General features: G+C 45.1%; 1 protein-coding gene across 3 annotated transcripts; it reads right to left on the bottom strand.

The window, feature by feature from the left end:
• Window positions 1–33787: 33787 nt before the first annotated feature.
• Window positions 33788–116997, bottom strand: LOC146064813 (cytochrome P450 2C5-like). Of its 3 annotated transcripts, XM_083178706.1 has the most exons (12): window positions 116645–116997; window positions 113441–113546; window positions 95424–95512; window positions 92860–93059; window positions 85499–85661; window positions 75416–75565; window positions 66009–66169; window positions 65163–65339; window positions 53503–53644; window positions 53241–53425; window positions 37298–37439; window positions 33788–35001 (listed from the first exon to the last, which is right to left on the bottom strand). In XM_083178706.1, exons 4-12 carry the CDS (start codon window positions 93037–93039, stop codon window positions 34823–34825), a joined length of 1479 nt encoding a protein of 492 aa, XP_083034832.1. In that variant the 5' UTR covers window positions 93040–93059; window positions 95424–95512; window positions 113441–113546; window positions 116645–116997; the 3' UTR covers window positions 33788–34822. The 3 variants fall into 3 exon arrangements, with proteins under 3 accessions (XP_083034832.1, XP_083034834.1, XP_083034831.1); XM_083178708.1 differs by lacking the exons at window positions 95424–95512; window positions 113441–113546; XM_083178705.1 differs by lacking the exons at window positions 113441–113546; window positions 116645–116997 and having other exon boundaries at window positions 95424–95569.
• Window positions 116998–126098: the final 9101 nt, after the last annotated feature.

Here is a 126098-nt window from a genome sequence, read left to right as displayed (position 1 = left end):
CTTGGTGACAGAGTGAGTTATGGTGGTGAAGTGATGAAGAGAGAAAAATCTTGAAGGTGGGTTTGAGAGACGTGAGGTGGTGGTCAGTGGATGAGCAGAGGGGATGGGGGAAGGCAGGAGATGTAGGAGGAGCAGTGTTGGATTAAGCTCTACTTTGGCTCCTAGCCAGTCAAAATATCAGGTCCCCAGGGCTCAAAGTGGTCCTGGAGAGGTGGTGGAACTCATGTCCCCTTGAGTACCAGGAGAGGATGGACTGCAGGTGGGGGAGAACCATGGAGCCACAAAGACCTGAGATGGTTCCCGCTCATTAGTGACACTAGTGCCCCCTGCATCCTCTATTAACTTGGGAGGTGGGGCAGCTTTTCTGCTGTAATGTAAAGTAATGTAAATAGTTTTACCTACAATAACAGGTGGTGGAACTAATTTCCACCCATTCCCCCCACTTAATACTCAGAATGTGCAGATGTTCCTGTGAATCATGGGAAAGAGCCATTTGAGTCAATTACCCTATATAGCCTTGTCTCACTTAAGGTGCCCACACACAGATAGATATCGGATCCAATTCGATATCTATCCAATTTCCCTTTAAATCCAGAACACCCCATTCCATGGCAACACACAGAATGATTGAGAAAACAATGAAATCAGTGATTCCCAAACTATGTGCCATGGCTCCTTGGGGCGTCTCAGTGTACTTGCAGGGATGCCCTGGGTTGGTGGTCCAGAAACAATTCATATTATTTTGGGCAAACTAATAGGCAATTTACAAAATGCTTGTTGCTTCCAATTAGAAAAAAAAGTGTATAAACAAAAATAAATCATGTTCCTCACAACATAACTGAACCTAAGGATGACATATAAGCACAATTTATTTAATTTTATATTTTTTCTGCAATTGTCAGTAAAAAAAAACTTTTGTCCTAGTAATGCTGTGAAAAAAAATGATGATACTGTTGGGGTTATGTGATTCAAAAAAGTTTGGAAACCACTGGATTAGAGTTTACTCAGTTGTCCTGTGTGGCCATGATAAGGGGTATCTAGAGTGTTCAGGGTCTGCCGCTCCTCCTCCTGCTGCTCCTCTGCCACACCCCCACTGCTGAATGAAAAGGAGTTTTGAAATCTCCTGTCTCCTGCTACCAAAACTCCCATTCATAGCAATCAGCAGCAGTCAATTAATTTGAATAGGAGTTTTGAAATCTCCTGCCAACCGCCACCCTCTCCCTCGGCGTGCTGCCAACGGCGTGCATGGGAGGAGGGGAGCATGTGTGGCACCCCAACCTGGGATGCTCCCAGGAGCAGGGACAGTATACGCTGGGTTGCTAGGCAACTGCAGCCTTAATGAGAACCCCGCGGTCAGGACCTAAGGGGTTAAGTCTTGGAGGCGCCGTAGGGCGCGAAAACCTGTCCCTGGGCTGATTGACAGCCAAAGGGGACCAATAGGAGGAGGGAGAGGAGGTGCCAGCGGGGTCAGAGGTCCCAGAGCAGGGAAGAGTGGCGCGTGATCCGGGGGATGGCGAGAAGTGATTGAGAGGGTGGCGTCCTGAGAGGAGATGACGGCGGCGGGAGAAGAACAGCGCCGAGTCCAGGACAGCGCCTGAACACCGGCCGGGAACCAGCGACGCTGCACCAAAGAGAGGAAGTCGCCGGGGAGATGGAGAGCGGCGGGAGAGACCTCAGCACAGAGCCCAGCAGAGCAGGAGAGCGTGGCTGAGTGCGGCAATGCTGCAGTAGCAGCGCCCACACTAGCGTGCCCTCCTGCAGAAGTGCCCAGCGTCGCCAGAACCAGTGACCAGACGTCGTGTGGGCGTAGGAGTGACGGGCAGGAGCCCGCAACTTGTTCCGGGTATCAGGTACTGTGCTCACGCGGTCCCCTATATAGCCCGGCTAACCACCCACCACCGCATAACGCTACCTCACTTACCTTGGAGTGTCACTACCCCTGTTTGCCCCTATTTGGGGACTCCGGACCTCCCGCTACCCTCAGTCCCTCCAGGACATTAAGTGGGCGTAAAGTCCTGGGCCAGCAGAGCACCGGACACCAAAAAAGGAGACCCACCGCAGGGTAAGGGCATCCCTCACCTCTTGCCCACATTTCTAAGGAACCCCACCTATACTCCAATAACCCGGGTCCATTCGCCTCCATCTATTGCACCTTACTTTGAAGGTTGTTTGAAGTTGTGAAGATTCTTCTACTATTAGATTTGCCCAGCAAGGGAGAACACTGCCATCTTGTGGCCAAAGTGCAGGTTGTCAGGACGCCATTAACAGGGTATATTTAATTGTCAGATTGTATGTTCTCTGTCGCTTATGTTTTGTATGCATTATCTATGTTAGACTGTTGGAATATGCGAATAGGTGGTTAGGCCCACATAGAGTTTCCGGCATCGCCGGATGGGAGCATCATTCCCCCGTACCTAGTTGACGGTCCGCGGAAGGTGTGGTCCCACCCGTCGGTGACGCGGAAGGACCGCGGCGTAGGTTAGAGGTAAATCGTTGATGTTCATGTGGATCCTGCTAGGCGGGTGTACGGTCAGTATTGTAGTGCTAGGCTGATTAGGCTGTTTACAGCCTTGAAATATTATAACAATGGTTTGTTCATTTCTTTACACTAAATAAAACACAAGCGGTTGTACCTGCTGAGCACCTTGCTTGAGTTCCTAGGGTGGTGTGTTCTCTGCAGCCGACGCGGCGAAGAATCGGTGTGGAACCAAGAGTATCCAGCGACTCAAGGTATTTTTCTACCCCCCACCGGCAGCGTGTCACAAGTGGCGTCACGAACAGGATACGAGTCGGCTGAGAGAACAGTCAAGCAAGGAAGATGGAGCTACAAGCTACACAAAGGCAGTACAAGCAGCAGCGCAACCAGCTGCGCCAGCGCAAGGTGGAGAGATACCGGTACTCGGGGGTGAACAACAAGAACAAGCCACCGCTGCAACAACCACCCAAATCACCCTCCCTTACTACTTCGGGGTGGCCTGGTTGCCCAGCTACAGCGGAAACAAGAAGAAGACGCCGGGAACCACATTTGCGGAGTTGAAGTTGGGAATAGAATCAACATGCCTACTGTATACCCTGCAGGAACAACAGAAGGTTCAGATCCTAATAGGACAACTGACCGGATCTGCCCTCCGTGAAGTGATGTCATGGGCACCCGAACACAAGACGATGGTAGCACAGATACTAAAGAAGCTATCCGCCACCTTCGAGACGCGAAGCCTCCCAGAACTAAAATTGAAGTTGTATGGAAGAAAGCAACAAGCGGGTTAGATGTTGCGGGACTATGCTCTCAGCCTAGTAGAAATAAGTAAGGCGATACAAGCCTTCGACCCGGAAGAAATGAGGAATGCGGATGAGACACTAATAGTTCAGATGATCGAAGGGGCCGGGCGAGAGAGCATACGGGTGCAACTGAGGCTGTTGCGAAGGCAGATGTCGGGTGCGACCTTCGCGGACTTCAAAGACGCCGCCATTGGGGTGGTCGGGACACAGGATGAAGCAGAAGAGGAGTACCCTGAATTACGAGGGTTTCGCGAACAGCCGTACTCACGGACAGCCTGCTCTACCAGCCCAGATGGGGCAAAGAAGAACAGAGACACAGCCATACGGGCCGCACAGAACCTACCGGACGACCAGTTCAAGGTTCTGCAAAAGCAAATTGAGAACCTCACCGTCGGCATGGCAGATATGCAGAGGGAAATACGTCAGCGATCCAGAACACCGGGAGTAGACCCAGACACAAAGGAATGGTGGGCCCAGTACGTGGGACAATGCCCGAGGATCAAAGTGCTGATCAATGGGATAGAGACAGTGGCCATGATAGACACCGGGTTCCAAGTATCCATGATACAATTACCCACTCTCCAAAAATACTGGGGAAAGGAAATACCACTTGGACCTCCCCCACGCAGGTGAAAGTAGTCACTGGCAACGGCCGGGAGATCACCTGCACCAGGTACTGGGAGGCCGACCTAAAGATTGGAAAAACGCACTTACCCAAACAGGGGTATTTGGTGATCACCTGTGGAGAAGGAAAGGTCTCCCCCATCATCCTGGGCATGAACATCCTAAGAAATTGCCCTGAAGAGCTGATTTCGGCACTAAAGCAGGAACTGGTTTACCAAGATCAGGCTGAGAAGGTAACCCTGCAACACATCATCTGCGACCAGAGGAGTCAGGTGGTGAAGAAAGCGCTGGCCACACGAGTACAAGGAACTGTCAAGTGGTTTAATGTCCAAAGGGGATATGGCTTCATTAACCGAAATGACACGAAAGATGATGTTTTTGTCCATCGGACGGCCATAAAGAGAAACCACCTGCAGAAGTTCCGGCACAGTGTCGAAGATGGCGAGACAGTGGAATTCAATGTGGTAGAAGGAGAAAAGGGTGCTAAAGCAGTGAAAGTGGCTGGTCCAGGCGAGGTACCAGTAAAAGGAAACCGGTTTGATTCCGACAGGTGTCGTTCCCACAGGCGTTTATACCGTCGTCGAGTTGGGCGCTGCCACGCCAACACCATTGCCCTCTTCCGCTTGTCTCTACACCTGGAGAGAGAGGGGGAGGATAGCAGGGAGAAAAGTGAGATGCCAACGTTCACCAGTCCAGTAACGTCCCGCTGGGAATCATGCGCATCCTGGGTGCAAGAACACCAGACCAAATTGGCTGATGAAAGAGTCTTGGTCGACCAGAAATCAGGGCAGAGTAGGGACCGCCAGAAGGTCAACTATGAACAGATCATCCCAGCTCAAGGCATACCTGTTGGTACCCCAGTGTTCAAAAGATACAATCGTCCCAAGCGCAAGTTCAATGCGAAGTGGGAAGCGGACCCCTACGTGGTAGCAGAAGAACCATGGGATACAGTAGCAGCCTACCGCATCACCCAGCGCGTTAGCACCCACTCCCGATGGATCCATCAAAGTCTGAGCAAGCCGTATGCGAGTCAAACTCCAGTAGATTCCAGGTCAAGTAGTGAAGAAAGCCTTGAAAAGGAAGATCCCGTCACAAGGTGGTCCCAAGACCCGTTGGAACTGATTCCGAATGTCGGATGGTTCGCGCCACTCCTTCCGAATATACCGCCGCAGACCAGTCTGAGGATCGTTGAACCTGCTCCTGAGGCCATTGAGATCGCACCTCCTGGGACTGGAGCGAGGCGTTCAGTAAGGAGCACAAGAGGTGTGCTACCCCTGCGGTACAGAGAGTAGGTCGCCGCGCATAATGTCCTGCTTAATGTTGTGTACTGTATATATTGCGATAACTGTAAATGGGACTTATGTATGTGGCCTCCTCCTCTAGGACAGTGAATATTTGGGCCCAATCCCAGAAGACTTTCTTCCGGAACATTTCTGTTATCTAGTTCAATGCCCGAGGACGAGCATCCTTTAAGTGGGTGAATATGTGGCACCCCAACCTGGGATGCTCCCAGGAGCAGGGACAGTATACGGTGGGTTGCTAGGCAACCGCAGCCTCAATGAGAACCCGGCAGTCAGGACCTAAGGGGTTAAGTCTTAGAGGCGCCGTAGGGCGCGAAAACCTGTCCCCGGGCTGATTGACAGCCAAATGGGACCAATAGGAGGAGGGAGAGGAGGTGCCAGCGGGGTCAGAGGTCCCAGAGCAGGGAAGATCCGGGGAACGGCGAGAAGTGATGGAGAGGGTGGCGTCCTGAGAGGAGATGACGGCGGCGGGAGAAGAACAGCGCCGAGTCCAGGACAGCGCCTGAACACCGGCCGGGAACCAGCGACACTGCACCAAAGAGAGGAAGTCGCCGGGGAGCTGGAGAGCGGCGGGGAGAGACCTCAGCGTGGAGCCCAGCAGAGCAGGAGAGCATTGCTGAGTGCAGCAACGCTGCAGTAGCAGCGCCCACACTAGCGTGCCCTCCTGCAGAAGTGACCAGCGTCGCCAGAACCAGTGACCAGACGTCGTGTGGGCGTAGGAGTGACGGGCAGGAGCCCGCAACTTGTTCCGGGTATCAGGTACTGTGCTCACGCGGTCCCCTATATAGCCCGGCTAACCACCCACCACTGCATAACGCTACCTCACTCCCCTTGGAGTGTCACTACCCCTGTTCGCCCCTATTTGGGGACTCCGGACCTCCCGCTACCCTCAGTCCCTCCAGGACATTAAGTGGGCGTAAAGTCCTGGGCCAGCAGAGCACCGGACACCAAAAAAGGAGTCCCACCGCAGGGTAAGGGCATCCCTCACCTCTTGCCCACATTCCTAAGGAACCCCACCTATACTCCAATAACCCGGGTCCATTCGCCTCCATCTATTGCACCTTACTTTGAAGGTTGTTTGAAGTTGTGAAGATTCTTCTACTATTAGATCTGCCCAGCAAGGGAGAATACTGCCATCTTGTGGCCAAAGTGCAGATTGTCAGGACGCCATTAACAGGGTATATTTAAATGTCAGATTGTATGTTCTCTGTCGCTTATGTTTTGTATGCATTATCTATGTTAGACTGTTGGAATATGCGAATAGGTGGTTAGGCCCACATAGAGTTTCCGGCATCGCCGGGTGGGAGCATCATTCCCCCGTACCTAGTTGACGGTCCGCAGAAGGTGTGGTCCCACCCGTCGGTGACGCGGAAGGACCGCGGCATAGGTTAGAGGTAAATCGTTGATGTCCATGTGGCCTAGGATCCTGCTAGGCGGGTGTACGGTCAGTATTGTAGTGCTAGGCTGATTAGGCTGGTTACAGCCTTGAAATACTATAACAATGGTTTGTTCATTTCTTTACTCTAAATAAAACACAAGCGGTTGTACCTGCTGAGCGCCTTGCTTGAGTTCCTAGGGTGGTGTGTTCTCTGCAGCCGACGCGGCGAAGAATCGATGTGGAACCAAGAGTATCCAGCGACTCAAGGTATTTATCTACCCCCCACCGACAGTATGTCACACAAGAGATGCTGCTGCTGCCATAGCCACATTGTTCACATGTCTACACATGGAACAATGTGGTCAAATCCAGCGCATCTGGTCGTTCAACTTTTGGCCTGGTGATGGGATCAGCAGGCTCAATGAAGGACCCAATGATTGGTCATTTTGATCAGTAGGAAATGGCCATATCATTTACAGTCATCTATGAATGTCAAAGTATCTGCATCCACACATGGACAGAACTTCCATTGGACCACACACATTTGACTTTACTAGCTCAATGGGCTTTATAGCTTGACTTGCTGGGTGTGGTATATGGTCCCGACAGTCGGGATCACGACAGTCATTAGCCCGATGTCGGGATCCCGACTGGCCGGACTCAGAAAGCATGGGGAGCACAACAAAGCCCCTTGCGGGCTAGCTGCGGATGAGGAAGAATAGCCGGTGGCCGTCGGGACTCTGAATGTCGGGGTTTTGACTGTCAGGATCCCGTCGTCGGGATAATGATTGTCGGGATCCCGACTGTCGGGAAACTGTCTGGCACCCGACTTGCTGACTGGCCGACTATTTTCTTTTCTCAATACGTAGCTCTCACATATGGGTTTCTCTGTCACAGACATTTCTGTGACCATCCCTTTGACCATTTGAGCACTATTGTGTCCACAGTAATCAAATATTCTATGAAAGAAAACCAGTCAATTCTTAACAGTGCTGTTTATCAGAAGCATAGAATTACTGACATTGTGTGCCTGTAGTAACGATGGTCCATTTCCTGTTTCTCGCAATGCACTTTTCCTTTAGGGAAGACAACTTTGACCTCTGTTCTATCACACTGATGGCAATAACATTTTATCCATGTCTGGCACATAAAGCACATTGTTGATTTAGGACTTCTGCTATTGATCTATCTGTAAATCAGGCTTTCATCATGTCAACTTTTTGTAGCTATAAGTACTTGATTACTAATCCTTTTGATTTTGTTAGGGTTGCATTTGGTTAACATTGTGAACCGCTACTCTCTGCAGCTGAATTGCATTGTTGCATCCAGATCAATATACCAGTAAACTTTTTCTGTGGCACTCGGGGCTAAATCATCTTTGGCAATTCATTTTTTTCCTTACATTGGAATCAACTCTTTGGGCAGTATTCAACGAGAATAATTCTCCGTGCATGGCGAGAGATTTTTTCTCTCGCCATGCACTCGCCCTGTTCCGGAGGGCTCGCTGCCACTCCTGCTCCCACTATTCAATGTGGTTAAGACTCGCCGCCACTCGCGGCGAGTCTTAACCCCTGCAGCGGACGAGCGTCCGCGGCAGGGAGCTGGCAGGGAGCCGGGGGGCGGTGGCAGCCAGGGAGATTAAAGTCTCCCTGGCAGCCCCAGAACATATGTGGAGGGGAGGAGGGCTCCCCGGGACCCAGGCAGCACAAGCTGCCCCCCCTATAGCCAGCGGGGGACCCAGTATTCACTGCACCCGATCGTGCATATGTAATGATCGGATGCAGTGAATATATGAATATCTAATGAGTGGCTCGAGAGCTCCGGCCCCCTGCTGGCTGCTCTGTGTAAAAAAAAATAAAAAATTAAAAATTAATTAAAAATTAAAAAAATATATATTTTTTTAATTAAATATATATTCATGTGCTATAAGCACATGAATAAAAATAACATACCCATTCACAGAAAAAAAATCCTGATTTTTTGACACCAAAATTAAAAAAACAAAATCACTTAAAAAGACGGCGAAAATATCACATTAAATAGGGTGGTTCACTTTTGGAGAGCAAAATGCTCCTTCCAACGCGAAAATAGCACAAACTCGCCATAAAACAAGGCAAATTTTTCTCATTGAATACTGGCCTTTGTCTTGCATTGAAATGCTTGATGTCCTGTCTTGTGACAATTGTAGCACTTTAACTTGAATTTTCAGAATTTTCCATATTTTGTATACAATGCAGTAGCTCCAGCATTTGATTTACATGGAAGCCATTCTTGTAACTGTAGTAACTTTGCTCTGAATGGGTCTGTGGTTAGTTTTGTTTCAAATGCCATATCTAATGAGTCAAACTCAGATAACAATTTCTGTAACATTGCTATTACTATCTCTTCACCATCTACTTGCACTCTAGAAAATGTTAATGCTAAATACTGAGAAATAGACAAACTGTTCTTCAATTGCAATTCCATAGCAAACTTCCAGGTTCAAATCAGTTTTTGGAAAAATTATCAGAAGATCATGAGATTTGAAATGCCAATGTGAGGTTTAAAGTAACATATAAACACTCCAACTGCACCAATGCAAAGGATAGTGTAAACTAAATGCTGAGAAAAGTAACTTAAACACAAGTGACCATCTTGCTATGGGAAAAAGCTTTGTTGAGTGGCAATTGGCCTCAGTCAGTTGAAATTATATTACCATGTTTCAATGTTTTATTTGTTGTCCTTTTTGTATTGTAGAGATGTCAACATCAATTATTCAATTACTTGAAATGTTTCTAGAATTTGTATTTAATATTTATTTAACTGCAGTGAGTCTTTACAGTCATTTTATTTGATATTTTACTATTTTTGTCTTTCAGCAAATTTAATCTGTATGTTTGTTCCACAATTTATGTGGTTCAGCAAGTTCCAGCATGTACTTACAGCCAATGGCTGCCAGTGTAACCTATGCACACTTATTTTGCATTTTCGCCTTTCTCTCTGACAAGTTGTGTCCCGACTCCTAGGTACCGACTTTCCTGCCTCTTATTTCCCTTTTATGTACAGTACAAGGGATAAAATTGTTTTTTAACCTTTGGCTACTGTCACTCCCTTCTGCTTCCAGTTTCCCCTGTGATTTCCATCTGCTTGAATTCATAAGTGTTCATCATTTGCCAACAGCAGTGACAGAGCTCAGGATTTCTTCCATTTCAAGCCAAGCCCCAAGGCAAAATATTACATCAGAAGACAGGAGGAGAGAAAAACAAAACCAGTTCTTTAGTTAGAAGGATAAGAATTTATAGACCGCCTTAACAATGGCCCCACATGGTAATATTGACAATGTGCATAAGAATATACTGTTAAAACTGAAATAACGCATCAATAATTCTATACTTTTGGTATACTCTGTTTTCTCAAATATTGTTATTTATTGCTTCAGGTGGCATTAGCTTGTTGCACAAGGTACTAGCCACGGCGTATGAGGCCTACCCTTTGCGCTAAGCAGCAGGTGTTTGTTAGAAGCAGCAGCCATTTTGTTGAATCATGACTTGCATAATAACATTATAAAATGGCTGATCATTCAGAACAGTGCTGTAAAAGTGATTTCTTATAGAGAATTGTTTTTGGTTTTAGAAGCTTAAGAATGTGATGTTGACAGTATAATGGAGCAAGGACAGACACCTAGACTCCACAAACATCATCTATATGGGAACAAGGCCACACATGCGTAGACCCACAAGGCCACTGAAGTTGGGTGTTGGGTTAATTATGACATCATGATTGAAAGCAGAGCTTGCCAATAAGACTCAATGCTTATGAGTAATTAATTAATTAATTAATTAATGTGATTAAGGTTTAAATATCAGAGTTAGAGAAGGAGGAGGGAGGCAGTTGAGGAAGAACAAGCAAGCACGGGGGGCTGGAGGTAATTATGAAGGAGGTTTAATCATGGCTGATCACTGTCCTTGAAAGGTGTCCATTTTGATTTGATTTAGAATTACTGTTTAAGTATTAGCTAGTCAGTTTTATGTTTCTTGTGTTAGTCTGCATTTGCAAATACCTGTAATGAAGCTATTTTTTAAGTAAAGCATTGTCATACATTTTATAACAAGGTTGTGTGGGTGTGCAATCATTTCAGCGTTGCCATTATATTTAAAGGTAATAAAGTAAATATACAGGTTTGGGTTATCAATCATATCTAATCTTATCAAACAAATCTTAGCGTTATCAGTTGGAGGCCCCAGGGAGATTCACTGATGTTGGTGTCCACATTTTACCAGTTATTGAGAAAATCAAAGTTTGGGGAAAAAAAAATTAGCTATTAAAAAAAAAAAAAAAAAAATGTGTGTAGAAAAAATTGTAAAGTCGGTGCATTTTTGTACCCTTATCTATTTCTCAATATCTGTTAAAGTGTGGTAATCCATATTACTTGAAACAACTTCGCTCTTTAATTATAAAACAAATAGATCGTAATTTAAGGCATATTGAAAGACAACGCTGCATTTTGCAGACTGTCAGCTTGCTAAACCCCCCCGCATCGCCCATTTCTTCTCTGTGTCAGAGAATAGATAAGGAGAGCGGGAAACTTGGCAAGAAGTTGTAAACAACCTTGCTTGAATTAGGAAGAATGTTTCTTTCGTTTATTTGCAAAGCGTGCAGACTATAACAAGCATATTGATTTAAAGGTTATGCTGGCAATGATTTTCTACTTTAAAAAAAAAAAAATTCTTTAAATAACAGTATTTTTGGTTTGTTTTTATTTTTTGACCGCGGTTGCATTGTTTGGTGTATATTGTCTGCTGAGGATATTGCTGAAGTAACTAATCTGTAGCGGTTGTTTTGATAATTAGAGTTTCTTTGTTTGTCCAATCTATACATTTTAAAGAAGTTGAATATATTTGTTGTAGGTTTTCCCGTGCTTATAATTTGGTGATTAGAGATAGGAGGTTGTGCATTTACATTTCTTTCTGGTTGACTGGCCAGCAACATGTGGAAGAACTGGAATGCATGATTTATCCATAATCTGTATTGTTTGGAAACCCCCGGATTGTCTACTGTATATGGTTTATATAAGAAAATGTTAATAAATAATTAAGTATATGTTGCATTGTTAGAGCTAGCAAGCAGTCTGATTACAATAACAGTTTGAGCTAATTTCTTTATATCCATAGACAGAGGTCCGTTAAAATACAGAGTTTAAAGGAGTAGACGCTAATATTGTAAGCCAAGTAACAGTTCATTTTTACCACCAGAATAAATAAAGTTAATTGGAATATTGTTTATAACAAAGAAAGTAAGATAGAGTTTATCTCATTGTAAAGTTTTTTTTTGGTCTCTTGTCTTGCGGAGATGAAGTCCGTAATGTAGGACTGCTGTTTTTCTGCTATGGGTTTTTGATTTAATTTTTTTGGTTTATTAAACAAAGCAGCTGTGAGTTGGAAACTCTAAAGTGATGGATTCAGTTGATGTAATGCGAGATAAGGAGTTGTCCATGTTAGGTGAAGAAACAGGAAATGATCATGTGAATTCAATATTTTTTTATCATTTAATGAGTAATACATTTTGGATAAGAAAATTGATATATATATCGATGAGATATAAGTCCAATATAACATCTATTCTTAAAGGTTCATATTGATATATTAAACCATGTTTTCTGTTGGCAATTTCTGTTGCCTATTTGCTTGATCTGGATACATATATTGAATCAGATATACCTTGAGTAATGCGCAGATAAATCCTGGGTTTATTTTTATTCTTATGAATGGAAGGTAATCAGTGATAACTGACTCAAGGCTGTGGGGTTTTCTTTAAGCCAATTTTTGTTTTGTTTTTTATTTGTGTTAATTTAATTTTGTTTGTTTTGAAAGGGGGAGGGTACTAAATTGATAGAGTATCTTAAGGGGTTAATACTGTGGCCACAGTTAGCTAGATAACAAAGGGAGATAGTGATCTAATCGTGTAATGATCGCTTAGACAATGTGCAGATATGATAACAGACTGACATATTGCATATAATTTTTTTTAACAAGTTGATTTTGTCCTGTGAGAGTGCTGACCGGTAGCGAGATTCACAGGGGGCATCTGCCACCTACGTGCAAGGTAGAATATACTGAGAAAAAAGGGTGGGGGTGGGACACGTGACTACTGATAACAGAGGACAGTAGATGAAACACCATACTGATAACAGAGACAGTAGGTGGCCCACTATACTGATAACAGAGGACAGTATGTGGAAGGCATAGGTGTGATAACAGTGACAGACACATAACGCAAGGTTAGGTTTTTGGGGGGACATTTTTCATTTATTTTATTTACATTTTTGTCTTTGAAAGAGGTAACACCTTTTTAAGCATTTGTATGGGATCACAGAAAGTTCTCTGAGTATGTGACTGGTGTGAGCAAGTGAGAAGGAATAGAAAATACTATGCTGGTCATAGTTAAGGCCCCCATACACTAGGGCGACTTGTCCTTAGGACCAGTCGCCCCCGACTTCCACCTGAGCTTCCCCGGCTGCTCCCCGGGGGAGCTTGATTAGATTGGCACTTGATGTGCCATTTTTTACATGTGATAAATCGTCTCGATTTATCACATGTAAAAAACCCGGGGAGCAGGGGGGGGGGGCTACAGAGGTGGGAGCAGGGGGGCTGGGGACGCTGCGGGGACAGCGTCTGTGTACCCCGCTGCTGGGGACGCTGCGGGGACAGCGTCTGTGTCCCCCGCTGCTGGTAACGCTGCGGGGACAGCGTCTGTGTCCCCCGCTGCTGGTAACGCTGCGGGGACAGCGTCTGTGTCCCCCGCTGCTGGTAATGCTGCGGGGACAGCGTCTGTGTCCCCCGCTGCTGGTAACGATGCGGGGACAGCGTCTGTGTCCCCCGCTGCTGGTAACGATGCGGGGACAGCGTCTGTGTCCCCCGCTGCTGGGGACGCTGCGGGGGACACAGGCAGCATAGAGCCGGGCAGGGGGAGCCGGCGGGAGCTGTCAGTGCTAGAAAAAAAAAGCCTATACAATGAATGGGCAGCCTGTGATTGGCTGAGCGCTCTCTCAGCCAATTGCTGACTGGCTGAGAGAGCGCTCAGCCAATCACAGGCCGCCCCTGCATTGTATGGGCTTTTTTTTTAATTCAATACTGACAGCTCCCGCCGGCTCCCCCTGCGCGGCTCTATGCCGCCTGTGTCCCCCGCAGCGTCCCCAGCCCCCCCTGCTCCCTCTACCGCCTCGCCGCCCCACTAGGTCCCAAGTCGGGTGGTCGGACGTGCAGCAGGTCCGACCACCCGACGCAGATCCGATGCGCACAGGACCGCGCATCGGATCTGAGGGGACATCAAAACTAGCCGATTTTGGTACGATTTCGGCCAGATCCGACTGATCTGGCTGAAATCTGACCAAAATCGGCTAGTGTATGGGGGCCTTAAGTTGGAATTGGCGATGATGATGCACCTGTGAGGTAATGATTATTTGATGAGAGTGAACGCGCAATGGTCTGGGGACAGGTGGTGAAAGCTTCAAGAATTGAGATAGTATATCCCACTAACCCACATATGTTTGGAAAGATTGTACTGTCCCACTGAGGGGTTAATTCTGTTCAGTGAGAAGTGAGGAGAGGTGATATCTGTTTTAGAGCCTTAGGGAAAAAAGAAAAATGGGGGGAAAAAAAAGAATAATTTTGAAATTTTTGTTTATTTTTGAAAAAGCAGAAGGGAAGAAGTTTTTTTCAGTGATGAGGTGAGAGTAACATCAGAAATAACTCTGTAGGAGATTAAAGGCAGAAAATGGTTAATGAGATTGATAAGAGAGTAAAGTTTTATTCCTAAATGATGTGAAATATCCAAGGAGTGTTACAGAACTGTTTTCCATAACAAGGACATTTAAACAATTATGGGTTGAAAGATCTTAGAATTGAAGATATTGTTTACCCTTTTGAAAAGGCACAATGAATAGATTAAAGTTATTGCAATGTTTGTATGGGACAGTGATCAGCCATACCCAGGGATGACCTCCAGCCCCCTCCCCTTTGCTTCCCTCATGTAATAATGTTGTTTTATCAACATCTGTTTAAAAAACTGCCATTTTTTTTTTCCAAATGACAAATGCTAATATGATGCTATTGCTTTTGCTTGTTTTATTTAAATTAAATCCCAGCCAATAGAGGTGTGACCATTCCAGAGAAAAGATTAATTTACAAATTGATGCATTTCATTTTGCACAGAATAAGCAAGTGTTTTAAAAAAAAATATTATTATTATTATTATTATTATTATTATTATTAGTAGTATTATTACTGAGCCACTAGTGGACTCAATTAAGCCAAAGTTTTATGGACAGCCCCACTATGTCCCACAATGAGTTGCATGATTTCTACCACAATGCTGATTCAATATGTTTATGATCTAATGATGTGTTTAAATTCTTTACAGGATTCTCTTACTGACACCTTTTCTATTACTACTACTAAATCTAACTGACACAGAGCTGACAAAGTACAATATACTGACATAATTGCTTCATTTAAGGCTCTGATACACGCACTGACAGAAACCACAGCACTGGATATATCAGATTTATCAGATTTATCATATACTTTACTGTAATGAACAACAAGCAGCGGCCTTGGGAGTTTGAACACATATACATGGGGGTTCACATAGACCCATCAGGTGCTACAGTTGCACACTTGACCGAGTGGCATCTGCTTTACCAACATGTTTAAGGACTGTGGCGGCTGCTGCAGCCTTTGTATAGAAATTACAGAACACTGCACACTAGGTGTCTCTAATGCTACATCTTTTCTAATGAACTCTTCACGGACAAGACAAATTTCCAGTGCATGGTTCTCTCGTTGGGAACTTTTGCTCCCAGCGCCACATGACCTGACCATTGTCAGGTGTGGTACGCTAAATCCTGCTACTCTGCTACCTGGTGGGACCCGGGAGTCCCAGAGGATGGACACGAGGCAGGATTTAGAACATGATTGTGAGGAATATTTAAAGCAAAATTTCTCCAATTAGACCTGATATCTCTGACACGCCAACGCCATCTACAAAGATTGTAGTTGTCACCAAGGAGACTCAGGATGGCCATATATGGGATATACAGTAGTATTGGATTTAGAGATCCTCATTTTCCATCGTGATTTTGCTATGATATAATACGCTAATATCACAGCAAGTAAAGGAGCTCATTGAGGCTGTGCAACTCCCTGCAAAGGCAGTAGTTGTTAAGTGTCAAGCTCACATGGTATAAAGTGATCTTGTTGCACTTGGTAACAAAAATAAGATGGCCACTGTTGTGAATCACACCACTATACAATTTAATGTTTTTACAATTGACCAGCAAATCTCATAAAACATCAAGAGTTGTGTATTTAAAAGGAATGTGCCAATGGATGATGAATGGATGCAGTCAAAAGGCCAATGGCCTATGTAAAGATGGTGGGGGCAGACCAGTAGCTCCCCAAACCCCTCCTCCTGGCATATGTGGAAGCTGCCCATGGGATGACCCATGTAAGGAGAGAGAGGCAATGTGTGTTGATTTCATCTTATGCAGAGGCCCAAACGCATCTGCAGAAGAATTAACTCAGGAAAATTATTCCTATAGAACCATCTAACATTTCTCCTACCACTGGTCCATTCCTAAGGTTAAAAATAAAGTTATTGAATTTACATGCATACAAAATTGTCATTATATTTAAATGGTATCTGATGTTATCTTGATTATAAGGAACATCCCAGCTGTCCCATGTACAGCATCCTTTACAGCAAAGAAATTTATTGAGAAATTTGTGTTCAGATATGTTATCTCATAAGGTATATGGTATTAAAAAATCATAGAGGTACATATTTTCACAGGAAAGGTATTCTAAGGAATAAGTCAATATATGGGTATGAAAATTGGTTGCACTCACCACACACTAAAAGGTTTTAGTCAAAATTGAACATGTTAACAAATGCACATTGAGAACACATTATTTAGGGTGGGTGTGGAAATTACCATGAGTTGACTTGAAGTTTTGTCTTCGGTTTTGTATAACATTCACACTACTACTCAGCAGCCACTGAACCTGTCCCTTTATAAGATCATTATTTTAATTGATATATACATTTTGTTTGGAGACCATGAAACCCTATTCCACATCCAGCAGCAGACTTGTCACTCTAATTCTCACATCATCTAAAGACTTTACGAGAAAAGCAAACAAGCTTATGAAGGGATGTTGTTATAAGGTCCAGCCTGGAGACTATGCAATGGTGAGAAAATTCTTACAATTAAATGTCTCGTAGATCAAAGGCAAGACCCATTTCTGTTAAACAAACCGATTGAATTAATGCGTCTCACTGCAAGAAGGTTTCCGACCCGGTGGTGATATCAGTTGAAGGAAAAAGAAACTGATGCAGATAAATATTGTGACTTTGATTCTAATTTAATAAACTTATTTGATGATGGGCCTGTCCAGGGCCCCCACACAGACCAAGACAAGGTCCACGAAATCGGGGGCATCCTTAGTGGTGTCCCTGTGGGTTGTGGGCAAGAAGAGGTCCACGGAATCGGGGGATACCCTTAGTGGTCAGGTGATCGACCAAATTAACGTATGCCTCCTGTTATGATTATCTGTTCAATCAATGTATGTCTGGTATGTTTGGTAAAAGCATGCCGCCTGTGATTATTATGTGGGAGATCAGAACATGTCATGTATTATGTGTGTGGACTATTGGTGACCCAGGGAGTGTAGCCATCTGTGGACTCCTCTGGAGTCAGGATGTAAGATAAGATCTGAGACCCCTCATAAACCAGATTGGGGGGGAGAGCAATAGTGTCCAGCCAACAGGCCAAAAGGTGCTCTGGCCCTCCACACTAAATAACCTCTTATCACTTGAGGAATGTATAAAATCTACTTCAAAGCAGGGACAAATTCTTTATGGGAAAGATCCTATATCTAGGGACCTTCACTAGGCTCAGCAAGGAAATGGTTAAAAATCCCAAGGGTGGGAGGGATGAGGGAGTCTTCAAGGTATAACTAAGACCCTTCTCCCTATAGTCAGTGTCACTACCTGGGGGTCTAGCAAACAGGCTGTAAGCGACGAGAGATTTCTTGTGGAGAACCCCCCCACGTCAGGATTGGTACTTAAGTGTAAGCTACGGTTCTGTCATTTTTCCCTTTTTATTTTATTTCTGAAATTGCATTTAAAACTCGTGTGTACTTTTAAAATCATTGTAAAATCTTGTAACTATTTTCTAAAGCTCTGTAGTATTTCTAGGAATAAATAATACATATTCTCAGTTCTGGTTCTGTGTTCTTAAGACTCATTAGCCTCAGAAGAGAACGCTCCAGCGTGTTACCATTTGTTTATTGTATTGTGCGGTCAGGTGCGAGCCAAGCCGCCCCTTGCGCAGTTTCAAGCGCTAAAATCAGGTTTGGCTGGTGGCAGTGTACCTCAAGGAAAGGACCCGAGTGTCCTGAGTGAACCCCAGTCACGGCCGGCGCTGCTCAGATTGACGTATCGGAGCAGGCGACCGGTGGGTCCGTGACATTTGGCGGCAAGCGGTGGGGTGGAGAATTCATTTTTCTCTTTAAGAACTTAAGTGAGTGTGGGTAGAATTTTGTGCGAAATACCCACATCACCAGAATCAGAACTCAGAGCTTTACTATAGTTTTAAAAGTCACACAGTGGATGCAATTTCTGTTCCCTCCCTTCTCTTGTTTTTATTTCCTATCATTTTATTTGACAAGTGTGAGACTCCGGATGGCTGATTACCAGCAGATGAGGAGAGATGACCTGGCGGTCGTGTGTGTGCAGAGGAATATCCCTTGGTCTGGCCAGAGTAGAAAACGTATGATTCAGGCACTAGTGGATGCCGATCGGACTCTAGCTGCTGGAGAAAACCAGTCCATGGACAATCCTACCCCAGGGGCTCAGTCAGCACTGGACAGTACAAACGATTCCGCGCCAGGGTCAAACACTTCTGCTGGACCCAGCAAGTCTACACTGCAGAGCGACCTTCTAGCTGCTAGCAGGCAATTGAAGAATGTGAACCCCGTATTCGCTTTGCAGCTGGTGCAGTTCTGCCAAGGCATTGTCGACAGAGAGGCTGCGGAGCGCAAAGCCATTGTCGACAGAGAGGCTGCAGAGCGTCAGGCCGAGCGTTAGTACCAGTTGGAACTGGTGAGGCTCAGGGGGCTGATCGCTGTTGGTGAACCAGTGGAGGATGATACAGGGCATCATGATGGCGAACCTTTACGTGAGACTTTATCTGCCGTGGCTACTGAGTTAGCAGGAGATGGGCTTCGTACTGAACTTTTACTGTCTGCGGAAGTAAATAATGTGTTGGATCATGATGTGGACTCTGTTATCAATCATGGGGAGCCTAACAAGGGACAGAGGTCCCAAATCACTGCTGACGCGAATTTCATCGGACCGCGTCATGCACAGTTCCCTGTCTTGGAAGCAGACAGAGGAAGCCAAGTGAGTGTCAGCTTGGTTGTGAGTAAAGAGCTGGCCCTGGACACTACCACCGATGCTCAGAGAGCTGACATCTCTGATAGCACCAGGGAGACTGTAGGATGTGTGGCAGTCAGGGAGACTGCAGAGTACAAATCCCCTACAGCACCAGAAGAGCCCAGTGAGTATTCTGACCCATATGGTGATGATTATCCGTTTAGGCTTATGAGCCCAGAGGAACTCACTACAGAATGTCAGCTGCAAGGTATCTCCTGCCCCAACAATTCCCGCTGGGAGATGATCAAGCGGCTCACCCATGCACGAAAGGATGAGCGCAATGTTTTCGGCATGTATCGCGGCGAGTTTCTAACCTGGGGTCCCGATGCGACTCCTTGGTTGCTGCTGAGAGACCTGACGGACTGTTTTGAAATAGCGCAGCAATATGCTTATGATTGTAAAAAGCTTGATACTCCATGGTGGAAAGAGCAGTGCCGCTGGGCAGATGCTGAAAGGAATCGCCTGGAACAGCTTCTATCACCAGCTACGGAACCAACGACACAGCCTACCGGGGTTTCCCTCATGGACATGGTACCCGGGCCTGCTACAATCGGTGTGGAACCTGCTCATGAGACTTCACATCACAAGGCCCAGTTTAAACTGCTGGAAGATGTGAGCAGCATGTTCCCACCCGTTGCTCCAGATTTGTTGCCGGAAGAGGCTGGCTGCATAGTGAAAGTATGCAGGGAAGAGACTATGTCGGAAATAGGAATGGGACTTTCTGACTGTATGCACACAAGTATGTGTGGGACTACTGATGTGGGACTTTTATTAACTCCACACATATCTGTCAATGTCGCTAACCCTTCTGAACCATATGATGCATCTCAGGTAGTATGTAACCATGCTGAACATTGCAATGTTGTTATTTTGTGTGAAGCCCCTGGGATGATCTGTGATAGTGCCGTACCTTCGGTGGAGGTGGAGGGTGAGTTAGAGACAGGTATAGTGGGTAATCCTTGCCAGTTTGTGGGGTTAAATGAATGCCCTAATCTAGTTGGGAATGAGACACCCTCACTCATCAGTGGTAGGAGTGCTGCTGGTGATGTCATTAAGGTTGCTGTGCTAGACGTTAACCCTGTTCCTCCAGTGATGTCTGGTTGTGACATGGTGCCAGGGGACGCTAACTGCACAAATGGGACAGATCTGAGTTGGTTGCAGGCAGCGCATGTACCTGCCAATAAGTTACTGGTGACAACATGCTCAGATAACCCCATTCCTGCTCAGAGACAATGGGATCCAGATATAGCGTTTTTGCCACGGTGCAATTGTAAGCCAGCAGGATGGGCCCCATGTGTTGTGGAAGATGCACAGGCTAATTTGCAGGTATTGCAGGATGTCTCCCCAGGTTATGATATTGATGTTACTGTTGATAATGTGATGTCTTGCGCTACTGTGGGAAATGTGGTACCAGGTATAATAAGTGACCCGGTGGGTCCTGTGTGCACTGTAGACCTGTCAGATAGGGAGAGAGTGTCCCTTACTGCAGCTTTCCCCCCAAACCCCCCTCCTTACTGTAGCCACACAAACACAGATACAGGAACACAGCAGGGGTTACCTCCAGACACTGAGAACTCTCCAGAGAGTGCATTTTTCCAGCATCACTGGATAACGGATGCCTCTCCTGAGAACCTCAGTGGCACCATCCCAGCCACAGAACCTGCGGGTCTGGGAGGGAAGGTCAGGCTCAGGAAGGTGTCCTGGACTGCCATGGAAAGCTTGGCTTTCCACGCAGAACTGAGAATCAACCCTGCACAGGCTGCCCCATACCTGGGAAGTGGGAAAGATACCCCTGGGTACAGTGAGAGGGTTGTTTCAGGAATAGAGCCAGTGGCTAGTAGGGAAGCTGCTGTGTGCAACCAGAAGGGTGGGAGGGCCCGCGAAGCACAGGTAAACTCAGCTCCATTAACCTCAGAAAGGCTGAGCTTGGATGTTCCCAAGACAGGGGACAATGACCTGCTGGTATTCCCCCTTGCAGAAACGTGCCCCCCTTCACAATTCACACACACAGACACAGAGGGCGAATCTCCTCACAAAAGGATGAGGTGTGAGGTGTTGAGTGAGTGGACCTTCCCCCCAGTGAAGGGGAGGGGGGGTCAGTCAGCTCAGGAGAGGTGCTGGGAAGACCTGTTTAAGTCTGTATATAGTGCTGGGAGAATGCCCCACACCTGTGGTATAGTTAAACGTGCCGAGTTACGAGTGCCAGGGGGATGGCCATTTGGGGTGTGGCGGAATGGTCTGGTACTGATCTCAGTGAGTAAGGCCAAACTGCCAGCTGCAGGGGAGAATCCGTGTCCAGGAGTCCGACGCACAGCTGTGGTGGGCTGTGTCAATACCAGCCGGGAAGGGCACAGCTCCCACTATATCAGTGTGCTCACAGACTATGGGTTCGAGGACACCTGTGTGCTTTTAGTTTGCAATCTCCTGCGAGAGGGACAGGGACTATGCCCATTGCCCACCCTAGCCACGGCTATGGCGTCAGGTGGTGCCATGACAGACGTCAAGTATAGGGAAGTGTTAGTACAGATCCCGCAGAATCAGTGGCAGTCTGTCTCAGTACAGAGACCACTGCTACCTGTCCAGGTGATGTAGTTAATAGTGCACTGATGAGACGGTGACGTGGGTCACTGCCTCTGTGCACCATTTAAAAAGGGGGAGGTGTAACGATCAGATCAGGTGATCGACCAAATTAACGTATGCCTCCTGTTATGATTATCTGTTCAATCAATGTATGTCTGGTATGTTTGGTAAAAGCATGCCGCCTGTGATTATTATGTGGGAGATCAGAACATGTCATGTATTATGTGTGTGGACTATTGGTGACCCAGGGAGTGTAGCCATCTGTGGACTCCTCTGGAGTCAGGATGTAAGATAAGATCTGAGACCCCTCATAAACCAGATTGGGGGGGAGAGCAATAGTGTCCAGCCAACAGGCCAAAAGGTGCTCTGGCCCTCCACACTAAATTACCTCTTATCACTTGAGGAATGTATAAAATCTACTTCAAAGCAGGGACAAATTCTTTATGGGAAAGATCCTATATCTAGGGACCTTCACTAGGCTCAGCAAGGAAATGGTTAAAAATCCCAAGGGTGGGAGGGATGAGGGAGTCTTCAAGGTATAACTAAGACCCTTCTCCCTATAGTCAGTGTCACTACCTGGGGGTCTAGCAAACAGGCTGTAAGCGACGAGAGATTTCTTGTGGAGAACCCCCCCACGTCAGGATTGGTACTTAAATGTAAGCTACGGTTATGTCATTTTCCCCTTTTTATTTTATTTCTGAAATTGCATTTAAAACTCGTGTGTACTTTTAAAATCATTGTAAAATCTTGTAACTATTTTCTAAAGCTCTGTAGTATTTCTAGGAATAAATAATACATATTCTCAGTTCTGGTTCTGTGTTCTTAAGACTCATTAGCCTCAGAAGAGAACGCTCCAGCGTGTTACCATTTGTTTATTGTATTGTGCGGTCAGGTGCGAGCCAAGCCGCCCCTTGCGCAGTTTCAAGCGCTAAAATCAGGTTTGGCTGGTGGCAGTGTACCTCAAGGAAAGGACCCGAGTGTCCTGAGTGAACCCCAGTCACGGCCGGCGCTGCTCAGATTGACGTATCGGAGCAGGCGACCGGTGGGTCCGTGACAGGTGTCCCTGTGGGTTGTGGACAAGGTGTAAAACAATGATTCCCATGAGTGACCAAGTTTCCCATACACTAAGTTTTCATCTTTTTATAGTGAATGAGGGTTACCAGGATTGGTTGCTGGCAAGGACAGTGTGTATAGTTATCAAAGAGGTATTGCTATAGTCATGGTGGTGTATTCTACTTCTGCTTTTAAATTTAATCCCACAAGTATAGTAATAATCATAACAGACACACATATACATCATACTACTGATGCTCCCAGGTTTCGGTATGCATCAGAGGATGGTAAAAAAATAAAATAAAAAATACTGATGGCCAATATGTTAAACTAATTAGAAGGTTTAAAATAAATATATGAGTAATAACATAAAAGTAACTGAGAACGCCCACACCAGAACTATTGATAGAATACATCTAGTTGAGGTATCAGTAAAGAAGAGGCATTCTAAATAAGGATGGTAACAATGGTGCAAACATAATATCTATATGCAAACTGACATTTCTTCCTTAGACGCTCATCATGAGCTGATAGAAAGAACAATAAGGTAAACAGATTGTTGGTTATATTGTCATCTACGGTATCACTCCGGTAATGTTGGGATAATGGCTACTTATTTTTGCAGTCAAATCAAACAACACTTCAACACTTCATTTTCTATGTAGGATGTGAATCTTATAAGGTTACTGACTCTCCCTAGGTTTAAAATTGGTAAAGAGTGTAATAACAGGAGATATTTTGGAGTACAACAAAACATGTAGTTATCATGTGACAGAGTTGGGTGAGCTAGTGGAAAATCTTGATAAAAAAGTGTACTCATTGAATTGTTTCTTATGATGTTTTCTCAAACATACTGTCTCATAAGCCATGGACATTACCACAAGGATTATATTATATTTACAAACTTAAGGTTTCTAAATGGTTACAAACAAGATCTATTGTAATAAATTTTACTTTGACTAATTATTACAGTGGTGATTCAACATGAAGATTTGAAAGTAACACATGGTATATTAAAGAAACACACTTATTTACATTATCCCAAGTTTATAAAATTGTATTTGAATTTGTGAATATAATTAAAATATGGTACAAGCATCACAAATACTAAACTGATGGTGACGTTAAAAGGAAAGTCGAATTAAATTATTTGGGTTGAAAAAAAATTTAGTTTATTGAACAGGTGTGAGTGATGTGATTCCCTACAGTTGGTTTATTTGGTTGAACCCCAATAACTGGTTCGCATAAGTCAATGTTATATATGCTTTAAGAAGTTTGATGTTTTTGCCAAGATAATATTATTGATTTTTCTGTATACTAGTGAAATGCTTCAAGAAGGTTTTCCGATGTATTAAGAGAGAAACAAATGATGCGTTTTGCAAGAGATATGAACTTTCTTTGGAGATTTCAAAGTTCAGAGGATGGATTGTTAAAACCGAAATAAACATACAGATATGTCTTGTTTTACTAAAACCGAAATAACGCATCAATAATTCTATACTTTTGGTATACTCAGGTGGCGTTAGCTTGTTGCACAAGGTACTAGCCACGGCGTATGAGGCCTACCCTTTGCGCTAAGCAGCAGGTGTTTGTTAGAAGCAGCAGCCATTTTGTTGAATCATGACTTGCATAATAACATTATAAATGGCTGATCATTCAGAACAGTGCTGTAAAAGTGATTTCTTATAGAGAATTGGGTACTTGTTTCCTAGCACGGCCACAACGATCATGATCGTGGTCATCGGGTGTAAAATCGTGGGCATCGCGGCCATCGCATGCTCTAAAAAATCGGGTGCGATGGGCCAGACGCGATGCCCGCAATTTCCCCATAGAGAACAATCTTAAATGCCTTAATTTACCCGCGATGACCACGATTTCCCATAGGAAACAATGTGAAATGGCTTAATTTAACCAAATTATCATAGGAACAATGGTAAATGGCCCAAAAACACCCCTGAACATTTAAATGTCCCCCCAAAAGTAGTTTACGCCACCCCGCGATTAACGTGAACCCGAAGCGTGGCGAGCGCAGCGAGCCCGCGAGGGGCGGCGGTACGCGTCCTCCGACCTTTTCATACCCCCACTATCCACGTCGGCGTGGAGTTGAGAATAGAATAGTGTGGCGAGCGCAGCGAGCCACCGAGCCCGAAGCGTGGCGAGCGCAGCGAGCCCCGCGAGGGGACGCGGATACCTGTGAAGCCCGCGAAGGGACGCATTTACCTGTGAAGGTATCCGCGTCCCCTCGCGGGGCACGCTGCGCTCGCCACGATTCGGGCTCGGTGGCTCGCTGCGCTCGCCACACTATTCTGTTCTCAACTCCACGCCGACGTGGATAGTGGGGGTATGAAAAGGTCGGAGGACGCGTACCGCCGCCCCTCGCGGGCTCGCTGCGCTCGCCACGCTTCGGGTTCACGTTGATCGCGGGGTGGCGTAAACTACTTTTGGGGGTACATGTCAATGTTCAGGGGTGTTTTTTTGGGTTTCTGGCCCATTTACCATTGTTCCCTATGATGATTTGGGTAAATTGACCCATTTAACATTGTTTCCTATGGGAAATCGCGGTCATCGCGGGTAAATTGAGGCATTTAACATTGTTCCCTATGGGGAAATCGCGGCCATCGCGTGTGGACCATTTAAGCATTTTTGGCCGCATACGACCCGACCGACGCGATTTTCACTGTTTTCAATGCATTTCAATGGAAAAATCGGGGGCATCGCGTCGGTCGCGTCGCAGGCCACTAAAAATTATACCCGATGGCCGCGATTGTGGCCGTGCTAGGAAACAAGTACAGAGAATTGTTTTTGGTTTTAGAAGCTTAAGAATGTGATGTTGACAGTATAATGGAGCAAGGACAGACACCTAGACTCCACAAACATCATCTATATGGGAACAAGGCCACACATGCGTAGACCCACAAGGCCACTGAAGTTGGGTGTTGGGTTAATTATGACATCATGATTGAAAGCAGAGCTTGCCAATAAGACTCAATGCTTATGAGTAATTAATTAATTAATGTGATTAAGGTTTAAATATCAGAGTTAGAGAAGGAGGAGGGAGGCAGTTGAGGAAGAACACGCAAGCTGGAGGTAATTATGAAGGAGGTTTAATCATGGCTGATCACTGTCCTTGAAAGGTGTCCATTTTGATTTGATTTAGAATTACTGTTTAAGTATTAGCTAGTCAGTTTTATGTTTCTTGTGTTAGTCTGCATTTGCAAATACCTGTAATGAAGCTATTTTTCAAGTAAAGCATTGTCATACATTTTATAACAAGGTTGTGTGGGTGTGCAATCATTTCAGCGTTGCCGTTATATTTAAAGGTAATAAAGTAAATATACAGGTTTGGGTTATCAATCATATCTAATCTTATCAAACAAATCTCTGCGTTATAAATACTATACAGCAGCCATTTTGTGGAAGACCACAGTGCTCTCTTGATGGCAACAAGTTTAGTCATAGGGAACTGCTCATCCTGACCCGGTGTTACTAGCTGTAGTCACAGCCTATGTCTGTTTCATCTGGTTTTTGCTACAGGTTCCTTTCAACTGATATTCCTGATTCTTATGTATCCTTCTTAGCGGGTGACCGTTTCCACCGGGCAGTTGTCTAGGCTGTGGGAGACGCTTAGCATCGCACGCTCCCGCAGCTGTCTGTAATCAGGGCTGGGGGGCTGGCTGGATTTCCTCTTCCTCATTTGCTACTTGAGCCCTTTTAAGGGACTCAAGTCCAGTCCAGCCCCGCCAGTGATAGTTTCCTGTTTCCTGCAGGTCACCTGCCATCTTCTTTATCCTGTGTTCCTGGATTTCCAGTTACTTGTTCCAGAGGACTCCTGCATCCCACCTCTGTGGTCCTGGTCTGAGTTCCTATGGTCCTGGTTCCTGCCATTCTCCTTTTGGGTCTGCCCAGTGTCTCATCTCCTGGGTACACGTGTGTCCTTACGGTTCTGGTTACATTAGTGCTCCATTCTTGGAGCCTAGGCATTATTCTTTTGGTTTCCCTTTGCTTCTCTGCAGGGCAGTGTGTCCCCTACAATGGCTTTAGTTGCTTGCCCTGGGCCAGGTGTTCGCAGTGCATGCCGCAGGGTCCCATTTACCCCACCGGGGTTCTTTTTCTGTGGTTTGTCCTTGTTCTGTAGTGTAGTTTGCTGTGCATTGTGTGTTGTTATTTTATATTGCTTTGTTTTCTTATATTTGTGACTTGGTCACGTGTGGTCTGCGACGTGGTCGCCAACTCATTTCTGTTTCCCTGGTATTGGCTCAGGAGCTGTTAGCTAGTGTCATCCCAGAAAGGACCTGTTAGCCAGTTTCTCATTTTGGTCTGCTCTGAAGAATCGCCAGTACCTTGTCCTCCATAAAACCTGGTTGCACTGGAGTTGGGGCGGAATTAATTAGCCTCTTCAAATGTGGCTAATATAGGAGAATCTTTAGCATCAGCAGCCTGCAGTGGTGGATTCCCGGGAGGCCGATGATAGTGTGGCCGAAATACAGTCCCCTCCCCTTGTAATGTATAATTCAGCAGCAGCCCCGCTGCTAAATGTGGCTCAGCCTCCTCCGGCCAATGTCCTCGCTGTCATCTTCTTCTGACACTGCCCAGCCTCCTCCTCTAGTCTCCATAGGGTACCGTAGACCCAGTGGTGGAATTAGGGGGGCCTGTCATTTCTGGCACTTCCGCTGGTGCTGACGGAAATGCCCTACTGCCACCAGTCCAGCACTAATGACAGGTACCCCTGCTGCCGCTACCAGCATTCTTGTGTTTCCTAAATGGCTCCGGCAGCACTGCACCAGCTCCTGCACATGCGCACCCGAACAGCGGCTCTTGACAGGGAGAAAGCAGCAGCGGCAACGCAGCTCCATGCGCCAGGGCCGGGGATGTCAGCAGTAGCGGTGGTCAGCGTCTTCATGTGCCAGGGCTAGCCGGGGATGTCAGCAACAGCCGTGGTCAGAGGCTCCTACATGCACCGGGGCTGTGGATGTCAGCAGCAGTGGTGGTAAAAGGTTCCATGCGCCACGTCAACCCACCCAGCGGTAAGATTGCTTTGTTGTAGGAGTTGGTGCCCCCAGTAGTGGCTGCCTGGAGTCACTTCCCGGGGGAAGGAGGTAGTAGTCTGTGTGCCATGGCGCGGAGGTGTATGGCAGCAATGTATGTACGAATGAGACTGTCAGTGCATGTATGTTTGTTTGTATTTATGTATGTATGAATGAGGCAGTCTGTGCGTGTATGTATGTATATTTGAATGAGAATGACAGTGCATGTCAGAATGAGGTGGATTCATGTATGCATGAATGAGAATGCCGTGTATAATGTATGTATGTATATATGAATCAGAGTGGCAGTGCATATACAGTATGTACTGTATGAATGAGAGTATTAGTGTATGTATGTATGTATGTATGTATGTATGTATGTATGTATGTATGTATGAGAGCGGGAGTGTATGTGTAAATGAGAGCGGGAGTGTATGTGTGAATGAGAGCAGCCAGTGCATGTATGTATAAGAGCGACAGTGTATGTATGTATGTATGTATGAATGAGAGTTGCAGTGTATGTATGTATAAGAGCGGGAGGCAGAGATTACAGCTGCTCTGCAAAGCAGCCGGCAACCACTGACTAGATGCTGTACAGCTACAGTTGCTTGGGGAGTGCTGGACGTGCCCCCAAAGTGATGAAAACAGGGATTGTGGGGTTAGACCATGCCCCTCTTTATGACATCATGCCCCTTCACCAGAGGCTCCACCCCTTTATTTGTAGTGAGTGCTCTTCCAGTGCAGTAGGTCCAGCTTAACATGAGGGAAATGCTGGGAGGTATGCTTTATTGTAAATATACACACAATCATAGGCAACCGCAGGGGGGGGGGGGGTGTTTGTTGCACAGAAGCCCCCCTCCTCTTGGCAAGTGCCTTAAATTATGACAACAATAGCACTGGTATATAATATTATCAACAGAGCTGCCAACAACCACATCAGTGTAAGGGACAAAGCAGAGCTGCTGCACATGCCCTGTGGGAGCAGCTTATTCTACCAAGTTTGCTATGCGTCAAGGGCGTAACTACCATAGGTGCAGGGGGTGCAGCTGCTATGGGGCCCAGAGCTGAAAAGGGCCCACTTATCCTGTCAAAGTATCATGTGCTGTATACATTTTTAAGCATTAGGTGATAAATAGAGGCCCTTGAAAACTTTTGCTATGGGGCCCACATGTATCTAGTTACGCCACTGCTATGCGTGTCTGTGTGTGTGTGGATCTGAGCCCTCAAACATTGCAATAGACCAGAGAGCAGCTGCCAGGAAGAAAAGACCACACGCCTTACCACGAGGTGGGAAAATGTGAGCTTAGAAAGTGCAGTACTGGTTCTATTATGTTTGTGTATTTATTTATTATATGTTTAACCTTTTCCTGACCACTTATCTTATTTAAATGTTTGAAACAGCCTATACTATAGACCATCTGTACTGTTAGATATTAATACTGTATCCCATACAGTATCCAGTGTATAAAAATACTAATTTTCAGGGCTGTTACCGCTCCCCCAGACTCCCGTACTTACTCCAATGCGCTGCAGAGTGGGAGACTTTGGATTACATTAGGAAACCCCCCTCTAAAAATCTTGCGTTTGACACTGACAATGGGTCAGATTTAGTAAAGTGAAAGGTTGTATCTGGAACAAACAAGAGCAAATACTGTACTTTTATATTGTTTCTGTGCAGGGTAAATACGGTCTGCTTCTCATACTTGTCTACCCTCCTAAAATGTCCGGGAGGCTCCCAAAAATCAAGTGGCCCTCCCAGCCCCCCCCCCCCCCCCGAAAGGCGGGCAAGCCTGCTGCATGCTCCCAGACACCAGCGCATTCTCTACATCCGCCATTCAAATACCGTCAATCGTGGATCTCCCAGGAGGGAGCTACAAAGTGATACATTGCGCCTTGATGTCATCAGGCTCCACCTCCTGAGTGAAAAGGGTGTGGCTTATCAGAAAGAAATGTCTAAATTGACACATCAAGTGAGATTTGTTTGATGTTAGCTATTATCTCTCAACCTGTGATGTCAATACCTCATTTCATGTTAGAATTTGAGACATTTTGGAAGCTGTCCAGTTTTAAGATACATTTTTCGAAATCCACAGCTTTGATCATCTACGCTCCGAACTTCAAACTGCTTTCCCATATTACCTATTTGGAGGTCAAGCTTAAAAGAAAACGATCTCATATATTTTCAAACAACTTCTCTCTTTTCTCTATCAAGTCACATTACCACCAATGGTCTCTGAAGCAGCTGTCCTGGCTAGGGAAAATAAATGTGATTTAAAAAGGAATACATTCCCTTAGATTGAGTTTGAAGAAACTCAGGGAGCCCGAGGGGTGCTCCCACCACCAGTGCTGTGCCTAAACACGTGCATAGGGGTCCTGCAATCGAGTGAACCCTCTCCCAAAGGAGAAGGGCCCCGTTTTTCCCATAACCCCTCTCAGCCATAAGGCCAAAGAGGGGAAAAAAGGGATCGGTGGTCCTCTTTGCCGGAGCTCAGAGGGACCCTCTTTCCTCAACCCCCGGAAGGGTTAGGACGGTGGGTCCTCTGCACCCGAAGGTTTGGAGAGACCCGCATTAGGCTTCCCTCCGCCTTGCGGCTTGGAGTCGCCCTCGAGGGGACCGAAGCTCTCCCCAAAAGGATGAGAGCTTCGGTACATTGGGGAATGGTAGGCCCATAAGGGTCAACCACACAACCCAACAAAAATGTGATACACTACAGAAAACCAAAAACGTGAAAAGTGACGAATGTGAAGAGAGGAAAATAAATAAATAATAAAGAGGACCCCAGCCAGAAGGCCGGGTGGGGGTGTGAAAAATTGTCCTACCCCATCCAAAAGGACGAGGTAAGGACGTGCAGCCTAACCTAGAGGAAGAAGTGTGCAGGGCTAGTGCTTACTAGTGCATGGGGATTTGGGGATCACCCGTGCATGTTCGGCACCCCCGAGTTTCCCCTCAGGGGGCACAGTGCAGCCTCGGACTCCAGGCAGCCGGACAGTCAGCGTCCGACCCAGTGTTTCTCTGCTCCACCAGCAGGCCCTTTCCGGACCCTGGCATGGGAATGGATACTCCACCGGGCTTTTCGATGAGTCTCCCCCGTAGCGGCCAATAGACCAACTGAGGAAGAAGAAAACCCCTACTCAGTCCGAGTGTTTCACCTCTCCCAGGGCTTGAGTACTAGGATGGGCTTTTCGCTGTCTCTCTGACTGAGGGTACCAGTCCCCCAGACCAGAGAGCAATACATTCCCATACATTCCCTTAGATACTTTATTTGAGAGAATTGAGTATTAGTCTCATTTTGACTGGCAACATATTTTTCTGAAAGCGCACTTGAGTTCTATCAGTATCACGATAAAAGAGACCCAATATAAGATCCTGGTGCATTGGTTTAGACAATATTCCCTACTGCACTCGATGTTTCCATCTGATTCATGCTGGAGATGTCTTTCCTCTGTGGGGACCCTGAGTCCTATATGGTGGGATTGCTCCAGCTTGTCAAAAGTTTGGTCCGTGTTTATTGATGTTTCCCAATGAATCCTGGGTATTCCTCTAAAGACAACTCCCAAGTTTTGGCTACTTAATCACTACCACACTCCACTAGGTGAATATAAACAATATCCCCTTCGTCATCTCAGTAACGCTTCTCTATCAGTCATCTCAGTCCATTGGAAACCCACTAAACCCCCCACACGTAAAGATTGGTCAACCAAGATTGATTATTTTATGTCAATGGAGGATATCTTACAATCCTCCCTAGATAATCCTTCTAACTGCTCCCATACTCGGTTCTCCTGGCTGCAATACAAGTCTTGAGATGAGATATACTGTATATGTCCTCTTCCTAATGCTTTTCGATATTTCTGATTGTTTATAATATGGTAATCCCTCCCCCCGTCACCCTGTTTCACGTTTACCCCTATCTTTCTTCTTTCTTTTTCTCTACTGTTTTACTTTTTATTTATTATATCACTGTGCTTTGTTTTCCCCGATTGTAGATGTTACGAATTAATTATTGAGATATTTTGCTATTTTTAAATGACATCTCTACCAATAAAATAAAAACAGAAAATACAAAAATAAATAAATCACAGACTACAGTTTATTTAAATATCCTTTCATGCAACATTTTATTTTAAATTTTTATTTATTTAAATAGTGCTCACATATTCAGGCTGATTCCGAGTCAGACAGAAATGGCTGTAGTCGTGGACAGCCATGGTTAAATAGAACAAAACTATCCCCAGGGGCGGATTTGTGCCTAGGCCCGTGAGGCACGGGCCTCAGGACGGCACCAATCAAGGGTGGCACGGCAGGCTGACTTTCTTTTAAATAGCAGCATGGCAGAGCGGGTGTAGTGGCAACTGACAAGCAGCCGACGACATAATTCATCATATGTCAGCGGCAGAGCTGCTCGTCACCCGCCGCTGCCCACCCGCTCTGCCATGCACAGTACATCACCGGCTATCTCCGACGGTCCCCCTGCATGTCCGCTGGGTGAGCTGAGCTGAATTGCTCTGGCTCACTGCCGCCGGTGGGGAAAGCAGCTAGGCTGAGCAGCGTAAATCTCCCTGAACGCAGTCAGTCAGTGTGAGCGAGACTGACTGAGAATGCAAATAACGTTAATTCACCCTCCCTCCGGGTCCTCCATACAGTTAGAAGTCCAGACTGCTTTACATTTTTTTGAGGTGGGCTACAGTAAAATTTGAAAATTTGTATTATATATACAAATCTTGTGCCTGGGGCGGCCTGACCCCTGAATTTGCCCCTGAATATCCCCCTCATCCTTTTTCACTTCCACAGTAGCATCCTCGATTTCTATTATCTCACCATCTTCACTTGCTCATTACCATTTTGTAGGGGGTGTAGAAATGGTTTAACGAGGTTGAATTACCATCTTAATGATTGTCAGCAGCATAGTTCCTGAACATCAACACAGACTATACTTTATTTTTTTTAACATTGCAGACAGTAATGGATGAGTTGCACCTACTGAACATTATTTTATTAAGTACAGTTAAACTACAACAACACACAGATTTTCTTTATATTTATAATGATGATGTTCCTAACACTGGTACAGTTACAGCATTTCAGCCTGAAGACCTTCACTGATGTCACTGAGTCTGAGGGTGACTGTATCACACCACCCTTAGTCACAGTAGATCCTTATTATTAACAGTCACAACAGCCATTAATCACACTGCAGCCAACAGACCATCACCGTTGAAATGTAGGGGTTTATTCTAGTTCATATGGTCCCCCCGTGCGTTCGCATGCACAGATGTGTTTCTGCGCATGTTCACCATCCCGCTCTCAACTAGCAGTGCGGGTTTGGGGCGGTGGCGGGGGGGGCAGTGTGCAGCCAATGGGAATGCCCAGTGTTTCATGGGCGTTCCCGTGTGGGGGATCGCGGGGGGGATGTGGGCTGTCGAACGGGCAGCCTTTGGTGGGCCTTTGCAGCCTTGGGAGTCAACCAAAATAAGGTCCTTAGTTTGAGGTTGGAACAGTATCCCACTGCCCTTAATCACAGTCACAGTAGCCCAGTAACCCTTAATCATGTGGAGGCCTTCCCCGCACCTTCTCTTCTGGCATTCTGTGTGAAATGGCATCAGAATCACGAGCGATGGACTTTCATCAAATTCAAAAGGTTTGGAATTGGAAGTTCGGTTTCCATCTCTATGTAGATTTTTCCTCCTTAAAAAAGGTTCTAGATTGCCTGTTGGCTTTACAATTTGCTTCTTTGCATGTCTTATATTTAATTGCATTTCATGGGTATGGGTATTGTTAATCATGTTCTGCGAGTTTGTATAATTTGACCAGCAGATCAAGACGAAACCTCTTGGGGCCGACTCTACCATTAGGCAGCTGCCTAGGGCGCCAGGTTCTGGTGGGCGCCACCAAGTCTGCCTATCAAAAATCAAATATGTCTATTGGGATTCTTGTACTTAACGCAGGTACTTCCCTCCTTTGCTGCGCCCTCTTCCTTGTACTGATTTTTGCCTCCCTGCCATTCTGTAATGTTAGGCAGGTATGCCTTAAGGGGTTAGAAAATGGTTATTGGTGGCAGTATTGGGGGGGGGGGTGGTGGTGCAGTAGGTTGAAGTTTTGCTAGGGTGTTAAGAAGCCTTACACCGGCCCTGACTACACTAAATTGTGCAAAGATAGAGGAAGTGGAATAGGATCTCTAGGGCCTATTTGTATAGATATTGCAACAGACTGAGACTTGATATGCAATTACACTGGAGTGCCAGCAGATGGAGCTGTCGTGTATGTGTTTATGTGTTTTATTGTCTGTGATGTATATTGTACTTGTTTGTTCCTGTATGTGTGAAGGAGATCTGAAAGTGACACGAAGGAGAGAGATGGCGCATGTAGTGTTTGCTGCTCATATACAGTTATCTTGTTCTGATTATCCGTTTGTAATATGATCGGTTCCAGTTTTGTTATATAAACAAGTTATACCACTAAGGGCCAGATGTATCAAGCTTGAAAAGTGATAAAGTGGAGATTGATAAGCATCCAGCCAATCAGCTCCAGCCTGTCATTTTTTTAAACCCAGCCTGTGACATGACAGGTAGGAGCTGATTGGCTGGCTGTTTATCACTCTCCATTGTATCACTTTGCGAAGCTTGATACATCTGGCCCAAAGAGCTTTCTTTGAAGCATAACTCCAGAGGTAATCCTGACTGCGTGGTAAAGCACTCCATGCCAACACTAGTGTCCTGGTCAGGGTTATATGATGTTGGGTCATCTGTTCCACACAAACATCTTTTATTATCTTTTTTGAAAGTCCTTATTTGGTGCAATTTTCATTGGATAAAATAAAGAGAGAATGCATTGACTACTACAGTATGTGGATTAACACCCTGTTCTGCCACAGACATACCATTAAGTCCCATATTTATATCTGAGCCTTGCTTGGCTTGAGGTACTGTAGTTGGTGCGCTCACAGCTCAGCAGCTGTGTTCCCTGCTGGGAGATAATGCCATCTCACTACCACGGCCATAATAAGTGACTTACATTGGTTGGAAAATACAATATATATTCTTTAAAATGTCTCCATAAACCTATATTGGAAAAATATGTATAATTTCCTAATATATGCTGCAATCTTATATTATGTACGAGGCACAGCACAAATCATGTGGATCACAGGAGGACAGGTCAACCCAACTGCACGGGTCAAGTCCACTGTGGCCCCCGGAGGAGCCTGGAAGGTGAAGTTCTGCAGCAGCTTCACAAAGAACATGAAGAGTTCCATTTTGGCCAAGTTCTCCCCGGCACAGCTTCTCTTACCTAGAACAGAGGAACATTAGGCAGAGTATATCATATATTGCATATTACTTTGAGTTTCTTACCTATAACAATCAATTCTCTATGCAGCCAAATTTTACCTCACAACTTGTTATATTAGGGATAAGTATTACCAAACCAACCACAAGTTACCCAAATAGATTATTGTACGTTCTAGTTTTTATGATTTACATTTAGGGATGCCAATCCCGGGGCATTTTTTCAATCCCGGGCTGAAAAATGCTCAATCCCCGGATTCCGGAATTGGCATTCCTAATAAAAATAAGTGCGCCCGTCCACCCACACCAGCCAGCCTGCACATTTGAGCGGCCGGGAGCAGGCGGACAGCAGCAGTGAGGGGGTGCCTGGTGAGGAGAGCGGCAATGTGTGGCCGGGAGGAGAGCTGTGATGCTGCATACCAGGTCGGGGGCAGCAGCAGAGCGTGTGGGCAGAGTGGCCGGAAGAAGAGCAGCCTTGTGGGAGTGTGATAGTGTGTCCTGCGCAGCGTGACCTCTTACTGTCACGCTGTGCAGGCCGAACGCCGCGTCGGGAGCAGCCAGGCAGTGTCTGAGAGTATTGGATACTCCAATCCCAGAATTGAAATCCCGCACAATTTGTGGCCAAATCCCGGTATCCCGACGATCCTGGAATTGGCCACCCTACTTACATCCTATCAAATTATACATACAAGGATCCCAAGTGTGATTAAATCAATTCGTAATAATGTTGTATGAATTGCTTTCCACAATTAGTATTCAGCTTGTACAGTATATTGCCCCTTTTGGTCATGCACACGGCCATTCGCCAGTCAGCGCTCCCTCCTCGTCCTATCTCCAGATAAAGCTGGTGCTGTTTCTGGATACAGGACAGGCACTTTGAGTGGTGCAAGACACCTAACTTGGGATACTCTTTGCCATACGGTGGTACCTGTGGCGTGAGGATGATGCCTCCTCCCGGGTGTTTGACTCTGAGAATCTGTGTGTAGGTGTGCTGATGTGTGCATGGGGTATCTGGCCCTCTGTGCGGTGCACATAATTGATCCAATTGTTGCACCCGCCTCACTGTTTCCCCTGCACTGCAGCAGGTGATGTTTAGAGTACTCACTGCACTGGGCATCTCTGTGGCCCTTTGTTTGCAGGTGTCAGGTGCTAATTACCTGGGCCCAGGCTGGATGGACGAGCCTGGCAGGGCCCTGGTCTGCCACACATATTCCACCTCCCTCCCAGGCAGCACAATATACGCCTCAGTGTGCTGCACTGTAGCAGGTGATGTTGAGGACTCGCTGCTCTGGTCCTTTGTTTGCAGGTGTCAGGTTCTAATTACCCGGGCCCAGGCTGGATTGATGGGCCCGGTAGGCCCCTGGTCTGCCACACATACTCCACCTCCCTCCCAGGCAGCACAGTATACGCCTCAATGTGCTGCAATGCAGAGGCTTCTGCTGAGTCCGAGATGCCCCTGGCAAGGAGGCTCACACGCTGCCCCAGCTCCAAACTACCAACTAATTACCTGGACCTGTGTAATAAGTACCCCCAACCACACACACACGCACACACTCTTGGCAACTTAGTTGATCGCTACATGTGTTTTCTGTGCTGGAGCACTGAAGTAATTTTTGAATGAAGTAGGAAAGTCTCTAGGAGTGTGGTTGGCTTTAGAAGATACTGTAGGTCAGAACCCGGAGCTTCTTACAATACAGTGCTGGGTTCCCACCTCTGGATCGGTCCTGTCCTTGAGACCAAGACAACTTTGATATGAAAGTAGTCTCAGCTCAGGCAATATCTCCTGCACCACATGGTTCTCACTAGTTGTATTGCTAACGGAGATCTCACACTTGCAGACCACACTGGAAGATTACTAAAGATTTACAAATCAATGAAAATTGACTAAGATTGATTTCGATCAATGTTGGGTTCCTGGGGCTGAAAATCTCAACAGGTGTTTTGTCCCTGGAAGTAAAATGTGCCACTCAGTCTCTAACTGTGCTGGAAGTCCTACTTCTACTCCTTATCTTCTATCTTTTCCAGGATACTATAGAGTAAAGGTAGCCATACATCTACAGATCGATTGTCAGATCGGGCTGGTTGGAACAAACACCTGGTAATATCTAAATGACCGTTTCTGGCAGTTTTCCAGCAATTCAAAGCAAATGGTCAACTGTCATTTTCTCTCATCCATTACCAGGTTTTTGCTCCAACCAGCCAGATCGTACAATAAACCTGTAGATGTTTGGCCAGCTTAAGTCGGGACTTTTCCATCAATCTTTCTTATATAACTACACAGAACACCAGACGTCACTCACCGGCTGAGAACGGCATGAACGCTTCATTCTTCACAAAATTGCCATCGGCATCCAGAAAATGTTCGGGGTAAAAATCTTTTGGCTTTTCAAAGTGATTCTTGTCATACAGCACTGACGTCAGCAGGGGAATGACCTGTGTCCCCTGAAGAAAGAACAGTTGAATATTACATCATAATAACTTATTCTATCTATCTATATACAGTGCATTTACAGTATATATTCAAAAAAAGAGAACACAAGAAGGAAAAAGACAGTTGTAGGCGGATGCACTCCTGTTTCGAGGATTGTAGTATATTAATTTTTGTATATACAGTTTTCTTAAAAAATGGGAACTCCAGTTATCTTTATTATTATATTTCTGATAAGGAGATACCCATCAATATGCGAAATTTAAAGAGTTTAAAAGATTTGAGGACAAACAATAACATAAATTGTGCTAGAAAATAAAGATGGTGTTGATAGAATTTAAAACGTGTTGGCAGATTTTATTTGGAGGATGTAGCTTGGATTTACAGGGGTAATTCCCTTTATTGTAAATGTCACTGTGTCGATGGATCACACCGCTGTGCTGCCTGTGGAGCTGATATATTAAATTTGGCCTTAATAGGCTCAACACTATTCAAGCAATAGCTACTATATCAGTTTTACTCCTGGGGGTTTGCATTACACAGGGCTTGTACCCATTTTTAATACATAATATGATTGCAGGTTGTGCAGAATTGCACCTAAATACCGTGTGGAGTGTCTGCTATTCAGCTAGATGAGTTTATCACAACCAATACTGGGTCCAGTAACACAGAATCACAGTACCCACCCTAATGTCACCAGAATCGATCCCCTCACCCAGAATATCCACAAGCATCAGGTCTCACCTACAACACCAGCAGAACCACATATCCCCTACACTACCACAACCGAACAATTCAACCCCAACCAGTATAATAGATGGAATAATACCATCCTTAACCCCTTCCCGACATTTGACGTACATTTACGTCATGGCCGGGATGTACTTCCCGACACATGGCATAAATGTACGTCATGACTTTAAACTGTCACTGCGTCTCGAGACGCAGTGACAGAGGGACGATGTCTGCTGTCCCTGACAGCAGACATGTCCCTGCATGCCCAGGGGGGGCTGCGATGTCGCCCCCCCGTCGGCGATCGCTGTGATTGGCTGTTCAGTGTGAACAGCCATTCACAGCGTTTTCCTGTGTTACCAGCGAATCAGACGCTCGGTAACACAGGTGTCAATCACCGCCGGGCGTCAGGGGGCATGAGGGGGTCATCGGTGACGATGACACCTCACCCCACCTGCCCCCAAGGCTGTGATTGGTCCGTGGGACCCACGGACCAATCACAGCCAAGGCGCGACATTTAAACTAACGGTGACTGCGCTGCAGACGCCATTCCGGTCTGGAATAGCGTGCAGAGCGGTCACCGTGCCTATCTGCCGTGATACTGACCTGATCCTTGCTAATACTTACCTGATCCTTGCAAATACCTTACCTGATTACCTGATCACTGCTTGTAGCGTGCTGGACGCTTCCTGGATCTGACTTCTTGGGACTTCCTGCTGCTGCTGCAGTGTGATAGAGAGATAGAGAGATAGAGAGAGAGATAGAGAGAGATAGAGAGATAGTGACAGAGAGAGCTATATTTTGTGTCTGCTACCCCCCCTTTTTGGGGGTGCAGGGGTTTTTTATATATAAATAACTGTCAGTGCTGCTGCTGCAGTGTCATAGAGTGATAGATAGTGATAGATAGTGATAGATAGAGAGATTTGTGTCTGCTACCCCCCCTTTTTGGGGGTGCAGGTTTTTTTTTTATATATATAACTGTCAGTGCTGCTGCTGCAGTGTCATAGAGTGATAGATAGTGATAGATAGTGAGAGATAGAGAGATAGAGAGAGATAGTGACAGAGAGTGATAGAGAGTGTATATTTTGTGTCTGCTACCCCCCCTTTTTGGGGGTGCAGGTTTTTTTTTATACATATAACTGTCAGTGCTGCTGCTGCAGTGTCCTAGAGTGATAGATAGTGATAGATAGTGAGAGATAGTGAGAGATAGAGAGAGATAGAGAGAGATAGTGACAGAGAGTGATAGAGAGTGTATATTTTGTGTCTGCTACCCCCGCCTTTTGTGCTGATCACTATATCTGAGGTGATCAGCAACTTTTTGGGGGCGCAGAGGTTTTTTTTTTTTTATATATACCTGTCAGTTGCTGCCAGTTGCACTGTCAGTTGCACTGTCAGTTGCACCAAAGGTTGTGCACCCGCTGCCCCTCACTGCTAATCAGTGTTGCATCACTGATCACCTTTTTTTTTTTTTGAGGCTGCTGTGGGTCTTTTTTTAATTTTTTTTTTACACACACTGTGATTTTGTGGGTGTCCTGTGGCCACTGTGCGCTGATCAGTGACGTACATCACTGATCAGCTTTTTCGGCACAGGGTTGATCTATTTTTTTTTTTTTTTGATCAAATTCCTGTTGCCTTTGAGCGCTGTTCAGTGACGGACGTTACTGACCAACATCTGTGCTCAATTTTTGGCGCAGGACCTTTTTTTTTTTTTTTTTAACCCCTTCAATTTTTTTTTTTTTTTATTGGGTTCAAATTCCTGTATAAAGTATTTTTTTTTTTCTGCACTACATACACACTGCACACTACATACCCCCCAGGTTGAAATAAAGTTTGTGGCCCCCCCTACACTATACACGTGTTGAAACATTTCACTACCAGTAACACAAAAATAAAAATGGCATCCCAAATGTCATCCCAGTCATCCAGAAGAATGTATTCAGCGGAGGAGGCATATGCCATGCTTGCCTCTGATTCTGACACAGCCAGTGAGGCAAGCGGGGAATTTGAAGGATTCATCTTAACCTCATCTTCCTCCTCTAGTGATGAGGGACCCCCTCAAAGACGCCCCCGTAGAGCAGCTGAGACCCCCCCCCCCAATAATTGATCTCGTATGGACCCCACCACCAGACAATTTTGAGCCCCAGGTTCCTGAGTTTTTGGCCATGCCAGGAATCCAATTTGATTCCACAGGTCTCAGAGAAATTGACTTTTTCAAATTATCTTTCTCTGATGATTTTATAAATTTAATTGTGGACCAAACTAATTTATATGCCCAGCAGTTTATTGCTCAAAACCCCACGTCATCATTTGCTAGGTGGACCCCTGTAGATGCAGTAGAGATGATGACGTTTTGGGGTCTGGTGTTTCATATGGGCATAGTAAAAAAGCCAGAAATTAGGCAATATTGGAGTACAGATGTTCTGTACAGCACCCCATTTTACCGTATGGCCATGCCCCGGGCTCGATTTGAGACGATCCTTAAATTTTTGCATTACAACGATAATGCACAGTGCCCACCCAGAGATGATCCCACCTTTGACCGGCTATTCAAAGTCAGGCCGGTCATTGATCATTTCAGTGCCAAATTTGAAGAGATGTACATCCCAGATAAATTCATTTGCATAGACGAGTCCCTTATACATTTTAAAGGAAGGGTTAAATTCCGCCAGTACCTTCCCAGTAAGAGGGCAAGGTATGGCATAAAAATGTATAAGCTGTGTGAAAGCACCTCAGGGTACACCCACAGGTTTAGGGTATATGAAGGGAAGGATTCAAGAATTGAACCGCCAGAATGCCCCCCCTCCCTCGTAGGTGTTAGTGGAAAAATTGTCTGGGATTTAGTGCACCCCTTCCTGGATAAAGGTTATCACCTCTATGTGGATAACTTTTACACCAGCATCCCCCTGTTTAAGGCCCTTGGTTCAAGAGGTACAGCAGCTTGCGGTACTGTGCGCAAGAACCAAAGAGGCCTCCCAAAAACGCACATTGCCCAAGTAATGAGAAGGGGTGAAAGCAGGGGAATATGCACCGAAAATATGTTGTTGGTCAAATATAAGGACAAGAGGGATGACCTTATACTGACAACAATTCACGGAGACAGTACCACCTCCGTCCCTGTACGAGGTACCAGTACCCACACCTCCAAACCTAATTGTATCCTGGATTACAATAGGTACATGGGCGGAGTGGATCTTTCAGATCAGGTACTGAAGCCGTACAGTGCCCTGCGGAAAACAAAAATCTGGTACAAGAAGCTGGCCGTGTATATCATCCAGATGGCACTGTATAACGCTTACGTGCTATTCCGTTCTACCGGCCAGAGGGGGACATTTATGCACTTTCAAGAGGAAGTCATAAAGGGCCTAGTATTTGGGAACCAGCAGGCAGAGGGCCCCAGTACTTCTAGTACTGGCCCCCGTATTGTACCAGGGCAGCATTTTCCTGATGAAATCCCCTCCACTGGAAAAAAGGGCAGGACACAAAAAAGGTGCAAAGTTTGCTATAAAAAGGGAATAAGAAAGCAAACTATTTTCCAGTGTGACACTTGCCCCGACAAACCCGGCCTATGTATAAAGGAGTGTTTTAAAATATACCACACATCTATGGATTTTTAGGTTCATCATTTCACCGTGCTTCGGGGGTCTTGCTAATGCCACATAGCACCCACCATTCATTCCACCAGAATCTGAGCCGCAAAATCCAAAAATCACTCCTTCCCTTCTGAGTCCTGCCATGCACCCAACTGGTATTTTTTGGTCACATGTGAGGCATTGCCGTACTCGGGAGAAATTGGGGCACAGATTTTGGGGTGCTTTTTCTCCTTCATACCTTTTGAAAATGAAAAATTTTGAGCCAGAACTGCATTTTTGTGTAAAAAAATGTAATTTTTCATTTTCACTGCCCAGTTGTATCAAAATTGGTGAAACCCCTGGGGGTTTGAAATGTACACTATACCCCTAGATGAATTACCTGAGGGGTGTAGTTTGCAAAATGGGGTCACTTGTGGGGGGTTCCACTGTATTGGTGCTTTGGGGGTCTTGCTAATGCGACATAGCACCCACCAACATTCCACCAGAATTTGTGCTGCAAAATCCAAATATCACTCCTTCCCTTCTGAGTCCTGCCACTTTTTGGTCACACATGAGGCATTGCCGTACTCGGGAGAAATTGGGGCACAGATTTTGGGGTGCTTTTTCTCCTTCATACCTTCTGAAAATGAAAAATTTTGAGCCAGAACTGCATTTTTGTGTAAAAAAATGTAATTTTTCATTTTCACTCACCAGTTGTATCAAAATTGGTGAAACCCCTGGGGGTTTGAAATGTACACTATACCCCTAGATGAATTCCCTGAGGGGTGTAGTTTGCAAAATGGGGTCACTTGTGGGGGGGTTCCACTGTATTGGTGCTTTGGGGGTCTTGCTAATGCGACATAGCACCCACCAACATTCCACCAGAATTTGTGCTGCAAAATCCAAATATCACTCCTTCCCTTCTGAGTCCTGACACTTTTTGGTCACACATGAGGCACTGCCGTACTCGGGAGAAATTGGGGCACAGATTTTGGGGTGCTTTTTCTCCTTCATACCTTCTGAAAATGAAAAATTTTGAGCCAGAACTGCATTTTTGTGTAAAAAAATGTAATTTTTCATTTTCACTGCCCAGTTGTATCAAAATTGGTGAAACCCCTGGGGGTTTGAAATGTACACTATACCCCTAGATGAATTCCCTGAGGGGTGTAGTTTGCAAAATGGGGTCACTTGTGGGGGGGTTCCACTGTATTGGTGCTTTGGGGGTCTTGCTAATGCGACATAGCACCCACCAACATTCCACCACCAAAAATCACTCCTTCCCTTCTGAGTCCTGCCATGCACCCAACTGGTATTTTTTGGTCACATATGAGGCATTGCCATACTCGGGAGAAATTGGGGCACAGATTTTGGGGTGCTTTGTCTCCTTCATTCCTTGTGAAAATGAAAAATTTTGAGCCAGAACTGCATTTTTGTGTAAAAAAATGTAATTTTTCATTTTCACTGCCCAGTTGTATCAAAATTGGTGAAACCCCTGGGGGTTTGAAATGTACACTATACCCCTAGATGAATTCCCTGAGGGGTGTAGTTTGCAAAATGGGGTCACTTGTGGGGGGGTTCCACTGTATTGGTGCTTGGGGGGTCTTGCTAATGCAACATAGCACCCACCAACATTCCACCAGAATCTGAGCTGCAAAATCCAAAAATCACTCCTTCCTTTCTGAGTCCTGCCATGCACCCAAATGGTATTTTTTGGTCACATGTGAGGCATTGCCGTACTCGGGAGAAATTGGGGCACAGATTTTGGGGTGCTTTGTCTCCTTCATTCCTTGTGAAAATGAAAAATTTTGAGCCAGAACTGCATTTTTGTGTAAAAAATGTAATTTTTCATTTTCACTCACCAGTTGTATCAAAATTGGTGAAACCCCTGGGGGTTTGAAATGTACACTATACCCCTAGATGAATTCCCTGAGGGGTGTAGTTTGCAAAATGGGGTCACTTGTGGGGGGGTTCCACTGTATTGGTGCTTGGGGGGTCTTGCTAATGCGACATAGCACCCACCAAAATTCCACCAGAATCTGAGCTGCAAAATCCAAAAATCACTCCTTCCCTTCTGAGTCCTGCCATGCACCCAACTGGTATTTTTTGGTCACATGTGAGGCATTGCCGTACTCGGGAGAAATTGGGGCACAGATTTTGGGGTGCTTTTTCTCCTTCATACCTTCTGAAAATGAAAAATTTGGAGCCAGAACTGCATTTTTGTGTAAAAAAATGTAATTTTTCATTTTCACTGCCCAGTTGTATCAAAATTGGTGAAACCCCTGGGGGTTTGAAATGTACACTATACCCCTAGATGAATTCCCTGAGGGGTGTAGTTTGCAAAATGGGGTCACTTGTGGGGGGGTTCCACTGTATTGGTGCTTTGGGGGTCTTGCTAATGCGACATAGCACCCACCAACATTCCACCACCAAAAATCACTCCTTCCCTTCTGAGTCCTGCCATGCACCCAACTGGTATTTTTTGGTCACATATGAGGCATTGCCATACTCGGGAGAAATTGGGGCACAGATTTTGGGGTGCTTTGTCTCCTTCATTCCTTGTGAAAATGAAAAATTTTGAGCCAGAACTGCATTTTTGTGTAAAAAAATGTAATTTTTCATTTTCACTGCCCAGTTGTATCAAAATTGGTGAAACCCCTGGGGGTTTGAAATGTACACTATACCCCTAGATGAATTCCCTGAGGGGTGTAGTTTGCAAAATGGGGTCACTTGTGGGGGGGTTCCACTGTATTGGTGCTTGGGGGGTCTTGCTAATGCAACATAGCACCCACTAACATTCCACCAGAATCTGAGCTGCAAAATCCAAAAATCACTCCTTCCCTTCTGAGTCCTGCCATGCGCCCAAATGGTATTTTTTGGTCACATGTGAGGCATTGCCGTACTCGGGAGAAATTGGGGCACAGATTTTGGGGTGCTTTTTCTCCTTCATACCTTCTGAAAATGAAAAATTTTGAGCCAGAACTGCATTTTTGTGTAAAAAAATGTAATTTTTCATTTTCACTGCCCAGTTGTATCAAAATTGGTGAAACCCCTGGGGGTTTGAAATGTACACTATACCCCTAGATGAATTCCCTGAGGGGTGTAGTTTGCAAAATGGGGTCACTTGTGGGGGGGTTCCACTGTATTGGTGCTTTGGGGGTCTTGCTAATGCGACATAGCACCCACCAACATTCCACCACCAAAAATCACTCCTTCCCTTCTGAGTCCTGCCATGCACCCAAATGGTATTTTTTGGTCACATGTGAGGCATTGCCGTACTCGGGAGAAATTGGGGCACAGATTTTGGGGTGCTTTTTCTCCTTCATACCTTCTGAAAATGAAAAATTTTGAGCCAGAACTGCATTTTTGTGTAAAAAATGTAATTTTTCATTTTCACTGCCCAGTTGTACCACAATTGGTGAAACCCCTGGGGGTTTGAAATGTACACTATACCCCTAGATGAATTCCCTGAGGGGTGTAGTTTGCAAAATGGGGTCACTTGTGGGGGGGTTCCTAACTTTTAGCATCTTATGGTGCCTAGAAACCTACATGGTGCCTAAAAAATAATCTCATAAAAAGGAGGCTCCAAAATCAAGTAGGTGCTCCTTCTATTATGAAGCCTGTGGTTTGGTCAACGTGCACACTAGGGCCACATATAGGATATTTATGAAAACAAAAGAATTGGGGGAATCAATTTTTAGTCACATTTCTCTAGTAAAATGTAATGTGTTCCTTAGAAAAATGTATTAAAATTGCAAATCTGCAAAAAAAATGAAATTTTGAAATTTCACCTACACTTTGTTTTAATTCCTGTGAAACACCTAAAGGGTTAACAAACTTCCAAAATGCTGTTTTGAATACTGTGAGGGGTGCAGTTTTTGAAATGGTATCATTTATGGGGGTGTCTCACATACAAGTCCCTCAAAGTCACATCAGAACTGAACTGGTCCCTAAAAAAATCAGTGTTTGAAATTTTCTTGAAAATTTGAGAATTTGCTATTCATATTGTAAGCCTCCTAGTGTCCAAAAAAATGAAAAGGAAGTTGAAATAATGATGTCAACATAAAGTAGACATATGGTCTATGTTAGTTATTAACTATTTTGAGTGGTATGATTATTTGTCTCACAAGCAGAAAATTTAACATTTTGCAAATTGCTAAATTTTCCATTTTTTCACGACATTTTGGTATTTTTCACAAAAAAACACAGACTGTATCGACCCAAATTTACCACTAATTTGAAGTACAATGTGTCACGAAAAAACAATCTCAAAATCACTGGGATAAGTAAAAGCAAAAAAAAGTTATCCCCACTTAAGTGAGACATGTCAGATTTGAAAAAAAGGGCTCTGTCAGGAACGCAAAAACTGGCTCTGTCAGGAAGGGGTTAAAAAATACACATTCACTCCAGTTTTTTCACGTTGCAAGTGTCACCAAGTTTCAGTTTCAGCATGTATCTCACCTTTTCCACTTTTTTATCACAAGTTCCCAACAAACATTATCGGTCACAATTAAGAACCGATTCACAAAATCACAGCAGAGGTGCCAATATAAAATCATCCTTCGCATGGTAAATTAATTTTCATGATGTATGCAGCATGCTCCTCTTCTTTCACCTCACTTAAATAAATCACTATCAATATATGAATCGTTCCACAGGCCATGTACAATTACAAGGGTACCACACATCCAGTATCCCACACCAGCCAATCATGTTAGGCACCAGCATCCAGCCAGATCATAATAAATCCAATTCATACAGAGTGCAGGGCAGACCCCGCATTCTGCTTAAAAGCAGAAATTCAGTACCAAAACGCACCCACCATGAATTCCAACATTATACAAGATGAACCCAGGTGGTATATGCCATACGTGGCATAAATAACTTCGCAAGAATTAACAGAAGCAGATACGTGAATCACATTGCAAGTATAAAAATAAGGAACATCATTAAATATACAGAGCCCAGGGCGCAGTTCGTAATATCCAGATGCACGGTAAGCATCCCCATCATTGACGTGATAGGCTCCAACCGCCCATGTGACTCAGGACGCGTCAGGACCAAGCGATAACGTGGTCCGCGTCCTGACGTCACAGCAGACGCCACCAGTACCCGCCAGGAGATGGGCGGAAGCGCCCAACAAGCGAGGCCGGACAATCAGCCAGATGATTGGCTAAAAGTCACAGCTGACCACAAACGGAGCCAGCGATAGGCTGGACATACGAATATAGCCCAGTATACGGGTGTCAATCGTTTGGCTTGTTTGAGAAAGCTCAGATGCGAAACACGTGTCACAAATATAGGGCCTTATTCTAGTTCACTCTTTCTGACAAAATCCTTCTTAGATGGACAAAACCATGTGCACTGCAGGTGGGGCAGATGTTACTTTTGCAGAGAGAATTAGATTTGGGTGGGGTTTTACTTCAAAGTGAGATCTATATTGCAGTGTAAAAATAAACCAGTCAGTATTTAACCTGTACAGAAACAAAATAACTCACCCAAATCTAATTCTCTCTGCACAAGTTACATCTGCCCCACCTGCAGTGCACATGGTTTTGTCCAGCTAAGAAGGATTTTGTCAGAAAGAGTGAACTAGAATGAGGCCCATAGGATGTATTGATGTTAGCTTATATGATCTAATGTGTTTGGTCCACCATATGTGCTAGATAGGGTCACTACATTCGCAGTGGCTTCATTACCCACCATACAGGTGTGGGAAGAACACTATCCAGCATTGAATAATTTCCTTTGCAAATAATCGTGGTCACACTATATGGTATCTATGGGTGGTTCATTAACCCCACATTACAACAAATATCCATGCTAATAATTAGCAATATACCATTTTCATCCAGCAGAGGTCCCCATAAGCCTGAATAACTAGGGGCCATGACAGTCCAGTTAAACAGTAGATAACCTCACACTAAACATAGCAATTTCTGCAGAGTGTGTGATTACCATATGTATTTGATACTGTATGACTGTATTCATTTAGTGTACCACTGATCACCAGCAGAGGTCCCCAAAAGCTGGCATAACAGGGAAATTTGTCCATCTAGCAGAATAGCAGACGCTCCACACGGTATTTAGGTGCAATTCTGCACAACCTGCAATCATATTATGTATTAAAAATGGGTACAAGCCCTGTGTAATGCAAACCCCCAGGAGTAAAACTGATATAGTAGCTATTGCTTGAATAGTGTTGAGCCTATTAAGGCCAAATGTAATATACAGTATCAGCTCCACAGGCAGCACAGCAGTGTGATCCATCGACACAGGGACATTTACAATAAAGGGAATTACCCCCGTAAATCCAAGCTACATCCTCCAAATAAAATCTGCCAACACGTTTTAAATTCTATCAACACCATCTTTATTTTCTAGCACAATTTATGTTATTGTTTGTCCTCAAATCTTTTAAACTCTTTAAATTTTGCATATTGATGGGTATCTCCTTATCAGAAATATAATAATAAAGATAACTGGAGTTCCCATTTTTTAAGAAAACTGTATATACAAAAATTAATATACTACAATCCTCGAAACAGGAGTGCATCCGCCTACAACTGTCTTTTTCCTTCTTGTGTTCTCTTTTTTTGAATATTGACTCCCAGTTGAATAGGATAGCACCCCCGCTCCAAGTATAAATTGATATAGCGGTATAAGGCCCAAACAATCAAGGGCACAATTCATCTGTAGTGTGCAGAATCCAAAACCCCTGTCCCCCATTTACAGTATATAAGCTGGCAGATCAAATACACATAAGAGCATGCTGCATAGTTAACACCAGCTCCAACCTTACAGATAAACTTCTAACGGGCCATGTGGACGTCTATTTGACTGTATAATACTTCACCGAGAATATGGCGCGTGTGAGACGCTCGTGTGTCCCATTCCCAGCAAACGGAACACCGCGTCGAGTAGGATGTGGCGTGAACGATAACCTACTGTACTGTATTTACAGTAGGAAGCAAATGGCTACCGGGTATCATCCAGACCATTTCAATGAAAGTAGCACTGGTGTACTGTAGGTTCCACCTGTGTAAGGGCACAGTTGTCCGTGCGTCTCATGATGCTATTTCAAGGGGTATGGGAAAAAGTGATCGAATATACAGTACTGGGGAGGGGTGGATATAGTGAACACATACTGTACTGATTCCAGAATGTGAGATGCTCGCGCCCCTCATTCTTGGCGAATGGCGATATGAATGGCAGTGTGGGCTCTATCTGAATGGCAGACTCATGAGCACCGGTTGCGATCACCAGGAGGTATGTGGCTTGTACCACTCTCCATGCTGGATACTCGGGTTCAATTCTTAGAGTTCTGTTTCAGTTTTGCGGGTCCTCTAAACGCTGCACGGTGCCCACACAAATGCCCGCCCCAAAAAATTATTTTCGCAGGGACACGCATGAAACGCTGGGCGGTCCCATGTGCGCGACCCCTTGCTGCCGCCCCATGCCTCCCACCCACAGTGTTGTGCGCGAGCAGAAGGACAATTGATTCACCTTGCCCGCTCACACCAAACGGCTGTACATGTGCATATATATTTTTAATGCGCATTTGCTAAACCTCACTCCCCTGTGCGAATGCACAGGGGAGCAAGGCAGCGGTTATCAGGGCCGGTATACGGCAGCCCACAAGGTTAATTGATGGCCACCACAAGTTTGGCCAATGGTGCATTGATTCATACGCGTGTGTTCTACCATGTTTTTTTCAGGTTTTGTTGAGCAACAAATATATAAACTCTTTGAGTGCCAAGGGAATTTGTCAAAATAGGTGTCAAAAATTTCAAAGCAAACATTTTTATTCATCATAATGACATGTAATGTTACCTTTTTATTTGGATTTATATAACAAATGTGAGCGACGCCGGCATATTTTGTGGATATTTTGAGCATCTCTCACAGAGATGTCGGCACTGAAAGGGTTAATTGCCTATGATTACTACATTTTAGCTCTGCGTCTGACTGGTGTTAAGCAGATATTTACCTAATAGATCCCGTGCAATAATACAGTATATTATGTCCTTAATATCAATTTAATTACAGAATACAGATTGATATTAATCACTACTGGGACAGGATAAAACGCTGCAACACCCTGCAGCAAAGGGGATTATCCCTGATTTGAGATCTGTCATAATCTCTTATAATACAGATATCGCAGGATTACAACCTAAGTAACTGCTTGATGCTAAAGTTACAATTGTAATTGCAACAAACTCATTTCTTCTTTAGAACTTTCTATTAACTCTTGTAGTTTAGAGGATTAACCTGCTTATACTGTATGACAAAATATATCTGGTGATAGACAATCACTACCTTGCTAAGCAATAATAGTTTACAAAGAAGATTAGCAAATATCACTAAGATTTAATAGGCGATACCTGTAATAGTATTAGAGACAGGGAGCAGATGCAGTATTTTATTATCTTCACAATAACACTAATTCACTATTGCACTAACAGAGACAGAACTACCATTGGTTCAGTATGGGAGTAAGGGTTCACTGCTGCCCCTGTCACCCTCTGCTTCTCCCTGCCTCTCCCCGTCACCCTCTGCCTCTCCCCGTCACCCTCTGCCTCCCCCCGTCACCGTCTGCCTCCCCCCGTCACCCTCTGCCTCCCCCCGTCACGCTCTGCCTCCCCCTGCCTCTCCCTTTCACACTCAGCTTCTCTGTCACTCACAACCGTGCTGTATATTGTGAACTTGGGTTTGGGCGAAGGAGGGGGCCTAAATTATATTTTTGCACCTGGGCTCACCCCCCACAAGTTCCATCACTGGCACTACAGACGGAGCCCTCCTCATTTAGCCTGTTAATTGGAATGAGTAATATGATTACTATGCTAATCCCCTACTGTAAAAAATAGATAGTAAAGAGGTGATTGTGCCCAGAAACTGCCGCACTGTGGACACCAAGGGTTACCAACCCTACGTAAAACAATATAGCCAGGTGTACACAATGGCGCGGTCTCGGATTTGCATATTCTTAAACCTCCTCTCGGTCAGTAGAAAACTCCCATAAATTTGAGGAATACATGAATATGGAAAGAAGAATAAGACAAGGGAAAAGACTGGTCAGTTCATAATTTCCGGATAATCCAATCACAGGAATTTCCAAACTTGATAACTGACCTTTTCACCTTGCCCTATTTGCACATAAAAGGTTTCTTTCATTCCAATCAGGTCACACACTCATAGGTATCAAACGCTCACCTTATTAAAGTGCCCTATGTTCACAAAATGTTATCTTTGCTGTGACTCCTCATCCGTGGATATGGAATAATCGGGGAATCCAGTAAGATACACAAACAGATTTTATTCTCCAAATACACAATAAAAAGTTCACAGGGAAAACTTGCGGGGAAAAAATTCCAATAAAAATATATACAGCTGATCACTGGGTCCTATTCCACCACCTTAGCCTCACCCGGGTAAGAGAAAAAGATGGGGGCCACACTGCTGGAAAAATGGCTAAGGTCTTCAGGACATCTGGATAGTTATTCTCCCCCCTCCCAACGCGTTTCGGGCCGTCTTAAGTAGAGATGTGCAGACTCGGATACCAGAGATCCGAGCCCCCACGGACGTCATCATTCCGAGCCCGGTTGCTAGCAGCGCTCAGAGATTCCCGCCTGACTCGGGTCCGTCCGCGTGGTCAGAACGTCATCTCCCGGCGCCGGATTTCGCGAGGCTTTAAATAGCGGCTGCTGCACCCGCCATCTTCACTCCAGTCTAGTAGTGGGTTGGGAGAGGGTGTGTTGGTGCTGCTGCTGGGGCTTAAACTTGAGCTTGACCTTGAACGCAATATTTTTTATTCGCTGGGGCTGTCTCTCAGTGCTGCTGTGTAGTCTAACTGTGTACTTGTAGTACTACTGTCTCCTCTGTGCGGTCTACCTCTGGTGTGCTGTGCTGTAATTATTTTATTCGCTGGGGCTGTCTCCCTCAGTGCTGCTGTGTAGTCTAACTCTGTACTTGTAGTACTACTGTCTCCCCTGTGCTGGGGCCTACCTCTGGTGCTGTACTGTAATATTATATATTATATGAATAATTAATTATAATATATATATATATATATATATATATATATATATATATATATATATAGAGCACTGGTGCTGCCTGTACTGAATCTGCCAGTATTATTTAGTTACTCAGTCCACTGTTGCCACTGGCAGTGATACTGCCTACCTAGTGTACCTATCTAGTACATACTAGGCTGCTATATATAATTTAATTAAAAAATAATACTTGTGCTGCGTGGGACTGTAAAAAATAATTCCATGCTGCTGGTGCACTGACGTGTGCCACTGCGTGCCACTGCCAAGCAGTACCTAATAATACAATTAATTATTATAAATTCTGCTGCAGTGCCACTCTTACATGAGCCACGTGTTTGTGCTGCACACTTGTGTGGCTTAGCATAGTTATCCAGCTACCTCGGTGCAACCTTTTGCCCTAAAAACAATATTGTGAGGTGTTCAGAATAGACTGAAAATGAGTGGAAATGAATGTTATTGAGGTTAATATAGCGTAGGAGCAAAAAAAATCAGAACCCAAAACCCAAAAAATCCAGACACAAAACACTTAGGAGGTGTTTTGCCAAAACCCATTAGAACCCAAAACCTCAAGGTAATCAGAACCCAAAACCCAAAACCCGAAAAGTGTCCGGTGCACATCCCTAGTCTTAAGTGGCCCTTTTTTCTGCTGAGAACAATAGGATAGCCATGGCTAGCCATGGTGAGCCATGACCTAAGGAACAAAGTTGACAGGGGCTACAAGTGTATATATGTTTTGTCAAATATTTCTTTGACTACATTTTTTATGAGCTTGTTATAAAAGGTTTTAGGCTTTATTTGAACACAGGGCCTGATTCAGAGATGTTTGTGGGTCTGTGCATGCACTGGACATAATAGGCATGTGTGCAGAAGTCCCGCATGATCACTCGCAGATTCCCCAAGAATCCATCAATGGTTTGGGGTGCAAAGACATGGACCATTCAACAAAATGTGGGCCTGGGGGACTGCAGGAGGATTAGGCCGTGCCAGGCCTGGGGGACTGCGGTGTATGTGCAGCCGCCGCTGTGAAGTGGGGGGCGGCGGCCAGCTGACCCATGGGTGAGGGGCGGCTGCAATGAACGGGGGTGCTGCCCGGGCCCTACCCTCTGTCAGAGTGGCGGGGCCCAGGACAGTTGTACCCATAGCACCCCCCTGTCGGCGGCCCTGGCCCAAGGTTCACATCCCCTCGCATGGTTGCACCGGGGGGAGGTTGTATTTTCGGCAGAGCGGAATACCTGGGACTCAGTAAGCAGCGAAGCCAACCAGAATCAGTGCTTCTGTGTTTAAAAGTCTTTAGTAGAAGGCTGTGACATGGTAAAGAAAGAGGAGTGTTAGGACCTGTACTGATCTTTTTTTATGGACAAATCTCCCCTCGTCCACTTCTCTAATCTTTACACGACTTCATACATCTCCCCCTAATATCCCAGAAGATAGCAGCACACAATAATAATATGATCCTTACCTTTGGGATAAAATACCCTCGGAAAGTGACGTCCTGAGTAACACAATGCGGCAGATTATTCGGAACTATATTTCCATATCTCTGAATCTCGTGCACTACGGCGTCAGTATACGGCATGTCCTTACGGTGAGCCGCCAGGGGCTCCGCCGACCCGATAACGTTATCAATCTCATTTTGGACTTTTCCTGTTTGCAAAATAAAAGTTGGGGAACATTTAACACAAAAATACCTAATCAATTGGAAATGCAAAACGTTCTCTTACGTTGGATTTCAGGGTATTTCATCATCAACAGAAGACCCCATCGCAGAGTGTTCGAGGTGGTCTCCATGCCGGCAGCAAAGAGGTCCGCCACGAGTACTGTTAGGTTTTTATTGGTGAAATATATTTCAGGACTTGGTTTCTCCTATAGGACATAAAACATGCATTATTTAAAAAAAAAATAGAATTTATTTTAAAATATTAGAAATAATTTTGGGGCCTCTCTTTCTGATTAGTGTCTCCAAAAAGGTGAAGGGCAGTACGAATGAACCACCAAGTCCATAAATGTAAGCCACCTGCCTTCATGGACCAGCTCTGACCCAGTGGAGGAAAAAGACAGTACTTGTATCCTAGCACGGCGCAGCCGATTCTCATTGTATGGCATCGGGTCTGTGAAATTGGGTCGCATCGCATCGCATGCGACCAGATCGCATGCGATGCAATGTGACGCTATTAGACCCGATTTTTAATTGTACAGCCACCCTGAAGGCTGATTCCTATGTTAAATGCCCCTCAGATAATTTAAGTGATGGGTAATTAGTATGTCAAATGCACCCCCCCATTGTTAACGCCATGCCCGATCAACGCCAACCCACGCAGCGAGCCCGCGAGGGGCGGCGGTACGCGTCCTCCGACCTTTTCATACCCCCACTATCCATAGCTCGCCACACTATAAAATCAACTCCATGCTGACGTGGATAGTGGGGTTGGTGTTGATCGCGGCATGGCGTTAACCCCTTCCCGCAGCAGCCTGTTTTTGCCTTCCTGACAGAGCCCTTTTTTTCAAATCTGACATGTATCACTTAAGTGGGGATAACTTTTTTTTGCTTTTACTTATCCCAGTGATTTTGAGATTGTTTTCTCGTGACACATTGTACTTCAAGTTAGTGGTAAATTTGGGTCGATACAGTCTGTGTTTTTTTGTGAAAAATACCAAAATGTCGTAAAAAAAATGGAAAATTTAGCAATTTTCAAAATGTTAAATTTTCTGCTTGTGAGACAAATAATCATACCACTCAAAATAGTTAATAACTAACATAGACCATATGTCTACTTTATGTTTCCATCATTATTACAACCTCCTTTTAATTTTTTTGGACACTAGGAGGCTTAAAATATGAATAGCAAATTCTCAAATTTTCAAGAAAATTTCAAACACTGATTTTTTTAGGGACCAGTTCAGTTCTGATGTGACTTTGAGGGATTGTATGTGAGACACCCCCATAAATGATGCCATTTCAAAAACTGCACCCCTCACAGTATTCAAAACAGCATTTTGGAAGTTTGTTAACCCTTTAGGTGTTTCACAGGAATTAAAACAAAGTGTAGGTGAAATTTCTAAATTTCATTTTTTTAGCAGATTTTCAATTTTAATAAATTTTTCTAAGGAACACAGTAGATTTAACTAGAGAAATGTGACTAAAAATTGATTCCCCCAATTCTTTTGTTTTCATAAATATCCTATATGTGGCCCTAGTGTGCACGTTGACCAAACCACAGGCTTCATAATAGAAGGAGCACCTACTTTATTTTGGAGCCTCCTTTTTATGAGAATATTTTTTAGGCACCATGTAGGTTTCTAGGCACCATAACATGCTAAAAGTTAGGAACCCCCCCACAAGTGACCCCATTTTGCAAACTACACCCCTCAGGGAATTCATCTAGGGCTATAGTGTACATTTCAAACCCCCAGGGGTTTCACCAATTGTTGTACAACTGGGCTGTGAAAATGAAAAATTACATTTTTTACACAAAAATGCAGTTCTGGCTCAAAATTTTTCATTTTCACAAGGAATGAAGGAGACAAAGCACCCCAAAATCTGTGCCCCAATTTCTCCCGAGTACGGCAATGCCTCACATGTGACCAAAAAATACCATTTGGGTGCATGGCAGGACTCAGAAGGGAAGGAGTGATATTTGGATTTTGCAGCACAGATTCTGGTGGAATGTTGGTGGGTGCTATGTCGCATTAGCAAGACCCCCGAAGCACCAATACAGTGGAACCCCCCCACAAGTGACCCCATTTTGCAAACTACACCCCTCAGGGAATTCATCTAGGGCTATAGTGTACATTTCAAACCCCCAGGGGTTTCACCAATTGTGGTACAACTGGGCAGTGAAAATGAAAAATTAAATTTTTTACACAAAAATGCAGTTCTGGCTCAAAAATTTTCATTTTCACAAGGAATGAATGAGACAAAGCACCCCAAAATCTGTGCCCCAATTTCTCCCGAGTACGGCAATGCCTCACATGTGATCAAAAAATACCATTTGGGTGCATGGCAGGACTCAGAAGGGAAGGAGTGATATTTGGATTTTGCAGCACAGATTCTGGTGGAATGTTGGTGGGTGCTATGTCGCATTAGCAAGACCCCCAAAGCACCAATACAGTGGAACCCCCCCACAAGTGACCCCATTTTGCAAACTACACCCCTCAGGGAATTCATCTAGGGGTATAGTGTACATTTCAAACCCCCAGGGGTTTCACCAATTGTGGTACAACTGGGCAGTGAAAATGAAAAATTAAATTTTTTACACAAAAATGCAGTTCTGGCTCAAAATTTTTCATTTTCACAAGGAATGAAGGAGACAAAGCACCCCAAAATCTGTGCCCCAATTTCTCCCGAGTACGGCAATGCCTCACATGTGACAAAAAAATACCATTTGGGTGCATGGCAGGACTCAGAAGGGAAGGAGTGATATTTGGATTTTGCAGCACAGATTCTGGTGGAATGTTGGTGGGTGCTATGTCGCATTAGCAAGACCCCCAAAGCACCAATACAGTGGAACCCCCCCACAAGTGACCCCATTTTGCAAACTACACCCCTCAGGGAATTCATCTAGGGGTATAGTTTACATTTCAAACCCCCAGGGGTTTCACCAATTGTGGTACAACTGGGCAGTGAAAATGAAAAATTAAATTTTTTACACAAAAATGCAGTTCTGGCTCAAAATTTTTCATTTTCACAAGGAATGAAGGAGACAAAGCACCCCAAAATCTGTGCCCCAATTTCTCCCGAGTACGTCAATGCCTCACATGTGACCAAAAAATACCATTTGGGTGCATGGCAGGACTCAGAAGGGAAGGAGTGATATTTGGATTTTGCAGCACAGATTCTGGTGGAATGTTGGTGGGTGCTATGTCGCATTAGCAAGACCCTCAAAGCACCAATACAGTGGAACCCCCCCACAAGTGACCCCATTTTGCAAACTACACCCCTCAGGGAATTCATCTAGGGGTACAGTGTACATTTCAAACCCACAGGGGTTTCACCAATTTTGATACAACTGGGCTGTGCAAATGAAAAATTACATTTTTTTTACACAAAAATGCAGTTCTGGCTCAAAATTTTTCATTTTCACAAGGTATGAAGGAGAAAAAGCACCCCAAAATCTGTGCCCCAATTTCTCCCGAGTACGGCAATGCCTCACATGTGACCAAAAAATACCATTTGGGTGCATGGCAGGACTCAGAAGGGAAGGAGTGATATTTGGATTTTGCAGCACAGATTCTGGTGGAATGAATGGTGGGTGCTATGTCGCATTAGCAAGACCCCCGAAGCACCAATACAGTGGAACCCCCCCACAAGTGACCCCATTTTGCAAACTACACCCCTCAGGGAATTCATCTATGGCTATAGTGTACATTTCAAACCCCCAGGGGTTTCACCAATTGTGGTACAACTGGGCAGTGAAAATGAAAAATTAAATTTTTTACACAAAAATGCAGTTCTGGCTCAAAATTTTTCATTTTCACAAGGAATGAAGGAGACAAAGCACCCCAAAATCTGTGCCCCAATTTCTCCAGAGTACGGCAATGCCTCATGTGTGACCAAAAAATGGCAGGACTCAGAAGGGAAGGAGTGATATTTGGATTTTGCAGCACAGATTCTGGTGGAATGTTGGTGGGTGCTATGTCGCATTAGCAAGACCCCCAAAGCACCAATACAGTGGAACCCCCCACAAGTGACCCCATTTTGCAAACTAAACCCCTCAGGGAATTCATCTAGGGCTATAGTGTACATTTCAAACCCCCAGGGGTTTCACCAATTGTGGTACAACTGGGCAGTGAAAATTAAAAATTATATTTTTTACACAAAAATGCAGTTCTGGCTCAAAAATTTTCATTTTCACAAGGAATGAAGGAGACAAAGCACCCCAAAATCTGTGCCCTAATTTCTCCCGAGTATGGCAATGCCTCATATGTGACCAAAAAATACCAGTTGGGTGCATGGCAGGACTCAGAAGGGAAGGAGTGATTTTTGGATTTTGCAGCTCAGATTCTGGTGGAATGAATGGTGGGTGCTATGTGGCATTAGCAAGACCCCCGAAGCACGGTGAAATGATGAACCTAATAATCCATAGATGTGTGGTATATTTTAAAACACTCCTTTATACATAGGCCGGGTTTGTCCGGGCAAGTTTCACAGTGGAAAATAGTATCCTTTCTTATTCCCTTTTTATAGCAAACTTTGCACCTTTTTTGTGTCCTGCCCTTTTTTGCAGTGGAGGGGATTTCATTAGGAAAATGCTGCCCTGGTACAATACGGGGGCCAGTACTAGAAGTACTGGGGCCCTCTGCCTGCTGGTTCCCAAATATTAGGCCCTTTATGACTTCCTCTTGAAAGTGCATAAATGACCCCCTCTGGCTGGTAGAACGGAATAGCACGTAAGCGTTATACAGTGCCATCTGGATGATATACACGGCCAGCTTCTTGTACCAGATTTTTGTTTTCCGCAGGGCACTGTACGGCTTCAGTACCTGATCTGAAAGATCCACTCCGCCCATGTACTTATTGTAATCTAGGATACAATTAGGTTTTGAGGTGTGGGTACTGGTACCTCGTACAGGGACGGAGGTGGTACTGTCTCCGTGAATTGTTGTCAGTATAAGGACATCCCTCTTGTCCTTATATTTGACCAACAACATATTTTCGGTGCATATTCCCCTGCTTTCACCCCTTCTCAGTACTTGGGCAATGTGCGTTTTTGGGAGGCCTCTTTGGTTCTTGCGCACAGTACCGCAAGCTGCTGTACCTCTTGAACCAAGGGCCTTAAACAGGAGGATGCTAGTGTAAAAGTTATCCACATAGAGGTGATAACCTTTATCCAGGAAGGGGTGCACTAAATCCCAGACAATTTTTCCACTAACACCTACGAGGGAGGGGGGGCATTCTGGCGGTTCAATTCTTGAATCCTTCCCTTCATATACCCTAAACCTGTGGGTGTACCCTGAGGTGCTTTCACACAGTTTATACATTTTTATGCCATACCTTGCCCTCTTACTGGGAAGGTACTGGCGGAATTTAACCCTTCCTTTAAAATGTATAAGGGACTCGTCGATACAAATACATTTTTCAGGGATGTACAACTCTGCAAATTTGGCACTGAAATGATCAATGACCGGCCTGACTTTGAATAGCCGGTCAAAGGTGGGATCATCTCTGGGTGGGCACTGTGCATTATCGGTGTAATGTAAAAATTTAAGGATTGTCTCAAAACGAGTCCGAGTCATGGCCATACGGTAAAGTGGGGTGCTGTACAGAACATCTGTACTCCAATATTGCCTAATTTCTGGCTTTTTTACTATGCCCATATGAAACACCAGACCCCAAAACGTCATCATCTCTACTGCATCTACAGGGGTCCACCTAGCAAATGATGACGTGGGGTTTTGAGCAATAAACTGCTGGGCATATAAATTACTTTGGTCCACCATTAAATTTATAAAATCATCAGAGAAAAATAATTTGAAAAAGTCAATTTCTCTGAGACCTGTTGAATCAAATTGGATTCCTGGGATGGCCAAAACCTCAGGAACCTGGGGCTCTAAATTGTCTGGTGGTGGGGTCCATACGGGATCAATCATTTGGGGGGGGGGGGTCTCAGCTGCTCTACGGGGGCGTCTTTGAGGGGGTCCCTCATCACTAGAGGAGGAAGATGAGGTTAAGACGAATCCTTCAAATTCCCCGCTTGCATCACTGGCTGTGTCAGAGTCAGAGGCAAGCATGGCATATGCCTCCTCCACTGAATACATTCTTCTGGATGACTGGGATGACATTTGGGATGACATTTGGGATGCCATTTTTATTTTTGTGTTTCTGTAAGTGTAATATTTCAACACGTGTATAGTGTAGGGGGGGTACAAACTTTATTTCAACACGGGGGGTATGTAGTGTGTAGTGTGTATGTAGTGCAGAAAAAAAAAATACTTTATACAGGAATTTGATCCCAATAAAAAAAAAAATTATATCAACCCTGTGCCGAAAATGCTGTTCAGTGATGTACGTCACTGATCAGCGCTCAGCGGCCACAGGACACCCACAAAAGCAACGTGGGTGTAAAAACAATTATAAAAAAATAAACCACAGCACTCTCCAAAAAAAAAACAATTTAAAAAAACTGCAGAAAAAAAATTATATCAACCCTGTGCCATAAATGCTGTTCAGTGATGTACGTCACTGATCAGCGCTCAGCGGCCACAGGACACCCACAAAAGCAACGTGGGTGTAAAAACAATTTAAAAAAAAAATAAACCACAGCACTCTCCAAAAAAAAAACAATTTAAAAAAACTGCAGAAAAAAAAATATATCAACCCTGTGCCAAAAATGCTGTTCAGTGATGTACGTCACTGATCAGCGCTCAGCGGCCACAGGACACCCACAAAAGCAACGTGGGTGTAAAAACAATTATAAAAAAATAAACCACAGCACTCTCCAAAAAAAAAACAATTTAAAAAAACTGCAGAAAAAAAATTATATCAACCCTGTGCCATAAATGCTGTTCAGTGATGTACGTCACTGATCAGCGCTCAGCGGCCACAGGACACCCACAAAAGCAACGTGGGTGTAAAAACAATTTAAAAAAAAAATAAACCACAGCACTCTCCAAAAAAAAAACAATTTAAAAAAACTGCAGAAAAAAAAATTATATCAACCCTGTGCCAAAAATGCTGTTCAGTGATGTATGTCACTGATTAGCGCTCAGCGGCCACAGGACACCCACAAAAGCAATGTGGGTGTAAAAACAAAACCCCACTGCACTCTCCAAAAAAAACAAACTGCAGATCAGTGATGCAACACTGATTAGCAGTGAGGGGCAGCAGGCACACAACTGTGGGTGCAACCTGACAGGGTATATATATAAAAAAAAAAACCCTGGACCCCAAAAAAGGTGCTGATCACTTAGTTTATACTGATCAGCACAAAAGGGGGGGCAGCAGGGGGGGCAGCAGTCAGTTGCACAGGCAGCACAACCTTTGGTGCAACTGACAGGTATATATATAAAAAAAAAAACCTGCACCCCCAAAAAGTTGCTGATCAGCACAGATATACTGATCAGCACAAAACATACTTGCCTACTTTTGAAAACTATTTTCAGGGAGATTTTAGCTGACAGTAGAATGCGCCGCTCTGCTGAGAGGTGTGTCACCCAAAGGGCGTGTCTAACTCCACCTATGGGCGTACCTATCACAACTAAGGGGCGTGTTCTGTAGTGGCAGGTAAAAACCGTGGACCTGATTCAAAGGTTGATGTTGTTGCATTTACTCTAACACCTGTTGCTGGAATCACAGGAAAGCTAATATACAAATGCTAGTTCCAGCCTTCCCGTCCCCTACTAGCATTCGCCACAATGTGCAATCCCTGAGATGCCCGCTTTCTTTGCCCCTAAATGCTGTACCCCTGCATGTGAGAGCCAGAGAGAGTGTGTGAGAGAGAAGAGACATTGGGGCAGATGTACTAAGCTTTAAAAGTGATAAAATGGGGAGTGATAAACAGCCAGCCAATCATCTCCTACCTACCATGTCACAGACTATGTTTGAAAAATGTCAGGCAGGAGCTGATTGGCTGGTTGTTTATCACTCTCCATTTTATCACTTTTGAAGCTTAGTAGATCTGGCCCATTGGGTGAAATGTAATAGGATGAGAGAATCAGAAAGTGAGAGATTTGGTAAGAAATCTCCAGGTTTTTTTTTAAAGTGGCAATCATTTACACTGCAAAATCAAACTGGTATTGCAGTGTAAATGATTGCTGCTTTAAAAATACTGGAGATTTCTTACCAAATCTCTCACTTTCTGATTCTCTCATCCTATTACATTTCACCCAATGGGCCAGATGTACTAAGCTTCAAAAGTGATAAAATGGGGAGGGAAATTTACTAAGATATGAGTTGTATTTCACATGGGATGTTGCTATGGGCAACTAATCAGATAATATATATCATCTTCTAGAAGGTGCTAAAAAAATGAGAAGTAGTTTCTGATTGGTTCCCCATAAGAACATCCCATGTGAAATAGAGAGAGACAGAAAGAAAGTGAGTTGGGTAGAGAAAGAGGGAGGGGGAACAAGCAGGTGAGATACTACTTGATTACAGAATGGAGGGTAGACAGACACGGAAGGACATGGAGGGATGGGGACAAAGGCCGAGAGCACCATGTGGGGGCATAGATGTGCAGATAAACAAACATTACACAAAAAAAGGATTAAAACTTCCACAGTTTTTACCTGTGCACCTGATATTCAATCTTCTGTCAAAAGAACTACAAATCCTACATAAACAGTTATGTGAAATTATTCAGCGCTGAGACAAATGTAACAGTTATTATTTGCAACATCCAACTCTGGATACAATATATTCAGTTGGTATTCCACTTCAAAAGGTCAAATCTCCCAGCTTCCCAAATAGTAGAATGATATAGAAATACTATTTGCACGCCTTCAGAGATGATGTTAAAATATAAAAAGTCGATCTACCCTTTACGAGCAAATCACACACACACTAATATGAACATTACTGTACATAACATACATTTGTTTAAAATATAATTGCTATACACACACCAGCAATATTAGCAAACATATTTATGTTAAAAGAAAAAAAAAACTGTCATTTTTAAACGATTTTCTTACATTACCAATCTACCAGTCTCTCTCTTCCCTCAATTATAATGCTGCCCTAAACAGAAACATCCACCTACTAGCAAAGACCATGTTCCAGATCTTCCACAGCCCTCACACCGCAATGACAATAATGGCCGTGCAGGATGCCAACCAAACTCTAAGGATTTTTAAGGCGGCAGTCATTTTTAAGGTATAGTTTTGCCTTTGGCTGGCATGCTGCAGGTCTACTGGACTCGCCCCACAATTCATCTGGTCCCATGTCTAATAACCAGATTCCCTGGGATACATAAGGAAAACGGGCGGTCAGAATGCTTGTGGTCAGAACACAGACACAGGCATCCTGACGGAGAGAACCCCGACAGGTATAGTTAAACTTTCCCTCCCCTACCCCTGATAACCCTCCTTTCCTGCAACCTAACCCACCCCAGCCAGTCATCCTAACCTTACCCTTCCCCCACCTGCAGCCTAATCCTCCATACATGCTCACCAATTGGGATGCCGGCGTTGGCATCCTGACTGCTGGAATCTATCACACCACTAACACCCATCCCTTATATACATATATGCCTATCCCGCCTCCCCCACATCCATTAGACATCCATACATTCCTGCCTATTACCCCCATCAATCATACATACATACATGCATGACTGACTATAAAGCCCCCTATATATTATACATACCTGACTATAACCCCCCCCCCCACATCTATTATACTTACATTACATTTACCCCACACATCCATTATACATACATGACTGCCTATAACCCCCACATTCATTATACATATATATACCTCTCACTAACCCACTGTACAGCCACCCCCATACACCTCTTATATACTGTAACCTACTGTACTGAGGATCCGGTCTCCTCTGAAGACACTTTGCTCTGTGGCCATTGTGTGGGCAGGAAGTAGAGCCAGCCAGGCAGATGAGGAAGCTGGGAATGGCAGGGGCTGAGCATACTCCCCCTTCCCTGCAGAGCGCAGTCACGGAGCTGCCAGGCATGTGTAGGGCGGAGCCTGGAGGTTTTCAGACAGACAGTTATACTTACTAGTGCAGCTGAGTCTGACAGTGTCACTCGTGCTCCTGGCCTCCCGGCTCACTGCCACTGACGCTGCTGCACCTCGTTTCTTCCTCTCAGCTGCCCTCCTTCTCCTGGCGCTTCCCGGCTCCCGCTCACGCTGCTGTGTGTAACCTGCTCCTGCTGCCGCACCAGTGCGCCACACAGATTCTCCGCTCCCACACAGCCCCAAGCCCAAGGTGGCCGATATAGTGACGTCACAACGTCGCGGATTCAGGCCCCACTCCCGAACATCGCGTTCGCGCATGCGCAGTCAGGTATTTTTTGTAAGGGGACAAAAAAACGGGAGGAACCGACGGATTTGCGGGGGAGCGGGAGGATGAGGGTAATTACGGGAGACTCCCGCTAAATGCGGGAGGGTAGGCAACTATGGCACAAAAGGGGGGGCAGCAGACACAAAATATAGCACTCTCTATCACTCTCTGTCACTATCTCTCACTATCTCTCACTATCTCTCACTATCTCTCACTATCTGTGACTCTATGACACTGCAGCAGCAGCACACAGGAAGTCACAAGATCCAGGAAGCATCCAGTTGCTGGCAGCACGCTACCAGCGGTGATCAGGTAAGTATCAGGCAAGGATCAGGTCAGTATATCACGACAGATTGGCACGGTGACCGCTCTGCACGCAATTCCAGACCGGAATGGCGTCTGCAGCGCAGTCACCGTTAGTTTAAATCACGCGCCATGGCTGTGATTGGTCCGACGGACCAATCACAGCCTTGGGGGCAGGTGGGGTGAGGTGGGGTGAGGTGTGGTCATCACCGGTGACCCCCTCACGCCCCCTCCCACCCGGCGGTGATTGATCCCTGTGTTACCGAGCGTCTGATTCGCCGGTAACACAGGAAAACGCTGCGACTGGCTGTTCACATTGAACAGCCAATCACAGCGATTGCCGACGGGGGGAGGCATCGCCGCCCCCCCTGGGCATGCAGGGACATGTCTGCTGTCAGGGACAGCAGACATGTTTAAACTGTCACCGCATCCTTAATAAATGCCTCCTCTGAGGCGGTGGCCATTTTGAGAGTGATATTTTGAATGGAGGCAGGCGTAATGGAACTATAACTGTAGACAAGTGTATGCAGGTCTTGATACACCTACCCAGGGCCTACAAGCCACCCTGGGGTCTGTCTATTGCTATGCTGCTGGGTCTGACTGCTGCTGCACCTGCCTCTCTCCCCAGCCCAGTACACACATGTCTTTATCACTGTGGGAAGTGCATAGGCCCCTCCAACTGGGGTACCCGGTCCCCCCCTCACAGCAGCCCTAGATGTACATGCTCTTTGTTGCTCTTTATTGTATACTGTGTGTCTTGATATCTCCATTTAGAGTAGTTCACACTATGACCCTTATTCAGATCTGATCTCAGTACAAATTTGTTTGGAAAATGGGCAAAACCCTGTGCACTGCAGAGAGAGTTACATTTGGGTGGGGTGTGTTGAAACTGAAGTCTCAATTCCAGTGTAAAAATAATGCAGCCAGTATTTACCCTGCACAGAAACAAAATAACTCACACAAATCTAACTCTCTCTGCACATGTTACATCTGCCCCACCTGCGGTGCACATGGTTTTGCCCATTTTCCAAACCAATTTGTACTGCGATCAGATCTGAATAAGGGCCTATGAGTTCTATAACAACACATCAGGGCAGAGCCAGTAAGCGCCACATTACCTCCTGCTGTTTCACCAGGAATGTGTCAATAAGATTCCTCTGGTCATTAACATCCAGTTGTGTCTTATAGCTGGTGAAAGTCTCTTGAATGAACTTGTGCAACTCATTTAGGTTTTCATTCACTGTTTTCTGAACTCCAGGAAACCAGCTCTTAACAAAGGGGAATGCGTTGTACACCTTACAGAGAAATAAATAGATATTTAATACAGTATATAGATACACAGGGGTTTTCTTCTGATTCACTCGGAAAGGCACAATCACTCTCTAATGGACAAAACCATATGCACTGCAGGTGGGGCTGATGTAACATGTGCAGTGAGAGTTAGATTTTGTTTCTGTGCAGGGTAAATACTGGCTGCATTATTTTTACACTGCAATATAGATATCAATTGGAAGTACACCCCCAACCCAAATCAAACTCTCTCTGCAAATGTTACATCAGCCCCACCTGCAGAGCACATGGTTTTGTCCATTAGAGAGTGATTGTGCCTTTCCGAGTTAATCAAAATACCCACAGTGTAGTAGGTCTTAAAAATCACTTTCTAATATTGATGTGTGGTTGTTTGAGTGAGGTGGAGCTGCCACAATTGTATTATTGTATCATGCTGAGGTGGATGAGGCAAGGCTGGGGTATCATGTGATTTACATGATAAACTGCCCCTCCCACAGGTCCAATTGATGTCATGCCCCTGCAGTAGCTCCACCCACAATATCAACAGCTACAACCTCAGGGGAGGGTCAGTCTGGGGCTACATGATTTGTAAAGGCCGCCTGGCCTCAGTCCTTGCACACTCGTCCACATTTGCATCCAAGAATCAGGCCCAAATATACATATTTGTTGCTTACCATGGCCATCGGGCTACCAAGTAATTGGGTATTTTCATTGATAATTTTCACCAGTTTCACCAGTGTTGGATCCTCATAATCAAACCGATGGCTCAGTAATATGGAAACAATTACATTGGCAACAGCCGCATTTATAATCATGGTGTTCTCAAACGGTTTGCCTGCAATTACAGAGATGGGACATTTATAGAGCATTGACAGGTCAGCTGAAAGAGTAAATATATTTTAATTTATGTTTATAAGTGAACTAATATTTGCCCAAGAAATTCATATTTTATTCTAATTACTGTAGATGCCCATGGAATCTAGAACAGGTACGGGAGATGAAAAACACAATGCTGGAGATTCTGGAGCTACAGTAGGAATTGGTCCTGACCGATGTTGACCATTGATGGTTTAGGATACACCGGAGAAACACTGCAGGTAAGTATATGTCTCAAGCAGAGACCCACTAACACAGGCATAGGAGAGGTCCACCGATGATGAGTGCAACCGATGTTAATGCACTGAGGGTGGTAATATCGATGTTGATACTCTGAGCAGGTAGCTGGTAATTAGGGTGGTACTGGGTACACGAGCAGATAGCAATAGAAGTGAACAGTGAAGGATAATGAGCAATGTTTTAAATAATGATGGTAAAAGTGAAGCCGTAAAGCACAATAGACTTGGATGCAATTCGCAATCTGGACACTGGAGGAAGTCAGGTTGCAGTAGTATGGAAAACTGCAAGTGCTGTAGAAAGCAGGATTCACTGAGGAGCAGCTGGAGACACCGTTACCCTAAGGGATTCATGGCACTGACTATTTGCTTAGCCTCCCATTGGGAGGTGTGTTCTCCCTCTGAGACTGCTAGTCCAGGCTGCAATTACCCTGTGTGATCCCAATAGTTAGCCACTCGTGTTTTAGCAATAGCCCTACAAGGTGTCTATGTAGTCCATACATGCTGGTTTTCTGCACATACGCAGTACCTACCACCAGTTATGTGCATGCACCAGTCCCAGTGGCTGCCAGATCCATTGCACAGGTGCCAGTTTCAGGCTGGCTGAGCCTTCTTTTACAGGCAGCATAGTCAGTGCTAGTTCTCCTCCTGTAAAGAGATAGGTGCCACCGCTACTGGGGCCATTTATCATGTGCACGCTTGTTGCACCACCAAATATCTTTTCATTGTTTTGTTCCACCGCTTTCTGTGCTCCACCCAGTGCATGTGATGTCACTCCTCCACCATGTCACATTATAGATGCTCTCTTCTGAAAACACAAATGGGGTAAATTTACTAAGAATACGAATACGAAAAATCATATTCGTATTCTTAATACGAATAAATACAACTGCATACGGCTGTTTTAGCCGTATGCAAATTCGTATTCTTGCGGAAAATTTACTAATCAGTCGTATTTTCCGATGGCGTATCGATTCGTATTTTAGCCGATACAAATTGGTATTTTAAAGACAAATTCGTATTTTGAAATACGGATTTGTATCGGCTTCAGTATGTAAAAAAAATTAATAAAATAAATCATTTAAACAAAACAGGCGTGGGGTCCCCGTCCACGGCCGTAACCAGCAACAGGCTCACAAAGCCTGTCCTGGCTGTAAAAGATCAGTGAAAAATTTGACTAGGCGTTCCCTTATTTTTTACAACCAGCACCAGGCTCAAAGGCCAGTCCTGGCTCCCAAAACAAGGGGGACAAAATGACCAGGGGTCCCCCCATATTTTAAGAACCAGCACCAGGCCCAACTAGCCAGCAGAGTAATGCCACAGCCGGGGGGAGACTTTTTATACAAGTCCCCCGGCCAAAGAATTCACCCCCGACCAGTCAGCATGGGCAGGTGTCCTGGGGAAGTGGGGACCCCCCCAATGAAGGGGTCCCCCCTTCCAGAACTTACCTGCCCATGCTGAAACCTGGGGCTGTCCCCGGTACCCCTGGGTGGTAGGCATCGAGCTGAGGAAATGTGTAAAAAATTAAAAAAAACGTTGGGTTTTGCTGTGGAACTATGAGTCCCAGCAAGCCTGGAACGCATATTGGGACTTAGAGAACCACAAGTCCCAGCATGCGGCTAGGGTGGCCAATCCCGGGATCGGGATCGGCGGGATCCCGGGATTTGGCCTAAAAAACGCCGGGATTTGAATCCCGGGATTGGATCTTCCAATCCCGAGATTTCGGGATTATATGCGCATGCGCATATCTAATGCCGGGCAGCGTCTGAGCGAGTGCTCAGACGCTACCCAGGAGTTCCTGATCCCCAGACTGCAGTCTGGAGCTGGTATGGGCAGTCCGACCTGCGCAGCGTGACCTCTGACCATCACGCTGCGCAGGTCGGACTGTCCATACCTGCTCCAGAATCATCTGTGACCTGGACCGGACCTGGCAGCGTCGGCCGCCCGCTCTGCTGCCCGCCCGCTGGACCGGACCTGGCAGCGTCGGCCGCCCGCTCTGCTGCCCGCCCGCTGGACCGGACCTGGCAGCGTCAGCCGTCGGCTCTGCTGCTGCTGCTACCGCCGCCGACGCCTCCCGCTCCTGTCTGCCCTGCTCCTGGCCGCCGGTGTAAGTAAATGAATGTGCGGGGTGGCTGAAGCAGGGGGTGGACTGGGCTTCTTGTTTTATTGTAGCGTGTTTTTTGGCCTAAACTGATTTAGAGATGCCAATCCCGGGATCCCGGGAATCCCGGGATTGAGCATTTTTCAATCCCGATTCCCGGGATTGAAAAAATGCCCCGAGATTGGCATCCCTACATGCGGCCCACGAATGGGCTTGCTGGGACTCTTAGTTCCACAGCAAAACCAATAGTTAAATAAACACACTGACACATAAGAAAAATAAAACTTTAATACACACGGAGCCCACTCATACTGATACTTACCTATCTTGATCCTGTAGGTAGCCCTCCATCCATCGGTGGTCCATTCCTGAAGAAATCCATAGGGGTACCTGTTGAAGCACATTGTACATAAGGTGCACATACACGCACCGATTCTGCCATGCGTTTTGTGCTAAATTAGCATCGCATTGCATGCGTTGTGCATGCGATGCAATAAAAAGACAGTACAAAAACTATGTGCAGCACATACTTTTTGTACTGTGCGATGAGACGCCACAGGAGCACACATCTCCTAGCACACATTGCATCGGCAGAATCGGTACGTGTATGGGCACCTTTACTAGGGTCCTCCGGCATAGATCACGTCCTCTTTGGTCCATGTAGGCTCCAGGGGGACTTGGCAAAAAATTTAACGCAAACACCCGATCCATGGAGAACTGTCAGGAGGAGACACAGGATGTTTGTTTACATTGTGTGGTTTCTCCTCCCGATGCCGCTATTGGTCGGCTTGCGGCCTTGCGGCTTCTGATTGGCCGCTATGCACCACTAGGCAGAAAATAGCGGTATTCGGCAGAAGGAGACACAGGATATTTGTTTGCATTGTGTGGTTTCTCCTCCCGATGCCGCTATTGGTCGGCTTGCGGCCTTGCGGCTTCTGATTGGCCGCTATGCACCACTAGGCAGCAAATAGCGGCATTCGGCAGGAGGAGACACAGGATGTAAACAAACATCCTGTGTCTCCTCCTGACAGTTCGCCATGGATCAAGTGTTTGCGTTTTATTTTTTGCCTAGTCCCCCTGGAGCCTACATGGACCAAAGAGGACGTGGTCTATAGTGGAGGACCCTTGTAAGTATAATGTGCTTCAACAGGTACCCCTATGGATTTCTTCAGGAATGGACCACTGATGGACAGAGGACTACCTACATGATCAAGATAGGTAAGTATCAGTATGAGTGGGCTATGTATGTACAGTAATGAAGCTTTATTTTTCTTATGTGTCAGTGTGTTTATCTATTGGTTTTGCTGTGGAACTAAGAGTCCCAGCAAGCCCATTAATGGGCCGCCTGCTGGGACTTGTGGTTCTCCAAGTCCCAGTATGCGTTCCAGGCTTGCTGGGCCTTATAATTCTACAGCAAAACCCAATGGTTTTTCTATTTTCTACACAAGTACCCAGGGGCATCGAGGACAGCCCCAGGCTTCAGCATGGGCAGGTAAGTTCTGGAGGGGGGGGGGACCCCTTCATTAGGGGGGTCCCCATTTTCCCAGGACACCTGCCCATGCTGACTGGTCAGGGGGTGAATGCTTTGGCCTGGGGACTTATATAAAAAGTCTCCCCCGGCTGTGGCATTACCCTGCTGCCTGGTTGGGCCAGGTGATGGTTCTTAAAATACGGGGGACCCCTAGTCATTTTGTCCCCCATGTTTTGGGAGCCAGGACCGGCCCTTTCTGATGGCGTATACATTCGTATTTATAAATACAAATACAAATGTGCCATAAATACGAATTTACGTATTTTCAGAATAGTAAATCTTGAAAATACGTATGCGCCCAAATTTTTTTTTATTTTTCTATACAATTGGGAATTTCTTGGGCGTATTTTGCTTAGTAAATTTCCCCAAAATATGTCATTGTTGCGGGGCAGGTGATTTGCAGCATATCAAGGGCAGGGCCAGGATTATGTGTTTCGGTGCAGAAGACATCATCAAATCTTGTGGAACTTGAATAGCGAGTGTCATGTTAGAGATTTGGCCATGTGTGTTAGTGAAGGGACTTGCAATGATTGGTGACCCTTGACGATGGGTTGCAAGTATAATTGTTCATATTGATCATCATATCGAGTGGGCTGGGATCATTTGGTCTACAGCATTATTGTCCAGTCATTAGGTTGACACCATTAGGTCGACATGGGAAAAGGTCAACATGGGTCTAGGTCTACATTGGAGATGGTCGACATGGTTCTAGCTAGAAAGGTCATTAGTTTGACAGGTCATTAGTTCGACATTGTCTAGGTCTAGGTTGAGAGTCAAAAGGTCGACATCCGGTTTTCACAGTTTTTTTCACCATGAAATACCGCCTGTCGGCACATGTTGGCTTAAAAAACAGTGAAAAACTCCATGTCGACCTTTTGACTCTCAACCTAGACAATGTCGAACTAATGATCTGTCGAACTAACGACCTGTCGAACTAATGACCTTTCGACCTTTTCCCATGTCCACCTTTTCCCATGTTGACCTAATGCTGTAGACCTAATGACTGTCATGCCATAGAGACATCCCAGGGGGAGGGAACACTTCCCAATGGAATTGCCTTGGGTGACTGGTACAGTAGGTCAGAATTCCAATAGGAAGTCACTGCCAGTCACAGTGAAGCCAGTGCAGTCTCACAGACTGCATCTAGCTTTACTTATGCAGGGCATGGTGGTGAATATTACTTGGGGGCGCACTGTAAATGAGCATGATGGGGGGGGGGGGGCATATTCATACCTCACTGGCAAGGCTGGGATGCCCATGCTCCCACTCCACCTTCTATTAACACCCTTAGTACCACTCCTTAAAATTAAATTAAATAATTTTATATTATCCTAAAATAATGTTTGGTTTGACTTTTTATTTGTGGACCCAAAAAATGATTATAGCAACATTGAGTGTGTGCTACTTTTAATTAGAGTCAACGTGATTTGGAGCAGGGATTGCAAATTTGCGATGGCAATGCTGTTTGTGCTGGGAAACATCAGACCGGCTTATATACTGCTCGGGAACATCATAAGCGGCTTATATACTGCTCAGGAACATCACACCAGCTGAAATACTGCTCAGGAACATCACACCAGTTTATATACTGCTCAGGAACATCACACCAGTTTATATACTGCTCAGGAACAACACACCAGCTTATATACTGCTCGGGAACATCACACCGGCTTATATACTGCTTGGGAACATCACACCAGCTTATATACTGCTTGGGAACATCACACTAGCTTATATACTGCTCAGGAACATCACACCAGTTTATATACTGCTCAGGAACATCACACCGGCTTATATACTGCTTGGGAACATCACACCAGCTTATATACTGCTCAGGAACATCACACCAGTTTATATACTGCTCAGGAACATCACACCAGTTTATATACTGCTCAGGAACAACACACCAGCTTATATACTGCTCAGGAACAACACACCAGCTTATATACTGCTTGGGAACATCACACCAGCTTATATACTGCTTGGGAACATCACACTAGCTTATATACTGCTCAGGAACATCACACCAGTTTATACAGTATACTGTTTAGCAACATCACACCGGCTTATATACTGCTTGGGAACATCACACCGGCTTATACACTGCTCGGGAACATCACACCGGCTTATATACTGCTCAGGAACATCACGCCGGCTTATATACTGCTCGGGAACATCACACCGGCTTATATACTGCTCAGGAACATCACACCGGCGTATGTTCTGCTCAGGAACATCATACCAGCTTATATACTGCTCGGGAACATCACACCGGCTTATATATTGCTCGGGAACATCACACCGGCTTATATATTGCTCGGGAACATCACACCGGCTTATATATTGCTCGGGAACATTACACCGGCTTATATATTGCTCAGGAACATCATACCGGCTTATTTACTGCTCGGGAACATCACACCGGCTTATATACTGCTCGGGAACATCACACCGGCTTATATATTGCTTAGGAACATCACATTGGCTTATATACTGCTTGGAACATCACACTGGTTTATATACTGCTCAGGAACATCACACCGGCTTATATACTGCTCAGGAACATCATACCAGCTTATATACTGCTCAGGAACATCACACCGGCTTATATACTGCTTCGGAACATCACACAGGCTTTTAAACTGCTTGGGAACATCACACCGGCTTATATACTGCTCGGAACATCACACCGGCTTATATATTGCTTGGGAACATCACATTGGCTTATATACTGCTTGGAACATCACACTGGTTTATATACTGCTCAGGAACATCACACCGGCTTATATACTGCTCAGGAACATCATACCAGCTTATATAGTGCTCAGGAACATCACACCGGCTTATATACTGCTTCGGAACATCACACAGGCTTATAAACTGCTTGGGAACATCACACTGGCTTAAATACTGCTCGGGTACAGCACACCGGCTTATATACTGCTCAGGAACATCATACCAGCTTATATACTGCTTGGGAACATCACACCAGCTTTTAAACTGCTTGGGAACCTCACACCGGCTTATATACTGCTTGTAGGGTTACCACCTAGTCCCTTTAATTCCGGATACATGTTAATTACACAGGTTCTGTGGCAGTTTAAAATCAGGTGAAGTGGAGTCTTGAAGTCAGCCAGCCACAGAACCTGTGTAATTAATATGTGTCCGGAATTAAAGGGACTAGGTGGTAACCCTAACTGCTTGGGAACATCACACTGATTTATATTCTGCTCGGGAACATCATATCGGCTTATATAGTGCTTGTAAACATCACACCGGCTTATATATTGCTCGGGAACATCACACTGGCTTATATAATGCTCAGGAACATCATACCGGCTTATTTACTGCTTGGGAACATCACACCTGCTTATATACTGCTCGGGAACATCACACTGGTTTATATACTGCTCAGGAACATCATATTGGCTTATAAACTGCTTGGGAACATCACACCGGCTTATATACTGCTTGGGAACATCACACCGGCTTATATACTGCTTGGGATCATCACACTGATTTATATTCTGCTTGGGAACATCCTATCGGCTTATATTCTACTCGGAAACATCACATCGGCTTATATATTGCTCGGGAACATCACACTGCCTTATATAATGCTCAGGAACATCATACCGGCTTATTTACTGCTTGGGAACATCACACCGGCTTACATACTGCTCGGGAACATCACACTGGTTTATATACTGCTCAGGAACATCATATTGGCTTATATACTGCTTGGGAACATCACACCGGCTTATATACTGCTCGGGAACATCACACCGGCTTATATACTGCTCAGGAACATCACACCGGCTTATATACTGCTCGAGAACATTACACCGGCTTATATACTGCTCGGGAACATCACACCGGCTTATATACTGCTCAGGAACATCACACCGGCTTATATACTGCTCGGGAACATCACACCGGCTTATATACTGCTCGAGAACATCACACCGGCTTATTTACTGCTTGGGAACAAGACCCCGGCTTATATAATGCTCGGGAACATCACACTGGCTTATATAATGCTTGGGAACATCACACCGGCTTATATACTGCTTGGCAACATCACACCGGCTTATATATTGCTCGGGAACATCACACCGGCTTATATATTGCTCAGGAACATCATACCGGCTTATTTACTGCTTGGGAACATCACACCGGCTTACATACTGCTCGGGAACATCACACTGGTTTATATACTGCTCAGGAACATCATATTGGCTTATATACTGCTTGGGAACATCACACCGGCTTATATACTGCTCGGGAACATCACACCGGCTTATATACTGCTCAGGAACATCACACCGGCTTATATACTGCTCGAGAACATTACACCGGCTTATATACTGCTCGGGAACATCACACCGGCTTATATACTGCTCAGGAACATCACACCGGCTTATATACTGCTCGGGAACATCACACCGGCTTATATACTGCTCGAGAACATCACACCAGCTTATTTGCTGCTTGGGAACAAGACCCCGGCTTATATAATGCTCGGGAACATCACACTGGCTTATATAATGCTTGGGAACATCACACCGGCTTATATACTGCTTGGCAACATCACACCGGCTTATATATTGCTCGGGAACATCACACCGGCTTATATATTGCTCAGGAACATCATACCGGCTTATTTACTGCTTGGGAACATCACACCGGCTTACATACTGCTCGGGAACATCACACTGGTTTATATACTGCTCAGGAACATCATATTGGCTTATATACTGCTTGGGAACATCACACCGGCTTATATACTGCTCGGGAACATCACACCGGCTTATATACTGCTCAGGAACATCACACCGGCTTATATACTGCTCGAGAACATTACACCGGCTTATATACTGCTCGGGAACATCACACTGGCTTATATACTGCTCAGGAACATCACACCGGCTTATATACTGCTCGGGAACATCACACCGGCTTATATACTGCTCGAGAACATCACACCGGCTTATTTACTGCTTGGGAACAAGACCCCGGCTTATATAATGCTCGGGAACATCACACTGGCTTATATAATGCTTGGGAACATCACACCGGCTTATATACTGCTTGGCAACATCACACCGGCTTATATATTGCTCGGGAACATCACACCGGCTTATATATTGCTCGGGAACATCACACCGGCTTATATACTGCTTGGCAACATCACACCGGCTTATATAATGTTTGGGAACATTGCACTGGTTTATATAAGGCTTCTGAACATCACACTGGCTAATTAATCCTAATGCTGTACAACAACAGAAGCTAAAGGTGCAATGAAGTACTGGAGAGGGTACAAAAGCCACTGACCTTTATAGGATTTTATATTTTCCACCAAACAACAACTTTCTTCACTGATTCTGTTTTCAATGGTGTGTTTCCCCATCCCGAAATCTCGTAACGTGGAGAGAGTGAACCGTCTCATCACTCTCCAGTTCTCATTATTAGACAGTATAACTCCTGAGTGGAAAAAACAAACATTCATAGATAGTTAAAGTTACATCTCACACATCATAGCAAGACACTGATAAAACAAGTGTCACATGTGGTTGGTTTAGACATACAATAAAAGTACAAAAAAGTAAATTAGGTACATTATGCTAATTTCGTACCCGCACTACTTGTATAAAAAGGGGCATGGAAACTGTAATTATGCCACTCTGTAATGGAATTTTGTGTGTAATTCTGGGCTCGACACTACAGAAAGGTAAGGAAAAAGTCCAGAGAACGGTGACCATAGGATAACGACTAAATAGAGTCGGTAACCTATGACCAAAGATTAACCGAACTTGTAATGGTAGGACTGCTATGCTATTACTGCTGCCTGTCCTTGTGTTTCCCTCCTATATCCCTATAGATCAGTGGTTCCCAAACTGTGTGCCTAGGCTCCCTGGGGTGCCTCAGGACACTTGCAGGGGTGCCTTGGGTTGGTGGACCAAGATCAATTCATATTATTTATGGTCAATGTAACAGGCAAAACCAGTGCTGGTGGCTGCCAAGCATAACGGAATGCAGTTACAATCCCGGCGGTCGGGATCCCGGCGTTCAGAATCCCGACGCCGGAATCCCGACCGCCGAAAGGCCGACACTTTCTCCCTCCTGGGGTGTCCACGACACCCCTGGAGGGAGAATAAATTAGTGTGCCGAGCGTAGCGAGGCACCGGGCCCGCTGCGTGGCGAGCGCAGCGAGCCCGCAAGGGGGGGCGATCCACATCCCCCCCTTGTCGGCATTTCGGCTGTCGGGATTCCGGCGTCGGGATTCTGAACGCCGGGATCCCGACCGCCGGGATTCAATACTGAATCCAGCATAACATATGTGGACAAACAGAAGCAAATCCTGTCCCTCACCAGATAACTGTGACATTTAAACACAATGCACTTAATTTAATATTTTTTTTTCTGAATTTCTCGATAAGAAGCATTTGGCCTAGGGGTGCCTTGAAATTTTTTTGATGCTGTGTGATTCGAAAAAGTTTGGGAACCACTGCTAAATATTGTAAGCTTGCAGCAGGGCCCTCCTACCTCCAAGTCTGTCTGTTGTTACCCAGTTAGTTTTATCACTGTCTACTATTGTAAAGCGCAACGGAATCTGCTGCGCTATTTAAGAAACTGTAACAGAATCTGCTGCGCTATATAAGACGCTATAACGGAATCTGCTGCGCTGTATAAGACACTGTAACGGAATCTGCTGCGCTATTTAAGAAACTGTAAATAAATAATAAATAAATAAATGTTTTCATTAGAAAAGAGGCGTTTAAGAGGATATATGCTTAACATGTACAAATATATCAGGGGGCCAATATACTGAACTATCAGGTGCCCTTTTTGTTTTGAGGGCAGAGACTGGAGGAAAGTGTAAGGGTTCAATGAAACTCCCTTCCGGAGGAGGTAGTATTGGCAGACACATTGAATACATTTAAATTAAGGTTGGACAAACATTTACTGGAAAAAAACATCCAGGGGTTCAACCCATAATCATTTTTTATGCCCATAGCTACAATAAGTAAATTATTTCACAGGGGGATATCACAGCTAGACCATACAATGTGGTGAGACCTGCACAAAAAAAAACGGTTGAACTCGATGGATACACGTCTTTTTTCAACCTCAACTACTATATTACTATGGCCCTTATTCTGATCGGTGCGGATATTCCCGCATTCTTACGGAGCGGTCCGCACGCCACGGCGTTTTGCCGCGTGCGGCCATCGTCCGTAGAAACGCCCACGTGTCCTCCGCATTCGGACGGACTCACTCTTTAAGAACAGGGCGTGTTTACGGACGACATACAAACCATGCGTGTGCGGGAGAAACACTCCGATTCTGCACGGTATTACAGAGTATGCTCGGAAATACCGCATCCGAACGGGAGCCAAGCGGTGCTACCGCCCGTAAGCGGAGTATTTACGCCAAACAACCCACTATTATGTCAATTCTGCAATGCATCACACTGGCATTGACTGTGACATGAATATAAATAAATGTGTTTACTTTACCCAAAATGTGTGGTTTCATGAGTACATGTCAAATACACATGTGTATTGATAGTATTAATATTCTGTCATGTCCATTGTTAGCAGTTTGAAAGTGTCTGACAAGTACAGCATATGTGGGGGACTAGTAAGGTTTCCTTGAAGCAGCAATGGTTTCAATTAAAGCACTGACAAGCGGCCTATTAGTCAGTAATGAGTAAAGGAGTAGATTCTATTGGGTTCAGGTGTTAATGGTTGTAGTCATTAGGCGTACGTTCGCCTACCGCATGAACGAGTGGTGTCCGCAAAGCAATAGTACACTTGTGGACACCGCACATTTCTGCCCTTTTTGATCGCGTGCATTCGGAGTGGTTTCCGAATGTACGCCCCCCAACATAAGTGTACTCCCCCGTGTCCGCCCATGTTTCCGCCCCGTTTTGCCCACTTTGAAACTACGCCCATGTGTCATTCCGCATGACGCCCATAATACGCCCCTATTTCCCGAATGATAGCGGTGAACAGTTCTGGACGGGATTTGGCCGAACTGGTACCGAGTCAAGGCGTGGCACATGCGCGTTGCGTTCTCCACGCATGCGCATACGCCGTAAAGACGCGATCCGAAAGTATGCGGTAAAGTCCGCGTCAATCAGAATAAGGGCCTATGTTACTATGGACCCTATTCTGGTTACGGCGGCCGTACGTACGTTCCGTATCAGCGTACGTTTACCGTACACGGCCGTTGAGCGAAAGTCCACCCACAAAACAGCCGCATACGGACTGGCACAAACACAGACAAAGGGGAGTGGCGTACAATTGAGCGTACGCCAACGTACACGGACGGATCACCCCTTAGACTCCGACAACTGGCGTACAACAGAGCGTACGCCACCGTTTACGGACGTCTCTCGTCCGTCTTCCCACCGACTTCTTGCGGCTATCTGAGCGTACGCCACCGTGCACGGACGGGTCTCTATTGTTTTCAATAGAAAACTCAGCGTATGTCACCGATCTTGTTAAAGAGATGTGATTGCAATAATGTGATTGGTGACATTTTACATCCAGAGTGTAGTAAAATTAAATTCATAGCAGAGCAGGAAGTGGTACAGTAATGTATTTTGGGTGCTATACAAAGATTGGGTGCAAAATAGTGGCCATGGGCTGAAAACATTGCTGAAACATCCTTTGTAGGTGTTAGATGTGGTTTATGTATTTGTATCATAAATACAAAACATATGTTTGTTTTAGAGTGAAAACGTTGACATATGTCAACGTGTGTAGATTGAGTGTGCTGCTGTGTAATGTATAGGAAAACACGTAGTGATTGTGTACAAATGTTTTAGAAATACCTACCTTAGCATATATAAGCTGATCTTAAAAAGATTCTTACCTTAAATAAAAACCAACCTTTACATGTAGAGAAGTATAGAAAGATAAGCTTCCAATGTGTTAGAGTGCTGTGTGTGGCTTGCAGGTAGTGAAATAATGGTTTGGACTTAATAGACTGCAGCATTGCTTATTACATTCAGGTGTATGTGTTTGAGTAGTAATCAGCGTTAATTAGCAGACCCAGCCGTCCGCTCTCATGCGGTATCTGTAGGGGTGGTCTGAGATGGCGGTTGGCGGCCGCCTGTTTTGTGTCTGAAATGAACGGTGCTTTCTCTGATCGAGCGGTAGTAGCAGCGTACATTTTTTGTGCACACCCACCGTGTACGCCCATGTTTACGCCCAGTTTCCCTCATTATTTTGGCCGCTCCCCTCAATACGCCCCTATGCCGCCCACAATGACCGTACTCTTGCGGACAGGTTTTTTCGCACGGAAAGACCCGTCCGTGAGCGTTGTGGAGTCGTCGCGCCTGCGCATTGCGGAAGGTAGGCATGCGCAGATCAAAAAAAAAACAGGAAGGTACGCTTACGGCCCAGCCGCCCGAACCAGAATAACCTCCTATGTTACTAAACCTGTTCATGCCAACATCGAAAAACAAATAATAAAAAAATCTTCGACATCCATTTTCTTTTGAGTCACAAAACAGATATTGAAGACTTTGGAGCAGATTTAATGCCCCACAGTAGGCTTCAGGTAAAAGTTCTGGTACAAACTCTGACTTTTTTTAAGCAGCAAAAGTTTGGCCAGGGAACCTGCACTTCAAGTCAACTTGGGCATCATTACATCTGGCCTCTTAGATCAGGGCTAACCAAACCGGTCCTTGAGATCTACCAACCAGTCATGTTTCCCTCTTAGCTGGTACACAGGTGCAGTCATTACTAACTGTCACATTTCCAAGACCACCTGGTACAGTATAGTGGTAGTTCCTACCTTGGTGTAGGAAGAGAGTTGCCACGGGCCGTGATGCCTTGCCCCGACACAGCCCTTCGGCAGCAGCCCATTGAAGCTAAAATATGGTCCAGTCATCTGTACACTACAGAGGACAGGCAGTGGAACCAGCACATGCACATTATCAGCCTGCAGCTATAGAACCCCATCATAGGCGCCGAAACCATGGGTGCTCCAGGGCCCAAGCACCAACGGAAGGTGAGGAGCACCCACAGGCCACGGCCGGAGCTCACCGTCGGGGGTCCCAGCAGCGGATATGCCATCAGCAGCGGGGTCCCAGCAGCGGATATGCCATCAGCAGCGGGGGCCCCTGCGGCGGATGGGAACTAGTAGAGGTATTAATACTGCTGCTAGTTCCCATCTTCTGCAGGAACCCCCACTGCTGATGGAATATCCGCTACTGGGACCCCGCTGTGGCGCTGTCAGGACCCCCTGTCTACCTCCATCAAGGACTGGGGGGGCACCCACCGTCAAAAACGTAAACCGGCGCCCCTGCACCCCATAAAGGCATCCAGGAGGAAGGGAACACCTCCCAATGGGACTGCCTTGGGAGACTGGCAGGTCAGACTTCCAATAGGAAGTCACTGCCAATCGCAGTGAAGCCAGTGCAGTCTAACAGACTGCATCTGGCTTTACTTATTCAGAACACAGTGGCGTATTTTATCTGGAGAGGCTGCAGTCCTGTATCCCATAGGTAAAAACCGCAACTGGTTACTATCTGTCAAATTACCAGACCACCTAGCTGATGCACAGGTGTAGTCATTACTGTCACATTTCCCATACCACCAAGCTTTGGCACAGGTGAAGTTATTTCACGTTTCCCAGACCACTTAGCTGGTGCACAGGTGCAGTCATTACTGTCACATTTCCTGGACCACCTAGCTGCGGCACAGGTGCATTTATTACCAACTGTCACTTTTCCCAAACCACCTAGCTTGTGCACAGGTACAGAACAGCCATTACTAATAGTCACATTTCTAAATCCACTTAGCTGGTGCACAGATGCAGTCATTATTACCTGTCACCTTTCTCAAACCATTAATCTGGTGCACAGCTGTAGTCATTACTAACTGTCACATTTCCTGGACCATTAATCTGGTGCACAGCTGTAGTCATTACTAATAGTCACATTTCCTGGACCATTAAGCTGGTGCCCAGCTGTAGTCATTACTAACTGTCACATTTCCTGGACCATTAAGCTAGTGTACAGCTGTAGTCATTACTAATTGTCACATTTCCCAGACCACATAGCTGGTGCACAGCTGTAGTCATTACTAACTGTCACATTTCCCAGACCGCCTAGCTGGTGCACAGCTGTAGTAATTACTAACTGTCACATTTCCCAGACCACCTCACTAGTGCACAGGTGCAATCATTACTAACTGTCACACTTTCAAACACATGCTGCATTTTTTTCCTAACTGACACATTCTACAGATCTACAGGCAGCCTGGAAAACAAGGACTGCTGGTAGATCTCAAGGACCGATTTGAGCACATCTGCTTTAAATGTACTAACAAGCAGTTAGTCATAGCTCATTTCAAGAATCCAAATCTTCAGGATAAAGATCAGTGTTCTTTTCATGAATTATAATAAAGCTGTCCTTTTCTCTTAAATGTGGCACATAGGACACAATAGTCTAATGCAGCGGCAGTGGGAGTGGTGGGGCTACAGCACAGTCCAAAATTAAAATAAAGATGTTGCACATAGGCGTGCACAGCACATTACATTAGTGCATGGGTCCTCAAACTGCGGCCCTCCAGATGTTGTGAAACTACAAATCCCAGCATGCCTTGCCACAGTTTTAACACTCCCTTATAGCAAAACTGTGGCAATGCATGGTGGGATTTGTAGTTTCACAACATCTGGAGGGCCGCAGTTTGAGGACCCATGCATTAGTGGGTGCACATTTCATTAGGGGGTGTCTTACACGCCCATTGGGTGTGTCTAACACCACCAATCAGACGTGTCTACCATCAGCTATTCGCACTCGCTACAATATAAAACATCTTTCAGCCGCACCATAATCTCCGGCCTAGTTCAGTTTTAATCTTCTAATTACTCTGTGTAACAGTACATGCAAATAAAGTCATAAACATACATGGATGATGCAGGTATGTAGTGATATGTATGTAGTGATATGTATGTAGTCATATGGATGATGCAGGTATGTAGTGATATGACAATGGTCTATTACATGGGTCCTCAAACGGCGGCCCTCCAGATGTTGTGAAACTACAAATCCCAGCATGCCGTGCCACAGTTTAGCTATAAGGGAGTGTTAAAACTGTGGCAAGGCATGCTGGGATTTGTAGTTTCACAACATCTGGAGGGCCGCAGTTTGAGGACCCATGGTCTATTACAATTAACAATGCAAAACACACATAATTGATTGATGGGCGCTTGTTTTAATGGAATACCAGTTCTAAAAAGCAAAAGTATATAAGGGTGGGCACAGCATTAGGGGGTGCCTGTGCACACGCCTATGGTGTTGCACCAACTGCCAGTGAGTCTCAGCCAATGATGTGTGGAAGTGTTAGGCATGTTAGCTGGTGTGGCTCCTCTGTTTGACTTTTGGACCGTTCTGAGCCCCCCCCCCCTTCCCCCTGGGTTGGCCATGGCTATAATGCCATTTTAAGGTGGTATTTGCTAGTGAACCAAGACTCAAGTAAGCAACATGTTTCATAGCTTGGTACTGTAAATGTAAGACATTTGTAATACTTAACAAGAAGAAAATGCAGATGGCAAAAACCTTTTTAAGAGGAACTACTGTATGTTATTGCTAGAGGCACCACAAGTTAATTGCCCAGGGGTACCAACAAACCTTTATCCGGCCCTGGCTACATTTCCCAATAAGGGGGATATCCAATAAGCAATGGGAGTTTACCCCTCCTAATAGGTTTTCTAGGCATTATCCTATTGGCCAAATGCCAGCGGCTTTATCCCCCCATTCTGGCAATTATAGAGTATTATGTTTTGCTTGACTCAGGCACACAAAGCGTAATCCCACATATGCAACTGCCAGGTCACAGTAAAATATGGAATTAAGACGTTATCCGGGATCCTCTAATTGGATACCGCAATAATAATTATCAGTTATATATTATGATAGCCAGCCACTAGTGGGGCAAATTAAGCCTGGTAAAGAGATAAAGTGGAGATAAGGTGGAAAGAGATAACCTTCCATCCGATCAATTCCCAACTGTCATTTTTCAAACACAGTTCATTGGCTTTTGTGTTACCTCATTCCACTTTATCTCCACTTTTTCTCCACTTTATCTCTTCACTAGGCTTCATACATCTGCCCTTTATCTGCTTTTAAGTAGCTGCCGTTAAAACATCATCCCTTTCACCTGATACCTGGTAAGGACAGTCAATATAATATATTGTATGGGCAGCTGGAGCTTAGGCGTGGTCCCTCCTGAAAAAAAGGAGAGAGCTGCGGATGGAGAGGCGGAGCTACAGACAAAGGAGGCGTGGCCAAACATTGCAACCACGGTTTTCGTCTCATCCTAGCCGTAGCATCTATCCCCCATCTACGGGACACTGGGACCTGCTGGAGAGACAGCGGTACAGTCTCCAATTAGTGGGACTGTCCCAATATCATCGGGAGAGTTGGGAGGGGTGGCTGTAAAGCGCAACAGAATATGCTGCACTATGTAAGAAACTGTAAATAAATAAATAATGGGTTCCGTGTCTATAAGAAGTCTAACTGAAATGCGTTGTACATGAAGTGAATCTTACATAACCGCAGCCTCAGGTCACGTGACACATCCTCACGGTATAAGAGTGTGAAACAAGGAAACTGCAGTAATTGCACAATACTAATCTCATCTAATTACAGATAACTAGTCAAGCTGAAATATGCTACTTTTTTCCTTGATCCAAAATTGTTAAATAATAATAGAGATATATTCAATCCTGGAGACGGGTACGGAAACAATATGCCCCTGCAACTTACTTACCTACCCTTCTGGAATGGCCGGGAGGGTCCCGAAAATCTGGTCCCCCTCCCAGCCCCCCCTGGAAGGGTGGGCAAGCCTTCCACATATAGCAGTGCGTCACATCAGCCCCCCCAGCACCTCCTATCTCTGCCGGTCAAATACCGGCATCTGCGGCTCTTTAGGGAGGGGGTGGGGTTAAAATTACACCAATCACATAACATCTCATTTTCACTGGTATTTTCATCTTACTAAATAAACCCATATGAACTTGCAATCAGTTGCTGTTTCCCCTGGCTTCTAAAGACCCCAAGCCTGACAGCCGAATCTCTACAGCATTCAGTGAGCAGAAGCGAGGTGGAGGTAGTGAGACTCTGGGAAAGAACCGCGTCTTTACTGCTACCATTGGGAGGTAAAGCCATAAAGGAGACAAAAAAAAATATTGTATATAATGTTTTCTAGATGGAGTTCAGAAGAAAGGATGAAACGCGTTAGGTCTGGGGCTGATTGCATACCCTTGGTTTTCGCCAATAGATAATCTCTATTGTTCTTGTACATGTGTATTTAAACTCTTAAATGAAAAACTGAGTTTTATCTTAAGAAACCTGCTCGGACGGATTGTTTTATGAGACCATATTGTTACTTATTATTCATCACAGAATCTACTATGCTTTAGTTGCAGTTTTAAATGGTAGACACTATGTTTTATTACATATACCCATACATAAGTGCTGCAGTTGGGTGAGGGTACCTCCGGTGTTGGAGGTGGCGGGCACCGGATTGGCGTGGGTGAGGGACAGGGTCTCGGTGTGCTGTGGATGGCTGGTGTGCCATGGGTGGGGGAGGGGCAGTTGTGGGTGTATTGCAAGTGGGGGAGCGGCGGTTGTGGTGTTTCTGCAAGTGGATTCGTAGGTGCTGTGGGTGGTGGAGGGGCAGCTGCGGTGGTGTTGCGGGTGGGTTTGTCGGTGGCGTTGGTGGTAGAAGGTTGGGTGCTTGGGGGTGGTGTGGGTGGGGCAGTGGCAGGTGCGAGGATGCTGCGGGTGGTGGAGTTGCACGTGCGGGGGGGGCGCCCCGTGTGGGTGGTCAGGTGCGGGGGTGCACCAGTTGAGTGACGGGCAGTTTCGGGAGCGTTTGTGGTGTGGGTGGGGAAGGGATGGTTGTTTGGGGACTGCGGGTGGTAGTTGGGCGGGTGCAGAGTTTGGGCGGCTGGGTGCGGGGGTACTGCAGGTTTAGGAGGTCCGGGTGTGGTGGTGTCGTTTAGTGGGTGCATTAGTACCGGGGGTGGGGAAGTGGTGGATGTGGGGTGGCCTTAGGTGGGGGAGGGTGTCCGGTGGTGCTGTGGGTGTGGGAGGGGCAGTGTGAGTGTGCTGCAGGTGGGGCTTACTTGCTTACACTGCTTTATCACTTGCAAGTCTCTGAGTGATGCTTTTTTCCAGATGAGAGTTTGGGGAAGGGCGATCTCTCAAGTGTCGTGCGCTGATAGGCTATTAGCCCTAATCTGTCAGTCTATGACACCACCCAGCATTAGACACACAGGCACACAGTGACAGATCTGGGCTATATATATATATATATATATATATATATATATATATATATATATACACACACATACACACACACACACACACAGAGCAATAATGATTACCATGTCCTTCAGTCATCTCTTCAAAAAGTGGCACTTTTGCCCGTCCTGAGAACTCCTCTGCGTGGTTTACCAGAGCATCTTTCACGGTCTCATACCCGGTCAGGATGACCACTTTCTCCTCTCCTATCTGTACACTGTACACTGAGCCGTACTTCTCCGATAGCTGCAAAACAATATAAGAACATATATTTATTCATGGAATCTCCATGTACAGCATCTCTGTGTCATGGTTACTATACAGTACATACATAAACCTAGGCTTTGTAATTCCAGGACCAGTGATCCTACCATATGAGCCCAAGAAGGTGCTGCTTAGTTAGGCTTCAGTTCAAGATGATGTAACCACAACAAATAGGGGTCACACTACAGTATATCGATGACTAGACTTTTTCTTGGTGACCTTCTTCTTGGTGGTGCCTCCACCTGAGCTGTTCTCAAGCTTCCAAAGAAAGGTGGGTTCAGCAGGTAGAGTGGACCTTGTTCTCTCCCTCACCAAATAAGATAGCACACAGGTATTTATTTAGAAAGACAATACCCCAATAAGGGTGTGATATACAGTGAACAATGCGCTACAGTAAGTAGATGCTGTTTAAGTAACATCCGGCATTCTTTAGGCTTTTAGCCTGCTTGCCCAATGAATGTTTATCTTGGCTACACTGCCACTTTCTATGGCTGCATGCCTGCACTGCACGACTGCTCACTGACAGCACCAGTCTCCTTACACTGCCACTTACTATGGCTGTGTAGCACCCCAGAAAGAAATACTGGGACTGTTTTTTGGAAGCAATGTACAGGAATGTGTATGAATATATGTTGTTTTGTTATGGAAAACATCCATGTGCTTTATTTATGCTGCTGCCTCATTTCAGGGACACTCTGGGTACTGCAGAGGTTACCTTCTTCTCTCATGTGTCCACATGTATAGCAGGCACTTCCTAGTGCACTGATTGGCTCAGGAAGCTGGCTACACATGCACAGGATGAGATGAGGAGTCTTTAGAAAGTGAAAGTAAAGAGAGGACAGAGTCAGCCAGCATATGGAGAGAGCATGGTTGCTGAGTGATAGCTGCTGGAGCAGTCAGCATTACAAGGAGCAAGGGCACTGAAGATAGCCAGAGCTGTAGAGGAAGACTTTGGGAGGCCCTGGAGTTTATCTGACCCCTCCATAGCCACAGTGAGTGAAGCTATAAGGTACAGTAGTGCTGAGAGAAGATGAGCACCCTGCCTGCTGTGAGTAAGTAACCAGTGATGGCCAGGCATTTGTTTGTGATACAGACCCAGCATTAAAGACATTCCCAGTCAAGCAGCTGAATCAGCACTTACATGTGACTAGTCTGTATTTGGTCACCCAGCCTTTGCAAGATACTAAAGGTTGCATCTGCAGCATTTATTTGACTTTGCTTCTGTAGTTTGAGAATGCTGGAAGAGACTTTATACACTGTGTATATATACTTGAGATTGTGGCTGCAAAAGCAAGGATTCAGAGGCTTAATGACAGAGACTGCTTAACTGTCCAAGGGCTTCTTTAAAGAGACATACAGACTAATGCAGACTTCAGCACCTGTATTCTGTAAATGGTGTCAATTGCTATTATTGCTTGAAGAAGCTGAAATTGTAATAAACCCCCTTTATTTCACTGTCACCTGTTTAACTCCTGCCCCTCTGTGAAGAAATCTGAGTTGCCACTGACAACGTTCCTGAAAGGTAAATCTCTGTAACCTCAGCCCTGAGTGTTACAATTGGCGTCCTACGAACAGGATACAAACACAATATCAACATGTCATCCAATGAACAAGCTGCGGGAGATTCTCCAAATACTATTCCAACCATGACCAACATAAACCCAATAATGCAGCCCTATCACTTTTGGGTCACATGGCTCCCAGTTTATAGTGGAGAAGCTTCAGAGGCAAATACCTTAACAGACTTTAAAAGAAAAATGGAGTCGATGTCTATCCTGTACACATTATCAGACCAACAACAAGTGGAGATCTTAATTGGGCAGTTGAAAGGCACAGCCTTAGAAGAGGTGACTTCATGGCCAGAGGAGCAAAGAAAAACAGTCGACCTGATCCTAAAACGAATAGCCACAACGTTTGATACAAGAACATTGTCTGAACTCAAGGTGGCCTTTTACACAAGAAAGCAGCAGCCTGGAGAAACACTGCGTGATTTTGCCCTCGCCTTACAGAAGGCACTTCAAACACTTCAGGCCATTGACCCAACAGAAATCCGGCCAACAGACGAAGTATTGATAAATCAATTTATAGAGGGTTCCCACGGCGAGATGGTGAAGGTGCATTTACGCCTCCTTCAGTTACAGTTATCTACAAGCTCCTTTTCATCCTTCAAAGAATCTGCCATTAAAATAGTAGGGAAATTAAACAGTCAAGAACTGTCCTGTCCAGAAATGTTGGGGTACCAAGAAAATAAATATGCCCCAGAGAATGCAAAGTGGGAAATCCTGGATCAGCATACACTTAAAGGAGCGGCTGCACAGGGTGCTCCGGCCATAGGTCATGATCTATTAAGTACTATAGAAGTGCAAGTGGCTGAACTGACCCACAGAATCACCGAAATGTCACAGCAATTGCGATACCTCATGCAACAAGAAGGGAAGTGCAGAGGAGAGACAAAATGGAGCATCAAAGAAGAGCAGATCAGAGATGTGGATGTCCATCCTATAATCCAAAATCAAATTAAAGTGGTTACCACACCACCTACAGACCAAGGGCGTGAAGTCACTGCAAGAAGAGTTAGGGGAAAAGTTATTTGGTTTAACAGGCAATATGGCTATGGCTTCATAAATCGACAAGACATGAAGAAACAAGTGTTTGTTCATTATACAGACATCCAGACGTATAACCCAAGAAAATATTTTCGTAGCCTGGGAGATGGAGAAATTGTAGAATTTGATGTGATCATTGGAGCTAAAGGTCAACAGGCTGTAAATGTCACCGGTCCTAATGGTGTAGCAGTTCAAGGCAGCAGATATGTAACACATCACAGACGGTATTGGCGCTATTCACATCACAGAGGTCCTCCACTTGACTACAAGCCAAACTACCAATGCAATGTAGGTGGAGAGGGGCTCACAGGAATGGAAAATGTGACACAAAGAGCCAATCAGAGATCATATGGACACAGACCGTTTATTCAGGACCTTGAACCTTAACGTTTTGCATGAGGACATGCAACCTTTTAGTGTGGGAGTTTGTAGCACCCCAGAAAGAAATACTGGGACTGTTTTTTGGAAGCAATGTACAGGAATGTGTATGAATATTTGTGGTTTTGTTATGGAAAACATCCATGTGCTTTATTTATGCTGCTGCCTCATTTCAGGGACACTCTGGGTACTGCAGAGGTTACCTTCTTCTCTCATGTGTCCACATGTATAGCAGGCACTTCCTAGTGCACTGATTGGCTCAGGAAGCTGGCTACACATGCACAGGATGAGATGAGGAGTCTTTAGAAAGTGAAAGTAAAGAGAGGACAGAGTCAGCCAGCATATGGAGAGAGCATGGTTGCTGAGTGATAGCTGCTGGAGCAGTCAGCATTACAAGGAGCAAGGGCACTGAAGATAGCCAGAGCTGTAGAGGAAGACTTTGGGAGGCCCTGGAGTTTATCTGACCCCTCCGTAGCCACAGTGAGTGAAGCTATAAGGTACAGTAGTGCTGAGAGAAGATGAGCACCCTGCCTGCTGTGAGTAAGTAACCAGTGATGGCCAGGCATTTGTTTGTGATACAGACCCAGCATTAAAGACATTCCCAGTCAAGCAGCTGAATCAGCACTTACATGTGACTAGTCTGTATTTGGTCACCCAGCCTTTGCAAGATACTAAAGGTTGCATCTGCAGCATTTATTTGACTTTGCTTCTGTAGTTTGAGAATGCTGGAAGAGACTTTATACACTGTGTATATATACTTGAGATTGTGGCTGCAAAAGCAAGGATTCAGAGGCTTAATGACAGAGACTGCTTAACTGTCCAAGGGCTTCTTTAAAGAGACATACAGACTAATGCAGACTTCAGCACCTGTATTCTGTAAATGGTGTCAATTGCTATTATTGCTTGAAGAAGCTGAAATTGTAATAAACCCCCTTCATTTCACTGTCACCTGTTTAACTCCTGCCCCTCTGTGAAGAAATCTGAGTTGCCACTGACAACGTTCCTGAAAGGTAAATCTCTGTAACCTCAGCCCTAAGTGTTACAGCTGCATGCCTGCACTGCACGGCTGCTCACTGACAGCACCAGTCTCCTTAAACTGCCACTTACTATGGCTGCATGCCTGCACTGCACGACTGCTCACTGACAGCACCAGTCTCCTTACACTGCCACTTACTATGGCTGCTGCATGCCTGCACTGCTGCTCACTGACAGCACTGGTCTCCTTACACTGCCACTTACTATGGCTGCTGCACGGCTGCTCACTGACAGCATCAGTCTCCTTACACTGACACTTACTATGGCTGCATGCCTGCACTGCACGACTGCTCACTGACAGCACCAGTCTCCTTAAACTGCCACTTACTATGGCTGCATGCCTGCACTGCACGACTGCTCACTGACAGCACTGGTCTCCTTACACTGCCACTTACTATGGCTGCTGCATGCCTGCACTGCTGCTCACTGACAGAATCAGTCTCCTTACACTGCCACTTACTATGGCTGCATGCCTGCACTGCTGCTCACTGACAGCACCGGTCTCCTTACACTGCCACTTACTATGGCTGCTGCATGCCTGCACTGCTGCTCACTGACAGCACTGGTCTCTTTACACTGCCACTTACTATGGCTGCATGCCTGCACTGCTGCTCAGTGACAGCACTGGTCTCCTTACACTGCCACTTACTATGGCTGCATGCCTGCACTGCTGCTCACTGACAGCACTGGTCTCCTTACACTGCCACTTACTATGGCTGCATGCCTGCACTGCTGCTCACTGATAGCACCAGTCTCCTTACACTGCCACTTACTATGGCTGCATGCCTGCACTGCTGCTCACTGACAGCACCGGTCTCCTTACACTGCCACTTTCTATGGCTGCATGCCTGAATCTGCTGCTTACTGACTGCACCAGTCTCCTTACACTGCCACTTTCTATGGCTGCATGCCTGCACTGCTGCTCACTGACAGCACCGGTCTCCTTACACTGCCACTTACTATGGCTGCATGCCTGCACTGCTGCTCACTGACAGCACCGGTCTCCTTACACTGCCACTTACTATGGCTGCGTGCCTGCACTGCTGCTCACTGACAGCACCGGTCTCCTTACACTGCCACTTACTATGGCTGCATGCCTGCACTGCTGCTCACTGACAGCACTGGTCTCCTTACACTGCCACTTACTATGGCTGCATGCCTGCACTGCTGCTCACTGATAGCACCGGTCTCCTTACACTGCCACTTACTATGGCTGCATGCCTGCACTGCTGCTCACTGATAGCACCGGTCTCCTTACACTGCCACTTACTATGGCTGCATGCCTGCACTGCTGCTCACTGATAGCACCGGTCTCCTTACACTGCCACTTACTATGGTTGCATGCCTGCACTGCTGCTCACTGACAGCACTGGTCTCCTTACACTGCCACTTACTATGGCTGCTGCATGCCAGCACTGCTGTTCACTGACAGCACCAGTCTCCTTACACTGCCACTTACTATGGCTGCATGCCTGCACTGCTGCTCACTGACAGCACCGGTCTCCTTACACTGCCACTTACTATGGCTGCATGCCTGCACTGCTGCTCACTGACAGCACCAGTCTCCTTACACTGCCACTTACTATGGCTGCATGCCTGCACTGCACGGCTGCTCACTGACAGCACCGATCTCCTTACACTGCCACTTACTATGGCTGCATGCCTGCACTACTGCTCACTGATAGCACCAGTCTCCTTACACTGCCACTTACTATGGCTGCATGCCTGCACTACTGTTCTCTGACAGCACCGGTCTCCTTACACTGCCACTTACTATGGCTGCATGCCTGCACTACTGCTCACTGATAGCACTGGTCTCCTTACACTGCCACTTACTATGGCTGCATGCCTGCACTACTGCTCACTGACAGCACCGGTCTCCTTACACTGCCACTTACTATGGCTGCATGCCTGCACTGCTGCTCACTGACAGCACTGGTCTCCTTACACTGCCACTTACTATGGCTGCTGCATGCCAGCACTGCTGTTCACTGACAGCACCAGTCTCCTTACACTGCCACTTACTATGGCTGCATGCCTGCACTGCTGCTCACTGACAGCACCGGTCTCCTTACACTGCCACTTACTATGGCTGCATGCCTGCACTGCTGCTCACTGACAGCACCAGTCTCCTTACACTGCCACTTACTATGGCTGCATGCCTGCACTGCACGGCTGCTCACTGACAGCACCGGTCTCCTTACACTGCCACTTACTATGGCTGCATGCCTGCACTACTGCTCACTGATAGCACCAGTCTCCTTACACTGCCACTTACTATGGCTGCATGCCTGCACTACTGCTCTCTGACAGCACCGGTCTCCTTACACTGCCACTTACTATGGCTGCATGCCTGCACTACTGCTCACTGATAGCACTGGTCTCCTTACACTGCCACTTACTATGGCTGCATGCCTGCACTACTGCTCACTGACAGCACCGGTCTCCTTACACTGCCACTTACTATGGCTGCATGCCTGCACTACTGCTCACTGATAGCACTGGTCTCCTTACACTGCCACTTACTATGGCTGCATGCCTGCACTACTGCTCACTGATAGCACCAGTCTCCTTACACTGCCACTTACTATGGCTGCATGCCTGCACTGCTGCTCACTGATAGCACCGGTCTCCTTACACTGCTCGTACCAATGCAGAAACAGACCATCATTTAATGGGTATGGGTCATAGGGTCAACTGTATGGTCGACACTCGACACTCGACATAGATTAGGTAGGCCACTAATGGTTGACTGTGCTTCGGTCGACACATGAAATAGGTAGACATGGCTAGTGTTGTCAGGTTCTAAAGGTCGACACAAGCATTAGGTCGACAATGGGAAGGTCGACAGTCGTGAGTTTTTCCAGAATTTTGCCTGAAGTCGACATGGACACTATCAGTGTGCCGCGTCCCCTCACATGGCTCGCTACGTTCACCATGTTTTGGGCACTATTGTATTCTCCCTCCAGGCCCTAGTGGGTGGTAGGATAAAAATACCGCCTGTCCACATAAGTCGGCTCCCCAAAAAATGTGAAAAACTCATGTCGACCTTTTAACTGTCAATCTATTGTATGTCGATCTTCATAATGTCGACCTAGTGACCGTATCGCCATTTAAATCCCTCATAACTGTCATTTTTTTTATAGTGTATTGAATTATACCTGGTGGAGTGTCTCATACGGTCTCTTCATGTCCAGAATGTGGATGTTCCCGATGATGGGTAATGGCGTGGGACCAGGGGGGAAATTCTGATACTTGTTTTTTTTGCGTCCATAGTAAAGCACTGCCACCAAAATACACAGAATAGCTGACAGGACTGTGACTGGGTCGGTGATACTCATGGTGGCAGCAACGCTTTCACCTGTAAAACGAGAAAATACATAGGTAAGCGACACAGTATAAACATATTCGCCAGCAAGGTCAACATGGGTCTAGGTTGACATGGGACAAGGTCGACATGGGTCTAGATCGACAGGGTCATTAGGTCGACACAAGCATTAGGTCAACCTGGGCAAGATCGACAGTCAAAAGGTTGACATGAGGTTTTTCACCATTTCGACCTATGTCAACATAGACACACAAAACAAAATTGTGTAAAAAAAATGACAATTTCTCTGCATCTAGCCCTGCTTCCTTCATAAGGAGACGCAAATCTTGTGTATGATCTTCTTTTCCCGCACGCTTCTCTAGGAAGCGGGCAGAATGCAGGAGGTCTGTTCACTCTTTCATGGGTGTAGGGAGATTGCCCAACAAAACGGGAGTCTCCCATATTATGTGCACAATGTATGGTTAATACTTAAGTGAGTGCAGTCCCCAGCGACCTCTCCGACCTCTTGCAGTCCCCAGTACACCTCCTGAGGAAGCCGCTAAACAAGCATAGAGGTGGAGAAACACGTGTAGGATTGGGGACTTGAGCTGCCAACTGACAGAACCAGCGATTCACATCTCAGAAAAGACCGCGGCCAGAAGCAAACTAGTGGACGTGGAGGTCACTGGGGACGCTGGGGGGAAGCAGCTGTCGCAGACACTGTTGAGTAATAGCTGCACACACCCTCTTCCTGTCCTCAATATCAAGTGCACATTCATTTACTGTATATCTACTATCAATGTTTATGAATTATTCGTGATAAACCGTATTTATTTGTCCCATGGTAAATTTTGAAGTTATCAGGACTTGTACTGGGTCACATCAGAAAAGATCAAATCACTGTGACTTATTTTTGACTGCATTCGTTTTTTGTTCACCTGCCTATTTATTACTGCATATTTTCTCAGGCTTTTTCTTGGTTCGCTTGAATATTATCTATTTAAACAATTATCATCATGTTGATCTTTCTTGTTACATCTATTCAGTGTTATTTTTTGTGTGTTGTCTTTTTATGGTTTATGTGTCCATATAGTAATCCGGGAATTGACCTCCTAGATTTTTATTCCAATATCAATAAAAGCAAAGTTTTATATGTAAATAAAAATGCACCCGACAAAAAGAGAGTGGTCAAAATTTACAAAGATGGGAGATTTATTTCACATGGGATGTTGCTATGGCAACCAATAAGAATCTACTGAATTATTTAGATTTATTTATATATTATTTACTTAGCACCTTCTAGAAGATAATAGAGAGTATCTGATTGGTTGCCATTAGCAACCATGTGAAATAGATCTCTGATCTTACTAAATTTTCCGCAGTGCCTGCCTTTCCCTTGTCTTCACTTCTTGGTATGAAGCAGCTTTTGGTAAGCAAGTACAACCCCAAAAGTTAATAAAACAAGATCATTTTCACATTGAATTGATTTTTTTTTTATCAAATCAATAGTAAACTTTTAAGAACAGAATAATAAAGTGACATTATTATTATTATTTTAACATAGGGACTAATCAGGTCGGATCGCATATACAAGGCATGTCCAAACTATGGCCCTCCAGCTGTTCTGAAACTACAAGTCCCATCATGCTTTGTCACAGTTTTGCTATTAAGGAGTGCTAAAACTATGGCAAGGCATGCTGGGATGTGTAGTTTCACAACAGCAGGAGGGCCACAGTTTGGACATGCCTGGCATATAATAAGCATATGTTGAGCTGTCAATCAGTCAGAAACATTCGCATTCCTGCTTTGCGTTGGTACATTCTGCGAGTGTTCAGTACGAATCCTGCGCAGTTTCACAACACTCGGATACTGTGGGTTGGATCCTGCTCCTAGAGTGGTTTCTGTCCTCCCTGAGCTCGCCTTGACAAAGAAAATACATTTACAGTACAGCACAAATCAGAATCGGTTACATTTCTATGTGTGAGGTTTAGGTTTACAATACAGCAAAGAGAACCGAGGGAACTTCTTAATATTGGGTAATATGATCTTATCGGGGATATAACTATATGCAAAAGTTTGTTTATCTACATGGTCATCACAAACAACAAAAAATAAACTCCAAAGGACGTTATCTTTTCAGCCGTTAACAGTTTAGATAATAATATTTTTCATTTATTATATATTATCTTATCATATTTCTGGTGCTTGGGATCATTTCTCCAAGTCCTATGTGTAAAGATTGTATATTTCTGTTTTAAGGTATATCTGATTTGTAATAAGTCCCTTTTTCTTCAATATACATATATGTATAAAACGATGACAGTTCTTCAAATTGCTTAAGAAAAATCCTCTAAATACATTACTGACTTTAAATAACAACTTCTAACCTTTCTGGATACTTAGTGCATCTTACTGTACCTTAAACACGGGAGACGACAAAACGTGATCCTTTAGTCGCTGAAGTCTCGGTAAATCAGTTTCTTCTCTTCCGCATGAATAGGGAAGCTCTAACCCACATTACAAGAGTTATGGAAATGGCACGTTTCCTCACACAGAGTAAACAGTTTTATAGTCAGCTTTTTGTAAACTGGCCAGAAAAACCTTAAAGATACATTCAACGTAATAGCAAAACAGATGATAAAGTAGTATATACAGGGAGGGGCCCCAGACTACTCTTTAACACTTCACTCGCTACACCAATGTGATGCCTTGGGGTGGTTTGGTTGGGCTGGGGGGGGTTCCATGACCTAAGCTTGAACCCTTAGAGTGTTAGGGACTTACCCAATGAGGTTCTCTGGATGGGGTGGGTAAGCCTAGATCTCTGGCCAAGATTACAAAAAAATAAATGTATTGCAAAATGTATTACAATTTGAATTAGTATCGAAAAAATAGTGCATTGGCATAATTTTTCTCTTTGTGTGTGGCAATAATTTATTATACATTAATTAGACAATACAGCCACATCCTGGTTGGGGGGGATATGTCTACAGTCAGAAATATTATTTTATTTATGTTGACATGAGAATGTAGACAGTCAAAATGTTACCATTGACTACAGTATGTTAACATTTATTATGTAGACAATGATGACATGTTGACGCAGTGACGTCTTGCAGGTCTTGGAGGAGATTTTAAACTAGGCGACGGGGGGGTGGGGGCAGCAAGACATTATGGGACCATCAGGGAGAGAAGCCGGACTGGGATCAGGAATCATATGGGGGAAGGAGATGGGGGGGGGGGGATGGAGACATAGACAAAGTCTTGGGACATAACAAGGGTATAATCGGGGGTAACTCTCTGGGTGCATCAGGAATGTCATGTAATAAAATGTTATGTTGTAACAGTCACGTTACCCCATTACAGTTCTTAGGTACAGATGATCTTAGTATACGGGAAGGAGGGAAGGACAGAGGAAGAATTCCCAGAACTATAAAGAGGGCAGGCAGTGTGCATGGTGGGGAGGCCTGTAGAGAGTCTATTGAAGGGGAGAGGGGAAAGAGGAAGCTAGTAAAGAATTCAAATGGGTCCTGGGGTGAAACTAATCACAATATTAGAGCCATATCTAAAAATTAACATAAATTAAAATGCTTACTGGCTAATGCAAGAAGCTTAGTGAGTAAAATCGGGGAGCTAGAAACGGTGATCAGTAGGGATGACTATGACATCATTGGTATTACAGAAACATGGTGTAATGAGTCGCATGACTGGGCATTAAACATGGAGGGATATACACTCTACAGGAAAGACAGGGAAAATAGAAGGGGCGGGGGTGTGTGCCTATATGTAAATAATAACTTAACATCATGTGAGAAAAATATGAGCACAGACCTGGAAGACGACAACTCGGAGACAGTGTGGGCAGAGATAACCGACAATAATAAAAAAAAAAAATTATTTATAATAGGGGTATGCTATAGACCACCAAATCTAAACGAAAGGGAAGAGTCTCTTCTTTTAAACCAAATCAAACAAGCATCAAATCAGGGTCAGGTATTAATTATGGGGGATTTTAATTTACCCGACATTGATTGGGAAAACGAAACAGGTAAATCAGCAAGAAGCAATGGGTTCTTAAGCTTACTTAAAGACCAGTTTATTACACAAACGGTGGAAACTCCAACTCGTGATGAGGCACTCTTGGACTTAGTTTTAACAAATAACACAGACTTAGTTTCAAACACAAAAGTAATTGAACAATTAGGGAACAGTGATCACAATATGGTTTCACTGGAAATCAACTTCAGTAAATTACATCAAAAAGGATCTGCAAAAATACTAAACTTCAGAAAAGCGAACTTTGAATTATTCAGGAAGCCCTAACAGGAATTGGGTGGGAAACGGTTATGGAGGGAAAAAATGCAGAGGAAATGTGGGATACTCTAAAAAAGGTGCTTGATTCACTAACTATTGAATACATTCCTAAAGTAACTAAAGGTAAATTCAACAAAAAAAAGCCACCATGGTTGGACAAAGAAGTAAGGTCAGCTATCAACAATAAAACCAGAGCCTTTAAATTCTATAAAAATAACTTGAATGAGGAGGCGTTCGCAAAATACAAAGAATCAAACAAAACTTGTAAAAGGGTAATCAAAGCAGCTAAAATATTATATGAAGAGTGCATAGCCACTGAAAGCAAAACCAACCCAAAGAAGTTTTTTAAATACATAAATAGTAAACTTTTAATTAAGGAAAACATAGGCCCACTAACTGATACTAGTGGAAAAAGTGTTACTGAGGACAATGGAAAAGCAAAACTGTTAAATGAGTTCTTCTCATCAGTATTTACTAAGGGAGAGCAGACTGTGGAACGAACATTTACCACAAACGGGACAAATAAGCCAGATCTTATTGTGGATTTCACGCCAAAGGAAATAATACTGAGGCTAAGCAAACTCATAACAAATAAATCACCAGGGCCAGATGGGATTCATCCGAGGGTATTAATGGAATTAAGGGATGAACTAGCTACCCCTCTACATTATATCTTTAGCAAGTCACTATCGTCAGGTATAGTACCAAAAGATTGGAGAATAGCAGAGGTAGTGCCAATATTCAAAAAAGGAAGATCCCGCTAATTACAGACCCGTTAGTTTAACATCAATTGTGGGTAAACTATTTGAAGGATTTTTAAGGGATGGTATCCAGAAATATTTAGATCATCACCGTCTACTCAGTGAGACCAACATGGGTTCGTGAAAAATCGTTCATGCCAAACTAATGTACTAGGGTTCTATGAAGAGGTTAGCAAAAACCTCGATAATGGAAATGCTGTAGATGTGATTTTTTTAGATTTCGCTAAAGCATTTGATACTGTCCTACACAAGAGATTGATTAATAAAATGGAGAACCTAGGATTGGGTGAAAATATCTGCAGATGGGTAGGGAATTGGCTATGTAATAGAGAACAAAGAGTGGTTGTGAATGGTGCCGTATCAGATATGATACCGGTACTAAGTGGAGTGCCCCAGGGTTCGGTTTTGGGGCCCATTTTGTTTAACATTTTTATTAACGATATTGGGTTACTCAGCAATGTATCCATCTTTGCGGACGATACAAAACTTAGCAAAGTCATCAAATCATCAGAAGATGTCACCATGCTTCAAAATGATCTTGCAATTCTAGATGAGTGGGCAAAAAAATGGAAGATGAGGTTCAATGTAGATAAATGTAAGGTTATGCACCTTGGGAGACACAACCAGTGTGCAAGTTACAACCTTAGCAGAGAGGAACTGGGTAATTCCATACTTGAAAAGGATCTAGGAGTCCAAATAGACAGCAAACTAGGATGTAGTGCCCATTGTAATGTAGCTACAAAAAAGGCCAACAAAATTCTGGCATGTATTAAGAGGGGAATGGAAACTAGGGACTCAAGGGTAATTATACCACTATATAAAGCATTGGTGAGACCTCACCTAGAGTACGGAGTACAGTTCTGGGCCCCACACTATAAAAAGGACATCATAGAACTAGAAAAAGTCCAAAGGCGAGCAACAAAGCTTATTAGGGGAATGGAGAATTTAAGCTATGGGGAGAGATTAAGCAATTTGGGACTATTTACATTAGAAAAGAGACGTTTAAGGGGGGACATGCTCAACATGTACAAGTATATCAAGGGCCAATATAAGGAACTGTCACGCACCCTTTTTTCTACTAGAAAGGAATCTAGGACACGAGGGCATGAGTATAGATTAGAAGAAAAAAGATTTCATTCAGCTAGTAGAAAGAATTTCTTTACGGTCAGAACAGTCAAACTCTGGAACTCTCTTCCCAGAGAGGTGGTAACAGCTGGCTCATTAAATGCGTTCAAGGCAAAGTTGGACAAACATTTACTGGAGAAAAACATCCATGGGTACAAATAAGAAATATAGTTTGTCTGTAAAATACCAGAACCTACCAAATCAGCAATGGATATCTATACCAGGTTGAACTAGATGGACGCAAGTCTTTTTTCAGCCTTACCTACTATGTAACTATGTAACTATGTAACTGCGACTTCTGGGCAAGACCTCTGATTCTTCAGCATTCCGTTTAGTATTCCATTTCAAGTTATGCGCAGATCTCTGGAAAATGGCAAGGTGCTAATTTTTCCATTGATATCAGCAACTCTGCTGCTTCCGACTACACTGCACATGTGCAGACCTCTGAAAAAATTTCTGTCGATTTCCACAGCACTGCAATAGGGTATGTTGTTCTTCTCCGAAATTAACCTTCTTCTGTTGTCAACATATTTCCATAAACTGTAGAAAGTCTGACTTGGTGACAGAGTGAGTTATGGTGGTGGAGTGATGAAGAGAGAAAAATCTTGAAGGTGGGTTTGAGAGACGTGAGGTGGTGGTCAGTGGATGAGCAGAGGGGATGGGGGAAGGCAGGAGATGTAGGAGGAGCAGTGTTGGATTAAACCCTACTTAGGCTCCTAGTCAGTCAAAATATCAGGTCCCCAGGGCTCAAAGTGGTCCTGGAGAGGTGGTGGAACTCATGTCCCCTTGAGTACCAGGAGAGGATGGACTGCAGGTGGAGGAGAACCATGGAGCCACCAAGACCTGAGATGGTTCCCGCTCATTAGTGACACTAGTGCCCCCTGAATCCTCTATTAACTTGGGAGGTGGGGCAGCTTTTCTGCTGTAATGTAATGTAATGTAAAAAGTTTTACCTACAATAACAGGTGGTGGAACTAATTTCCACCCATTCCCCCCACTTAATACTCAGAATGTGCAGATGTTCCTGTGAATCATGGGAAATAGCCATTTGAGTCACTAACGACCCTATATAGCCTTGTCTCACTTAAGGTGCCCACACACAGATAGATATCGGATCCAATTCGATATCTATCCAATTTCCCTTTAAATCCAGAACACCCCATTCCATGGCAACACACAGAATGATTGAGAAAACAATGAAATCAGTGGTTCCCAAACTATGTGCCATGGCTCCTTGGGGCGTCTCAGTGTACTTGCAGGGATGCCCTGGGTTGGTGGTCTAGAAACAATTCATATTATTTTGGGCAAACTTATAGGCAATTTGCCAAATGCTTGTTGCTTCCAATTAGAAAAAAAATGTGTATAAACAAAAATAAATCACGTTCCTCACAACATAACTGAACCTAAGGATGACATATAAGCACAATTTATTTAATTTTATATTTTTTCTGCAATTCTCAGTAAAAAAACTTTTGGCCTAGTAATGCTGTGAAAAAAAAAATGATGATACTGTAGAGGTGATGTGATTCAAAAAAAGTTTGGGAACCACTGGATTAGAGTTTACTCAATTGTCCTGTGTGGCCATGATCAGGGGTATCTAGAGTGTTCAGGGTGTGCCGCTCCTCCTCCTGCTGCTCCTCTGCCACACCCCCACTGCTGAATGAAAAGGAGTTTTGAAATCTCCTGTCTCCTGCTACCAAAACTCCCATTCATAGCAATCAGCAGCAGTCAATTAATTTGAATAGGAGTTTTGAAATCTCCTGCCAACCGCCACCCTCTCCCTCGGCGTGCTGCCAACGGCGTGCATGGGAGGAGCGAAGCAAGAGATGCTGCTGCTGCCATAGCCACATTGTTCACATGTCTACACATGGAACAATGTGGTCAAATCCAGCGCATCGGGTCGTTCAACTTTTGGCCTGGTGATGGGATCAGCAGGCTCAATGAAGGACCCAATGATTGGTCATTTTGATCAGTAGGAAATGGCCATATCATTTACAGTCATCTATGAATGTCAAAGTATCTGCATCCACACATGGACAGGACTTCCATTGGACCACACACATTTGACTTTACTAACTCAATGGGCTTTATAGCTTGACTTGCTGGGTGTGGTATATGGTCCCGACAGTCAGGATCCCGACAGTCATTAGCCCGAAGTCGGGATCCCGACTGGCCGGACTCAGAAAGCATGGGGAGCACAACAAAGCCCCTTGCGGGCTCGCTGCGGATGAGGAAGAATAGCCGGTGGCCGTCGGGACTCTGAATGTCGGGGTTTTGACTGTCAGGATCCCGTCATCGGGATAATGATTGTCGGGATCCCGACTGTCGGGAAACTGTCTGGCACCCGACTTGCTGACTGGCCGACTATTTTCTTTTCTCAATATGTAGCTCTCACATATGGGTTTCTCTGTCACAGACATTTCTGTGACCATCCCTTTGACCATTTGAGCACTATTGTGTCCACGGTAATCAAATATTCTATGAAAGAAAACCAGTCAATTCTTAACAGTGCTGTTTATCAGAAGCATAGAATTACTGACATTGTGTGCCTGTAGTAACGATGGTCCATTTCCTGTTTCTCACAATGCACTTTTCCTTTAGGGAAGACAACTTTGACCTCTGTTCTATCACACTGATGGCAATAACATTTTATCCATGTCTGGCACATAAAGCATATTGTTGATTTAGGACTTCTGCTATTGATCTATCTGTAAATCAGGCTTTTATCATGTCAACTTTTTGTAGCTATAAGTACTTGATTACTAATCCTTTTGATTTTGTTAGGGTTGCATTTGGTTAACATTGTGAACCGCTACTCATTGCAGCTGAATTGCATTGTTGCATCCAGATCAATATACCAGTAAACTTTTTCTGTGGCACTCGGGGCTAAATCATCTTTGGCAATTCATTTTTTTCCTTACATTGGAATCAACTCTTTGGGCAGTATTCAACGAGAATAATTCTCCGTGCATGGCGAGAGATTTATTCTCTCACCATGCACTCGCCCTGTTCCGGAGGGCTCGCTGCCACTCCTGCTCCCACTATTCAATGTGGTTAAGACTCGCCACCACTCGCGGCGAGTCTTAACCCATGCAGCGGACGAGCGTCCGCAGCAGGGAGCTGACAGGGAGCCGGGGACGGTGGCAGCCAGGGAGATTACAGTCTCCCTGGCTGCCCCAGAACATATGTGGAGGGGAGGAGGGCTCCCCGGGACCCAGGCAGCACAAGCTGCCCCCCCTATAGCCAGCGGGGGACCCAGTATTCACTGCACCCGATCATGCATATATAATGATCGGATGCAGTGAATATATGAATATCTAATGAGTGGCTCGAGAGCTCCGGCCCCCTGCTGGCTGCTCTGTGTAAAAAAAAAAAAAAATATTATTTTTTTTTAATTAAATATATATTCATGTGCTATAAGCACATGAATAAAAATAACATGCCCCTTCACAGAAAAAAAATCCTGATTTTTTGACACCAAAAAAAAAAAAAAAAAACCTTTTAGTTTAAAAGTTCACATTCCAGTTCTCCATGAAAAGATGGAGAATTGCTACACGGAGAGAAACGGCGAAAATCACTTAAAAAGACGGCGAAAATATCACATTGAATAGGGTGGTTCACTTTTGGAGAGCAAAATGCTCCTTCCAACGTGAAAATAGCACAAACTCGCCATAAAACAAGGCAAATTTTTCTCATTGAATACTGGCCTTTGTCTTGCATTGAAATGCTTGATGTCCTGTCTTGTGACAATTGTAGCACTTCAACTTGAATTTTCAGAATTTTCCATATTTTGTATACAATGCAGTAGCCCCAGCATTTGATTTACATGGAAGCCATTCTTGTAACTGTAGTAACTTTGCTCTGAATGGGTCTGTGGTTAGTTTTGTTTCAAATGCCATATCTAATGAGTCAAACTCAGATAACAATTTCTGTAACATTGCTATAACTATCTCTTCACCATCTACTTGCACTCTAGAAAATGTTAATTGCTGAGAAATAGACAAACTGTTCTTCAATTGCAATTCCATAGCAAACTTCCAGGTTCAAATCAGTTTTTTGGAAAAATTATCAGAAGATCATGAGATTTGAAATGCCAATGTGAGGTTTAAAGTAACATGTAAACACTCCAACTGCACCAATGCAAAGGATAGTGTTAACTAAATGCTGATAAAAGTAGCTTAAACACAAGTGATCATATTTCTATGGGAAAAAGCTTTGTTGAGTGGCAATTGGCCTCAGTCAGTTGAAATTATATTACCATGTTTCAATGTTTTATTTGTTGTCCTTTTTGTATTGTAGAGATGTCAACATCAATTATTCAATTACTTTAAATCAGGGTTCGCCAACCCGTCGCTCCTGTGACCTCCTGCCGCGTAGCGGTTCCTGGCTTGACGGCAGGAGGTCAGAAAGTGATTTAATGCCACTTTTCTGGTCCTGACCTGGCGGCAGTGACCTCCTGCGGCGTAGCATTTCCATCCTCACTTGGCGGCAGGAGGTCTGAAAGTGACTTCATGCCGCGTGACCTCCTGACGTCCCCAGTCCCCGTCCTCACTTTCTTATTGACGCCACAGCCTCTGCTCAGCGTGATTGATGTTGCAGCCTCTGCTCAGATCCTGCGCCACAGCCTCTGCTCAACTCTTACATTAGGTAAAAAAAAAAATGAAAACCGTGTGTGCGCAAAGTACATACATTAGGTGACTCCAGCCTGCATTCCGTTTTCACTACTTGAGGTATAATGGGCGTCATGTGTGTGGCATATGTATAATGAGTCATTAAACATATTCCACACACATTACGCCCATTAAACATATGCCCCACACCTTGATGCTCATTAATTAATAATCATCAAGGTGTGTGGGGCATATGCCACACACATGATGCCACACACATGATGCCCATTATAGAAATGCCCCACACCTTGATGCTCATTAATAATGAGCTTCACGCTGTGGGGCATTTGTATAATGGAGTATCATGCTGTGTGGGGCATATGATTAATGGAGCATCACGCTGTGGGGCATTTGTATAATGGAGTATCATGCTGTGTGGGGCATATGATTAATGAAGCATCATGGTGTGGGGCATTTGTATAATGGAGCTTCACGCTGTGGGGCATATGTATAATAGAGCTTCACATTGTGGCATATGTATAATGCAGCATTGCGGTCTGGGACATATAGATAATGGTGCATCACAGTGTGTGGGGCATATGTATAATGGAGCTTAATGTGGGTCATATGTATAATGGAGCTTAATGTGGGGCATATGTATAAGGGAGCATCACGGTGTGGGGCATATGTATAACGGAGTATCACGTTGTTGGGCATATGTATAATGGGCATCGTGTGTGTGGCATATGTATAATGGAGCATCACGGTGTGGGACATTTGTATAATGGGTATCACGGACTGCACTATTGGGGTCATGTGTATCTGGCACTGCACTATTGAGGACATATGTGTATCACACCCCCATTTTCCATGGCCTCACCCCATGTGGCTACATGCACGCGCAGATGTCTCTTCTCCTCTGCCTACAGCAGGCATTCCCAACCACAGTCCTCAAGGCACACCAACAGTGCAGGTTTTAGTGATATCCAGGCTTCAGCACAGGTGGTTTAATCAGAATCCCTCAGATACTAATTAAGTCACCTGTGCTCAAGCCTGGATATCTACAAGACCTGCACTGTTGGTGTGCCTTGAGGACCGTGGTTGGAAATGCCTGGCCTACAGTGTTAGGAGGTATGTTTGTGACATATTGGACATTGCAGTGTGTGGCATATTGTGTCTGGGGCATTGCAGTGTGTGGCCTAATGTGTCAGGGGCATTACGGTTTGTGGCATTATGTGTAAAGGGCTTTTTTTTTATTTTATGCAGATTTTTAAACATTTTTTACTTTAGTAGCTCTTCGGGCGGTTTATTTTGTCGCGAGTAGCTCCCGACCCAAAAAAGGTTGGAGAAAACTGCTTTAAATGCTTCTAGAATTTGTATTTAATATTTATTTAACTGCAGTCTGTACAGTCATTTTATTTGTTATTTTACTATTTTTGTCTTTTAGCAAATTTAATCTGTATGTTTGTTCCACAATGTATGTGGTTCAGCAAGTTCCAGCGTGTACTTACAGCCAATGGCTGCCAGTGTAACCTATGCACACTTATTTAGCATTTTCGCCTTTCTCTCTGACAAGTTGTGTCCCAACTCCTAGGTACCGACTTTCCAGCCTCTTATTTCCCTTTTATGTACAGTACAAGGGATAAAATTGTTTTTTAACCTTTGGCTACTGTCACTCCCTTCTGCTTCCAGTTTCCCCTGTGATTTCCATCTGCTTGAATTCATAAGTTTTCATCATTTGCCAACAGCAGTGACAGAGCTCAGGATTTCTTCCATTTCAAGCCAAGCCCCAAGGCAAAATATTACACCAGAAGACAGGAGGAGAGTAAAACAAAACCAGTTCTTTAGTTAGAAGGATAAGAATTTGTAGACCTCCTTAACAATGGCCCCACATGGTGATATTGACAATGTGCATAAGAATATACTATACAGCAGCCATTTTGTGGAAGACCACAGTGCTCTCTTGATGGCAACAAGTTTAGTCATAGGGAACTGCTCATCCTGACCCGGTGTTACTAGCTGTAGTCACAGCCTATGTCTGTTTCATCTATTCCTGATTCTTATGTATCCTTCTTAGTGGGTGACCGTTTCCACCGGGCAGTTGTCTATGCTGTGGGAGACGCTTAGCATCGCACGCTCCTGCAGCTGTCTGTAATCAGGGCTGGGGGGCTGGCTATATTTCCTCTTCCTCATTTGCTACCTGAGCCCTTTTAAGGGACTCAAGTCCAGTCCAGCCCCGCCAGTGATAGTTTCCTGTTTCCTGCAGGTCACCTGCCATCTTCTTTATCCTGTGTTCCTGGATTTCCAGTTACTTGTTCCAGAGGACTCCTGCATCCCACCTTTGTGGTCCTGGTCTGAGTTCCTGTGGTCCTGGTTCCTGCCATTCTCCTTTTGGGTCTGCAAAGTGTCTCATCTCCTGGGTACACGTGTGTCCTTATGGTTCTGGTTACATAAGTGCTCCATTCTTGGAGCCCAGGCATTATTCTTTTGGTTTCCCTTTGCTTCTCTGCAGGGCAGTGTGTCCGCTACAATGGCTTTGGTTGCTTGCCCTGGGCCAGGTGTTCGCAGTGCATGCCGCAGGGTCCCATTTACCCCACCGGGGTTCTTTTTCTGTGGTTTGTCCTTGTTCTGTAGTGTAGTTTGCTGTGCATTGTGTGTTGTTATTTTATATTGCTTTGTTTTCTTAGATTTGTGACTTGGTCACGTGTGGTCTGTGACGTGGTCGCCAACTCATTTCTGTTTCCCCGGTATTGGCTCAGGAGCTGTTAGCTTGTGTAATCCCAGAGAGGACCTGTTAGCCAGTTTCTCATTTTGGTCTGCTCTGAAGAATCGACAGTACCTTGTCCTCCATAAAACCTGGTTGCACCGGAATTGGGGCGGAATTAATTAGCCTCTTCGGTACTTGTGAGTTATCCGGGCTGCCGATTTCTAAATCGGGTCGGATCGGGCACATCGCATCGCATCGCATGCGACCATCGGATGCGATGCGATGCGATGACCCGATTTTTCCATAGGAATCAATGTTAAAATGGACTGAGTCCATTTTAACATGGAATTCAATGGGAAAAAGGGGTCCTTTTCATACCCCTACTATCCAAGTGGGCATGGAGTTGGATATAAACCTGTGGCGAGCGTAGCGAGCCACCGAGCCCGAAGCGTGGCGAGCGTAGCGAGCCCCGCGAGGGGACACAGAATACCGTCCCCTCGCGGGGCTCGCTTCGCTCGCCACGCTTCGGGCTCGGTGGCTCGCTACGCTCGCCACAGGTTTATATCCAACTCCATGCCCACTTGGATAGTAGGGGTATGAAAAGGACCCCTTTTTCCCATTGAATTCCATGTTAAAATGGACTCAGTCCATTTTAACATTGATTCCTATGGAAAAATCGGGTCATCGCATCCGATGATCGCATGCGATGCGATGCGATGCGATATCGCATCGCATCTGATTGTATGCCTTAACTTAAGGCATACAATCAAAAAATCGGCAGCCCAGATAACTCACAAGTACCGCCTCTTCAAATGTGGCTATTATAGGAGAAGCTTTAGCATCAGCAGCCTTCAGTGGTGGATTCCCGGGAGGCCGATGATAGTGTGGCCGAAATACAGTCCCCTCCACTTGTAATGTATCATTCAGCAGCAGCCCCGCTGCTAAATGTGGCTCAGCCTCCTCCGGCCAATGTCCTCCGGCCCACTGTCATCTTCTTCTGACACTGCCCAGCCTCCTCCTCTAGTCTCCATAGGGTACCGTAGACCCAGTAGTGGAATTAGGGGGGCCTGTCATTTCTGGCACTTCCGCTGGTGCTGATGGAAATGCCCTACTGCCACCAGTCCAGTGCTAATGACAGGTAACCCTGCTGCCGCTACCAGCATTCTTGTGTTTCCTAAATGGCACCGGCAGCACTGCACCAGCTCCTGCACATGCACACCCGAACAGCGGCTCCTGACAGGGAGAAAGCAGCAGCGGCAACGCAGCTCCATGCGCCAGGGACGGGGATGTCAGCAGTAGCGGTGGTCAGCGTCTCCATGTGCCAGGGCTAGCCGGGGATGTCAGCAACATAAGAGCGACAGTGCATGAATGTATGTATGAATGAGAGTGATTATGTATGTATGTATGAGAACGGGAGTGTATGTATGGATAAGAGCGGGAGTGTATATATGTATGAATGAGAGCAGCCAGTGTATGTATGTATAAGAGCGACAGTGCATGTATGTATGAATGATAGGAGCAGTGCATGTATGTACAGTATGAATGATAGAGGCAGTGCATGTATGTATGAATGATAGAGGCAGTGCATGTATGTACAGTATGAATGATAGAGGCAGTGCATGTATGTATGAATGATAGAGTCAGTGCATGGTTGTAAAAGAGCACAGTGCGTGTGTGTGTATGAATGAATGCAGCAATGTATGTATGTATAAGAGCGACAGTGCATGTATGTATGAATGATAGGGGCAGTGCATATATGTACAGTATGAATGATAGAGGTAGTGCATTTATGTATGAATGATAGGGGCAGTGCACGTATGTACAGAATGAATGATAGAGACAGTGCATGTATGCATGAATGATAGAGGCAGTGCATGGTTGAATAAGAGCACAGTGCATGTGTGTATGAATGAAAGCAGCAATGTATGTATGTATGTATGTATGTATGTATAAGAGTGACAGTGCATGTATGTATGAATGAGAGCAGCAATGTATGTATGTATGTATGTATGTATAAGAGTGACAGTGCATGTATGTATGAATGAGAGCAGCAATGTATTTATGGATGGATGGATGTATGTATGTATAAGAGCGACAGTGCATGTGTGTATGAATGAGACAGCAATGTATGTATGTATGTATAAGAGTGACAGTGCATGTGTGTATGAATGAGACAGCAATGTATGTATGTATGTATAAGAGTGACAGTGCATGTGTGTATGAATGAGACAGCAATGTATAGTATGTATGTATGTATAAGAGCGACATTGCATGTGTGTATGAATGATAGGAGCAATGCATGTATAAATGAATGAGAGCGCCTATTAAGTGTAAGGGGGGCCCTTTAAAAATTTTGCTATGGGGCCCAAAAAGTTCTAGTTACGCCCCGGATGACAGGTACCCCCACTGCCGCTAATGACTGGTACCTGCTGCTGCAGTGCTAAAGATAGGACACACTGCCGCCTGCATTAATAACCGGACCTGCTGCTGCCTGCATTAATAACAGGTACTTACTGCCATTGCTTATTAAGGAACCCCCGCTGCCGCTGGCACTAATGACAGGGACCCGCTGTCGTTGCTGCACTGATTATGGGAGCCACTGCCGTCGATACTAATTACAGGTACTCCAGCTGCCGAAAGCATTAGTGATAGGGGCTACCCAGCATGTATTGTGAGGGGAGGTAGAGAGGTTTGGTTCAGCACATGAATACCTCTGCTGGGGGTGTGTAGAGATACAGTGATGCCTGTTGCAGCCCCCCTCTCATTGGCTCCCAGGGTGTACGCATGCTCGCGTCTGCACATGTGCAGACTCCGACCTTCGGGGATAGGGCAGAATTTGGATCCAAAATAATGTGTCTGAATCGACCCCTCTTTTCACTCTGAAGGATTAGGAGGCGCAAAGTAATTTATGTAACTTTCAAACACCTGCCTGCTCTCCCTTCTCTACCACCCCCTTTCCTCCTCTACCACCCCCATCTCGTCCTCTACCACCCCTCCTCCCCTCCTATACCATATCCTCTCTCCCATTAACCCCTCTCCTCCTCTACCACACCCTTCACCTTCTCTACCACCCCCTTCTCCTCCTCTACCACCCCCCATCTCCTCCACTACACCCCCTCTACTCCTATACCACTCTCATCTCCTCCTCTACACCCCCTCTACTCCTATACCACCCCTTCTCTTCATCTACCCCCTCATCTCTCCCTCTACCACCCCTGTCTCCTTTAATACCCCACCTCATTCCTCCTCTACCACCACCCTTCTCATCCTCTACCACCCCCTCTCCTCCTCTACCACTCCCATCTCCTCCTCTACACCCCTCTACTCCTATACCACTCCTTCTCTTCATCTACCCCCTCATCTCTCCCTCTACCACACCTGTCTCCTCCTCTATCACCCCCTCTTCTCCTCTACCACCAATGTCTCTACATCTACCACTCCTATTCCTCCGCTACCACCCCACCACCATTCCTCCTCTACCACCCCCTCTCCTCCTCTACCACCTCCTCTGCTCCTATACAGCCCTAGTCTCCTCCTTTTCTGCCGCCTCGAAATCCCCGTCCATTGTAGCAATACAGGGTCATACAGTATAGTAGCAGTAGGGGGTTTAGGTACTGTAGCATGAGGTTCATTTGCCGAAAAAGTGGCCACCAAGTTACAGTATGGTCTTGTTTATTGTAACCATGCCCCAAGTATGATGAAAATGAGGGTTCTGGCTCACCTAATATACAAGAGAAGAAGAGGGTATGGATCCGCACAGACTAATACATTGATTTTATGTATATCTAAAAAACATAGGAGAAACCAATATATTGGACTACTAATAATAGATTGAAGTAGTCATGGATTGGTGGTGTGCCCAACACATTCAGTATTTGTAACTGAGTAGAGGGGGGTGTCTGCAAGAAGCAGACCAAAAGACAAATGTGCCTTTTTGGGCGCACTCTTTATTGTATAGATTCGATATGATTACTGCATTAAAACATAACTTTTAATAGGCTTCTTCCACTAAAATATTGGGAGCATTCATTAATTTACAATCAATCATTTGATGCATATTAAATTGACTGTCCATCAAAAATCAAAAATCACATATAACATTGAGACAAGACATGGACAAACATACATTTAGAGACAAGCTGTACTATTCGCTTGTCTTGATGTGCAACATAGTCTCTAGTCGCACTCTGAGATTTAATAGCCTCAGCAAAGTATCAATTTATCTATAGTGTTATCAAATCTCTTCGAATATTAATTGCCTCAGCAAAATATCAACTGATGGCTCAGCCGCTTCAGCTCTGACCATCTCTCATGCTCTTCAATTGTAATACAGAGCCAGTTACTGCCCCTTATAATCAGGTGGAGAGGAGAGAAACCCTAAATAGTGATTAGAAATGAAGAAGAATGACCCCCGTGAGCAGTACTCCTACAACCGGTGGCTCCTGAGTAGCTACTGTTCATTCACCCGTCTGAGTTACCAGCCAGTCAGTTCGCCAAGAGTCTCCTCTCTGGCTAGTGAGCTGGCCCCATCCAGACACTGCTGGATTCTGGCCTATAAGGGGGGGTTTGTAGGTAACCTGTTGGACTGAGTGTCGAATGAGAGTACCAGGTTGGTTGTTATATGGGAGTTATGGTATAGTGCACTTCTGCTTTCCAATTCAGCTTCGTGAATCTTCTGGAGAAGATTGGCCTATCGTATGAGACGTGCTCCCTTTCAGTGCAGTGACTTACATACTCAATCTGCTAAAGTGTATTGATACAATTAATGAGATTGCGCAGGCTAGGTGTATGCTAATTGTTTGAATGATCAAATTCACATGTGTCTTAGCCATTCACGGAGCTCACATAGCCAACACAGGCAGTGACCTGCACCTTTAAATGAGCAGACTCTAATGGCAAAACCTGGATAGCAAATCTCTATAGACTTAAGTTATCATTCTATATTGGTCAAATCTATGCTTGTTCACACAGTCATCCCCATTGCAGCTCCGGGGTGATTGTTGGTAGCAGACCCCTCATTTACTGAGCAAATACGGCTTATGATTCACTCTCATGCTTCACCAACAGTAGCTCCTTGATGTGTTTATTTGATAGCAGCTTATTCTATTTTTCATGCTCAAATTTGTGTGGTTACAGTTGGATTTACAATGTCAGATATGTGTATGTGCTATTTTCAGCTGATATAATAATGTGCACCAATTGACCTCCCACCAAACAGTCAGGTTGACTAAATACAGAGAGTGTCAATTAATGCACAACTGTAACAATATCCAGTATAACTGTGACTATTGTCTGAATACATGCATATAGTCTATACTGTATCCATTTTAGATAAGAGCTACACAGCAAATGTCAGCAGTGATTTAACATTGAGGTAATTGACTGCCCTGCATATGAATATATAAATAAACTTGTTGCAACCCCCCCCCCCTCTTTTTGGGGACAATCTACCTAAATTAAGGGATCACCAATTGGTTGGATGTGTTTTGATACATACTGGTACATCCAGAGTGATGCTGGATTTAAGTCCTCCATTGTAAATTGCTATACAGTACCCGGAGGCGAGTATGATTTTCTAATATAATCTCCATCTTTTTCTTCTCCTATTTCAAATCCCACTTTTATCCTATCCAAATCTCTCCTTATATGTTGGTTAGGCATCCATGTATCTGGGACTCTCTCATCAGTGATTCGATGCTTGCAGATCTCTGAAAGCAGAAGTCCCAACAAATGGTAAACTGACAATCTGTCACTGGTATTCACTTTTTTCAAAAACACTCTCTCATCCATTTAGCCCGGAGTGTCTCCCTGCAATACTGAAAAGCACCAGGGTGACTCACGAAGCTGAATTGGAAAGCAGAAGTGCACTATACCATAACTCCCATATAACAACCAACCTGGTACTCTCATTCGACACTCAGACCAACAGGTTACCTACAAACCCCCCCTTATAGGCCAGAATCCAGCAGTGTCTGGATGGGGCCAGCTCACTAGCCAGAGAGGAGACTCTTGGCGAACTGACTGGCTGGTAACTCAGACGGGTGAATGAACAGTAGATACTTAGGAGCCACCGGTTGTAGGAGTACTGCTCACGGGGGTCATTCTTCTTCATTTCTAATCACTATTTAGGGTTTCTCTCCTCTCCACCTGATCATAAGGGGCAGTAACTGGCTCTGTATTACAATTGAAGAGCATGAGAGATGGTCAGAGCTGAAGCGGCTGAGCCATCAGTTGATATTTTGCTGAGGCAATTAATATTCGAAGAGATTTGATAACACTATAGATAAATTGATACTTTGCTGAGGCTATTAAATCTCAGAGTGCGACTGGAGACTATGTTGCACATCAAGACAAGCGAATAGTACAGCTTGTCTCTAAATGTATGTTTGTCCATGTCTTGTCTCAATGTTATATGTGATTTTTGATTTTTGATGGACAGTCAATTTAATATGCATCAAATGATTGATTGTAAATTAATGAATGCTCCCAATATTTTAGTGGAAGAAGCCTATTAAAAGTTATGTTTTAATGCAGTAATCATATCGAATCTATACAATAAAGAGTGCGCCCAAAAAGGCACATTTGTCTTTTGGTCTGCTTCTTGCAGACACCCCCCTCTACTCACCTAATATACAGTACAGTACTGTACAGTATCACCAATCACTTTCCCCCGAAATATTTTTTTTTGGGTGGGGTGGGGGTGGGGATGGGGGTGGGGGGCTACATGTCCATGCCTTGCCATATAGTAGTTTTAGCATTCCCTAATAGAAAAACTGTCAAGTCATGATGGGACTTGTAGCTTCACATCGTCAGATCGTCAGAGCACCACAGTACTGTGTGTGGGTAGGAGGCATGGACAACAGAACACCATATGAATTGCAGTACATATGTGATACACTGCCGGTGGGGGTAGATAACTACCTTGAGTCGCTGGATACTCCTGGTTCCACACCGATTCTTCGCCGCGTCGGCTGCAGAGATCACACCACCCTAGGAACTCAAGCAAGGCGCACAGCAGGTACAACCGCTTATGTTTTATTTAGTGAAAAGAAATGAATAAACAATGGTCAAAGTATCTTAAGGCTGTAACCGGCCTAATCATCCTAGCACTACAATACTTACCGTACACCCGCCTAGCAGGATCCTAGGTCACATGAACATCAACATACGCCGCGGTCCTTCCGCGTCACTGGCGAGTGGGGACACACCTCCCGCAAACCCTCAACTAGGTGCAGGGGTAATGTCCTCACTGGCAATACCGGCAATTCTCTGTGGGCCTAGCCACCTATTCTAATATGCTAATAACCCAACACAGATGATACATATGTAACGGGGGTTATCCGTGCTAGATTTTGAATAACTGTAATGTGCCTCCACCCAAGCCTCAAAGGTTATGTTACTCAGGAGTAGGCTTGGGACAATCCCCTGAGGTCAATTAATATGCAATGGTAATCAATATAGTACGTAGCATGTAACAACAATTTCATTAGTATATGAATTAGACAGGTAATGATGAATAAATAAGGTTTTATTTTCTCAGGAACTCTTCTTAGTCCTCGACTCCTTCAAATGAAATCTCAAATTAACCAGAAAATGTGAATGAACATTAACATATTTTGTCACAGAACATTTATGCACACAGCCTTGCTTGTAGCAATTATCATTTCTCAATTACTGACACTAAACCCTTCAATACCAACTTTGACTCTTCCCTGAAGATATTTCTCTTACGGCCACCTACCCCTTATAGCTTCTCTATGCCCACGTCACCTCCCCCAACTCTCCACACTCACACTCACACACACTCAATATTAGTTTTCTGACACTATAATTTAACAATGGCAATTACATTTCAAATTATTTGAGATCTCAAATTATCCCTTTTTTAGTTTTGTAAAAGTGCACTTTACTCAGCCCGGGCTGAGGATGTCCTGCAGGAGTTCAGTCAATGGCTGATGTAGTTACTGTATTAGTCGAATTTGAGGCAAATGGTGGTTATACACCCATAGTCCTGCAAATTAGCTATATTGTACAGCTGCTTAGTAGTTTGTGTCTATCCATGGAATGATCTAGGTATATAACACTCCTTAATGCTGGTCGCTGGTTAGATAACTGAAGCCATTGGTGACTGTGGAGAAGTAATAGGCAATCCTGTATATATAGTGATGATAACCTGTATACTGCAGCTCCTATTAGTCTCTGTCTATGGAACAAGGCAGATTAAGGGGTCAGTTTACTTTCCTCCTTTCTCTGTGCTCTCTGATAAAGAACTGTCAGGGGTGTTCAAGAGATGCCAGGTCTGTCAGTCATATGGAAGCAATATCCAATCAGGGAATATGATGGTTTAGAGCTGCAGAAAGGGGGTACTATCACTAGTTTAACAGCTGTTATTTTGCCTCAGCCGAGGTGAATTGTAGGATCAGCTGTGCAGCACTGTACTGCTTTACAGGATACACTGTCCAGCGAGCTTATAGACTGTGCCTGACTCCTTATACACACTGCTGTATACACTGTCCAGTGAGCATATAGACTGTGCCTGACTCCTTATACGCATTGCTGTATACACTGTCCAACGAGCATATAGGCTGTACCTGTCTCCCTCTCCCTGAGGTAGTTCAGTTAGTGAGGTGAGTCCTGTGACAGGGTGCTGCTCTATGTGGTAATTGGTGAGTCCTGTGACAGGGTGCTGCTCTATGTGGTAATCGGGGAGTCCTGTGACAGGGTGCTGCTCTATGTGGTAATTGGGGAGTCCTGTGACAGGGTGCTGCTCTATGTGGTAATTGGGGAGTCCTGCGACAGGGTGCTGCTCTATGAGGTAATTGGGGAGTCCTGTGACAGGGTGCTGCTCTATGTGGTAATCGGGGAGTCCTGTGACAGGGTGCTGCTCTATGTGGTAATTGGGGAGTCCTGTGACAGGGTGCTGCTCTATGTTGTAATTGGGGAGTCCTGTGACAGGGTGCTGCTCTACGTGGTAATTGGGGAGTCCTGTGACAGGGTGCTGCTCTATGTGGTAATTGGGGAGTCCTGTGACAGGGTGCTGCTCTATGTGGTAATCGGGGAGTCCTGTGACAGGATGCTGCTCTATGTGGTAATCGGGGAGTCCTGTGACAGGGTGCTGCTCTATGTGGTAATCGGGGAGTCCTGTGACAGGATGCTGCTCTATGTGGTAATCGGGGAGTCCTGTGACAGGGTGCTGCTCTATGTGGTAATTGGGGAGTCCTGTGACAGGGTGCTGCTCTATGTGGTAATTGGGGAGTCCCGTGACAGGGTGCTGCTCTATGTGGTAATTGGGGAGTCCTGTGACAGGGTGCTGCTCTATGTGGTAATTGGGAGTCCTGTGACAGGGTGCTGCTCTATGTGGTAATTGGGAGTCCTGTGACAGGGTGCTGCTCTATGTGGTAATTGGGAGTCCTGTGACAGGGTGCTGCTCTATGTGGTAATTGGGAGTCCTGTGACAGGGTGCTGCTTTATGTGGTAATTGGGGAGTCCTGTGACAGGGTGCTGCTCTATGTGGTAATTGGGGAATCCTGTGACAGGGTGCTGCTCTATGTGGTAATTGGGGAGTCCTGTGACAGGGTGCTGTTTTATGTGGTAATTGTGGAGTCCTGTGACAGGGTGCTGCTCTATGTGGTAATTGGGGAGTCCTGTGACAGGGTGCTGTTTTATGTGGTAATTGGGGAGTCCTGTGACAGGGTGCTGCTCTATGTGGTAATTGGGGAGTTCTGTGACAGGGTGCTGCTCTATGTGGTAATTGGGGAGTCCTGTGACAGGGTGCTGTTTTATGTGGTAATTGGGGAGTCCTGTGACAGGGTGCTGCTCTATGTGGTAATTAGGAGTCCTGTGACAGGGTGCTGCTCTATGTGGTAATTGGGGAGTCCTGTGACAGGGTGCTGCTCTATGTGGTAATTGGGGAGTCCTGTGACAGGGTGCTGCTCTATGTGGTTATTGGGGAGTCCTGTGACAGGGTGCTGCTCTATGTGGTAATTGGGGAGTCCTGTGACAGGGTGCTGCTCTATGTGGTAATTAGGAGTCTGTATAGACAGAATGGATGACTTGTTGATGAAGGAAACAGCGCTTTGGACTGCTGATAACACCTTACCCAATGTGATTTGTGGTGAGGGTTACCTTAATGTCCTTTTGTTACCTCAGGATATTCCCTCTGCCGGCAGCTACACTGATAGTCTCTTGTCCAAACTCTGTCTCACTACCTCAGTCACCGTATACTGGTCCTGATAAAGAATTCAGGACTGGTCAGCTGCTGCGATCAGGCAGGGAAAGGGTGCAGAGCAGGACCTCATAATCAGCTGGATACAGGTCACTAGCCCCCTGTCACCAGGCTGTTGTACTTCCTCACAGGATGGTTCCTCAGCTCTATTCTCTCATTTCTCTAGTGCCAGTCACAAACAGGGCTGCCTTCCCTGCACACAGTAGCCTGTCAGTCCCTCACTATGCTGCTCTGAGCAGTTTCTCTCAGGACTCCTCCCAAAGGTCACATGCTGACCCCTCTGACTGACTTTCTGCTGAGGGGAGGGGCTAAGGCTCAGATGTTTGCCACCCAGCACTCACTCCATCAGGGAGTCTTGAAAAGGCCCACAGTCCCAGATCCCACCTCTGCCAATGGTGCATGGGCTCCTAACAAGCCTTTAATGTTATTAATTGAAGAACCAACCAGTCCCATAGTGTCCTTTGTTTAACAGGAAAATACCTATAACAATTATTAAACAATTTAAATATTCCTGTATCCACCACTATGTGAATACCTCCTATGCCATATTTATATATAATTTATATATGTTTAGAATGTAAACCTAACAGGTGGATAAATGCAATTAACTGGTTACACATACAAAACGCAGGGGTGAATAACATACAATACGACAGGCAAATATATCTTAACAATACCATTCCTGGGGAAATCCCGCCTAGGAGTACAGTCCAGAACGCTGTCCCTGGGATGAAAGGCGAATACTGGATCCTTTAAATAAATTAGTGAATAACTCCGTGCAACCCGAACTTTGGCCACAAGACGGCAGTGTTCCCTTTGTTAAGCCAGTGCAACAGCAACGTCTCTACAACTTGCAGTAAGGTTCTAACTGAGGTCCCCTGAAGTGGAGGGTTAATTCCCCTGCTCGCAGGGGACTGGTTTGAGGCTCCTCGGCACTATAAATAATAACAGGGCTAACTTCACCCTGCTTGGGGCATTCTTTTGGTGCCCGGCGTTATGAGGGCTCTGTGCTTTAGGGCTGGCAACCCCTAATCTGCTGGTGGGGTGCTGAGGGTACGTGGGGTAAGGCAATCCGGTGCGGTTTTGGGGTATAGCGGTGCTCTATGGGAGCCAAGAGGTGCCATGCCGTGGGGTGCAGGCGGATAGCCGGCTAAGTGGGGGACTGCGTGAGGACAGTACCTGATACGGGAACACGTTGCAGGCTCCTGCCCGTCACGCTTCCACCCACGCGGCGTCTGGTCGGCTGTCAGTCGGCGCTGGCTGGCACTCCATCTCTGGAACAGCAGGATCTCTTCTGTCTTCGGCCAGAGGGCGTACTAGTGTGGGCGCTGCAGCGTTGCCGCACTCAGTCACCCCTCCGGCTGCTGGATCCCAGGCTGGACGCGTCGACTCTGTCTTCTCGCGGCGGGGTTGGAGGTAAGCAGGCTCCTCCACCCATCCTCTTCTCTCTTCCTCCCCTCTGGTCAGGTCTGCCGCCATCCGGGACAATTCGCTTCCCTCTCTCTGCTTCCACTCTCTCCTCCCGCCCACACGCTGCGGGTCACCCCGTCCTCTCCGTGCAGCCACCTCTGACCTCCTCTTCACTTCCTCCCTGCTGCCATACGTCCTCCAGTGCTGTCACTCAGCCTGGGGACGCTTTCTCACGCTCCCCAATGGCATGGGTATTAACCCTGACCCTGCCAAAAGGACGTGGCCCAGGCTGGGGTGCCACATATACAGTATGGGATATGGTCTAGTGTTCATTCTATCACCCGCCATCTTTGAAAATCCATGCAGTCACTGTTCCTTGCTTGTGGTGTCACTGTCTGCTGTGGTGTCTCTAGCACAGGTCTGGTTTGCATATCAGTGCTGATCTACTGCACAGACCACATTGTGCTAGGCCCAGGTAGGGAACAGTATCTGCATGGATTTTCAAAGGTAGCGGGTGCTTGAATGAACACTACCGTCATTTGGTCTACAGCATTATGGTCGACAAGCATATGGTCGACATCATTAGGCTGACATGCTAAAAGGTAGACATTGGTCTAGGTCAGCGGGGGTGTAGGTCGACATCCCTTTCAGTCAACAGATAATAAGGTCAACATGGCTTTGGGTTGACATGGGCAAGGTCGACAATGAAAAGTTCAACAAGCCTGAAAATGGCATGATTACAGTAATGTACAGTAAATACTGCAGTAAATGCCTCTGGTTCTGCGAACATAATCCAGTATTTCATACACATACAGTACTGTTCAGTATGTTCACATAGCGACAATCTGTGCTGGGTTTTCCTGAGGTACTGTAGGGAAAACATGCCCTTGTACTGTAGCTTTATCCTGCCCCATCAAGACTTACTGTACCACTGAAAGGTTTAAACATAATGGTGCTGACTCTGTTTTGTGTTATTATCCACCCTAGTACACTAAAGGGGGTTATTCAATACCAGCTACTTTATTGACAAAACACAGTATTGACCAAAAATATTGTACTTTCTTTTTCTTAAAACATACAATACAGTGCAGGATAAGTTTTATTTATGCATGTACAGTATATTACATTACATTTCATTCAATTACGTCAGGCAAGACCCTGTACAGATGGTTTGCAGATGGGGACTTACAGTACAGTATAATACAAAAAAAAAAACACAGTACAGTAAATCAATCAGTACAAATTCCTAATACAGTATTTTATGTACAGTAATTTACAGTACAGTTCTCTGGGCCAAACACACTTGATTTTGCTGTTGGCGGGGTAAGGGGATGGGAGAGAAGGAGAGAGACACAGGACAAAAGAGTGTTGTAATGTACAGTAAGATCATAAACATATTTTTTTTTTTCCATTTCATTGGCTGTCCTTTGTTCTCTGGGCCAAACACACTTGATTTTGCTCATGGTAGAGTTGAATGGTGGGTGGGAAGAAGAAAGAATAATAGCATTAGTACTGAATGGTCACAACAATGCTTTCAGGGGGGGGGGAGACACATGTTGGCAGGGGAATGGGATGGGAGAGAGGGAGAGAGACACAGGACAAAAGAGTGTTGTACAATAAGATCATAAACTTACTTTTTTCAGGCCAGTGGTTCTTCCTTGTTCTCTGACCCTAGCAAACTGCATTTTGTACTGTACAGTACTGTATGTCATGTAAACATTGAAGGGAGGGAAATGAGTTGTGAGGTGGACAGTGAGTCAAGGGCATAGGTACAGTACAGTATACTGTAAGAGACTGCTCTGAGGGGTTCAGTTTTACAGGTACAGTACTTTATACTGTATTATACAGTACTGGAGAAGCTACATAGCAGTTGCATGTCCATTTCGTTCAATGATGACAGGCAAGACTCTGTACAGATGGTTTATGTAATTATTACACTGGGCATGTGTCAGTACATCTTGCCAAAACCTATTTATCCCATCCAAAATTTCTTGTTTACTTTTCGGTTTCACATGACACCTGATGAACTTCTTCAATTGTGCCCAGACCATTTCAATTGGGTTTATGTCCGGTGACCTAAAGTATACATAGTACATACAAAAATAAAGTATAGTGTATTAAAATACTGTACAGTACAGTAGTAATGAAATCACGACTGTAAGTAGTGAATGCTGTTCGAATAATACTCTCTCTGGTGGTGTGCATTGCCAAATTATTCCTCTCTCTTCCATGTATTTTGCAGAAGCAGAATGTTTTGGGTCATTATCTTGGAATACTCTGTGTCCAGATGGATAGTATTTTCTGATAAATGGCACCAAAGCACGATCGACTATTTGTTCTTGGAAGAAGTTCTTATCCATAATCCCTACAGAGATACAGTAAGATGTACAGTAGTTGCTCGGTCATTAACAAGTACACATTTCAGTGTTCTGAGTTGTTTAGAACTACAGTAGCAATTTACAATACCTTCAAAAACAAAAATAGGGACGGCACTCCTGCGAGATATACCTCCCCATACATGGACTTTTAATGGAAACTTTGCTTGTGGTTTCAATGAGGTAAAGTTACGTTTGCGGAAGGACATTCTTGAGGGATCTCCCTAGAAACAGAAGTTTCATCTGTAAAAATTACATCATTACATTTTTCGGTACTCTTTACCTAGCACGGCGCCCATCGCGGCCATCGCGGGCATTGAATGCACTAAAAAATCGGGTGCGACGCGACCGACGCGATGCCCGCGATTTCCCATAGGGAACAATGTTAAATGTCTCAATTGACCCGATTTTTCTGTTCAATGCCTCAATTGACCCGATTTTTCCTTAGGAATCAATGTTAAATGGCCCACAGAGGCCAAATAGGCACCCTTAAGTGTGAAATGGCCCCCACAATTGTTAACGCCACCCCACGATCAACGTGAACCCGAAGCGTGGCGAGCGCAGCGAGCCCGCGAGGGGCGGCGGTACGCGTCCTACGACCTTTTCATATCCCCACTATCCACGTCGGCGTGGAGTTGAGAATAGAATAGTGTGGCGAGCGCAGCGAGCGCCCGAGCCCGAAGCGTGGCGAGCGCAGCGAGCGTCGCGAGGGGACGCGGATACCTGTGAAGCCCGCGATCAAAATCGTGGACGCCGTGCTAGGTAAACAGTACCCATTTTTCACCACTGTCAATCCACTGTTGAGCTTGTACAACTCTCTTTTCTTTATTAACATCTCTTATCATGGAATGTATCCTGTGGAAAGAAAAATTAGGACAATGGAGACAGTAAAATGGTTATGACTTGCGGTATACTGTAACTGAAAAAAATTAAGGTTGATGTGTAGTACTGTACAGTACAGTATTTTACATTACCTTGTCTGACCATAACTCCATCCCATTTTTCTTCGCATCCGTTTGACACTGGAAAGTGAAATGTCCATATCATATTTCGAATGAAGAATGGGTACTTGTGTAGTTTCACGGCGCCAGCATGGCGCCGTGCTACTTCCGGGTTCTACGCTCGCCACAAACTATGTTAAAAAAAAGTAACTTAACTCCATGCCAACATGGATAATTCATACCTCCCCTATCCATGTTGGCATGGAGTTGATTTTAAATAGCGTGGCGAGCGTAGCGAGCCACCGAGCCCGCAACGTGGGCGAGCGAAGCGAGCCCCGCAAGGGGACTCAGACGCACGGCGCCATACTGGCGCCGTGAAACTACACAAGTACCGAAGATTGGTTCTTATTTGTCCAGCAGTACGTTCATAATCACCACGAGTTAATTCTTCTACAATCTTTTGGACTTTCCTATAGTATAACACAGACAAAAATGATTGTACAGCATACAGCATGCATGTCCAAACTGTGAACCTCCAGCTGTTGTGAAACTACACATCCCAGCATGCTTGCCATAATTTTATCATTCTCTAATAGAAAACTGGTGGCATGGCATGATGGCACTTGTAGTTTCACAACGGCTGGAGGGCCATAGTTTGAACATGCCTGGTACAGTACCGTATACAGTAGTACTGTAATTATATAATCTGCTAAGATATAAGTACTGTACTTACAATGTGCAGTGAGAAGGAGTACTGTATCTGCAGCACATCCTCATAGAAGCATGATTACGCACAGTCTGTAAATTAACTACAATACCACTTTCTTTCAGCCAAGCCTGGATCTGTCGTGTTGTCTTGTTTTCTTGTTTCATCTTGGCGATTATCTGGCTCATAGATTTGTTGATTTTTGGTGGCATGTTTAATGGCAGGAACTGTGGAGACAAGATACTGTACAGTAATGTACCGTAAATACTGACCACTAATGTAATTTATTGTACTACAGTACATTACATAAAGTACTTTATTTTTCAATACAGTATACAACAGTGTACTTCAGTGTACAGTACAATACAAAACTGTGTACATTATTATGGATAAATACTCATGCCACCTGCAGGCTTGTCAGAAGACACAATGGCAGTGGCGGAACTACCGTGGGTGCAGGGGGTGCAGCTGCTATGGGGCCCGGCGACTGGGGGGGCCCCATGGACAGCAAGCACTCCCCTTCACCATGGAGACCTTTCCTGATTGGCCGCTAGGCGGCTAGGCGGCTCCTGATTGGCCAGAATTCATTCTGAGCCCAGACGCCGAAGAGGAAGGATCTCTCCGGCTCTGAAAGCCGGGGAGCGTCGTGGGAGATGCCGGCAGCTGCTGGAAGCCCTCAGCAGCTGCCAGAAGTGGATGTCGACAGATGAAGAAAGAAGACCATCCATGGAGGACCTGGGTGAGTAGGATTTCCTTCCACAGGTCCAACATGGATTATCCTCGGACAGGACGCCACCCCCGGAGCCGCCGACACGGAGCCGCCGACACCGGAGCCGCCGACACGGAGCCGCCGACACCGGAGCCGGCGACCTACCAACGGGATCAAGATACTTAAGTATCAGTATGTGTGTAATGTGTGTATTAAACTTTTATTTAAAATGGGTGTCAGTGTGTTTTATTTAACTATTTTTTTTACTGTGGCACTACAAGACCCAGCGGGCCCTTTAATGCCCAGCAGGCTGGGACTTGTGGTTCTCCAAGTCCCAGCTTGCTGGGGAGGCTTGCTGGCACTTGTAGTGCCACAGTAAAAAACAATAGTTTGTTCTATTTTTTACACCACTATCAGCTCGATGCCCACCGCCCAGGGGCATCGAGGACAGCACCAGGCTTCAGCCTGGTCAGGTAAGTCCTGGAGGGGGGGACCCCTTTATTGGGGGGGTCCCCACTCCCCCAGGGCCCCTGGCCAGGCTGACTGGTCGGTAGGGTTAATGCTTTGGCCGGGGGGACTTGCATAAAAAGTCTCCCCCCGGCTGTGGCATTACCCTGCTGGCTGGTTTTGCCTGGGGCTGGTTCTTAAAATACGGGGGACCCCTAGTCATTTTGTCCCCCGTATTTTGGGAACCAGCCCCAGAGCAGGAGCCTGGGGCTAGTTGTTAAAAATCAGGGAACCCCTATTTGTCGGGTTCCCTGATTTTTAATTACCGGCTCCAGGCTCTGTCAGCCTGGTGCTGGTTTCGGCTGTGGGGGGGACCCCACGCCAGTTTTTCTTTTTATTTATTTAATTTTTCTATTTTTTTACACTGAAGCCTGCACGGATCTGACTGATCCGTGCAGGATTAAAGCAAATAGAACAGAAAAATGGTGTTCTATTTTCCTGTCGTATTTGCATGCCTGTTTTACACCACTAAGCAGCCGTATTATCAGTACGGCTGCTTAGTAAATCAGAAACCACCATTCTTTTGAATGGTGATTTCTGTCGTATCCTATCGATGGTGTAGACATTCGTATTTGTAAATACAAATACGAATGTTCCATCTTTAGGAATACGAATTGTTGTATTTTTGGGATTGTAAATCCCGAAAATACAAATTCGTAAAAAAAAGGTGTATTTCTCCCTACGAATACACCTTTTTTCTACGAATCCATTTTGGTAAATGTCCCCCAATCTGTCAATGCCCCTGATTCAGCAGTCAATGCTAGTATCACAACATAAGGGAATGGGGATGTGTTAGTATAAGAGTGATGTGTATTAAGAATTAAATTTTATTAGGTACTAGACAGACATATTTATATATATTAAACACACAAAAGTTAAATATAAATCAAAAACACTTGTTATGTTGGTATGCCGCAAATATAGGGTTCTAAGTGGTTCTGCCTCCAATCTCTATGCTAATATTAAGTTATTAGCTAGAGAGAGTTTTTTTTCTCATAGGTGTCTGGTTCAGTGAATTTTTAAATAAGGCCGATTGTGACATTGTATACATTTGTATTTTCTGTATTATATATATATTTTATTATTTTTTATATTTTTATAATTAAATTTCTTGTGTAATTAATACCTCGACCTCTGTGCAGTTTTGTCCTGTGTTGTCTATGTTTTGTATCTTGTTTTGAGGAGTCTGAGCACCTCCCCACAAAACAGCAGCAGTAAACCTGGTTTGGGCATTCGCCTGACTTTTAAAAAAAAAACTTTCTTTTTCTTTTGTTCAGTCCCTGCTGCTGTGTCTTCCTCACACCTCTGCTAGCAAGGACCTTTGCAATATTTCCATAAACTATGGCATCCTTCACAGTGCCTGTGATTTGAGATTTGATCTCCTCTTCTCCACGGACATGTAACAGCTCCCTAACCTCATCTTCCTTCCAATGATGTGCCATGGCACCTGACTTCCCACAGGAGTCTGCACTCTGTTGCTGGAAAGGGAGCAAAGGAGCAACATGCAGCCACTGCCTCTGCAAGTGCCTCCACACATGTGCCTGAGGCGTCTTCCTCGGCTGCAGCTGATGACCTCATCAGAAGACGCCCGGGCAGCAAAAAAAAGCAACATCACATGTTTAAAACTGAAAAACCCAGGTAAACCCATTCAGACATAAGCCGGGTATTATACCCGGGAGTAAAATACCGGGAAAAACCCTGGTCAATTGCAGGTGCTCAGTATCCGGGAGTGAAATCCCAGGTATACCCTTTCAGACATACGCTAGTCCCGGGTTTTGGCGCTTTCATGTGAAAAACCCAGAGATTTTCGCGTATCTCTGAAAGGGGTACAACATACCGGTACATACAAATAGTGGTAGATGCTCAATTAGTTCAGTAACATTACCCAGGTGCATGAGGGAGGGGTTAATTACTGGGTAAGTAAAACAAGACATTTTTTCCCCAGCACACTGAGCAATGCTAGTAACCAATCTAGAACACTATATGATAATAGAATTCAGAGATATTGGTTACATATACCTGCGCAGGTGTATGCTATGCCCCCAAGCCGCGTCAAGGCTTCTCTGTATATTGGGGGTCCCTAGCAGTGGTGCAAGTAGAATTTTTTTCTTGGTGGTACTGATAGCCTCCACCAAAAATGGGCATGGTCATGTGTCATCAGGGGGCGTGGTCACACAAAGCTAGAGGAGTGACTAAATGACAATAGAGGCGTGGACACAGGAGACAGGGAATGAGAAACTGGGAATGACTGGGGGTGGGTTGGCTCTTGCTTGGGGGAGAGCCAGGCAGCTTGTGCTTACAATAATGGAGCCTGCTCTTCATGCTGTCGGCGCTGCTGATGCCAGTCAGTGTGACAGGCTAAATCAGCAGTAGCCGGTAGCTGCATACAGCACCAATCATAACGCTGGGTGGGCGGGCTGCGGATGCATTATATTTAGATATAAAATAAAAATAGAAATGACAGTGGATCAGGGGTAAGTGGTACTGCGTACCTGCAACATATTTCTTACAGGTACTTCGTACCACGCCGTACCCCCTTACTTGCAACACTGGTCCCTAGCGCTATATCTAGGTGCAGGGTGCGGCACCCCAAAAACTATCATAAGCTGGGAAGCCCAGTACACAATGCCAGTGAGATACTAAGTGTTAATAATTAGTGATAAGAAGCCGAAGCTATATATACAGGGGGAGATTCTCTAAGAATCT

This window comes from Crinia signifera, chromosome 3, assembly GCF_055691185.1.
Source record: "Crinia signifera chromosome 3, ASM5569118v1, whole genome shotgun sequence".
NCBI classification, from domain to species: Eukaryota; Metazoa; Chordata; class Amphibia; order Anura; family Myobatrachidae; genus Crinia; species Crinia signifera.
This window is presented reverse-complemented; position numbering and strand designations above follow the sequence as displayed.

What these genes read in the sequence shown, in the direction of transcription:
- LOC146064813 (XM_083178706.1), bottom strand. Translation starts at nt 93,039, where the DNA reads ATGAGTATCACCGACCCAGTCACAGTCCTGTCAGCTATTCTGTGTATT. An exon ending in AGAGATGACTGAAGGACATG is followed by an intron (nt 75,566 to 85,498) that starts GTAATCATTATT and finishes TTTTCCACTCAG; the next exon opens with GAGTTATACTGTCTAATAAT. An exon ending in GAAATACCCTGAAATCCAAC is followed by an intron (nt 53,426 to 53,502) that starts GTAAGAGAACGT and finishes TTTTGCAAACAG; the next exon opens with GAAAAGTCCAAAATGAGATT.